Source organism: Pinus tabuliformis, chromosome 1_1 (assembly GCF_031772625.1).
Source record: "Pinus tabuliformis cultivar Carrire ecotype Pingquan chromosome 1_1, CPIR1, whole genome shotgun sequence".
Taxonomy (NCBI): domain Eukaryota; kingdom Viridiplantae; phylum Streptophyta; class Pinopsida; order Pinales; family Pinaceae; genus Pinus; species Pinus tabuliformis.
The window spans coordinates 535,060,348-535,204,526 of record NC_142297.1 but is presented as its reverse complement, the minus strand read 5'-3'; the positions used below and the strand labels follow the sequence as shown (position 1 = coordinate 535,204,526).

The 144,179-nt window shown below is 38.2% G+C and overlaps 1 pseudogene; it reads right to left on the bottom strand.

The window, feature by feature from the left end:
• Positions 1-32,772: 32,772 nt before the first annotated feature.
• Positions 32,773-127,676, bottom strand: LOC149214148 (70 kDa peptidyl-prolyl isomerase-like; annotated as a pseudogene).
• Between the last annotated feature and the right edge of the window lie 16,503 nt (positions 127,677-144,179).

Sequence of the window (144,179 nt, the reverse complement as noted above, 5' to 3'; positions counted from 1 at the left end):
AAAAATCATTAAAATTTTATATAAACTAATATAAATTGTTATATTTTTGAATATTTTTACAAAAAATATCTCTTATTTACATATTAGGGACTAGGAATATTCACCAAAATTTCTACACTAAAGATAAATTCCGATCCTTCCCAATTTTCTTACTCAAATTAATAAGAAGATAATCACCCCTCTCTTAAGTGGATAAATATAAAACAAACAACCCTTCACATATGTGTACTCATCCAAAAACCATGCCCCAAGATATGAACTAAGAAACCTTATCAAGTGCACAAATCCATGTGTGAAAGTATTCTAGGTTCCAAAAACATTCGCTTGTTTAAGAAACAAGGAGCTCAAAACCATAGACTAAAACCTTAATCCAAAACCATTAGCTAGTATCCATGAAAGTGAAAGGGAAATATTAAAAAAATTACATTAGAATAAAAAGGGAACAATGAAAAACGTCTCCCTTGCACACTTAGTATTAGATCACACCTTCCTCACTACTTAGAGTCGTCGTTTTTTTTCCTTTTAACCACATGGTGAATCGGTAACTGCCAATCCTAATCTATGGGAGACCCAGGACCAATCCTCGTAACTACCACTATAACACCAAGAGTACATCCAACTACCTGCAAGTCGATATACTAAGATCCGCCAAGGCGGGGGTAGGGAATCTGCTTCTCGAGCCGCCACCATAGCAGGTCAGTGTACTCAATGAGATTTGAACTGCTGTCTCTTGAGCTTCGCCCAAGTAAACTTACCGTCAAACCACAATTCACTGTACTAGAGGAATCGCTTTTTAAGCGACATGAAGTGTGCAAGAAGGGGGTGGGGGGCAAAATAGCGACATGAAGTGTGCAAGAAGGGGGTTGGGGGCAAAATAGGAGCATGTGAGTAGTCGTCGGTTTTTTAAGAGACAAGAAGTGCACAGGTAGGGGGTGGTGGGAAAAATAGGGGCATGTGGAGGATTGGGAGGTAAGTGTGGGGGTGTAGATTTGGCATCACCCTCTTTCACTCAAGTAATCTTTGCTTTTTAATTTTGTTTTTTGAATTTTTATTTTTTATTTTATTATTATTTTATTTTACATATATATATTTTGATTTTTTTCAAATGTCCATAAAAATATGGAATTTATGTATTCAAGCTTCTGTGATCCATAATCCATAATGAATTAAACAAAGTCTTTCGATACAAATCACATGAGAGAATTTTTTGGCCAAGGCCTTTAAATTAAAATGATTTTTTCTTCTTTTCATTTAAAATGTTATTTAAAAATACATAATTTTTTTCCATATTTTATGGTTATTTTCTCCCTTTCTTTTTTCCCATATATATATATATATATATATATTCAATCCTTTTTTTTATTATTTTACTTTTTTAAATAGTTTGTTTTTTATGATTCCATTAGTAAGAATATCAATTTTAAAGTGGATGATTTCATAATAATTATAATTTTATCCCTATAGAAAAGATGGATTATTACTAGAAAATTAGTTTTCAATTTGGAAGTTAATTTTAAGATTTTGGTTAATTTTAAGATATTTTGGGCATGGTTTCACATTAAATTTAGCTATTTTTTTCACTACCTCCTTTCTTGGAGGAGTCCTCTTTCCAGAAATAGTTAAATGATTAGGTACAACTACAAGTCCTTATGGTGTATAGTTTGGTTGTCTTTTATTGTCTTCCTATAAATATCTAGACGTTATGACCTTTTTGTTTTAAACCTTCCCTCTCAACCTAGGGGACTTGATGCTCTAAAGGAATAATTATCTTTTCTTGCAAACACAAAGTTGAGTTCTTTTTAAAAGGACATCAATATCTTAACTATTGAGGCACAGGGGTTTATATATTAGCATTTTTCTCCTTTTTATGACAGGAATTTCCTAATAATCTTGTTGTTATCTACTTGATGTAACTCTTTATTGCATAATAGAACTGTCGTGAGAGGTTGATAAATGGAGTTCGTCTGCGCTAGGGTTTCACTGTGTGGGTATGCGATAATAGGATCAGACGCCAAAATAATTCCCTCAGGGGGCTCACATGGCGACCACGGATCCGAGGCACCGGGTGTAAGGCCCTCAAGTCTCGGGCAGACACGAGACGGGCAAACATCCCCTTACCCGGCGGTTGGACCGTGGGCACAACCCGGTCGGGCGCCCCTACACGATGGGTGGGCAGCCCGACGAGCTGATGTGCGACGGTCGGGCGACCAGGGCGGGCGACCCATGCCCGATGGGCGGGCGCCCCAGCGGGCGACCCGTGCACGATGGGCGCGCACCTTGCTACACGGTGGGCGGCGGCATACGACGAACGGCGGAACGATGGGCGACAGCGTGCGACGAACTTCGAACGACGAACGGGCGGATGCGACGAACAACAAACAGTGGCGGGCAGCGTGCAACAAACATACGAGCCATGAGTGCGATGAAAAGAAATGTATGTGCGACAGCATGGAAGGACGCGCGAAGGCTTTAGTCAACAATGCGATGGAATGAGAGCGGCTTATACCATGCGTTGGAGGAGACTTACATATGGGCGAGGCCGACATATTAACATGTGGTTACGGGCGCCGAGCGAAGGATATGGGGGTTCAACCTTAAGGCTGAACACCCCTCTTCAATGAACGCATAAGCATATGTTAATGGAGGCTGCACACATATGTGTGATTAATTAAATAAAATATAATGTAAATTAATGTATACGTGGGCTTATATGTAAATAATGGGGTTGGCCGTGAGTAATGCACCCCCTTAAAAACATATGAAGAGAGTGTATGTATTAATGAATGGAACGAGTGCTTTATACCCATGCGTGAGTGCTTTACACATGGCAGCAGGCCGACATGACTCATGTATGGGCGTATGTGTGATCATATGGGGGTCGGCCATGGGGCTACATACCCCACTAACACATACGATGAAAGCATATAAATGTGAGATGATGAAACTTTATTTCATCAATCACACTTCGCTCAAGAGCTCTTCGCATAAGAGACAAGGAAGAAGTGTGAAGGTCTTAAAGGAAATGCGCATTCCTCATGCGCATAAAGGTTAAGGGGAATTTCGCATATCTTGAGATTGGCTTATGTGGAGGTCACGGTTGAGGGAGTTTGGTACATGGTTTGGTGCAGAATTGTGTGAGCGTCTTGGTGACCCGGGTGGGTACCCGCTCATAAGGCAAAGGTGCATAATTGTGTATGTAAAGGCTTCTCATGCCTTATTGTAAACATTGTAAAAGATTCTAAGTGTTGGCCGTGGATTTTGCCCGGCACACTTGTATGTTGATGTATTATTGAAGGTTCATAATATATTGATTATTGGGCGGACTCGTTCGGGAGTTGCCCCTCCCATTCTACATGGTTGTTTGCAATTGTTATTCGGTTTAATTGCATATGGAAATGTTAAGAATGGTTTATGATGAATTATGAAGGTTAATGCTATTATATGGTTATAAGATAACAGTTAAAGCATGTTTATATCGGTTAAGGCGTAGTCCATATGTACAAGTATTAACGAAAAGGAAGTACACGGTGGTGCCGCACCCCGCCGGGCACGGTCAAAAAAATTGCCGTAGGCTTGGGGGCGTGACAGGTGGTATCAGAGCGAGGTTGCTCGTTCAGGTGTTGAAGCTGCTACCCACCTTTACCGAAGTAAAGGTGGTATCAGAGCTCGGTCGGAGCTGGTGAGCAGGTTGCTCGTGGCAGTTGACAGGTGAAGATAAGGTCATGGAGAAGAACCAAGGTCTTGTAACCTTGAAGATTTGTGGCAAAGATGTTCAAGCATTGGCAAACACGGGCGGTTCATATAACCTTATATCAGCACGGTTAATAGAAGAAGTGGGGCTGATATCTACTATGGAGAACTGGGAGGTAACCTCGTGGAATTTGGCAATAGGCTCAATACAAGGTGTACCGGTACAGATGGAAAGATGTAGAGGACAGCTGGACTTCGTAGTGATAAACACAGATGGCATTGATGTGATGCTTGGACGAGAAGGACTTCTTCAAATCAGTCAGGCAATAGATGAGGTTGCAGACCAGGAAGAGGAAGTCATAGTGGCCGAAGATGTTGAGGACTTAACTATGATGGAGGTTAGACTTGAAGATGAACAAGCTAAGCCCGAATCATGCAGCTCATGGACATGGACAGATGAAGATACTCATATGGAAGGACCATGTGATGATGAGGATATGATGGAGGCCGAACTTGAGTTTAATCAAGTTGAACCAAGGTCATATAGTTTGGCAGCATGGATAGACACTCACATGGAAGAACCACATGATGATGAGGACTCGATCGAGGCCGAACTTGAAGGTGATCAAGTTGAACCAGGATCGTGCAGCTTATCGACATGGCTGGGTGAGGTCACTCATATGGAGGAGCCTCATATAGATAAAGTAAGTATGGATAATTGTGTTTCATTTGGACATTTGGTAGATGGATCATGTGTAGGAGAGGGCAAGATCAACTTGCCGAAGCAAGGAGACATCTTACCATGGAAGACTATGATGGAACCTTGTATGGAGAAGCAAGGGTTGTTACCTACTGAAGGACTTGTTGAGGTTGCTTGCTACCTTGAGATGGAAGGTGCAAGACCCCGAGACAAGGGTGGGACTTGATGATTGTTGCGGATGATTGGGTCATGCTTTAGCCACATGGCTAAGTGCCCCGCATGACTCATGGACAGGTTGAAGGGCACACCCTTGGGTGGACTTCTCATGGCCTAGACCAAGAGATAGTCTTGATGGACACCTTGGTGGAGTTGCTGTGATGGAAGAGACTCGTGATGATGATGCTTAGATGGACTTCTCATGGCCGAGACCAAGAGATAGTCTTCGTGGACCTTTGGTGGAGGAGCTCATGATGACATGTGATCGAGATGACTTCCCGTTGATGATGATCTTGGTGGAGAGCTACCGAGATGATATGTTGTCGAGGACGACAACGACTTCGGGTGGAGGAGAATGTAAGGCCCTCAAGTCTCGGGCAGACACGAGACGGGCGAACATCCCCTTACCTGGCGGTTGGACCGTGGGCACAACCCGGTCGGGCGCCCCTACACGATGGGCGGGCAGCCCGACGAGCTGATGTGCGACGGGCGGGCGACCCGTTCCCGATGGGCGGGTGCCCCGGCGGGCGACCCGTGCACGATGGGCGCGCACCTTGCTACACGGTGGGCGAAGGCATACGACGGACGGCGGAACGATGGGCGACAGCGTGCGACGAACTTCGAACGACGGACGGGCGGATGCGACGAACAACAAACAGTGGCGGGCAGCGTGCGACGAACATACAAGCCATGAGTGCGACGAAAAGAAATGTATGTGGGACAGCATGGAAGGACGCGCGAAGGCTTAAGTCAACAATGCGATGGAATGAGAGCGGCTTATACCATGCGTTGGAGGAGACTTACATATGGGCGAGGCCGACATATTAACATGTGGTTACGGGCGCCGAGCGAAGGATATGGGGGTTCAGCCTTAAAGCTGAACACCCCTCTTCAATGAACGCATAAGCATATGTTAATGGAGGCTGCACACATGTGTGATTAATTAAATAAAATATAATGTAAATTAATGTATACGTGGGCTTATATGTAAATAATGGGGTTGGCCGTGAGTAATGCACCCCCTTAAAAACATATGAAGAGAGCGTATGTATTAATGAATGGAACGAGTGCTTTATACCCATGCGTGAGTGCTTTACACATGGCAGCAGGCCAACATGACTCATGTATGGGCGTATGTGTGATCATATGGGGGTCGGCCATGGGGCTACATACCCCACTAACACATACGATGAAAGCATATAAATGTGAGATGATGAAACTTCATTTCATCAATCACACTTCGCTCAAGAGCTCTTCGCATAAGAGACAAGGAAGAAGTGCGAAGGTCTTAAAGGAAATGCGCATTCCTCATGTGCATAAAGGTTAAGAGGAATTTTGCATATCTTGAGATTGGCTTATGTGGAAGTCACGGTTGAGGGAGTTTGGTACACGGTTTGGTGCAGAATTGTGTGAGCGTCTTGGTGACCCGGGTGGGTACCCGCTCATTAGGCAAAGGTGCATAATTGTGTATGTAAAGGCTTCTCATGCCTTGTTGTAAACATTGTAAAAGATTCTAAGTGTTGGCCGTGGATTTTGCCCGGCACACTTGTATGTTGATGTACTATTGAAGGTTCATAATATATTGATTATTGGGCAGACTCGTTCGGGAGTTGCCCCTCCCATTCTACGTGGTTGTTTGCAATTGTTATTCGGTTTAATTGCATATGGAAATGTTAAGAATGGTTTATGATGAATTATGAAGGTTAATGCTATTATATGGTTATAAGATAATAGTTAAAGCATGTTTATATCGGTTAAGGCGTAGTCCATATGTACAAGTATTAACGAAAAGAAAGTACACGGTGGTGCCGCACCCCGCCGGGCACGGTCAAAAAAATTGCCGTAGGCTTGGGGGCGTGACACCGGGCCTCTAGTGGGCTCATATCTCCGGGTGGGCGTATGTTGAACATTCTAATATGCAAGGGCAACTTGGATACTAGATCGCGAGGTACACAAAAATTTCAGAAGAAGAAGATCATGGCCCTACGGCAGTTTCCACCCTCGAGCAACGAATGCGAAATTGCTCCGTCACATACGATGCATCATCCTACTCGAGCATGTTGAAAATGGCATACCTATTGGATTGGTTGAAAAGGGTTTTATTGGACAATCTTGTGCAGATGGTCTTGGAGACTCTGAGGAAGGCGTCGGCAACAGGGTTATCAGTAGCCTTTGCCTACGGGACTCACCGATTCTTCTCCCCGGGACCCCTCTGCGATCACGGTAAACATTTGGTCGCCTCGATCTTGATTGAACAAATTTCGATTCGCCAAGACATGCAGAGATACTTGAGTATCGATAATTCTGCGAAAGTTGGGCGTACGCAACGAAAAAATCAGCTCGATGTCACATATCAAGAAAGGAAAAAACTAAATCTGTGTATACCGGGCACAGAACTAATAAGCTCTGTAAGGACAAATTCCCTCTGATCCTAGATTTCCACACCAATTTTCGCTCTGCAACGTCGGATCGGGATCACGGGCTAAGATTTGCTCAGATGGAGTGACCCCTGTTTCGGTCCGCTCCAACAATCGCTCCAAACAGTGTTAAGCGCCAAATGGTACATCTAAAGCAGAATAGCATCTCGACAACAAGTTGGACGTAGGCTACAGACATCTGGTAAATCGTTTTGGCTTTCAAATCTTTCTATAAACCCCTGCCAGGAAGTCTTTATTAGTTTGGGTGAATATATCAGACAGAGTGATGCAACTTAAGCGTAACATCACACAAAATATTGGATACCCTGCTCATATGCAAAACTTGATCTACGGGGGAAATCATTGCAGGATAATCGGTTCCTAATGGATTATAAGATCCTATCAGCATCCTCCAAAACCCTCAACCTCCGACTAAGAAGAGGTGTTGCGGCGTCCAGTAAAGTTAAAAGTACAGGAGGAGTTTTTGGGAGCGGCACATCTAAAAGAACAGAAGCATATTAATGAAGGAATCTCCTTCAAGAACATCCTATTGGGAAAAAGGGCAGCTACAGAATTATCAAAACAAGTATGTACTTCTCTCAGCCCATACATAGGTGGGCAACTAAACTACATTCCAGAACTAAATATAGACATTCTAGAAACAGATGAGCATTGTGCTACATTTGAATCACACGCCATTATTTTCCGACTGTTTCTGGCCAGAACCAACAGATCTTTTTCATTGGATTTTCACTAATTGGACAATACATTGTGAAATACACCTTTGTTCCAAAGGGTTCATTGTAATATTCCCATCATCGGATGCAACAGATATTATCCTACAGGAAGGACCATGGTTTTGGGGATCGACAGGCCTTTTCATCACGCCTTGGTTTCCAGATTTTGATGCTAATACCATGGTCATCACCAAAATGACGATTTGGGTTCGGCTGCACAATCTCCCTTTACATCTTTGGAACAATAGAGTCCTTTACATCTTTGGAACAATCGAGTCCTAGCAAGTATAGGGAACATCATTGGGAATTACATCAAAACAAATACCCAAAGATTGGAGGAAAGAGTCTTCACATTCGCACGAATCTATGTGGACGTAGATCTCAACTAAGGCTTTACTGGATCGAATACAACTGATCCACAACCAACTTTCAGATGTAGAATCTGCAGGCAAAGAGGGCACCTTCAAAATACGTGTCCTGAAGCCAAGAAAGACACCCAAAGAAAGAAGAAGACTGAGAAACAAACCAAAGGTTGGCAATTGCCCCACCCGAGTCTGAAGAGGAGGAGGACGAAGCAGAGGAAGAATCCATGCCCGATGGGAACAACCAGACATCAAATTAACCACAAACACGGGGAAACCTCAGAAGACCCAACTGAACCTCGGAGCAATACACTACAACCAACAAAAATACTGGAAGCAAAAGATACTAGTGGAAACAAACGTATTCATACATAGACAATTCAAATTCAGTCAAGGATAATGCTAGATCAAAAGTTGGAAATCAGCTCTCTCTTGTCTCTTATGCGCGGTCACAAGGGGAATGGTGCAAGGTAGAGAAAAAGAAAGGGAGAAAAGCCTAACTTTTCTCTTCATTTCTATATTAGTTTGTTTTTTGTATGTTCTGATCATTAGCCATGGACATATAATGCAATGCTCCTTAGTAGATGTAACATGTAATTTTTTTTCATTAATAAAACTACGATTTTTTACTTGGAAAAAAAATTGTCTATAAGATAATATGTATTTCATTTCTCAAAAACAATTCATTGTCATATTATAACTAATAATTATATCACATTGCACAATATTTTGCATAATAAGCTCTGCATGAGCATTGCATTAGAGGATAATGTTATTGTATTTGTAGATAATGGGTATTTGAATAATGAATTTGCACTTATATTGCATTAGAGAATAACATTATTGTATTTCTTAATAGTACTCGTCAAATCAAACAAATACAATTACATATACAAGAGATGTAACACATGAAGAAAAATCAAGAGCCTTATTTGTTAATAGTACTCAACAAATAAAACAAATACAATTACATATGCAAGAAACAAAATAGTGCAAGAGATGTAACACATGAAAAGAAAAATCAGGAGGTTGTTTCAACAATCAAAGATACATCCATAGTGAGCTATTAAAAAAGGCTTAGAATTGATACTTAACAAGTCTGGAAAAAAAAATTGCCTTTGGTTCTGTGTTCTAGCAACACGTGATATCTGCAAGAATGACCCAAGTTCAAGAATAATGGCGACTTATAGGGTCCTACTGCAAAAAGCTTAGGATCGATGTTTTACAAGCCTTGCAAAAAGAATTGTCCTTGCAAACCCCTTACCGTACATGTTGCAAGCCTTCGAACTAAATAATAATGGAAAATTAAGGATGACAGAGAGTGGCCATAAGATATGTTACTGAATGCAACGGCATCCTCTCCTTGGTTAAAAATAATAAAGAACCCCCATTATTTCCCAGGGAAACAAAAAATTAAAAAGGCCTTTCACATAAATTAGTACTCAGAAAATAGCAACAACAACCAACAAACTTATACAACGAACTCAGAATGTAGAAAAATATCTTGACGAGAAGAATCAACCAAAAGAAATGCACGTATATCACATCTGTTGGTATTCCTTGGCAACAACATGTTAGTTTTCCTAAATTCCTTGGCCTCAACATGATATTTTACTTTCTGAAATGTTAAAGTATGGGGTGAAAGAAGTAAATAGCTCTAGCTAAACAGAAAATGCTCCTAACTTCTCAGAAAATTTCTTTCATCATCCTTCAAATATGGCCACTGCCTATTCGGAAATCTATATGATCCAATAACACTTTAGAACTGTACACGCTAGGTAATCCCTAGACATGACTAACCGAAAATATAGCATGGAACAAAGATGCAGGCGATCGGATGGGAACGGATTAAATGGAATTCCTGCCCTTTCTTTACTTTCTGAAATGTTAAACTATATGGTGGCACAAGGAAATAGCTTAACAGGAAATGCCACTCAGTGTCCAAAAGGATTTATTTCATCATCCCATCTAAGGATCATAAACCCCTGGTTCATTCCCCTAGTTTACTTTCTGAAATATTAAAATATAGGGTGGCACAAAAAACAGCTCTAACGCAACAGAAAATACCACTCAGCGTCTCAGATGGATTTATTTCACCATCCTTGAAAGCATGTTCACTATTTTATGCACCAATGAGCCCAAGGGGATCCTGAGAATGGCACAAATATGCATGCAGTCTGATGGGAACAGATTAAATGGGATCGCAACTATATACCAATAGATATAGTAGTCCAAGGCCCCCATATAATGATCATAAATCCCTGCTCCATTCCACCACCACCCACAAGCCAATATATATATCGGAGGAAACAGAACAAAAAAACCATGAGAGGAACACAAAAATTGCATCAGTTTTATTTTTTTTGTGTGACCTTAATTAGACAACAATTCGTACCTTAAATTTTGAAAACTACACTAAAAATGGGCTGTAAAATTATGTTCTACCATAGCGGTGCAGTGTTTGCAAATACTACAGGGAAACATCTCCCCACCTCACATAAGTTCAAGTCTGATTTGGTAGGAAAGGCTTAATGATCAACTTTGCAGACATGAGCAGTTTCTATATATAACCAACTCAGACTTGAACTGATATAACGGAAAACATCTTAGATTCCATGCTCACTCCGCCCTAACTCTATGCTCAGCGCCCTCTCTATGTTCTGATCCCGTCGATTTCTTACCCTCTAATTCTAGTCGGGCGAATAATCTTAATCGTATGGGCCAACCAAACCGCATGGAAATTGACATGGAACATGTTCTCAGGAAGGGGTGGAACTCTATATGTCGTATTGACTTTCGGCTGCTTTAACTGATAATAATTTATCTGTTTGCTTTACTTCACTACTGAATTTCTATCTGTTTGCTTTACTACCATTTCTGCTAGCCATTCACAGCAGCGGAAAAGGCAGCTACAGCCGAGGCAAAGAAACCAGACAAACAATTGAAAATTTTAAATTAATTGTAAAAAAATACAAAAAGCTAGGTGGTCCTTGCATTTTCAATCACTACACACTTATAAGAATTATTTCAAATATGAATTGACTCCTGGAAATTTGGCTAGTTATCTTAAGCAATAGCTGCAGGTTTCTGAATAATTGAGCCTGACCTTGTCCTTCAAGAGGTTTTCGTTCATTATGTCTTCTGACGACCATCTCAGCAGGATATTGACGAATTCATCGGCCATCGTCTCGTATCTGGCACTCTCTTCTCTGTTTTCTTCTATTTCCATGGCTTCTGCTCGATACCAATTGTTCTCAGATCGTAAAATGTTTATCAATAAAACTATAACAAACAACCGGATGACAGTTCAACTAGTGCAACTGAAATAATCCCTGCAATACCATCGAAACTCTCTCCCTCTCGCATAGGGAATGCATTGAAGGATGGCATTAAATTTATATCGATTACCTGCACCACTGTTTCGTACAAAGTGAGCTGATGCTTTCCAGGGTGAGGTGGCGTGACGGGAATGTAGACCTCTACAGATTTCGGCACAAAAGCAGGAAACTTGTACAGTACGCGAATAAATGTAAGCCTCAACCCGCCGCCTTTGAGCCTCCGCTTCGTGCAGTGTATTAATACTGAGGTGATGTTTTCAGGGTGACGTTGTCACTTTAATTGGAGATTGTTTAGTAGACTCAATAAACATCAAAAAATTTAGATTTGGTTAACAGACCGCGTTATTGAAAAGTTTAAATTTGGTTAACAAACCAACGCATTCCGCGGTCTCATCGAGCATGAATATATAATTTTATATTCAAATTGTATCCGGATAAGCTAAAGGCCCATGATTTGGTCTTTTATTACACTCAACGTATTCTGGCCACCGTTTCAGGCGGTGTATTAATATTGAGATGATGTTTTCTGGTGAGGACGCTGTTAATGTAAATGCTTAAGAGACTGACGCATCCACCATAAATATATAAATTTTTGTTGACATTATACCGAATTTAGCCGAAGGGTTGATGATTTGGTCGTTTATTTGTAGCGATTTTCTGACGATCATTTGATTATTTGGTCCTCTGTTGATACGATTCTGAAGATCATCTTGTTTTTCATAAGGCAACGCGATATTTTCAGCTTAGTATTGCTTAAGTTGTTTAATTTATTTTTATATTCAAAAATATAATTTAAAGTAAAAAAATAAAATTTTATTTTATTAAAAATTATATTGCTTAATTTCAATAATAATAAAAATGCTAAAAAATTTATCTGATATATTATTTTGACTATTTCAATATTATTTTCTTAATGTATATTTTTAACACATTTTATTTCTATTAAAAATGGTATTGTTTAATTTTAATAATAATAATAATAAAAAAACTAAAAGACTCTTTTATTAAATACCCCATTTTATTACATTTCAATATTATTTTCACACTATATATTCTTAACACATTCCCCAAGCAGAAATATATCATTTTTAGACATAATACCCTGCCTTACATGCAAATAACATAGATGAAATGTCTTCATTGAATTCAGGCAATCACCACCACCTCTCACCTATGCTTGTATTTTAGAAAATGCGTAATCTATTTACCTCATTATTGCAAACTAAAATAGGACCACCTTCCTTCCATTAGTGTTTTCTTTGCACATCGCCAACATTTTTTTGATATAGAATAAAGCTCCACGTACACCCCCATTGTTTAGGTATCCAATTGCCATTGTAATTCACATTGTAAGTTTTATATATACTAGCAATCGCACCTAGTTGTCTAAAAGGAACATGGAAAGGAGGAGCTCCGAATGTAGAAGGAAACTATGTCTTTGTGCTACTGTGTTTTTATTTATTTTTCATAATATCATAAAAATTAATCAAATCAAAAAAAAAAAAAAGTTAATAGGTTAATTTTTATTTTATTAAAAGTTATTAATCTATTTATTTTTATAATGTAAAATCTGTTTACTTTCAAAATGGTATATAAATTATTAAAAACAATTAAAAATTTTAATATTAAAAAAATACTAGATATTTATTACTTTGTATATAAAAAATAAAAATAAAAATAAACCAGAATTTCTAAACTTTTAAATAAATTTTAATTCATAGATATTTCTATAAATCAAAAATTAAATAATTACAATTTTTCTAAAATTTATTTTAAATTTAATAATACTTATATTACCACTCAAAACTAATAATTCATAAGCACAATTACATTATCAAAACTTCATGAACTAATAATTCATAATCACAATTACATTATCAAAACTTCATGAATACAATTTACAGTGTATGCATTATGCATCTAAATACTTTTAACAAATCCTACTTCGCCACATCTGAAACCCACTTTTGGCAATTGAATGGTATGTATCAAGATTACAATGTTCCACTCTCCCGCTGTAATAACACTTTGTTTTCTCACAAAGAACTGGATTTAATACACTGCATTTCACTGCAATAACATTGTATTTTGAAAATATTTCATCTCGTATTATTTTATTATGTCGGACTGTGGAAGGTGAAGAGAAATAGAAGACGTGGTTTCAATTCTCAAGCAATCCATTTTCCAATTTATCCACCCTTCCTATGTAGATAGGAGAGGTATGATTTCGAATAGAACGAGTTGGAAAAGATTAGAGGTCCAGGAGAAGGCGAAAACAATGTTGAAGATGATTTGGAGGAGAGCTCGTTTCTCTTCGTATTATTTGTATAATTCGTGGTTGAAGAACCAGAGGCTCATCCATCCCAGAGCTGCGAGCGATCCCAACGCTACAATTCCTTCCCATATTGCCTAGTCATCCTCAAAATATTGCAATTATGTATCCTCAAAGTAGCTATATTCCTTTTTCCTGAAAAAATAAGTATTGTGAGGTCTTCTTTGATGATTATTGACTATTGAGAAGTCACTTTGATGATTATTGACTATTGATAAATCGTTGTATAATAGTGAAATATTGCAATTATGTATCCTCAAAGTAGCTATATTCCTTTTTCCTGAAAAAATAAGTATTGTGAGGTCTTCTTTGATGATTATTGACTATTGAGAAGTCACTTTGATGATTATTGACTATTGATAAATCGTTGTATAATAGTGGCATTGTTGTACATCTTGAAAACATTTACTGATACTTTACATTTGTAAGAGAATAATGTCTTGCATTGTAGAAATTAATCATGCATTTTTTTTCAGAGAGAAAATCGATATGATATTATATTAAGAAAATATAATAGGCAGGATACATAATCGGGCCATGATGATCTGACCAAATACAGAGCATGCCACAAATAGACAATCTGTCAGGATAAGAGGGAATACATTCCGGATGTGCAAAATAGAAAATAACAGAAGTTACCATAACAGTCCAATAAAAAGGATCCCTTGTAGACAGCAAAAGAAAGCCATCAGCAACAGATAAATACCCATAAGACCCAAAACTGTCCATCAAAATATAGATCCATAAAGGACAGCGTTCGAAAACCACCAGTTCAAAATTGATCGAGCAAAGCAGAAACGTGGATCGGAATGGAGGAAATGGGAGCCATGGAATCCTGAAAAATGCACGCGTTCCTCCATTTCCACATGAGCCAACACGTGTAGATGAATAGCGATCTCCATTCTGATAGTTGATCGGACCACCAACCATGCATGCCTTAACAAATTTGCAAAACAACTGAGTACACCACAATCCATTTTTTAGGATCATGAGAACACCCTTACAAGTGTGCAACTGCAAAATCAAATATTATGCGATAATAGGATCATCCCACCCTTTGTGCCACACATTATGCAGAAGGTAGTTTTCCCTCACTTTTAATATAGGATGATGAATATACTTCTTAGTAAAGGCGTTGGTCCTTCACTTCGGTAACTTTCGAAATAACATTTGAATGAACTTCAAGGAATTTATTTGTAACCTAGGTGAAACCAAATAAGATAAGATCTCAGAGAAGAGAACAAGAATCTTCTAGCTGGCCTAGAGCCTCATCTTTCAAGTTCCAACACCAAGATACATCTAACCTTGACAAAGTGTCATGGGTATTGCACATAAGGGCTATGACAATATGATTTGCAACCTATTTTACATTGTTGATGGATAGAACAGATAAACAATTCCGTCAATGCACCAATGAATGCGACAACAACTTCATCACTAAATGGACAACTTTTTAACCATAGGGTTTAAAGTGACATGCATCCATTTGCAAGGTGGCCAAGTGTTGTGTCAGTAAAAAGATAAAGATTGTCCAGAATAAGAACATTCAATTCACAACATACAACACCTATTGCTTCTACAACACCATCAATCAACTTTCCATAGTCTACTAGAGAAATTTCTTTCAAGTCACAGCCCAGATAAGAAAGCAGTTCACTGAAAAACGCATCCTTAACACCTGGTATCCCTCCCAATGATATCACTTCTAATTTTTGCATCTTCTTTAATGCAGGCAAAATATTGAAGGGTTCTAGCTGTTAGCACCAGTGCAGATGCAATTCCTTAGTCATTGGAGCTAAAGTTTCAACTAGACTATTAATGCCAATGACAGATAATAATGAGGAATGACTCAAATCAATAGAACTTAGCAAATGAGCCATCCACACAAATGATCTCAATCCAACATACGATAGGCAATATGCACCCTTCAAAGAGAGGCAACTTAAGCAAGGAAAAACTGTAGAAGAACAAGCAAAAGTAGCTTGCAATAAACAATCTGAAAAAGTGCGTCCACACATACTGAATTGTAGTACCTCTAGATTAGTTGTTGAACATTCTGCAATAAGCTTGGTAGGATCTTTCTCCGGTATAAAAGAGCAGTCTAGAATGAAAATTTGTGTTCAATAACCTATACAGAATAATCCGAAGGTACGAGGAGTCATTTTACTCAATGCGCAGAAATAAGTATAGATTTTGTTCTTGGCTGAATCAGGAATTCCTTCCAGCGTCTCAATATGTTCAACATGTTTGCACAACAAGTTTAAACATAAATCATATAGTGAAGGAGGTATAACTTGGGTCACAAAGTCTTTGTCCCGGGAAGGCTTCCATTCATTAACTAAAGAAACAGGGTTGTCATTTCCATAAAGCTTTTCCTAATGAGCATTGAGTTGGGACCTCTGCTAAGAAGATGATGGTTCACCATTTTGAGGATTGAAATATGCAAAATATGAAGTCGCCTTCAGGCTGTCAAAATGAACCTCTCTCTCGATGTAATTCTATTATGATTCTGAGGAGGACCATTCTCTTCAATTACATTTTGTTCAACGACATTAGCATTGAACATCATCTCCAATAGGATTAATTTGAATTGCAGATGGAACAATTTCATTATTCTTTGTTAAGTCCATTTGGTGAGAAGATGCAATTGCAATAATTCCTTCTTTTGCATCATTAACTAATAGTTAAAGAAAGCATCACATAATTGGCGGTTGCGATTGGTTCCTCGTTGAGCAAAGCCACGACATATAACACTCACATTACTTGTCAAGTCCCCCTCAGTCAGATCCACATATACTTTTGGTGTTTGGAATCGATTTGCAGTAGTCCCACCCATGTTCTCCAGGCTTGCTAGAGATAAAGACAAGGAACAAGAAACATTGATAAAATGTTTCCACGTGTTGATTTTTTATGGGAGGGAACGACGAAAATGGAGCGAGGAGATTGGTTGCGTTGAACAATGTTTACCCGGCCAACTCCATAGAGAAAATGACTTTTGGCGTAATTAATTGTTTGGAAAAATAAGGTATTTCACACATGATGAACACCTTAAGTAACTACTTGCACAACTAGATCAAAAATCATGACACTAGTATTTTTACATAGTTAATATCCTCTTAGAGGAAAATATTCCACAATCGTAGTGAACACAATCACTTAAATCAATTTATTAATGCAAAAGAAAAATTGGTACATAAAAATGTTTCTCACAATTGATCATAACAAATGGCTATCCATGCTTTTTAAATAGAGTTTATAAACCAAATAAGTGTTGATCCACATATCAATAACTATTAGTATCGTGGAGAATGTGAGTCATGAATCACACAATGCCAAGAAAATATCATGAAAATATAATTACGTTACTACAAATGCACACTAAAAGACTACACTTTTACCTAAAAATGCATTAGACCAAGGTGATATTAACTAACTAATAAGTGGTTAAATTATTTATAACATCCCCCCTTATGAAAAACTTGGTATATGCTTGAGAGTTTTATAAAGGTGATACAATGGGAAAAGGATTGAGGCAATAGAATGCATCTTCCCTCAATGACAATTTCCTAAATTCCTAAAACATATCAAGGTTTAGAAAAACTTCATCTTTGAATGAGACTTTACAAAAATGTCTCCAACTTAATCATTTGTTGGGAAAAAGAGCACTTAAAGAACATGGCCGTGAATGAGATCTCTGTTAGTTTTTGTAGCATCAGAGGTGTTTTAGTCTCAAAACTTTGTGAAGAGGCTAAAACATAGGAGTTCTCCATAACCTAGAAATTGTTTCTGGAAATTCCACCTAGAAGTGTCTTAATTAGATTATTGGCCTATTTTTAAATTTTGGGTTAATTAATCAGTATTAATTGAGAAATGTGTGAATCATATAGAAACTCACATAGATCGATCCAGATATGATCTCAATCATTTATTATGTTTTAATCTTGGTCGTTAGAGTCCCAACAAGAGATTCTAAAGGGATGTTGATGGGTAGATGGAAAACACACACTTGAGATCAATTTCCTTGGGTAGTTCAATTTTCCATAGAGAGGAAATAGTTGCCACAAAGTTTGATCTAGAGAAAGGGAAGCAGACACAAAGACGGGCCGGGATAATGAGTCTGGAGGAAGTCTTCAAGATCTAGAGAGCCAACTACAAGAGGGTCCAGTTTCCTCAGTGAGGTAGCGTAGAAGCTTCAAAGGCAGAGTTCGATTTAGCCAAATTGAGGTCGATTCAACTATCGGAGGCAGAGAGAATTTCCAGAAGGGGCCAACGAGTCATTCTCCAAGGTTGGATTGGATAGACGACTTGATCAATTGTAGTTCCAGGCAGACCATTCTAATGCTTGCATATATGATGTAGGGGTTTTGTGGAGCCCATTTTGTGTCAGTTTCAGAGTTGGATCAATGACGTGTGAGACACAATTTGTCCCACTAATTTTTATGGCTAGTTTTCCTATAGTGGATTGTCAATTTGGGCATCGAGTTGTACTTAGATTATTTCTCACTACTGCTTAATAATAAAAACCCTCAGTTGTGGCACAAGTTTTCCCAAGTTTGGTATTTTCGGGGACTTTTGTTCAAAACTAACTATGTCAAATTTATGTGCATGTGTGTGCCATCATTTCCTCATTTTCCAATTTTTCTTCCACAAAATTTAATTTGGTGAAAATTGCAGTTGTGAATTATTCATTGTTTGTGTGGGAAAATAAATTGTTAATTAGTATACAATTAGAAGAATAATTTCCAATTGTTGCAATAGTTGAAATTTTCACATGGTATATGATCAATTTTGATCATATGGGGAAGCTCAGAAGTGGAAACAAAAATTCTTTGTTCAAAGGGAGCAGTGAGATGAATTTTTGGAGGCTGCAAAAAGCCTAAGACAAAAAATGTGAGTTGGTTGGGGAAATTTGATTTTTCAGTGCAAGTTGGCAGAAAAACTCGACTTCTTAGTTGAGTGATTCCAATAGGCAGAGGGGGCAGCAAATCAATAATTTTTTCTGAGCATATTCCTTGTTTGGATGTAGAAGGGTCCTGCAGTAGCTTTTAGTAGTAGAACCAATGTTGGGTGGAAGAAAAAGGCACGCAAAAATAGAATTTCTCTCAGAGGGTTTCTAGCCTAGAAATCCAATTTTCTCAGTTGTAGATGACATTGCCACAGGCAATTTTTCTCTCTCTAGAAGGGAGTGCAAATAGAAGATTCAAAAACCAAGTAGAAGAAGAGGGAGGAGATTTTCAATAAAATTCAAAGATGACCACAACTTAGATTAGATATCAGGATAGGTTGGAGGGAGCCTCCAACTTTGTCATTTAGAAGGCTAGGATGTCCTTCCTTCTGGACGAATATGACATGAAAGCCTATGTTACTAGATAATGTAGTGGAAGTTCCCTAGGATGTAGATCAGCTGAAGGAATACAGGAAAGAGATGGAGAAGGTGAAGCAGTTAATCTTGGATGGTGTCCGAGACCATATAGTTTCATATATATCTGGAAGGAATACTGCTAAGGAGATGTGGGATGCTCTCAACAAGCTACGTTAGAATACTTTTGAGAAATGGAATATGTTCCTATAAGAGAAGATGATAAGGATCAGGATGCAAAAGGGTGAAGGCATAGATCACTTCCTCACCAGGATTCAGGAGGTTCGTGTTCAGCTTGCAACTGCTTGGGAGGCACCTCCACTGACCGAGCTTATATGGTTGGCACTGAACAATATCTTAGAGGAGTGGAAATGCTTTGTAAAAAGCATCTTGGGCTAAGACAACTTCCCTTGATGGGACAGGATGTGGTCAAACCTAAAGCAGGAGGATTTGTGGTGACCTCTATTAAAAAGCACCACTAGTGAAAGGAGAAACAAGGGCATGAAGGTTGAGAAGGAAGAGGAGAATGTGGCCCTAACATTAAAGGGTCCTAGTTAGGGAAAGGGAGGAGAGGAAGAAGAATAAGTACCTATCTAAGGTCAAGTGCTTCATGTGTGGTGAGTTTGGCCATGACAATATGCATTGTCCTCTCAAGAAGAAGGACAAGAAGGAGAAGTAGGACTAGATGACAGTGTCCGCAGAGATAGACAAACTATCCTCGAGGATGAATATTTCGCTATGTTTATAGTTATACCTCTAGGAGTGAGGTGGGGTGATATGGAGTTATAGACCTAAAGTAGCACAAACTTGGGTAAGTTCCATTGAAATGTCCTCCTCATGGATCATTATCATGCTATAGGGGCCCATAATATTCAATAGCAGGATGGATCAGTGCCAGTGATGCGGTCATATTCCTGAGTGATAGTATCATACTAGTTGCAGTCAAGTGTTGAGGAGCACAAATGTAATGTTAATAGCAGAGCAGGTGGCTCAGTGTAGAGTTAGCAGTAGTGCAGATTCTTCGATGGACAACGTAGAGGATAGTAGCAATCAGATACTTAGGGGACAGAGACATAGTTGATTTAGTACTTAGGATGCTTCTAAATTGCAGTAGTTATAGTAGCAACAAAAACAATTGAGAGGTAATTGTAGTGCAGATGCAGAGTTGGCAACAATACAATAGTGTCAGCAGTAGCATAGATATAGCATCAGAGTTGCGTAGTGGTTGGTGGGTAGTGGCAGTCAGTGATAGTGGCTAGACATCAACAACATGACATAGGGTGATATAGAGACAGGGTGTTGTAGTAGTAGTGCAACACTAAAACACCTTCCTTTCTTAGAGGGAGTGTTATTTTTTGTAGCATTAAAGGTTTTCTAGTCTCGAAACTTTGTGAATAGGTTAAAACATAGGAGTTCTCCATAACCAAATTTTTTTTCTAGGAATTCCACCTAAAAGTGTATCAATTGGATTATTAGCATATTTTTAAATATTTCCTATGTCTAAACTTAGGAAAAGGGAATAATTAATAAGTATCAATTGAGAAAGGTGTTAATCATCTAGAAACTCACACAGATCAATCCAAATATGATATCAACCATCGATTATGTCTTAATCTTGGCAATTGCAGTCCTCGCTGGAGATTATATGAGGATGTCAATGGGTAGATGGAAAACACACACTTGAGATCTATTTCATTGGGTAGTTCTATTTTCCAGAGAGCAGCAGCAGTTGTCGAAAGCGTTCGGGCCAAATAAAGGGAAGCATAGATAGAGAAGGGTAGGGACAATGAGTCTGGAGGAAGTCTTCTAGATCCAAAGAGTCAGCAAGAGGGTCAAGTTTCCTCAGTGACGTTGCGCAGTGCTAGCACTGAAGCTTTAGAGTCAGAGTTTGATTTAGCTAGAAAGAGGGTTAATATAGTTGCTAGAGGTTGAGAGAATTTACGGAAGGGGCCAACGATTCATTCTCAAAGGCTGGATTGGGTAGATGACTTGATCAATTTTAGTTCCAGACATATCATTCTATTTCTTGCACAGATTTGGCACAGAGGTTGATGCAGGGGTTTCGTGGAGCCCATTTTGTTCTAGTTTCAGAGCTCGATCAATGTCGGTGAGACAAAATTTGTCTCAATAATTTTTGTGGCCAGTTTTCCTATAGTGGATTACCAGTTTGGTCATCCAAATATATTCATATTATTTCTCATTGTTGCTTAATAATAAAAACTCTCAGTTGTTGCTTCATTTTTCCCAAGTTGGGTTTTTCCGGGGACTTTTGTCCAAAAATAATTGTGTCAAATTTATGTGTGTGTGTGCACCAGTGGGGACTTTTTCACAAATTTTAATTTGGTGAAAATTGAACTTTCTAATTATTCTTTGTTTGTGTGGGAAAATAAATTGTTAATCAATTTATAGTTAGAAGAATCATTTCTAGTTGCTGCAATAGTTGAAATTTTCACACTCTCTAATGAAGTGCATTTGCAATTCAACATGTTTGTTGTGCTAATGTTGAACTAGACCTTCATCGAGCTTGATGGTGTTCTAATTATTGCACTATAACATTTTCAGAGGTTGTTATTGGAATCTAAACTCTAAAAGTATTTTTTGAAGCCACCACAGGAAAAAATTCAGGGGCTAATATTTGTGGGTGGGCTAATTTTCCATATTTTTTCCAAAAAAAGATTTGCCAATCTCGATTTTCTCTAAAAATTATTCGCCCAAGTTTTATAGTATAAAATTATTTTACCTTAGAAATAGCCAAAATTTATAGATACTATATAAATCATTAGCAATTTAATATTTTCATAAAAAAAAATTCTAAGTATTTTAGAATCTACATATTAAAGACTAATGAGATTCGTCGAGGTTTCAAAATTTATAGTAAATTTCCATCCTTAAAATTTTCCCTGGGCCACAATGCTTCTTGGTTTGCAATAATATTTTCTTGGTACATAATTTCTACTAAAGAAAGAGCAATAGTTTGTTTGCTTCTTACAAGCTAAAGTTGCAGGTCCTAAACCAAGACTAAAAATATATTCCAATTATAAGGGCCACCTTCTAAATCAAAATTAGTTAAACCAACCAACAATGGAGTGACCCTTAAACCGTAATGTATTCCAAATTGAAGTATATCCAAAATATATGAAAATATCATTTTTTCTACTTTCAAATGACTTTCATGAGGTGTTTACATATATCAAGAAATAAGATCAATATCAAGGGAAATATTAGGATGCGTATAAACACATAAAAGAGACTATAAACTAACTAACAATGCAATGTGGCATGAACATTGGGTGCAACGCAAGTGGCAGCGAGCTTGACTCAAGACCATAAGGGAGAAGAGGGCGGTTTACAATCTTCCATGTGAAAGCAATGAAAAAGGTCACATGCATACTTAGATTGGGAAAGATAAATTACTTCCTTGGTTTCAAACTATGAGGAAAAATGAAATAATGCAAATAGCCTTAGTTTTTCATTTTAAATCATTAGACTCACAAAAATAGAAGACAATATTTGATAAGCAAAAGATACTTACTATTTACAAAATATACAAATAAATACAATATTTGTGTGAACCTTGGTTTCATATTCCAAGAGGTCTTTTCGACCTCTCATGATTGTTGGTGTTCATTTAAGGCTTTTCACCTTCGTCTCAAGTGAATAAGACAAATTTACATAACCCCTAAGGATTATGCTTCCAACATTCCATCTCTTAATCCAAAAGAGTGTATGTGAGTGCAAGAAGAGATTTGAAGCATTGAGGTGTATAACAGATAATGGCTAGATGTGCTCTCTGAATATGGTGGTTTAAGTAAGACCATGAACCAAATGAGGTGTAAAAATTCAAAGTCTTCTACTAGTGGTGGTTTAAGAATGTCAACCAACTATAGAACTTAGCTCGAAGCATCTCCTAAAACAATCTTGAATTTGGATAGGAGTTGATGTCTTTTTCAAAATATAAGTGTTCCATGATGATGGTTTAAAGATAACCAAAAACTATTGTCTAGTAGAAGTAATAAGTCTTCTACTGAGTGGTGTTTTAAGGACCACAAACCAACTCCTCTTCATTGACCATGAGTCTCTCTCAATCTATAGCTCTGAATTTGGATCTAGCTTACTCTGTCTTGAGGCCTTTGCAACTAGCTATAGTTCTAGATGTGGCTCAAGCTCACTTGATATGACTTCAAAAATAGTCATAGACTATTAATTCCTCCCCTCGATCACATGCAACGTGAGAAGATAAAAATATCTCCATTGCAAGACATGTCAATACCCAAGAATAATATTTGTGACATGAATGATATAACTTCTTGACCATTGAATACCATTATGAAGAAGCAATCCATCTAAGGTGACTCTTTACTCTTCCAAGAGTCTTGTTTCTACAACATCTATCTAAATGATGAGTATGTTTTCAAAGGTGAAATCAAAACATTGATCTTTCATGTGGCCAACTTGATCACAAGGTTGGAATTTGATAATTTGAGGTGTATGCGGAGTAAGTGAAGATGAATTGTCTTGAATAAACCCCACTTTGAAACTAGATTGGTTTACAGTAATCTAAATGTAAAATGTCTTGTCCTTTTCATATCCAACACTAGTTCTATGCTTGTTGATAGTGACATCTTCCCAAGGTCCAATGATGGGCTTAGACAATGCAAGTTGAACTTATGCATATTCAAGTGAATCTACTCTTGAAGTAGCACCACTAATATGATCATGTGTTGGTTGTTGATGGGAATCATTCTCAAATAAAGAATTGTTCTGAACAAGAATGAATTTAGAATCTTCATTCTATTATTACTAATTTCTAAGATTTCTAAAAAAATCTTGGACAACTGGTATGGTTCCAAAGTTTTATGTTAGTCATGGTCAAGTCATTTTTATTTTTCTGTTTTAGAGTCTAAATCATAGAGTTAGAGTCTTGTTTCCATTACTAAATAAAGGTCAACAACCTTATTTCTACTATCATAGATTCCGCATTATTTAAAAAGTGTCATGTGTTAGGTTGTTTCAAAAATGACATGCGCTATGAAATTGCCTAGGAGTTTTCGTAGCACAAAACTCAGAAAATGCACCATATGTTCTACGAAATCAGGGATTCGTAGTTAGGATTTTTTGTAGCGCAAAACCCAGAATTTGAACTGGATGCGCTACGAAATCGAGGATTCATAGTTAGGAGTTTTCGTAGCGCAAAACCCAGAATTTGCACTGGATGCGCTATGAAATCGGGGATTCGTGTATGTTTCATGATTAGGTGTCAGTCCATGAACCTTACACATCACATGCAGTCATTCACTCTCATCATTAGATTCGTTAGGGTTCTTTGTCCACACTCTTTTCAAATTTAAAAAAAAAAGGGTAAGGTAAGGGTGAATTTATCTTGGTCATTTTCATGTTCCTTTCATGCATAAGAAGCATTTGGCAAGCTCAGGGTTAGCATACATCAGATTTACTACATCAGATTTCTTTGAAGGCTCAAGCGAGGCAGTGTTCAAACTAAAATAGGGCAAGTTTTTCCAAGTCTCCTTTACAGGGATTTCACAAAAATGTCTGAAGAAAAGAAGAACCATAGATCAGGCCGGTGTTTGAGAGTTGAGCCTGAAGGCTTAGATGTTCTCATGAAGAATAGGGAGGTTGAAGAAGCATTCAAACAGGTGGGCTGTTGGAGTTTCTGTGAAAAACTTCAGGGAGGTCACAATCAAGTAACCAAGGGTTTTGCTTTTAATTTCTCCTGAGGTCATTTCTGCAGTCACAGAGATTCCTAGAGGCCAAGAGAGATGGTTTAAGAACTTCAAATTTGAAATGGCACCTTGCAAGGTATTCCTGAAGCCCGAATTCATAGACTCAGACTTAACTAAATCGGTGCCCAGGAGCTATGTCAAAGAATCATTTGCCAACTTACTCACATGCATCCAAAGATACTTTACCTATGAGGGAAGATACCATAAGGTGTACTCTTACCATTTCAAGCTTCTATTACATTTCACTGGAAAAATACCTCTAGACTTACCTTTTTATATTTTCCGAAGCTTAGGAAAAATGTCTGATAAGATTCAGTTGAAGAAAGAAGCTTGTGAAACATCGTTGTTCCATCATGGCTTGATCAAATTAATTGTTTTACATGAGCTTCAAAAGGTAGGTAGGGAAAGGTTTGCTTTCCTATTTATGTCTGGCTTTGGAACTGAAACAAGACTTAGCCCTAGGGCTAAGGAAATATCTTAACCACTAGCAAGTCATCAAAGAGAAGCAAGGTTAAGCAGGTTTGAGAAACTTAAAGCTGGAAAGCAGGTGAAGGAACCTGCGACACCACTAATTGTTCAAGATACTCCTCAACAGTCACAGAAGAAGAAGGTTCAAATCAAGGAAGTGGTACAAAAACAATCTATTGATGAAACAAACTACAGAAGAATAACCAAAAGCCAATTAGCTAAAGAAAAGGGTAAGACAGTGATCATTAATGACAACCCAGCTTCAAAAGGTAGTTTGAATGATCTCCTCCAGGCTATCGACATAGAAGAGTCCCCTCTGGTCCAAGCAGACTTAATTGAAGTAGGTAAGAACAAAACAAAAAGAGTTAAATCTTCTAAAAAACTCCAATTTGATGACCAGGTCTTAGAGTTTGTTTTCAAGCCAAGAAGGCCTGTGACTAGACATTTAAGAAGGTTACAAGAGGCAGAGCCAGAGGTAAGTGAGATAGGGGAGGTAGCAGAGTTCCTTGAAGAGCCTGTGGTTCCATCAGTACAATCATCACTAGTGCACAAAGATGACAGAAACAAGGCAATTATCACTCAAGAAGAAGAATGTAGCTTTGAGGAGGTCAAAAAGAAATTGATGTCTGCCAATCTTGAGATTACTCAACTCAAGAAAAGGGCAAGGAAACATGTAGTTGAAAAATCAAATTTCAAAAGAGTAAAAGCCAGTTGGGAAGATGGAAAAGTTCCAATATATGAAGTAGTGGGTAGTCATGCTCAATATTTCACTTGGACTGTCCCTGCAATAAAGGAGGCAAGATATATCAGAAGGATCAATGGTAAATTAAGAACTAAAATCTGGATGATGAAAAGACAAATTGAAGATTTGAAGATTCAACTGAGTGAACCTGAAGGACAACCTCAACATAAATGAACCAGACAGTAAGTGAAGAAGTTTTGACACAATTTTGATGTGAAACTTTCCTTTTTGAAGATTGAAGATTGTTTTTGGATGGACAATGTCAGTTTTGTATGGCCCATTAGCATATGGTGAAACCATTAAAAATCCCAAGAATGACAATTTTGAGAAAAAACTATGTGTTTTTTACTCACACAGCAGTTTCGTAGCGTGCTACAAAACTGCTGAAGGTGACATGTAATGCACAGCAGTTTCGTAGCGCGCTACGAAACTGCTATAGCTGCCAGTTTTGTTTTTGTGGATAAATCTTGAAATGAAAGGGGGATTATTTTGAAAGTATGCTGCTGCAGAGACATAAGAAGACCACCTAAGAAGGTTTGAACATTAAGCAAAGGCGAATTCAAGAAATGAAAGACATATAGAAACCCCAGACCCTGCGCTACGAAAATAGTAGTCATTTTGTAGCTCAATCAGTTTGTCATGCTTCAGGAAACATTTAAGAAGTGTCTTGGCATGAATATAGGAGTAGGGTCTGTAGTTAATTAAATGCATCACATGTGATTAAAGGGGACAACATGGTTAGCAAACTGCAAAGAAGTTCCTTGGAGACCAAAGCAAAAAAACAGGGGCAGTTTCCTAATTTCTAGGAACAATCAAAGGACAAGCAATCAAAGGCCAACATGGAGTTTAAAGTCACCACCTAAGCCAAAGTTAAGGAGGGACAGCTGTCAAAGAACAAGTTTATTTCACAGTCAAGGTTGTTGCCAGCATAATAAGGAGTTGCACTCCTTGTTGTATTAGGTCTCTAGGACTATTAGTTAATAGCTAGTTGTAATTAATAGTTTGTTTAAGTATCAATAGGAGTCAGGTCAAGTAAAATTTGAATTCCCCTCATGTTGGAGGAAGGAATCCAAGATTGTAATGAACTCTATATATGACAAGAGGTGTAATGCACCATGGGTTGGAAATTTTTGAGAAAAACACTCATATTGTGTCATTGTGGAAGACTATGTTTTTACGTAATACAGAGTTTGGCTTTACTACTCAGGATTCAGAAGAGAGTTCAATGCTTGATTGTCTTATGGTTGTCCTCATTTCCTCATTTGCAGTGGTATGAATGTATGTTACTTATAACTCATTGGCTATGCTCTAACTTCCTTCATGCATTTGTAGATTTCCTACATGTTCTTATGTGTTACTGATATATTGAACTCTTGATGCCTTGACTTCCATGTTAAGCTAATATTGTTGTCATACTAAACATTTTCTGACTCCATAAGCCCAATGGATTTTTATTGATTGTGTTCAACCATTCATATTCCTTTACTTGTTTCATAGAGTTAGCCATCTAATCTTTTACTAAAATCTTTAACCTAGTGAGAGAGCCCTCTCAGGTTGGGGAGGCTAAGCCTCAGCCAAAAGTTGGTTTGAAACAGTTACTCAAGGTCTTCCTGGTCAGCAACCTATCAGGAGAAGGTTTTGTGATAACACATTCTATTGTTGTAATCCATCTCATTGGAACCATGACTCAAGCTTAATAAAGTCAATCTTTCCCTGTGCATGTTGTAAACATATTTTAATATTAGCAAATGTGACTTCGTTAGTTGTCACTATATTGTTGATGGTGGAATGTATTAGAGTGTTTTGGTAACTCTAATACTTCATCATTTTGAGCCATTTAATCCTCAAAGGGATTCCTGCGACTCCACTTTTTACCAAACTTTGTGTACATAAAAATAATGAGGAATTCCAATGTGAGCTCTTACCACGTCAAGAAAAATAGAAGATGTTAGGTATCAAAGAAGCTATTGATTTTTCTAAGAATTACCTTTCATCTACAATGAATGTAGGTAAGGTGATTGAAAGACTTGGTCTAAAAAAAAAAGGTAAGAAATGACATGATGAGATTATGAGATAGTGGGAACATAAATGTCAATTCGAAAACCATGCAATCAAATTCAAAATAAATATGGCCCCGACCAAGTATGTGTACATTAAATCCACAACTTCATGCACTATTTTGGGAATTGCATCTTTGTACATTACATAGACCATGTTCTCCATTGAGTATAAGAGTTTCCTCTCCACATATGATAAATTTCTTAATGTAGACCCATTTAAAGCCATGATGCACAAAACATTAATGATAAATGGATGAAAATGATGGCTTCTAGTGTTGGAGTCCTGCAACAAGTTTTTTTGCATCAAACATATTATCAACTATTGATAAAGTGTTGAACATCCTCCAACCTCTATGAATATGTTACAATCCTATGGGGGAATTTTTTAGATTAATTTCTTGTCCTGTATGAGAAATTAATGCCATCATTTCCAGTATAGAAATGATGGTTCTTATGTCCTAATTAAATTTATGTTAGAATCATTGTCTTGCTATTGTATTTAGGCTAGGTTCTATTTCGCAATTGGTCCACATTATCCAAATTTATCTTTATAATAACAAATGATTTTTTGTTACAAAGATGGTGTTTTGATAGGCCACATGCAGATGGTTGGAACAAACCATGAGAAATTTCCTTCTCATATACATAAGAAATTGAATCGTTATAGACTTATGCAACAAATTAGAAATCCTTTATATTCCTGTCATCGAAATGCTTCATATTTATGAAGCTGAAACTTGTGGGTTGAGTGGGATTACCATGTGTGGAGGACATATAGTGAAAATTTTAATGCAATCATAAGGAATAGTTGAGGTTGTTGAATCTAGATAATGAGAAATTCCCATAGACCCTACAAGAGCATAATGAGAGGGAAAAATGGATTACAAGGCTAGAGAGATTCTTATACTACTCACCACTTTCAAAGAAAATAGAACCAATGTTCTATCCATTCCATTTACATTTCAAAGTAGTAAAGAGAAGTTATCTAGTCCAATGATACATTTTTCCTTAGCCCATGAAATGAAAAATCAAATATTTGGTCATCTAGGGTACAATCAACTGGTAATCAAATATCTTGAGGTTGAGGTGAGATGAGAAGAGAATTGGTATGCAGATGAACCATGAACGAGCATCCACACAAACCTTAACAAGCTTTGGAACCACACTTAATTGTCTCATAAATACAAGGTATTTAAATATTTTATAGCTTGGGAGACTCTTGAAGGTTTGCAACTGACTAAGATCGAGGAGAACACAAAGGAAACGTCAAAGAGAAATGATATGTTAAAAAAAATCAAATTTTGGAGGGCCAGGACAAATTCTGAGTCACTCCACGAAGATAAATTGTATCAATTATATCTGTATTTTCACATAGATAAGTACGAGGCACAACCACTACACAAGAAAACCCCAATAATCACCCATAAACTTATCACAGTAGAATATTGTTATAAATATCAAGACAAGTACTAAAAAATGCTTGAAGGCAATGGAGCCATCATAAAAGATGTGAATAACTATTCACTTCATAAGTTATGCCCTTCACCACCACTAGAGCTCAAACTCAAAGTCAATTTTACCAAAAGAGACTAATCCAAACGTTGTGAAGAGCTAAAGGATAGAAATATGAACCCTTCATTGTGGTTCAACCCCAATTTTCAAGGTACTATATTAATAAATTACATGTCAAAGACGTAGATAGAGTAAATATTGAACTATGTTGACTAGAGTTTGGAAACAACCACCAAGGATATACGGGATACCCGAGGATGTAGATGTGAAGATCAAGCAATCTAGTGACGAGGGTATTTGAGAAGAAAAGGCACGATGTAATGAATCATATCACAAATTTTTCATGGCTGACACACAATTCTTATTATTGCACACCCAAGATGAGTAAGGAATTCCCAAGTAAAGGAAAACCACAAAACCACTTTTAGTATGAAATTTCTTGGAAGGTCTACCAAAAAATTTCCACTTAAGTCAATAGTGACATGTGACCCTAACAACAATTTTTGGAATCTTACGCTTCATATCTGCAATAATAAAACTAGAAAAACCTACAACAAAACAACATATGTGATTTGAAACAACAAACAACTATAACTATCCAATGTAATAACCCAAATGGAAAGACTTTTAAAATTAATAATAAATATTTATTGATAACACCTAGTGAAGGAGATATACAAAAGGGTCTGCAAATCCCCCTCCGTGGGATGGGTCCTTTGATGTCCTTGATGCTTTAGTAATCGATTATCTCTCTCAATGTGTGAAAAACTCAAAACAATGTGTAGAAATAAAGTGGGAGCTCATCTGAAAAGAGACGATAATGGTGACGATTATAATGATCATGGTGACGAAAGAATGAAAAATCCTCCTATTTATAACAAAGTATTCAGTTAATCTCGAAAATGGAGAATAATAAAGCAATATTGACAAAATCAAGATCTAACCGTTATGAATACTTTATTATATTTTTTGGAGAGGGAAAATATATTTAAAATGGTCAAATATCTTTATTTAGAAATAATTAACGAATAAAGTTATTTATTGATTATTTCGCTAAGAATAAGAATGGTGTGAAATGGAAATAATTATTAAATAGTGATTTAACAATTATTTCAATAATAGAATTAAGGAATAATAAATAAATAATTATTTATTTAATTATTACTAAGGGATTTAGTCAAATATGAAAAGAAATAATTATCAAACAATGATTTAATAATTATTCTGTTATCACAAAATCAGGTACTGAAGGCTGCCAATCAGCAAGACTCTGTGTAACTGTTTCAAACCAGGCTTTAGACTAAGGCTTAGCCTCCTTAGTCAGAGAGGGCTCTCTCACAGACTATGAATATTGACTAATAACAAGGAAAGATGGCTAACTCTTAAAACACATGAAAAATAAGCTGGCTGGACAAATATCAAAGTGATTCCCATTGGGCTTATGGAGTCTCACATATCTCAGCAAACAAGAAACACTATCCTTTCATAGAAATCAGGGCACTTTACATCTAATGTTCAAACACAACTTACATAAAACACAGTTTGCCAAAACATACAGGAAGTCAGAGCATGATACATGAGTTCTGAGTGATTATGCAATGACAAGACTGTAAAAGAACACTAAAGAGAATAAACCATCATATATTTGAACCATTAGATTTATTGTGAATCCTGAGAAGAAACAACAGTCCTTTGCATTACTGAAATCTGCTATACATAAGCCAAAATAGTCTTCTCTTTTATCAAAACATCCAACCCCTTTTACATTCATCTTTCAGCTCTATATAGAATGCTTACTCTACCTGATTCGAGCTCCCTCCTCCAGCGTGAGGGGAGCTCAATAATTACCTATGATGACACCTACTAACTTTTAACTAACTAATAATTACAGCTGACCACTAATTGACAGCGCTGGAATCCTAAAGCAAATAAGATCCTAATTCTACATCATGCTGGACATAACATTTATTACAATTAAGATTCCTCCTCTGCCAAGTGGATTACTATAGCGGTAGCTTGGATGGCTTTAATTACAATGAACTTCATTCTTTGACATATGCTCTCTTTCTTGAAGCGGCTGTAATAGCATGAGATGAGGATTCAATGTTCCAGGTTAGCATTGGATGCTGGATGCGTTGATGATTCAATAATATTAGGATAGAACCCCTGTTTTCCCGGTCCTTGTCTTCCACCACTCTTCGAAAATGTAGCAGCATGTTCCCAGCTCTTTAATAACCCTAGGTATGGAACGCTGCCATGTTTCTGATGTGCTGTAGGTTGTATTGATGGACAGGTGTCTCTCTTTCAGTTTCAAATTCTCCAAGAAGTTTTGCAGCTTATTGTGCATCATCTCAGAACACTTTACTTGTTAAGATTGAGAAAATCTCATGGATGTCAAACCTTCTTCTGCAGTGTCTGCCATATGAGACGACACAGATTCTAACGAAACTTGAGTGTTTGTTTTTCCAACAGAAATTCCCTTGCAACTAAAAGCAGAGGATGCTTCAACTTTTGTTGATTCTTTCCTTGAAAAATCCACATCCATTTTACAACTGCTGCATCTATCCGACTTACAAACCTTTTGAGTGCTCCTTAAATTGCCAGAAATAGAGGACATCTCAGGCTTTGATGCATCTCCAACATTTGATATAGGAAACTCCATCTTTTTCACAAGATACTCATTGGTTATTATTGTGCTTTCTGAAGGGGAACCATCATCAGTCGTAGAAAAACTCCGAGAACATTCAACTACTGCAGTTTCATTGAAATAGAGAGTTGGTAACTGACAAACCTCTAACTTCTGATATTCTGACGAATCTTTTAAAAACTCTGGCTCAGAAACTGTAAAATCCATTAAAGAGGGATGAAGCAGTGAGTCTAATCCTAAATTAGTAGGTTTTGTTGATCTTTTTACAAGCTGTGCATTTGAAACAATAAGCGTATTCTCCCTTGAAAACAAAGGAAATAATCTTTTAGGCATAGGCGGGTGGTTCTGGTTCTGAGACATCAACTGGAACCGGTGTTGTACGTTACACACCTCTCCAAACCACACTAAGATGCGTTACATTACCACTGGAAGGGACTGCTGGTAGACTAGGCTAATCAAAACCACTGTTTGTCGTAGCTTCTACTTCATGAGAGGAATTCACACTCAGACAAGCATTTTTATCCTGAGAAACGCTCTTATCATCATAAAGAGCCTGAAGAACCTCAGACAACGGTGGAGCTGACATCATCGCCTTGAGATCTTCAATAAGACCTTTAATCACCAAAGAATGTTTAGAGGTGGCCCCGATGTATATTTTAATGGGTCCCCGGTGTCACCAATAACGGCGGCCTTGTGGCAATCAAATCCTTACCATCATTTGGCCTCTTCACTCATTCCATGTGATCCTCAAGCATTCTTTGTGAAAGCTCATTCTTTGTGACATATGCGTGCCAGGTATAAACCTATTCGCTTAGCTACTGAAAAGTAGGTTTCGAAAGCACCACTAATTTCACCGGAGGCATTTGAATCACAGTCCTTGATACCTTTTGTTATCAGAAAATCGAGCACAGGAATAATGTTTTTTTCTTTATTTACTTGCTATCGTACTCCAGAGTTTCTCTATAAGAGCCCTGTACTCGAGCTTCACATCCCTGTTGTTGGGCTCAATCTCCAGTGCTTTCTTTATGTCCAACTCTGCGAGCTCCAAATCTGCTGTCTGAATATATGCTTGTGCTCTTCTATATAAAGCCTTAACGTTTTGCGATTCAATCTCCAAAACCTTTGTACATAATTTTTCTGCTTGTGTATAGTCTTTCAATTTGAGTTTACAAGCTGCATTGTTGAGATTACAAGTGACCTTCAAGGGCTTCGACTGCTTCTTCTCCAGCCATAAACTCGAATGGTTCTTCATCAGATCCCTTTTCCTCAAATATGGTGCCATCCTCTAACTTCCCCGTGTATTTCACTTTGACCACTGCCCCATCATTAGGTCGTTCATAACCTTCTCCTTGCTTCAGGATTTTCTTCAGCACTTTCTTATCATCAGTAACTTCATCGACAACCTTCCAAGACACAAGCTCAAGATCCACAAACAATGTTGCATTTGGTGGCGCGGCTACATCATTTCCAATTGCTTCACGTCCTTGATGTCCAAAACCATACTGAGGCTTCACTGTCAACAATACTTTTTCTCCCTTCTTCATCGTTTTGACAGCTATGGCAAAAGCTGGACAGAAATATCCATCCTTCACATAAAACTCCACACCCTCCTCTGATTTTGATACAGCAGTTCCGTCCTCCAGTCTAGCCTCATATTTAACCAAAACTTCATCAGCTTCTTTTGGGTGCTCCCATTTCTTATACTTGAAGTATTCAAGGACCCTGAGTCAACATATGAAGCCTGAATACAAACATCTGTAACAATATCATCTGCTAGTTCAGTGCCAACGGCAAAACTCAAGTTTGCTTCAAGTTGTCCTGGAGAGAGAAAGCATGTGTGCTTGAAATCATAATCATTGTAATACAATGGTGGACCTTCCAAAATGCAGAGAAACTTGGGCATGTCTCAGCAATAGCATGAAGTGATGACGGCACCAAATGGTGGAAAGAGGACCACTCCTGCTCAAGCCTAGGAGCAATTGAAGCAAAATCATGCGTTTGAGTTGTGAAGATCTCATTGCCAGCCACTTGAATGAGTCGTTGCAATCGATGCTTATCCTTCAAAATCCGTTGCCAAAACAGAATTGCACAAAAATTTGCCATAAGTGTCTTTGTATGATAGGAAGAACCAACAGATCCATTAGCATCATTGTAATAGCTGTCCACATATTTATTGAACAAAGATTGCTGCCCAAATGGCTGTATGATAGGCATTGGTCATGCATCCATCAATGAACCAATTATTGCACCCTCTCTAAGAAACTCACACTGACCAAACTTAATGACAAGCATTGATGCCTCCAAAGAAAGGGGAAGACTCCCAAGCAAATTGCCATATAATGTTGGTTCATACTTTCCCTTATGATGAGATGGTGCCTTCAGAGCATCTAAAGAAACCAGCAAATCTAGTGCATCTTGAAAAACAGAACGCTGCACTAAGGAACTCGGTAGTGCAATCACTTCAATCCTTTCATTCTTACCAAGGTCCTTCAAGTAGTCCCTGTATCTTGTTATATCTGCACCTTTGGGGATTAGGTTGTTTTGCAGCTGCAACACTTCAGACTTTTCCCTTGTCTCTGCTTGGCAACAGTGGTGGATGCAAAGCATAAAAGTCACCATCCCACTCAAAACACTCCTTCACCCGTAATATTTCCCTTCAGATTCAGAACTGATGACAAGCATACATGCAGGAGCTTGAGAACATGCCACCTGTAAAATGCATCCACCCCAGAACTATTTTGCATGATAGCTGCTATGGATTCGGACAAATCCCCAATTTCGTAGCACGCTACGAAATCACTAAAACAGGTTGCGCTGCGAAACTGCTAAAGGATTCATGCGCTGCGAAAACACTTTGTCTTTAAGCTAATCTGAGCAATTTTTGGAAACAGAATTTTGAGAGATAACAGTGGCTCCACTTGGGATAGTGTGCCCTTGTGGTGCACTAAGAACCTGCAGTTCCAGTGCCTTATCCATTTATGACAAACAAAAATTTGCTTGACAAGCATCCCTTTCCAGCTCCTTGGTCCTTCACCTCGGGCTTAAACTTGATGATCACTGTAGGAGAAAGAAATCTACATCTACTGAAAAATAAATGCTCAGTCAACCTTGAGCTTATTTGCATTTTCCTACCTACCTACCCTAACAATTCAAACTTCCTTCTGCTCAATCAATATGAAATTTCCAATGTAGCCAATCCTCTGTTTTATCTGATATTTGACTTCTTTGACTGCATCGGAGTTCAGAGCCAATATGATAGTGTGATGACCGCTGCCACTGGAATTGTCTCTGATCTTTATAGGAAAACTGAAATACTGGAGTGTAAAACTCTTCCATGTAATCAGCTATAGGATCCCAGAATACATGATCAGCTTGATTTTTCTTGTAACTTTCTGGTTGTGCAAACTGATCTTCAACAACAGTGTTCAGTTCCTCAATCGTGAAAGAGAAAGGAACCAGCATTGTCTCCTTGCGTTCTGCCGTAGAAAACTTCTGAAAATAATGATCATGATTATGAAAACTGTATGCCTGAATCTGACCTTCTAAACCTTCAATTTCTTTCTCAATGTCATCAGCTACTTCATCCAAAAATCTCATCTTATCCTCTGCTTTACAGTCAAATGACTTTAGATACGAGAACAAGGACAAAGAAAAATTTTCACCTATTTCTTCATTAATATGATCATCATTCCATTGTTTGAAACCCTCAACTGAAGGAGAGTTTGCCACCACCTCTGACCTATCTATCCATTCCTCCAAAAACATAAGCCATAAGTCTTGAAATGACTTAACGGATTTGATAGGAAAACTTTCAATCCATTGTTTGCATTTCCCTTGAAGTGAATCATAAAATAACATAATGCAAACATCCTCATGTTTAACTCTAAGAAGCTCAGCAAAATGACAGAAATCTGAGATATGCTTCAGAGTTAAACTCAAATCTTCTCCATTAAATTTGGGACCATTCCTTAGAAAATATGCATCCTTGGGAAAATGATTTGGGAAACCATGAATTCCTGAAAAATCTATGCATGCATACCTTGAACTAAGAATGGTAGCTTCTGGGTCCTTCATAACTCCAGTGGAATCACCATGAACCTATGAATTTCGAATTCTTCAACAATGGAGTCGCCAAGATAGTTTTGCAGCCTCAAAAACCTTCTGAGCTCCTGCTACCTTCAGAAGTTCAGCTTCATAATTTCGGGAAAGAATAATCTTCAGGCTCCCGGCAGACGCACCAAAATGTTATCACAAAATCAGGTACTGAAGGCTGCCAATCAGCAAGACTCTGTGTAACTGTTTCAAACCAGGCTTTAGACTAAGGCTTAGCCTCCTTAGTCAGAGAGGGCTCTCTCACAGACTATGAATATTGACTAATAACAAGGAAAGATGGCTAACTCTTAAAACACATGAAAAATAAGCTGGCTGGACAAATATCAAAGTGATTCCCATTGGGCTTATGGAGTCTCACATATCTCAGCAAACAAGAAACACTATCCTTTCATAGAAATCAGGGCACTTTACATCTAATGTTCAAACCCAACTTACATAAAACACAGTTTGCCAAAACATACAGGAAGTCAGAGCATGATACATGAGTTCTGAGTGATTATGCAATGACAAGACTGTAAAAGAACACTAAAGAGAATAAACCATCATACATTTGAACCATTAGATTTATTGTGAATCCTGAGAAGAAACAACAGTCCTTTGCATTACTGAAATCTGCTATACATAAACCAAAATAGTCTTCTCTTTTATCAAAACATCCAACCCCTCTTACATTCATCTTTCAGCTCTATATAGAATGCTTACTCTACCTGATTCGAGCTCCCTCCTCCAGCGTGAGGGGAGCTCAATAATTACCTATGATGACACCTACTAACTTTTAACTAACTAATAATTACAGCTGACCACTAATTGACAGCGCTGGAATCCTAAAGCAAATAAGATCCTAATTCTACATCATGCTGGACATAGCATTTATTACAATTAAGATTCCTCCTCTGCCAAGTGGATTACTATAGCGGTAGCTTGGATGGCTTTAATTACAATGAACTTCATTCCTTGAAATCTGCTCTCTTTCTGGAAGCGGCTGTAATAGCATGAGATGAGGATTCAATGTTCCAGGTTAGCATTGGATGCTGGATGCGTTGATGATTCAATAATATTAGGATAGAACCCCTGTTTTCCCGGTCCTTGTCTTCCACCACTCTTCGAAAATGTAGCAGCATGTTCCCAGTTCTTTAATAACCCTAGGTATGGAACGTTGCCATGTTTCTGATGTGCTGTAGGTTGTATTGATGGACAAGTGTCTCTCTTTCAGTTTCAAATTCTCCAAGAAGTTTTGCAGCTTATTGTGCATCATCTCAGAACACTTTACTTGTTAAGATTGAGAAAATCTCATGGATGTCAAACCTTCTTCTGTAGTGTCTGCCATATGAGACGACACAGATTCTAACGAAACTTGAGTGTTTGTTTTTCCAACAGAAATTCCCTTGCAACTAAAAGCAGAGGATGCTTCAACTTTTGTTGATTCTTTCCTTGAAAAATCCACATCCATTTTACAACTGCTGCATCTATCCGACTTACAAACCTTTTGAGTGCTCCTTAAATTGCCAGAAATAGAGGACATCTCAGGCTTTGATGCATCTCCAACATTTGATATAGGAAACTCCATCTTTTTCACAAGATACTCATTTGTTATTATTGTGCTTTCTGAAGGGGAACCATCATCAGTCGTAGAAAAACTTTGAGAACATTCAACTACTGCAGTTTCATTGAAATAGAGAGTTGGTAACTGACAAACCTCTAACTTCTGATATTCTGACGAATCTTTTAAAAACTCTGGCTCAGAAACTGTAAAATCCATTAAAGAGGGATGAAGCAGTGAGTTTAATCCTAAATTAGTAGGTCTTGTTGATCTTTTTACAAGCTGTGCATTTGAAACAATAAGCGTATTCTCCCTTGAAAACAAAGGAAATAATCTTTTAGGCGTAGGCGGGTGGTTCTGGTTCTGAGACATCAACTGGAACCGGTGTTGTACGTTACACACCTCTCCCAACCACACTAAGATGCGTTACATTACCACTGGAAGGGACTGCTGGTAGACTAGGCTAATCAAAACCATTGTTTGTCGTAGCTTCTACTTCATGAGAAGAATTCACACTCAGACAAGCATTTTTATCCTGAGAAACGCTCTTATCATCATAAAGAGCCTGAAGAACCTCAGACAATGGTGGAGCTGACATCATCGCCTTGAGATCTTCAATAAGACCTTTAATCACCAAAGAATGTTTAGAGGTGGCCCCGATGTATATTTTAATGGGTCCCCGGTGTCACCAATAACGGCGACCTTGTGGCAATCAAATCCTTACCATCATTTGGCCTCTTCACTCATTCCATGTGATCCTCAAGCATTCTTTGTGAAAGCTCATTCTTTGTGACATATGCGTGCCAGGTATAAACCTATTCGCTTAGCTACTGAAAAGTATGTTTCGAAAGCACCACTAATTTCACCGGAGGCATTTGAATCACAGTCCTTGATACCTTTTGTTATCAGAAAATCGAGCACAGGAATAATGTTTTTTTCTTTATTTACTTGCTATTGTACTCCAGAGTTTCTCTATAAGAGCCCTGTACTCGAGCTTCACATCCCTGTTGTTGGGGTCAATCTCGAGTGCTTTCTTTATGTCCAGCTCTGCGAGCTCCAAATCTGCTGTCTGAATATATGCTTGTGCTCTTCTATATAAAGCCTTAACGTTTTGCGATTCAATCTCCAAAACCTTTGTACATAATTTTTCTGCTTGTGTATAGTCTTTCAATTTGAGTTTACAAGCTGCATTGTTGAGATTACAAGTGACCTTCAAGGGCTTCGACTGCTTCTTCTCCAGCCATAAACTCGAATGGTTCTTCATCAGATCCCTTTTCCTCAAATATGGTGCCATCCTCTAACTTCCCCGTGTATTTCACTTTGACCACTGCCCCATCATTAGGTCGTTCATAACCTTCTCCTTGCTTCAGGATTTTCTTCAGCACTTTCTTATCATCAGTAACTTCATCGACAACCTTCCAAGACACAAGCTCAAGATCCACAAACAATGTTGCATTTGGTGGCGCGGCTACATCATTTCCAATTGCTTCACGTCCTTGATGTCCAAAACCATACTGAGGCTTCACTGTCAACAATACTTTTTCTCCCTTCTTCATCGTTTTGACAGCTATGGCAAAAGCTGGACAGAAATATCCATCCTTCACATAAAACTCCACACCCTCCTCTGATTTTGATACAGCAGTTCCGTCCTCCAGTCTAGCCTCATATTTAACCAAAACTTCATCAGCTTCTTTTGGGTGCTCCCATTTCTTATACTTGAAGTATTCAAGGACCCTGAGTCAACATATGAAGCCTGAATACAAACATCTGTAACAATATCATCTGCTAGTTCAGTGCCAACGACAAAACTCAAGTTTGCTTCAAGTTGTCCCGGAGAGAGAAAGCATGTGTGCTTGAAATCATAATCATTGTAATACAATGGTGGACCTTCCAAAATGCAGAGAAACTTGGGCATCTCTCAGCAATAGCATGAAGTGATGACGGCACCAAATGGTGGAAAGAAGACCACTCCTGCTCAAGCCTAGGAGCAATTGAAGCAAAATCATGCGTTTGAGTTGTGAAGATCTCATTGCCAGCCACTTGAATGAGTCGTTGCAATCGATGCTTATCCTTCAAAATCCGTTGCCAAAACAGAATTGCACAAAAATTTGCCATAAGTGTCTTTGTATGATAGGAAGAACCAACAGATCCATTAGCATCATTGTAATAGCTGTCCACATATTTATTGAACAAAGATTGCTGCCCAAATGGCTGTATGATAGGCATTGGTCATGCATCCATCAATGAACCAATTATTGCACCCTCTCTAAGAAACCCACACTGACCAAACTTAATGACAAGCATTGATGCCTCCAAAGAAAGGGGAAGACTCCCAAGCAAATTGCCATATAATGTTGGTTCATACTTTCCCCTATGATGAGATGGTGCCTTCAGAGCATCTAAAGAAACCAACAAATCTAGTGCATCTTGAAAAACAGAACGCTGCACTAAGGAACTCGGTAGTGCAATCACTTCAACCCTTTCATTCTTACCAAGGTCCTTAAAGTAGTCCCTGTATCTTGTTATATCTGCACCTTTGGGGATTAGGTTGTTTTGCAGCTGCAACACTTCAGACTTTTCCCTTGTCTCTGCTTGGCAACAGTGGTGGATGCAAAGCATAAAAGTCACCATCCCACTCAAAACACTCCTTCACCTGTAATATTTCCCTTCAGATTCAGAACTGATGACAAGCATACATGCAGGAGCTTGAGAACATGCCACCTGTAAAATGCATCCACCCCAGAACTATTTTGCATGACAGCTGCTATGGATTCGGACAAATCCCCAATTTCGTAGCACGCTACGAAATCACTAAAACAGGTTGCGCTGCGAAACTGATAAAGGATTCATGCGCTGCGAAAACACTTTGTCTTTAAGCTAATCTGAGCAATTTTTGGAAATAGAATTTTGAGAGATAACATATTCCTAGAGAAAATTAAATAAATAATGATTTATTCAATTATTCTCATGGGGTTTTTTAATTTTTAATCAGAAAATAATTTAATAAAATTGCTTTACTAAATTATTTCCCGTGGTGAAAGTGATTTTATTATGGTAAAATTAATCTTACATGGTGTATTTCGATCCACCTAATTAGAAATGGCTCTAGGTGATCATTTTTTGGTGATAATAGATTGCCCCCCAACGTATGAGTGTTAAGAGAAAATTGTATGACCGAAATACGTTGTAGGTTACACTTCCATGATACACTAAAGGGGAGAGAGAGAGGGAAGTGAAGAAATGCAAGGAAGGAAAAAAATGGAGGGGGCGAGACCTACTAAACTGATAGAAGTATACTTTTATGTTGGAGTACATGATCTCAAATGTGGCGGGGGAGTCATACCCATACCCGCCGAGATAACTACATACAAAGAATAACGGTGATCCCAACAATGTTGGATTGAGCTACAAAGTACATGACATGTGATATTCTGACATCAATGGGCCAGAAAATAATATAATGAATCCCATATACATAATATGCCTAGAAAGACATAGGTCAATACTGAATGTAATAACATCTAAGTACATGAGTCATAATGCCCCTCTAGCTGACATGGCGAGGGGGGATCACAACCAAAGAAAACCTTCTGAGCAGGAAAGGGATATGAAGATATGAATGGATCATCTGAAGGAGACATGCATGTTGTGGGCGCTGCAAGAAGTGGAAACTGAACCCATCACATCTACGAAACTACATATGAGGCTGGATCAATGTCTACGGATATGCAGGCATGTGGGGGGCTACCTCAAGGGTCAACCCCTCATGAGGTATGGAACATATCACACATGGCAGGAAATCACTTAGTATAATTGTTTGGATCATCGAACCATCAAGTGTAAGATTCTCAATCATGTGATAAGGAGCCAGCGTCGAGCACATGAGAAACAAGCAAGTCAAAGGGAAATGATGATTCCCCTTGTTTGATCCGAGGCACCGAATAAAGAAGAAATATGGAACCAAGGTACACTGCCCTCTAGACCACACTTCTGGAATAAATGTGTTGAGGTCGACAAAAGAGGTCCCGCTAGAGTTAAAGCAATGAGGAGTCCTTAACAAAAGCTCAAGGTATCAGAGAAGAGTGACTGATGGAATGATACCATAGAAGATTATGGAAGGAAATGAAATGAGTGGCATACTAGTGACTTTCATTGTCAGACCATGATATGTATGGTTGACTTGGTAGTGACTAACTTGATTTCAGAGGAGATGGTCAACTACTCGAACGAGGGATTTTCAAAGACGAAGCAGTATAGATAGAGGCCAAATATGAATACAATGGGATGGATGTGACACAAATATGTGTGTAATATAGTAACTGGACTCAAGGGGACTCGGAGAAAACTCCATAGATACAAGGGTGATTCATATTGGATGCTCTAAACAAAGGTGACTCGATGATGCTGCCACATGGCGGGAGTCCCAGTGTGAACCATAAAAACATGAGTAAATGATGGTTACTCGTGACGAAAATCGACACATGAGTCAACCAATGCGTGGGTAAAGTTACCAGAGAATAGATTGCTCAAACGAATAAATTTGATTTTAATAGGCGACAAAGTGAGACTTCATGTAAAAAATGGCTTCGTGTTGAAGTGTCATATGACAAAAAGAAATGGAGACCCATTAGAGAACTCGTTGAGAGATTTCCTACGCTGCTAACAATTCATCAAATGGAGCTATAGTTTGGTCGTAACAGGTAATGAAAAACTATGGTTTTTCTTATAAAAGGGATTTTTGCCCCCAAATCCAATTCATTTGCATAGTGAGTTGTTGGAGAATTTGGAGAGGAGGAGAAGGCCCTAAATCTTGAGGATATCATAGCAAACAAACTGACCATCGGAAATCGAATCTGCAAATTTCAGGTAGGTGGCCTTACTTGTCTAAAAATGGCCTTAATGCTTATTGGAAAGATGAGTCCTCGTGAAGAATAAAGGTAATGAAAGGAATACATGAATGAACTATTAGAGAAGGTATAGGATTATCCCCACCCACCAAGTCAAATATGGGGACTAAGTGGTAAGTGTGGTGTCACATAGAGTATAATGTTTCAATGTATGGTATGAATCATCGACAATATGCAACGTGTATATGGCTTGCCGGAGAGGCCGGTAGGAAAAACTATCCAATGAATGAAACGATAATTGACCATACCTAGATCGGTGGGTTCTAGGTCGAGACTTATTTTGATCAAGTAATAATGTGGCTAAGGGGGGAACCATCATGACCCCAAGCATGGGATACTACTCCCCAACTTATGTGATGGAGGGGATTGATATGGTATGCAAAGGTGGGAATGATGCCCCCTAGTAGTAGGAATTTGTGAAGCGTCATTTTGTTCCAAGTGATCGAATAATTGATTCAAGCATCTTAGCCCAACTGGCACGAGATTCTCAAAAGGATGATAAGGAAATGTAGGGGCATATGTGCCCCCTAGTTTTGGATGGATGGATGTGGAATGTTATGGACATTCCGAATGTATTTCGAATAGTGGACTCTAAACCCATAGGGATGGTACATAATCTGGTTATGCATGATGTGTTTCACCATTTGTTTATGAATGTTTTCTTATGGAAATAACGAATAAAGGATGTAGTAAGAGAAAGGAAATGGTTGATTACCAATATTTTTTGGGACTACATATAGGATTCAAATGGAATAAATTTGTGCGTTCACATACATGGTGTCACTATACCAAATAGCGGCTTTAGATATAATGAGCTGATGCTCACTTGGACAACAGAGTGGTGAAAGAACAACAATGTCTAAGGGAATGGGTTGTTGATGTAAGATGGAGGAATGATTAAATGGATCATCCCCACAGTGATCTAAAGTGATATGGGACTCTATAGGTTTTTCTAAATTGGAAAGAATATTGGTACTGGAGTCAACACTACTAGATGAACTAGGAGGGTTGGGGAGAATTGCTTCTCCTGGACTCTGAAAAGTTGATGCCCCCTTGCCCAAAAATTATGTGGCAATGTAATGGCCACAAGATGGATTTTGTTGGAATGCATGGGTTCGAAGTAAGGGGTTAGTGAACCAATCGACCTCACAATGGATGAAGTCTTTGGACTCCACAACATATTGATCATGGGTTTGCTGCGAAAAGAAGTACACACGATGATGCATATCATCCCAAAGATAATTAGGGATGGTCATGGATTCCGTGACGTCTTCATCGGAATGGAAGATGGGGGGACTAGAGGAAGATATACTACATGATGAAGAGGAGCTACCTGCGGCATCTTCATGAGAGACAAGGTTCACATACGCACTATCAAGGTTGGGAGACAGGTGACTAATAAATGGGAGATCTACCGATGTTGAGACCGAAGTTTTCATCGAAGAAGCTTCAACAATCACAATAGGAGACATATAGAGAATCCTGATATATCGATCCCATGGATGACGACAGGTAGAGAATACAAGTGGTACTATCTTTCATCTTGACATGACGGGCAGGGATCACGATGGGTGGCTGAGAGACCTCTTGGTATGGCATAGGAGTGGGACTAGAACTCATAGGTAGAGTAGAGGTGGAATCACTACAAGCGGCATCTAATTCGAAAAGGACTTGAAGTGTATCATGAAAGTCTTTGAGATAGGGACAATGTTGAGAATAATGGCCATAGTTATCACACAAAACATAGGGGTGATTCGTGTGTAATGTTCTATTCTTCTTAGCTGACTTAGTTAAGGTGACATGGACCTCAGGAATGTTAGAATCATGGAAGGTATTGGAGACCACATTCTTGATATGAGGGAGTTTAGGACAATTATTGGTGGCATGACCAACAACATCACACAAAGCATATGGAGGAATAGACTTTGGTAGCTTAGGATGGGTTGGAGTTGTTTGGGATACCTTGTTGTTGGTTCCCCTTTTCTAGGCTTTGCTGCCCTCACCAGATGCTTTCGCAAAAAGATTAGGTTCCTGTTGAGGTTGTTGTGGAACTGAAGCAAAGGGAGGGGTAGGAACAACAGGTTTAATTAGGGTCAAAGCAGTGTAAGACTTCAGTTGATTTGGGGGAGTGTTTACAGGAGGATCAATGTACCAGAATGGGATCCCCAAGGTAATGTTAGGTAAACTCAACGTCTATAACAGGTGTAGAATAAACTCTCGTGGGTGGAAATAAGAACAATATCTAACCCGAAGGGTGATGACCTAGGGGAACTGCTCCAAGATGGTTAAGACCTGGGGGAACAGTGTTGGGATGAAAGGGATTAGGAGAGATACCACCAGAAGGAAGAGGACCTTCAGGAGTGATATTGGAAGGCTGGGTTGAGTTGGGAACAACAGGTTGAGAAGGTGATGGATGTTTTGAAGGCATACCAGACTTCTTGTGAGCATCATGTGATGCTTGAAGCATGCAAACACTGGATGAACTAGGCTCAAAAGGACTAGGTGGTGGACCATAATAAGTGTTGAAAAGTGTCCAACAAGAAACGCTTGTTGAGATTGCAACAAGATGATGGAGCTTAGTGAAAAGAGTCGCCTTCACTAAGTGGGCCCGCATGCAAATTATGGCGCAAAGTCTATTTTTGGATCACAGCAGGAGTGATCACAGTAGGGGTGATCACAGCAGGGGTGATCACAGCAGGAGTGACCACAGCAGGGAGTGACCACAGCAGGAGTGATCACAGCAGGAGTGACCACAGCAGGAGTGACCACAGCAGGGATGATCACAGTAGGAGTGATCACAGCAGGAGTGATCACAGCAGGAGTGATCAATGTCTATTTTTAGACTGGCTGTCAAAAATAGAAAAGTCAAATATTATTGTCTCATAATAATATTTGGACTATAAACTTGATCTTATTCTCTTAGAGCACTTCAGTTTGAGCTACAAATGTGGCACATGCAGCTGTCAGAAGGAAGTACGGTTTCTTTGTGGGTCAGTTGAGTTGTTGCATGCATGACTTCAGTTAGAACTCAATTAGTTGAGTTTGGTGGAGTTGATTGTAGAGTTGATGGAGTTGTGTTCAGTTTGACTTGGTTAAACTAGTTGTAATTAGTCTAACTGAAAATAGATTAATGGTGAGTTGTTAAAATAATTATTAACTCATAATGCAACTATAGAATACATCAGTTAACTCAGTTGCATGTCAGTGCATGTTTAGTTTAGCAGGGACAGGTCTTAGAGGATCAGGTTGCTATCAGTTGTGACTATAGTTGTGCATGATGATTTGCACAATCAAAGGGATTGAGTATGCCAATTAATTGGCCAATACCAAGTATTATAGCCTCTGCTCACGTCTTTCCTAGTGTGAGTGATTCTTTGGAGGTTAAATACGAGTTTGGTAAACCATTCTCATTCATTCTTGAGCAGGTATTGAGCTGTGGAGGCAGGCAAGCAGCGGGGGAGATTTGGAGATCAGATCTGAGCTGTATTGTGTGTAACATGTGGAGATAGTACTGAGTACTTGTGAGGAGTATTGTACTATGTATTGTTACATGATTCAATCAATATAATATACAGATAGTTGGGGTTTTTAGCGAGATGCTTTCCCCGGGAAAATACTGTGTTGATATGTGTGATTGATGCTTCTATGTACGCCTGTGAATGTTTCTGCTTCTGTAAATTGATGATCAACGTAGAAGAGGTTATGTATTATGCATGTTCCGCTTATAAGTGTATAATCAGGATAATCTTTGTGAATATGTGTCATATTATTCAAAATTTCTACATGGTATCAGAGCTGCTTGATTTGTAGAAGAGATTTTTACAGGATATCAAGCGAGGATTGATCATCGGATCTATTATTCAGAAAGTGTTTACATTTTATTTCTTCAGGCAGAGTCTGTAATCGGGCCAGGTAGCCTCTGGATTCATCCTTCTTTTGGAAGGTGAGATATCCGGTGAATTCCCAGACAGTCAATATCTGTACAAGAAATACTTTGTTGTCACGAATTCTAGATCGGAAGTGGTTGAGTTTTTGAGCTGGTGGAATTCGAATTTAATTCCAAAGCAAGAGATAAAACTCAGAAACATTAAGTGTGAGAATGGAGACAGTATGCCCCAGTATCTCACAAAGTTCACCCAATGCCGGGATGAGCTGGGAAGTGTGGGGGTGACTGTCAGATGAGGATGGTGAGTCTAGCACTCCTTGACCTTCCTAATAGTTGGCATAGCTACCAGGAATCGGTGAATGGAAGGGAGAAACTGCCAGGATGGGAGAGACTTTTGTCGGATCTTGTGCAGGAGGAGATTAGACAGAGCACCAGAGACGGTTCTTCATCCATGCAGGATGAGGAGAACTGTGCCTTAGTGAGTAAGGTGAAGAAGGGGAAGGAGAAGGGTTCTCTTTCCGAATCCTGTTCTTCCAGTGGTGGGAAGAAGGTTGACAAATCGAAAGTGCGATGCTTTCGTTGTCATGAGGAAGGTTCACGGGTCAAGAACTTGTATGCTCTTGAGGTTCAAGATGCATGCAAAGCCTTCAGCAGCGAGGCAATTGATGGAGACTTGGTGGTTGAGAGGGAAGGTATGTTACCTTTCAACATGCAGAGCCAGAAGAAGTCTCAGACGATTATGGAGGAGCCACGATTGGTGCAGCAGATTCAGGAGGTTGTGGAGGAGCCACAACATGGGAAGCTGAGTGGAGATGGCGTAGAGACATCTACTCATCCAGAGACCTCCAGTAGCGGGAAACTTCGAGCCAGGTGGGCAGAGGGATCGCATGCAGCCATACCTCCAGGTAGGACATGGGGTGGTGTGGATTGATCGTCCCAAGGAGGAGGGGCAAGATCCTTGAGGTACCCAACCTCTTGGATGAGACCTTGCTACGGGAGCCCCTGATGTGGAGTATAGTAACTGACTGATTGGGTAGAGACAGATGCGGATGGAGCGGCAGAGAGAGCGACAGTGCAGGGAATCCCAGGACAGCGCATAGTTAGCAGGCTGCAACAATGTGAGAGGCACAAGTGTTTTGCACAGTGCTAGGTGGCACAGAGAGGTGTGAAATGGTGTGAGATGCATGGAGATGTTGCAATAGCACAGATTTCAGAGAGAGAGCACTTGTCAGCAGCAGGTAGAGCTTCAGCATCAGAGGGTGTTTCTAGCCCAACAGGGAGGTCAGTTGGGAGGTGCAGTGCGGATGCAATGCTGGGAGATAGAACCAGCAGCAGCATAGATGCAGTCAAAGATCAAAGTGACAGAGGCTAGAGTAGTCAGATACTGAAGAGCACAGAGATGCAGAGTTTTCAGTCGACAGAGGCAATAACAGTCAGAGACTTTGATGACAGAGCAAGTGGACCAGCCAGATGAGTTGCATGGAGAACATTCCAAAGTTACAGGATCGGGTTTAAGAGGAAGCCTTTCTTGTTGAGAGGGAGTGTTGAAAAGTGTGCAACAAGAAATTCTTGTTGAGAATGCAACAAGATGATGGAGCTTAGTGAAAAGAGCCGCCTTCACTAAGTGGGCCCGCAGGAAAATTATGGTGCAAAGTCTATTTTTGGATCACAGCAGGAGTGATCACAGCAGGAGTGATCACAACAGGGGTGATCACAGCAGGAGTGATCACAACAGGGGTGATCACAGCAGGAGTGACAACAGTAGGGATGATCATAGTAGGAGTGATCGCAACAGGAGTGATCAAAGTCTATATTTAGACTGGCTGTCAAAAATAGAAAAGTCAAATATTATTGTCTCATAATAATATTTGGACTATAAACTTGATCTTATTCTCTTGGAGCACTTCAGTTTGAGCTACAGATGTGGCACATGCAGCTGTCAGAAGGAAGTACACTTTCTTTGTGGGTCAGTTGAATTGTTGCATGCATGACTTCAGTTAGAACTCAATCAGTTGAGTTTGGTGGAGTTGATTGTAGAGTTGATGGAGTTGTGTTCAGTTTGACTTGGTTAAACTAGTTGTAATTAGTCTAACTGCAAATATACTAATGATGAGTTGTTAAACTAATTATTAAATCATAATGCAACTATAAAATACATCAGTTAACTCAGTTGCATGTCAGTGCATGTTTAGTTCAGCAGGGACAGGTGTTAGAGGATCAGATTGCTATCAGTTGTGACTATAGTTGTGCATGATGATTTGCACAATCAAAGGGATTGAGTATGCCAATGAATTGGCCAATACCAAGTATTATAGCCTCTGCTCACATCTTTCCTAGTGTGAGTGATTCTTTGGAGGTTAAATACGAGTTTGGTAAACAATTCTCATTCATTCTTGAGCAAGTATTGAGCTGTGGAGGCAGGCAAGCAGCGAGGGAGATTTGGAGATCAGATCTGAGCTGTATTATGTGTAACATGTGGAGATAGTACTGAGTACTTGTGAGGAGTATTGTACTATGTATTGTTACATGATTCAATCAATATAATATACAGATAGTTGGGGTTTTTAGCGAGATGCTTTCCTCGGGAAAATACTGTGTTGATATGTGTGATTGATGCTTCTATGTACGCCTGTGAATGTTTATGCTTCTGTAAATTGATGATCAACGTAGAGGAGGTTATGTATTATGCATGTTCCGCTTATAAGTGTATAATCAGGATAATCTCTGTGAATATGTGTCGTATTATTCAAAATTTCTACAATAAGCACCAAGAAAGGTGGAATATTTGTAGACTCCAAGAGAGACATTGATGAGGGACAAAACAACCTGATTGTTAGTCATATATGAGATAGTGGAATGAGGTGAATTCTGAGATTTCAAATTATAGTACATTAGCTAATCGATAGAGACAATTTCCATTATGAGGGAAGCACATCTTATGGTGAACCGCAGAAGTGACAACTGACATAGCATAGTTATAACTATAACCCAAAAGGATGTTGTAATCTAATGTGGCATCAATGAACTAAGCCAAGGGGTTGTGAGGGATGATTGTCACAAGCATGGAGAGTGATGGTGGATGGGCGCATGTCCGGTGAACTAAGTCGCTTGCAAACACTAGCATCCATCTCACAGGTGGAGGTGCCTTTGTCTATGATGCACCACTGAACAATGGCATCTCTTATGGATACTGGTATTTGTAATGCAACTGATGATGGAAAGGGAGGATGTTTTGACTTGTCAATGTCAAAGAAAATCATACAATCATCATGGGGATCCACAACACCCAAAGAAGAGGGTAAATATTTCCATTGGGATGGGCACGTTTGGGGGACTTCCAGCATTAACATGGAAGTAGGATATTTCGCCGAGTCATCTACTATGTTATAGGTATGGGTAGCTTTAACAGAAGAAACATTTCGATGTAATGGACCTTTGGGGATCTTGGGTATAACCTCCAACTTAGGTGGAGGGATCTATAAGGTACCATTTGATGATGACAAAGGCTTAGTGGAAACTTGGGATTGGGACTCAGTCGCTGACTTAACAGGTGGCTTGTCATATCAGTACGTTTGAGTGTGAAGGTTTTTTGGTATTGACCTCATAATAGTTCATTGTAATAATTTGAGAATCATTATGACTAGATTGTGGAGGCGGGGGAGCTACATGACCTTATGTAGGTGGAGCTGAAAGATATCCTTGGTGAGGAAAGGGATTTGTAAGCACATTCGGTTGAGATGAAGTAGGAGGAGGAGGAGGAGCTATGGGATGCGGTCCTCTAGAAGTAGTTGCTTGAACTTCCCATACTTGATGCATCTGAGGTAAAAGGGGACACTCATGAGTATAATGGCTATATATGTCGCAACAGGCATAAGGTTTGTTCATACGAAGACCCTGTTTTGCTTGGGTTGTCTGCCCTATGGCTGGGTTGTGGGATTAGACTGGTTTCCCTAAGGTGCATTAAGCGGTGGACCCTAGCTACCTTGATTACCTTGATATGGTTGGTTCTGGTTATCTTTCCACATTTTCCTTTTCTTGGGATTGGTAGGGTTGGTTGCGCTCTGCTGAGAATACACTTGACCTTGTGGAGGAGGTTTCTATTGTGGAAACAGTGGAGGATACATGGGGTGTTGGGGCACTGGTGCATACAAATAATAAGGAGATGGGGAAACATTAGGATAAATAGGTGGATCAACAATTGGCCCTGGAATCTGTTGGTGTGCATGGGGATATGCATATGACATGTTGGGACTTGGATAAGAGTTTCCATGTAGAGGATTGGGGGAGGGATAGGTGTAAAATGAAATGGTCCCTCCCTAGAGTTCACCGTAACTCTTCGAATGTGGAGCATATGGTTGAACCTGATGGTGTGAAATGGTTCCAACGATACCACCAACGACATGATATTCCCCTGGTGCTTTAGTAGTGTCAAACCAAGGAAGATTGGGGATGACAGTATAAACATAACCTGATTGGGCATAGATCAGATCAAATTTCAAGGCTACTTGGAGCGCATCTTCCTCAAATTGAGGGAAGTGAGAAGCGACATATTTAGAAATGGGGGCCAAAAGAGATCTAAGGAACCAATCCATATAGATGCGGTCTTCGAAACCAGCAGTTGTACATATACTCCTCCTTCTATGCCATTCCTGAAAATGGTCGGATAGGCGAGTGACAGAAGTTTGATGGAAAGAAGTCAATAGTTTAGTGCAAATTTCATAACAGAGAGGTAAGTGGAAATATGCAAGAAAATCTTTGGAAAGAGTTGCAAAAGTGGAATGAGTGACTCTAGTTTGATTGACATACCACTTAATAACAACTTTAGCAAGAGTGTGTTAGAACAGGAGAAGACAGATAAAGTCTTCCGTGATAGAATTTGATGAAGACCACATATGGAATGAGTGAACATGATTTGTGGGATATTCTCCAAGATTACCTTCAAACGTTGGGATGTTTGAAGGAATTTTAATAAGAATAGCTGGCTAGTTAGGATTGTTAGCCTTGTGGGAAAATGGCCCAAAAATGGATCCAAATATGCTCTTGAAGGTCTCCATAAACCAGCAAAATCATGCCAATGGATCCAAATTTGCTCTTAAAGTCTTCAAAATCTTCACTAAGATCATCCAAAGAGCGAAACCATCACATGTCGAGAGCCCTTGGAAGGGCGGAAAAACACTATCGGGAGGCTAAAACACTCCAAAACAGTGAAAAAACAAAGTATTGCAAGCATAAACATGGAAACACACAGCTTCCATTAGATCTGGCTGATCAACGGCCCAGATCTAAGTGGCTAATCGCATCAGTGGTGGCCATCGGAGGCAATCGAAGTAGAGTCGCGATGAGATCGAACCGAGTGATACGCCGATCACCGATATCAGCGGGGAGCATATGCCATGTTATATGAAGGACTCGGGGAGTGAGCGACATGCGATTGTGATTTATCGCATCGCTAGATTGCATTGACACTATTTCATGGGGCGAGGCCTATGCACAGGCATGTGTGAGACCCAATGAGCCGGACTCGACGACATTATATACGATATTTGATAAATTTTCAGGTCTGCAGAAAGGTTGGTTTTAATGCATTTTCCATGTATTTCGTTATATAACGAAATACAAAGGGAAACAGGGGCAGTGCGATAGCGATGGAACCCGGACCCGATGGGTTCTCAGAATGAAAATATATAATCTTTGAAGTCCACGAGAGGGCATGTTCTCAATGTATTTTGTGTGTTTTCATTGTTTAAACGAAATACAAAGGAACCTTTAGCCAGTGCCGATTGCGATGAAGCCCGGACCTAAAAGGGTCCGGGAAGTGAAATATATAATATCTGAAGTCCGCCAAAGCCATTTTTTCATACATTTTCAGTGTTTTTCGTGTATTTCATAATATGAGGAAAATACACAGGAGCAGGCTTTTTGCGACTTGTGATGGCAACAAGGGCAGACCCGAGAGATTAATAAACTATTTTTGAGGACTTTTGAAGTCCAAAATACACAAAGAAGGCGGGATTTATTAGTGATTGCAGCATTTTTTGTGTAAAAATAGAAAACAATCATTGGAAACGTTTAAAGGGATTTCACAGGCCTGAAGACCCTTTCCATTACCTAACAGAGGCGAGGACGGGAATAGACAGTGCAACACAGCCACATCAACCAGAAACGATCATGGAACCACAACACAACACAGCCAGAACAAAAAAAATGATTGTGGGGCATCTCTGGCATGGGAGAACTCCCAGAGAGTGAAACAAACTACCCAGAATATCTGAAAGCAGTTACTCTTATGTCAGAAGCAGAAAACTTCAAGCCCATGCTTGCCTAGAGGGCATCAAATCAGTTAACAAGGTAGATCAGACAAATTAAGAATCCGAGCCTCTTACAGCTCAGGAGCATTGTAAACAGGCTATAAATAGCTGAAAGTAAGATGTAATATAGGTTCAACTTCTGGAGATTGTTCCTCCTTTGTTCCTTCAATCTTCTCATCTTCATTCTAGAAATATAAGCTTCTTTTGCTATTATATGTTCAATGTCCATTCTCTTTGCTATTCTATGCTTGCACTTGAATAGGTTATTCAGGTTTTCTGTTGTGTCTAATGCCAGATAACTGTCATCTTATCTTTGCATTGATAAATTAGATTTGCAAGTATCATTTACTTCCTGTAGCTCTCCATTCATATGTGGTCATATATGCATCTGCTAGTACAGTCCGTATTCTCCATCTATCCATTGAATCTATAAATTATTGAGCATTAGTGGTCTAAAGCTTTTTATTGGTGAGAGTGTTCATGCATGTCTTGAGTGAGAATATAGCTGAAATGGTTATCTGACTTGATCCAAACCATCATCCATTCCAATAGTTTTGAGAACAATATTGAAGATTATATGTTACCAGGCATCTCCAAGCTGCAACCTAGGAGAGTTTCCTGGAATGATAACATAATTGGCACTGTTGCTGGGGAAAGGAAACTGAAGCTCAACTTCTGTGGGAAATGACATAGATCCAACTTTGATGATAGACAAAGTCTGTGCACTTTTTGGTTTTAATCATCTATCTGGCGACTCCACTTCATATTTCTGGCTCAGTTTGTGAGGCATACTCGGAGAAATCCTTAGAAGCTACAAGCTGACCTAGTACCTGACCCTAAAAAATTCATCAAAGAGAGAAAGGTATTGCAGAAAGGAGCATCAGGTTCAGGTAAAACTAAACAATATTCTATATCTCTTCAAGAAAGGCTTGTAATAGAACGAATACATGTTGAGAGTATAGCATCTAATACTAACAGTGAAGGAAAACTCTCAGAGATTCATAAAGCTCCTTATTCTTTAGGTTCTCCTTTTGTTGTAAGCCCAAAGGAAAACTAACCTCCTATCCATCATACTCCTTTAGTCTTATCAATCACTCCTCAGCCCTCTATCATTCAGACTGCCAATACTCTTTTAGCCACCACAACTATGGCATGTCCACAAGAACCTACCAAAATGGAAAGAATCATAGTTTCTAGGTATTATGGACCTCTGATACTGCCCACTCCTTTGAATGCCATGCCTATTTGAGAATATAATAAATATAGGCCTAAGTCCACTGGGACTGAAGGTGTTACTGCAGAATAACATCTTGAGTCATTCTATAGCTATGGTGATAATCTGGACATTAGTGAAGATGATGTGTGGATGAGAGTCTTTGTCCAAAGCCTAGATGGAGAGGCTAGAAAATGGTTTAGATAACTAACCCCAAGATCTATAGCAGATATTGAAGCTTTATATGATTCATTCCTAAAGCATTAGGGGGATAAGAAGGATCTCCTCTACTACCACAATGAGTTTGGGAACTTAAAGAGGGAAAATGGTGAGTTGCTGTCTGATTTTAATAAGAGGTTTAACCGTATGTACAACAAGATACCAGCTGAAGTAAAACCCACTACTACCTCTGCTAAACTCACCTATGCCAGTGCTTTTGACTCTGACTTCTACCTACTGTTGAGAGAGAGGCGATGTGCTACTTTGGCTGACATGCAGGATGCAGCCTTGGAAGTGGAATCAAACATCATGGCTGCAGAGAAGCTCAAGGGAAATGTTGATAGAAGAATATAGAGGGGTGCGTCTTCATCATCCTCTGATCCTAAGATAGATAAAATGACCAAAATGATCGAGTCATTAGCCTCTGAAATCTCCAAATTAAAGGTTGAGCAGCACTCAGGGAAAGGAAGAGTGCCTAATACCTTTTGCTCCTAGAAATCCAAATCCAAATCCATATAGAAGAACTAATGAGTAGTTGCAGATTTTGCAAAGAAACAAAGATGCAAATGAAGACCAAAGGGTGAAGGCTCCTTTTCAAAATGCAGTCATGGAAGAAGAGAAGTTTGAAGAAGATGATGAGATCCATTGTCTGGAAGACAAAGGCAATGCTTCCTTTTTGACCTCAGCTGCCTATGAAAATTCATTATGCAATGACCAGATCAACCAAGAATGGGATGGTAAGGCTATTCTACAAACTGTAGATCAGCAAAGATATAATTTGAAATCAAAGATAGATAATGCCAAGGAAACTCCTGTTCAAAGAGCTATTGTCCCTGCAGTACAACAAGATAATAATAAAAAAAAACCGGCAGTTGATCCCATCATCCTCAAAGCTCCAGCTCATGAGGTAAGAGGCCTTGACAAGTCTCTTTCTCCTTTCAGTTTTCAATCAGAAATTTAGAAGCTAAGAATACCTATGCCTTTGATTGAACTAGTGAAGAATGAGTCCTTCAAAATATCCATCCTCAATGCCCTTGAGCCTAAAGCCATCCAAGCCTCCACTGACCATGTAAATCTGCAAGATGACAAGCCAGCTGTTATTCTCAGCCCAATGATTGAAAATTGTGAAGACAACTCCCCATCATTCTATGTCTCTCTGACTATTCATGAAAAAATCCTTCACAACTACCTTTTGGACACTGGAGCCAACCATAATTTAATGCCCAAGGCTGTCATGGATGAGTTGGGTCTTGACAACACCAAGCCTTATCATGACCTGTTCTCTTTTGACTCTAGAAAAGTGAAGTGTCTAGGATTAATCAAGGACCTAGCCATCACTTTGTCTCATCTGCCTATGAAAAGCATGATGATCGATATTGTGCTAGAAAATGTACCTCCCAAGTTTGGCATGTTGCTTTCCAGAGGTTGGATCAAGATATTAGGTGGATCATTACAAAATGATCTGTCCTATGCTACTGTCCCAGTTTTCGGAGGTGAGAGCAAGAGATTATACAGAGAGGCGCAGTTGGATTATATCATCAGCAATGAGAAGAACCCTACTAATCATCCCATCTATGCTGTTGACACTGATTTTGGAGCATGTATTATTCATATTGAAGAATCCTAGTTGGCCTCCATGTAGCTTAAAAAACTAGTTTTCCAAATCATTGAGGAAGAAGGCCCACAGATTTGGGACAGTTCCTTTGATGGAGCTTGCTCTAAGGAAGTTGTTTGGGTAGGTGTAGTCCTTGTGTCCCCCACACATTAATACATTCATTTATCTTTCAAATTAACCTTTCAGGTCACAAATAACATAGCAGAATATGAAGCTTTGATTTTGGGCTCAAGCGCTGCTAAAAAAATGGGTATCAAAGGCATGAAAGTGTTTGGAGATGCAGACCTCATCATTCAACAGTTCAATAAAGAGTTCCAAGCAAAGCATCCAAGGCTGAAAGCATACAAAGATGAGGTATGGAGGCTCAAGGATTCTTTTAATAATTTCAACATTTCTTATATTCTGAGAATGAAGAACCAACTTGTCGACTCCCTTGCTGTGTCTACTAGCACGTTTATTCCTCCTTTGCCTCCTAAATTGACATATGAAGTTCAGGTAAAATATAGACTGTCTCTGCCTGACAATGTCAAATATTGGAGAGTTTTTGAAGACGATGAGGAAATTAACAGGTTTTTACAAGTCATTAAGGAATTTGCTGAAACGCACATCGACCAAGAAAATGAAATCATGGAAGAACGCGGCCGGTCTAAGCTAAAAAACAAGTTCAGCCAAGGAAGCATCTTGCAGCTGCCTAGTAATCATATACCAAAAGGATTGGTGCCTCTGGAGAAATTGTTCGACCATAACGATGTGCCTTATAAGCATGCCAAAACAGAAAATGAGTCTGTTGTTTATAAACACAATATAGGAAGCCTAGCCCATCCAAAATTCATCAATCTATCCACTCATTTGTCTTCTGCCCAGAATTCTGAGTATTGCACCCTCATGAAGCAATTCGCTGATATTTTTGCTTGGGAATACAATGATCTTAAAACCTATGATATGAACATCATTCAGCATAAGATTCCACTGGAAAAGAACACCACCCCTTTTAAGCAGAAATTAAGACCTATCAACCCTCTCTTATTACCTTTGATTGAGAAAGAGATCAAGAAGCTGTTGGATGCCAAAATCATAGTTCCCCTAAGGTATTCAAAATGGATAGCTAACCTTGTGGTAGTGAGAAAGAAAAATGGAGAAATCAGGCTTTGTGTTGACTTCAAAAATCTGAACAAGTGCTCTAAAAAAGATAACTACCCCCTGCCTAAGATGGAACACTTGCTGCAAAGAGTTTCAGGGGCCAGAGTCATGTCTTTCTTAGATGGATTTTCAGGTTACAATTAGGTTGTTGTACATCCAAAAGATCAGGAAAATACCGCCTTCACTACTCCTTGGGGCACTTTCATGTACTCCAAGATACCTTTTGGACTAATGAATGTTGGGGCTACTTTTCAAATGGACATGGACATAGACTTCGTGGGAGAGAAGGAAAAGTTTGTCCTTATTTATCTTGATGACATAATAGTCTTCTCCAGCAGCCACAAAGACCATTTACAACATTTGAAGAAGGTCTTCCTAAAGTGCAGACAGTTTGGAATTTCAGTAAACCCAAAGAAGTCACAGTTTGCTCTAGAAGAAGGCAAACTTCTGGGACATATTATTTCTACTGAAGGTGTGAAGATTGATCCAGCAAGGGTTCAAGCCATTCAGACATTGTCCATCCCAAGGTCAAAAAGGGACATTCAATCCTTCCTGGGTAAGATTAACTTTGTAAGGAGGTTCATTCCAAACTTTGTAGAGCTTGTAAAGCACATCACTTCCATGCTGAAGAAAGGATCAAAAATAAAATGGACAGATGCTTCAAGAAGCTCTTTTGAAGCCATCAAGCAAGCTATCATGGAAGCTCCCACTCTAATCAGCCCAGATTACACTAAGGAGTTTTGTATCTTCTCTTTTGCCTCTTATGATACACTTGCAGCAGTTTTGTTGCAGAAAAATGATGAAGGCATAGAGCACCCTGTAGCAGCAAAACTTTAAGGGATGTTGAACTAAGGTATGACCTTATTGAAAAACAAGCTTATGCTCTCAAAAAATATTTAAAGGCATTCAAAATTTATATTATGCATTCCAAAGTAGTTGAATATGTACCTTCAGCCTTAGTAAAAGATGTCTTAACTCAGCCAGATATTGATGGAAAGAGAGCTAAGTGGATTGTAAAATTCATAGAGTTTAACATAGAGGTAAAGCCCACTAAGATTGTTAAAGGCCAGGGCTTGGCTAAACTTGTGGGTGAAGAAAATTTCAGCTTGTTAGACATAAATTGGATGGGTCTAAATTCAGATGATGAGAAAACAGAGGGAGCAATAGAAGAACAAAATCAAAATCAGTCTCTGGTTGAAAATTTAGCCACCTGTGAATGGTATTCTATCATAGTTCATTTTTTGTAGAAACTAAAAGTCCCTCCAGGGCTTATCTCAAGTCAAGCCCGGGCCATTAAACTCAAATCAGCCAAATTCTGCATTAATAAAAATCTGTTTTATTGGAAAGACCCATCGAGAATCCTCTTAAGATGTCTAGATAAAGAACAAGTTGTGGAAGTCATACACCAGTTCCAATCTAGCATCTGTGGAGGGAATCATATTGGAAAACCACAGCCCACAAAATCCTGAGGGCTAGGTATTATTGGCCTACTCTTTTCTCTAATGTGTTTTCTTTTGTGAAAACTTTTGACAAGTGTCAGAGGTTTGCAGGAAGACATCAGCTAAAATCTCTGCCCTTGAAGCCAGTACATGTCAATGTTCCCTTCCAGCAGTGGGGCTTGGACTTTATAGGTGAGATCAACCCACATTCCAGTGGCCAACACAAATGGATCTTAGTAGCCACTGATTATTTCACCAAGTGGATTGAGGCTATACCCACTAAGAATGCCAATCAAGTTGTCATAAAGTTCTTGAATGAGAATATTTTCACTAGATTTGGTTGGCCAACCAAACTAGTCACTGATAATGCAGTAGCTTTCAAGGCAAAAGAATTGATGGATGTGACTGAATCCATGGGCATTCAAGTGGTGCATTATACCTCATATTATCCTAAAGGCAATGGCTTGGCAGAATCATCTAATAAGATTATGGTAAGGGTAATCAAAAAACTGTTAGAGGACAACAAAAAGAGCTGGGATTCCAAATTGAAGTTTGTACTATGGGTTGACAGAGTTACCATCAAAATATCCATAGGGAATTCTCCATTTAAACTGGTTTATGGCATTGATGTTGTTTTCCCTATCCAATTGATTCTCCCTATGGCTAAATTCTTACAAGAAGAACAAGCTGAAGATAATGACATGGTAAGAAGAATGAATAACCTGGTCGAACTACAATAGATCAAAGAGCAGCTGGTTGAGAAGTCAAAGGCTCATCAAAAGAAAATCAAAGAAACCTTTGATAGGAAGGCAAAAGTGGACAATTTCCAAGTTGGTGATTGGGTGCTTAAATGGGATGCATTTAAGGAAAAGAAAGGTAATCATGGCAAGTTTGACTCCTTATGGATAGGTTCGTTTGTCATCGCTCAAATTCAGTAGAAGAATACATTCATTCTGCACAGTCTGGAAGGAGGAGATACTTTTGGTAGCCCAGTAAATGGGCGGTTCTTGAAACTTTATTTCGTTTAAGGCTTTAAAGCCTTGTCATTGTAAATATGTTTTTCTAGTTTTTATTTCATTACAAAATAGACTCCATGCCCAATGGAACACTAGAAGGAAGATTTGATTTTTGTTTTACAAGAAAGGCACTGATCTGTGATCCTTGAAACCTTATAGGGAGGATTTCATCCCCAGAAGGAGGCAGGGTTAGCCTTGTGGGAAAATGGCTCAAAAATGGATCCAAATATGATCTTGAAGGTCTCCATAGACTAGCAAAAATCATGCCAATGGATCCAAATTTGCTCTTAAAGTCTTCAAAATCTTCACTAAGATCATCCAAAGAGCGCAACCATCACATGCCGAGAGCCCTTGGAAGGGTGGAAAAACACTATTGGGAGGCTAAAACACTCCAAAATAGTGAAAAAACAAAGTATTGCAAGCATAAACATGGCAACACACAGTTACCGTTAGATCTATCCGATCAATGGCCCAAATCTAAGCCGCTAATCGCATCGGCGGTGGCCATCGAAGGCAGCCGGAGTAGAGTCACGATGAGATCAGGCCGAGCGATATGCTGATCACCGATATCGGTGATATCGCTATCGGCAGGGAGCATACGCCATGTTATATGAAGGACCCGGGGAGTGAGCAACGCACAATTGCAATTTATCACATCGCTATATCGCATTGGTACTATAACATGGGGCGGGGCCTATGCACAGGCATGTATGCGACTCGATGAGCCGGACTCGACGACATTATATACGATATTTGATAAATTTTCAGGTCTGCGAAAAGGCCGGTTTTTAATGCATTTTCCGTGTATTTTGTTATATAACGAAATACAAAGGGAAATAGGGGCAATGCGATAGCGATGGAACCCAGACCCGATGGGTTCTCGGAATGAAAATATATAATCTTTGAAGTCCATGGGAGGGCCTGTTTTCAATGTATTTTGTGTGTTTTCGTTGTTTAAATGAAATACAAAGGAACCTTTGGCCAGTGCCGATTGCGATGAAGCCCGGACCCAAAAGGGTTTGGGAAGTGAAATATATAATATCTTAAGTCCGCCAAAGCCATTTCTTCATACATTTTCAGTTTTTTTTGCGTATTTCATAATACGAGGAAAATACACAGGAGCAGGCTTTTTGTGACTTGCGATGGCAACAAGGGTGGACTCGAGGGATTAATAAACTATTTTTGAGGACTTTTGAAGTCCAAAATACACAGAGAAGGCGAGATTTATTAGTGATTGCAACATTTTCTGTGTAAAAACAGAAAACACTCATTGGCAACATTTAAAGGGATTTCACAGGCCTGAAGACCCTTTCCATTACCTAACAGAGGCCAAGAGGGGAATAGAGAGTGCAACACAGCCACATCAACCAGAAACGATCATGGAACCACAACACAACACATCCAGAACAAACAGAATGATTGCAGGGCATCTCTGGCACGGGAGAACCCCCAGACAACTCAACAAACTTCCCAAAATATCTGAAAGCGGTTACTCTTCTGTCAGAAGAAAAAAACTTTGAGCCGATGCTTGCCTAGAGGGCATAAAATCAGTTAACAAGGTAGATTGGACAGATTAAGACTTCGAGCCTCTTAGAGCTCAGGAGCATTGTAAACAGGCTATAAATAGTTGAAAGTAAGATGTAATAGAGGTTCAACTTCTGGAGATTGTTCCTCCTCTGTTCCTTCAAACTTATCATCTTCATTCTAGCAATATAAGCTTATTTTGCTATTATATGTTCAATGTCCATTCCCTTTGCTGTTCTATGCTTGCACTTGAATAGGTTATTTAGGTTTTCTGTTGTGTCTAATGCCAGATAACTGTCATCTTATCTCTGCATTGATAAATTAGATTTGCAAGTCTCATTTACTTCCTGTAGTTAGCCATTCATATGTGGTCATATATGCATCTGTTGGTACAGTAAGTATTCTCTTTTGTTTCCTGTAGCTAGCCATTCATTTCTGTTTATGTATGCAATCTGCTGGTACAGTTAGTGTTCTCTATCTATCCATTGAATCTATAAATTATTGAGCATTAGTGGTCTAAAGCCTTGTATTGGTGAGAGTGTTCATACATGTCTTGAGTGAGAATAGAGCTGAAATGGTTATCTGACTTGATCCAAACCATCATCCATTCCAATAGTTCTGAGAACAATATTGAAGATTATATGTTACCAGGCATCTCCAAGCTGCAACCTAGGAGAGTTTCTTGGAATGATAACAAGGATCATTGAGAAGAGGATTGTTGATGAGATGGCTGAAATCAAGGAGACTCAAACTATCCATAAAAGGAAGCAATGGAGTAGGAGTAACCACACCGATAGAGGTTCTGCTTATGGGGTTACCCTGGTCATTACCTAGGTTACCACCTTGTTTCCCACACCCACATTGTTGCTTAACATGGTGACGATATGGGGTTGAAAAGATGTGGAATCAAAGGAAGAATTGAAAGAATCAGTAGAACCAGAGTTAGAATGAGGACTTGATGGAGGACTGGGAGGATGCACTCTATCTCAATGAGGAGGAGTAATATGTCCTAACGGAAACTAAGGGTGAAGGCCTCAAATTCTCCACGAAAAATGCCTAAGGGGCACAATGACGTCAATACAATGATGACTCTATGGAGTAAAGGGTGATGATAGGAGTAAAAGAGCAACAAACAACAGGAAAACACCCAGTGCAGTGGTGCCAAGTGTAGAATAACTATATTAATGATGTTACTCTAATACAAGAAAGAACTTCCCATCAAAGAAAAATACCTCTAGCCTATAGGCGGTCTAAATCCTCAAACAATGCTAAATTTATTGTTTTATATGGTATTCCAAAGAATTTCTTACTTGATGGAATCTCATCCCTGCAAAAAGAGTTGTTGAGAGAAAGGTAAGGTAGAGAACCAAATACTTCCCACAGATAGTCCTATAGGGTGTTTTCTTAAGATTGGTCACTACAGTTACCTTTGTCCCATGGGGGTGGTCGAATCTTGAGCTTCTTGGAAAGGTAAAATAGAGAACCAACTACTTTCCACAGATAGTCCTATAGGGTGTTTTCCTAAGATTGATCACTACAGTTACCTTCGTCCCACAAGGGTGGTTGAATCTTGAGCTTCTTGGTGATCAACCAACGCATAGGATTCCCTGCCATGGATTGGGTAGCCTCGAGGAGAACCACTTGCACGATGACCTAGACTAACCCCCTTTGAATCGGGTTTTGACGCACTTCGACTTTGGACTGTGGGATGGTGAAGGATTTTAAGCTCCCTAATATGTCAATTTCTATGTCTCAATGTAAGTGGTCGATGGGTGTTATTGGAAGCCTATCCCACTGATCCTACACCTAAAATACAAAGTTTTTTTGGCCCTTGTGCCCTAGTGGGATTAATTTATGTATCTTGAATTATGAAGGTGTAGTGTTTCAAGTCTTGGCTTGGCGGTGTTAACCAAGCTCACGTTCGCTTAGGGTGTGTGTCTGTGAAAATGATGTGTCAAGTGGATGGATTAATTAAGCATGTTTTATGATTCCACGTGCTGCTGAAAATATAGTGCTAAAATATTGTAAATAATGATGAAAATGACATAAAATAAATAACCAATCGAGCACAAAAAACCCCACCCATAAAGGCTATCAAGAAGCTAAGCAAGAGAAGGAAAACAAGCTACTCAAAGACACATAAAATGCATAAAATACCTAATTTCAAAGGGACTGAGATCTAGAGGCACTAATCATAGTAAATGGTGCAGACATATAGCAAAAATCAGAGGTGACAAATGTTGCAAAGGATAGGTATGAAGGTCCAAAAACCTAGGATTCTCAAGGGGATCCTAAGGGGGGAAGGCAAAACCCAAACTATAAAGGGAGAAAAGGTGAAATAAACCTATCCAAAATTATTGTAAAGTAATGGATCAGACTCTGAAAAATAGTGGCTAAAAAGTGTTGAAACCCTATACTCCTAACCCAACCAATCTCTTCCTAACAATGTGGAGGTGTACTCTAAACCCTAGGTGATTCGAATTGGATCCTAAAACTCTCTAAGTTTTCATGACTATTTCAAATTATGCTAAAAGATTCCATTCCTAGAAAAGATCGAAGCTATTAGAAGGAATCCTCATAACAGCTGCAGTTGTGGCCAGAGCAGAGCAACGAGGACCCTTGGTTGAGCGCGCAGACCGTTGGCCCATGGTAAAGCGCAATGGCACAAAACTGGCAAAACCGGAGGCCAGATCAAGAAACGGAGGTGGATTTTGATACGCGATTAGCGTTAATTTCATATCGCAGGGCGTCTCCCTCAGTGAAGGAAAGCCCTGAAACACTCGAACCTGAAAACGCTATAAAAGTTGGAAAAGTAACTGTTTCGGTTCTGTAGCGTGGATTACCCAAAACTGGCAGGATATCAGAAGGCTTTGAGGTGGTAAGCAGTTTTGACTGAGTCCCGCCCGATGCCACATATCGAGCAACACGCGTCCGGTGGAAGAGAGAGAAAACCACCCGCATTGGATGGGTAAGCGTCGTGCGACTTGTCCGGTCGATATGAAGGACGACCGTACGATCTAGGGGGTCCAGATTGACGGTGGAGATACGTCCCGATGACTGACCAGATTTGACAGGTCAAAAAGCAAAATGACAGGGATTTGATGTCCGATGTGGATGATGAGTTGGAAAATGATTCGTGTTCGCAGGCGATCTTGAAGCAAACAGATTTAACGACCATTCGAGTATGATTTAGGGAATCTGACACCTAGTTCGTTAGAAAATAGGTGGCACCTCTCTGCGAGGCATTACCCAGTAATGATGACGCAGAGCAGAGGAATTCGAACGGATAGAGGAAAGGAAACCAGAAGACCGGGAAGTGGAAACGAGCAGTCAAAGAGCAGACTGGCTTTAAAGCCATGAACTGACAGAAGCAGAAGAAAAAAAAGAGGCAGACAATGAAGAGACGCAGAAAGCTAATAGTAGAGAACAGAGAGTACAAGCCGAGCTGACCTAAAGGCAACATTGAACCAGATAGAGCCAGAGAGAGTCAAAGAGTCTATGTACTCCATTAAAGGCTTGAGAGGTTCAAGCAAGCTCCTCAGTATAGGCTTGTCATACTATTGTGATCCTCAGAGGTCGAGTTTCAGTAAGGAGAGTCTGTGCACTCCATTCCTACTGACTACATTCTGTTAGTGAGAATCGAATCGAGCTCACTGTTGTAAAACTCTGCTTGAAAACATAATAGAAAGGCCACCACTGAAAGGTTGGATCAAGAGACATAGCCCAGGAGAATTGGGTGAACTCCTTATTAAACTTGTTTTGTTTACATGTTTGACTATTATGTTTTCTCTGATTGCCTCATTGTCTTTGTATTCTATCAATCTTATCTATCCGTTGGATAAGTAACATAGGCACACGAGTCTGTAATACCTTTTATTCTTTATCCTGGATAAATTCCAGATCAAGTGGTATCAGAGGTTAGGTTTGCTAAAGTTAGACAAGCTTGTGCTGGATTTGTTGTTGAATGTTAACTAGATCAAAGCTTAAATTAGGAGAAGGAGAATTGGCTGAAACTGACCTGGAAATTGGAAGAGTCTATTCTAAGAGGAAAATGTCAGAAGAAAATCCCTTGGAATCAGACCCCCAGTTCATGGATAGTTTTATGACCTTGAAATCCATGGTGGAGGAAATGTATAGGGACTATAAGAAACATAGAGATGAATATGCATCAAGCTCCAAACAAGACAAAGGCGTAGAAAAATCTCTCCTCCATGACCACTCCAAAGGCAAAGGTAAAGAAGAAAAATTCCTCACGCCTCCTAATAGCCCTGAACATAAAAAGAAAACATCTTTGATTAAATTAGATGTTGAATTTGATTTACCAATATATGATGGAGAGTTGAATGTAGAGAAGCTGGATAATTGGATCAGACAGATTGATGTTTATTGCAGAGTGTAGAGCATTGACTCAGGAAAGAGTAAGATTCAGCTGGCCAGCCTACACCTTGGGGGCATTGCCTTGGTATGGTGGGAAGGCAGGACACAAGCTGACATGAAGAAACATGGTAAGATTATTTCTGTCTGGACTGAATTTGTTTCTATAATTAAAAAGAAATTCTATCCACTAGCCTACATGCAGCAAGCCATGATGAGCTGGAAAACTCTTCGACAACTAAAAGGGCAAAGTGTACAAGGTTACACTCAAGAATTTAGGAAAAGAGCTTTGATTCTAGGAATTTCTTTAGACTCACCTGAGACTCTGTTGAAGTACATAGGTGGTCTACACAGCTACATGAGGCACACTATCCTCATGTTTAATCCCACTAACATAGATGAGGTATTCGTTCAGGCTACGCATCTAGAAGCTAGAGGTAAGAATGGGAACCCAGAAGTTGGGGGATCATCCCAACCCACTGCAAGCAAAAATAAGGAGAAAAGAAAACAGAAATGGAAAGAGAGGAAGACAAACACTGTACAGAAAAGCAAGTCCTCATGCACTCACTGTAAGAAGGATGGGCATGATGATGAACACTACTAGATTCTGCATCTGGAGCTGAAACCTAAGAAGTTCGAGGGAAAGAAGAAGAAGACTGTTGCAGCTATTCAAAAGGATTTGGGGTTAGACTCAGGAGATGAAGCAACAATCGCAGCCACAAGTATAAAAGGTAAAAATTCTGAAGCATCTACTAGTAATTCTGCACAATCTACTGATAATGAAGAAAATGAGAGAAAAAGACGGGAGCTTTTTCATATTCGAGTTATTGCCAATCATCAAAAGATTGATACTTTGTTTGATAATGGCTCACAAGTAAATTTAATTTCTAAAGCAATTGTAAAGAAGTTGGGATTACTAACCACACCTCACAAGAAACCATATCCATTAGGTTGGCTATGTGATAAAGCAAAGCTACAAGTGACTAGACAATGTAAACTTAAGTTTTCTTTTGGGTCAGCATTTGTAGATGAGGTTGAGTTAGATATAGTTCCTTTGGATATATGTGGAATTGTTTTAGGAAGTCCTTACTTGTATGATAGGAAAGCTATTTTCTATAGAGCTGAGAACAAGTATCTACTCGTTAAAGATGGAATCGAATATATTGTAAGAGCTCATAAGCTCAAGAATAATTATACTCTCATAAACTCAGGGCAGATGAAACGAATTATAAATTCATGCAAACAATTTTTACTGATGGTTGTAAAGGAAAAGAAACCTGATAAAACCAATGTATTTGAGGGTTGTGATGCTAAACAACAAGCTGATTTAGAAAAAGTTGTTTCAAAATATGATGTATTGTTTCAAGAACCTAAAGGTCTGCTACCCAAAAAGCAAATAGTGCATGATATTAATTTGCAGCAAGATGCTCCATTGCCTAACATCGGAATGTACAGGTTGTCCGCTTTAGAGAATGCAGAAATCAAGAAGCAGGTATAGGGGCTGCTCGAGAAGGGGTTCATTAGGCCTATCACATCACCATGTGGGTCTCCAATTGTTTTGGTGAAAAAGAAAGTTGGCTCGTGGAGAATATGCATTGATTACCGAGCACTGAATAAGATAACAATAAAAAATCATTATCCCCTTCCTCGCATAGATGATCTATTAGATCAGTTAAAAGAAGTTGTTTATTTTTCCAAGTTAGACTTGCATAGTGGCTATCATTAGGTCAGAGTTGCAGAACAAGATGCATGGAAGATTGCTTTCAAAACAAAGCAGGGATTGTATGAGTGGCTGGTTACGCCTTTCGGCTTAACTAATGCTCCTGCTACTATCATGAGAGTAATGAATGATGTATTCAGACCTTTTCTTGATGATTTTTTTATTGTATATCTGGATGACATTCTTATATTTAGCAAAACGTGGGAAGAACATTTAAGACGTGTTAAGCAGAAACTAGATGTTTTGAAAAGAGAAAAACTTTATGTTAAACTCTCAAAATGTGAATTTGGCAAAACATCTTTGAATTATTTGGGTCATATTGTAGGGGGTGGTGAATGGAAGATAGATCCCTCTAAGGTTGCAGTCATTGTAAACTGGCATAAACCCAAATCTGCTATAGAGGTTAGAAGCTTCTTAGGAGCAGCACAATATTGGAGAAAGTTTATTTCTAACTTTTCCTTAATTGCAGCTCCCTTACATGCTTTAACAGGATTGAACAAGTTGTTTCAGTGGGGAGGAAAACAGCAGAAAGCCTTCGACACCTTGAAAGAAAAGATTAGTACAGCACCAGTACTAGCACTGCCCAATCTTCAAAGACCATTTGAGATTGAAATACATGCCAGTGACTATGCCATGGGAGCAATGTTGTTGCAGCACGATAAACCCATATGTTATCATTCCGAGGCATTTAATTCTGCAGTAGTTAACTATCCTACATATGATAAAGAATTATATGCATTAGTACAGAGTGTGAAAAAGTGGAAACATTACTTAATGGGCAAAGAGGCAGTTATACATACTGATCATTAACCACTTCAATATCTACACTTCGAAACTAAGTTGCAGCAATCAAGACACTATAGATGGATGGGTTTTCTACTACAGTTTCATTTAGTCATCAGATATAAAAAGGGCATACACAATAAAGTTGCAGATATGTTATCTAGACCAATTATAAATGCATCTACTATACTTAAGCATAATTCAGTATTGCATGAGAGCTACATTGAACAATATGATCAAGATATAGATTTTAAAGATGTATATACAACTTTGATTCAAGGCAAACGAGTAGAAGAATTGGATTATCATATTAAGGACCAACTCTTGTATCATTGTGGGAAGCTATGCATTCCACAAACCAAAAGAGTAAAGATAATTCGAGAAGCACACACTTCTCTAATATCAGGTCACTTTGGTGTAAGTAAAATGGTTGCACAGCTGCAAAGATTTTGTTATTAGCCAAAAATGAATGAGACAGTTTCTAGATATGTAAGAGGGTGTACCATGTGTGCTAAGCAAGCCCAGCAATAGAAAACTAGGCTTGTACACTCCACTACCAATTCCTTCTCATCCTTGGGAAAGTGTTTCCATGGACTTTGTTGGAGGACTGCCTAAATCTAGGAAAGGTCATGACTATTTATATGTTGTTGTGGATAGGTTCAGCAAAATGTGTATTTTAATACCTTGTAACAAATAGATAACAGCTGAACAAACTGCAAAGTTTTTCTTTTAGCATGTATGGGTTCATTTTGGATTACCCACTTCCATAATATCTGATCTAGATACCCAATTTGTTGGGAAATTTTCGTCAAGCTTGTGGGAATTGATGGACACCAAGCTGAAGAAAAGCACAGCTTTTCATCCACAAACAGATGGCCAAACAGAAGTGATCAACAGGACAATGATCCAGTTGCTCAGAGGCTATTGCAACAAGCATCCCAAACTTTGGGATGAACATTTATGTTATGTGCAGCATGCTTACAATCGAGCTAAACATTCTTCTACACAGAGATCTCCTTTTGAGACCTGTTTTGGTTTCACACCAAGGTCTCCCTTGGATTTTGTCTTTGGTAAAGACATAGTAGTTGATGGACACAGTGATGTGGACAAAGAAACCAAGTTCATTGAACAAATCCAAGAGATTCACCAAGCAGTACAGGAACAGCTGGAAAAGAGCCAAGCCAAGTACAAGGCAAGGCATGACAAGCATCGGATGGAGCATAGTTTCCAAGTTGGTGACCAAGTCTGGCTGTATATCAGCAAAGACAGGATGCAAGGTGAAGGTAAGAAGCTGAAGCCAATATGGTATGGCCCTTTCAAGATACTTGAGAAAATTGGTGAGAATGCTTTTCGCCTTGATCTACCAACTTACATGCACATCTACTCAGTTGTTAATGCAGACATCTTGAGACTATTTGAACCTTCATTAATTGAGGATCCTGAAGAGCAAATTCAATTGCCTTCTATTGATGATCTTTTACCTGAATATCTTAATGAGTTGCAGGAAGATGCAGTTCTGGACAGGAAGGTAAGAACTACACGCAGAGGTGACGTTGAGTACCTCAAGATCAGACTCAAAGGTTCAAAGCCAAGCATTGCGAAATGGATAGAAATTGAGCAAACGAGGAAGCAATACCCTCACTTGATTGATGCTTGAAAGAAAACCAACTTTTGGTGGTCTAAAAGATTTTTCAGTGGGAATGCCATGATCTGAATTGGATCCTAAAACTCTCTAAGTTTTCATGACTGTTTCAAATATGCTAAAAGATTCAAGTCCTAGAAAAGATCGAAGCTATCAGAAGGAATCCTCATAACAATTGCAGTTGTGGCCAGAGCGGAGCAACGAGGACCCTCGGTCGAGCGCGCAGACCGTTGGCCCATGGTAAAGTGCAATGGCACAAAACTGGCAAAACCGGAGGCTAGATCAAGAAACGAAGGAAAGCCCCGAAACACTCGGACCTGAAAACGGTATAAAACTCAGAAAATTAATTGTTTCGATTCCGTAGTGTGGATTCCCCATAAATGGCAGGATATCGGAAGGCTTCGAGGTGGTAAGAAGTTTTGATTGAGTCCCGCCCGATGCCACACATCGAGCGACATGCGTCTGGCAGAAGAGAGAGAAAATTGCCCGCATCGGACGGGTAAATGTCGTGCGACTTATCCGCCTGATATGAAGGACAACCGTAGGATCTGGGGCATCCAGATCGACGACAGAGATACGTCCCGATGATTGACCGGATTTGACAGGTCAAAAAGCAAGATGATAGGGATTTGACGTCCGATGTGGATGATGAGTTGGCAAATGACTCTTGTTTGCGGGCGATCTTGAAGCAAACAAATTTAATGACTATTTGAGTATGATTCAGGGAATCTGACACCCAGTTCGTTAGCAAACAGGTGGCCACCTCCCTGCGAGGCATTACCCAGTAATGATGACGCAGAGTAGAGGAATTCGAACAGAGAGAGGAAAGGAAACCAGAAGGCCAGGAAGCGGAAACGAGCAGTCAAAGAGCAGACTAGCTTTAAAGCCATGAACTGACAGAAGAAGAAGAAAAAAAAGAGGCAAACAATGAAGAGACATAGAAAGCTAATAGCAGAGAACAAAGAGTAGAAGCCAAGCTGACTTGAGGGCAGCATCGAGCCAGACAGAGCCAGAGAGAGTCAGAGAGTCTGTGTACTCCATTAAAGGCTTGAGAGGTTCAAGCAAGCTCCTCGGTATTGGCATGTCATACTACTGTAACCCTCAGAGGTCGAGTTTCAGTAAGGAGAGTTTGTGCACTCCATTCCTACTTACTACAATCTGTTAGTGAGACTCGAATTGAGCTCACTATTGTAAAACTCGGCTTGAAAACATAATAGAAAAGCCACCACTGAAAGGATGGACCAGGAGATGTAGCCCAGGAGCATTGGGTGAACTCCTTATTAAACTTGTTTTGTTTACATGTTTGACTGTTATGTTTTCTATGATTGCCTCAGTGTCTATGTATTCTAGCAATCTTATCGATTCGTTGCATAAGTAACATAGGCACATCCATGCACATGAGTCTGTAATACCTTTCATTCTTTATCCTGGATAAATTCCAGATCACTAGGTAGCCTTTTCCTTCCTCAAAGAGAAAAAGTAAGAGAATATAGGCGTAGGGGAGACTGAAACGGAGATAAGAAAGCCTTCCCAGTCTACACACAACACTCTCGACAAGTCTAAAAAAATTCTTAAAAAATCTCAGAAAAATTTCAAAACGCAGTTACTGACCTAGAAATAGTGGAAAACACAATTATTGGGCCAAAAAGTGTGCTTTGGAATGCACATATGGGGTTGAAAAGTGTGTTTTTCTCCCCAGACTCTTGGTCGACAGATCTCACACATATTTTTCCATCTATTGCTCGACTGGTACCTATGACTTGTGGAAAGAACCGGAAAATCACCAGAATCTGAAAATTTGAAAAAAAAAGGAAAGAAAACTATAAATAGAAATTGAGAGGATAAAAATAGTTGTAGAAGACCCTGAAATTGGCTGAAACTTCAATCACCCAAGAACTGAATTATTACACTAGTGGAGTCGCCATTTGTTACTATGAAATTTCTTGGAAGGTGTACCAAAACATTCCACTTAAGTCACTGGTGACACGTGACCCTAACAACAATATGTAGTTGCTTACACTTCATATATATAATAATAAAACTAGAAAAAGCTGCAACAAAATAACATATGTGATCTGAAACAAAAAAAAACAATATATCCAATGTAATAACCCAAATGCAAAGAATCTTAAAATGAATAATAAATCTTTATTGATAACACCTAGTGAAGGAGATCTACAAAAGGGTCTACAAATCCCCCTCTATGGGATGGGTCCTTTGATGTCCTTGATGCTTCAGTAATCAATTCTCTCTCTCAATGTCTGAAAACCCAAAACAATGTGTAGAACTCTAGTGGGAGCACATATGAAAAAAGATGATAATGATGACGATGATAATGATCACGGTGAAGAATGAATGGAAACCCCTACTATTTATAATAAAGTATTGAGTTAATCTCGAAAATGGAGAATGATAAACTAATATTGACAAAATCGAGATCTAACCGTTAGGAATACTTTATTATATTCTTTGGAGAGAGAAAAGATTTTCAAAATGGTCAAAAATATTTATTTAGAAATAATTAGCAAATAAAATGATTTATTAATTATTTTTCAAGGATTAAGAATGATGTGAAATTGAAATATTATTAAATAGGGATTTAACAATTATTCCAATAATAGAATTAAGGAATAATAAATAAACATTGATCTATTTAATTATTCCTAGGGAATTTAGTCAAATGTGACAAGGAATCATTATCAAACAATGATTTGATAATTATTCCTAGAAAAAATTAAATAAATAATTATGATTTATTCAATTATTCTCATGGCGTTTTTTAATTTTAATTAGAAAATAATTTAATAAAAATGATTTACTAAATTATTTCCCATGGTGAAAGTGATTTTACTGTGGTAAAATTAATGCTACATGGTGTATTTTGATCCACCTAGTTAGAAATGGCTAGGTGATCATTTTTTAGTGATAACAACCATGGATGAGGAGGGCCACACACCAATGGATTTGACACAACCATGCAGGGAAAGAAGAAGCCCGCTTTACTACCACTATTAGACTCATGCAAATAGATTACACGATTCGATAAGCATGCGATACTTAATATTCACTAGATATACATATAATACAACATTTTTTGACCCTTGGTTACATATTCCAAGAGGTCTCTTAGACTTCTCATGGTTGTTGGTGTTAACTCTAGGTTTTCTATATTCCTCTGAATTGAATAAGTCAAATTTACACTACCCATTAGGATTTTGTTTCCAACAAAAAATTCCACTTAAGCCTATATTTCACATAGGTTAAAAGCTTGGGGACACTCCTAATGATGACAAGGTCGTCAACATAAACAACAAAGATTATGAGATGGATTTCTACTTTCTAGGTGTAGATGTTGGGGTTAAAATAAAATTATAAAAGTTGGTGTCAAGAAGAATGTTTTCCATTTTAGCATACTAAGCTCAAAAAGCTTTCTTAAGACCATATCTAGAGACACTTCTTAATGAAAAAGGCAAGGTTGGAATCATTAAAAACATATCTAAGAAGTTGTTCCATGTGCGTTTTTCTTGTATATTTCCATGTAAGAAGGTGGAATTAACATCTATTTCATGGACCTCCCATATATGTGAGACAAAAAAGGTTAGCACAAGGAAGATGGAACTCATTTTTGATATACATGAAAATGTTTCATTATAATCGATACCTTCAACTTGACAGAACCTTTTGGAAACTAACTAAGCCTTATGTCTTTCAATACTTCCATTTCATGCATACTTAGTTATATAAATCCATTTACATCTAATAAGTTTTCTTTCTTTTGGAAGAGGTTCAAGATCCCAAGTATCATTTTCCATTAAGGAACGATATTCTCCATTCATTGTTGTGTCCCAATTTGGATGGCCAAAAGTTTATGCAAATGTACATATATCATGACTCTCTAAAACATGAGTGAAAAGATAAGGTGCTCATTAGAAATATGAATGTGTATGACATTAATCTATAGGATCACCAAAAATATCACTAGTTATTTTCCATGTTCAATGGACCCATCTAAGACGTTTTGGTGCTTGTGTATCCATCATCTTCAATGTACTCATTTGGATGAATGTGAGAAGGTGGAGGTAGATTTTCATCCTCACTATCATCATTTGAATAAAAAAATAGAATATGATTAGAAGATGACACAAATGCCATCTAAAGATGGTTCATAGGCTTTAGATTGTACACATTTCTAATTCAGCTGATAGGATAAGTGATTTTAACCAAATTTAACATATCTTCTAATTATTATTTCATTGGAATGAGGTTGAATAAGTATATAAATTTTTACATATTTACAATATCCAAAAAAAATGCACTTCTCACTTTTAGGTTGTAGGGCTTTCCTTTTCCCGTTGGGAATGTGAATCCATGCACTAGAAAATTTTCATAGTTTTCAACACATTACCAAGATTAGTTTATAGACCAAATTAAGGAATTTTAAATAATCCAACCAACATGGTTTGTCAGGATAGTTTCATCAAACCTACAATGCAAAAACCTCACCATTGTACTTTATATGACCAAATAATTCGATATGGCGATTAGGGAGACTTAATCTCCGAAAATTTTGGCTATATAGTTCATTGTAGTTGTGAAGGCCCATAGTACATGAAAAAATCATTACTACTTTCTCAAATTTAGATAGAGGTTCAATCTGCCAATATTCATCACACATCCAACACATACAGTGGCGCAACTCCAATCTAAAAATAATAACCATATGAATCATATTTCCTGATGCACTATCATGCATTATTTGTCAAAGTAATAACATGGGAAAGAAAACTTTGTTGAAGTGGCAACATATTGGGTGCTTTATGCAAACCTATAGTTTTTATACATTGGATGGAATCATGTCCATCAATGTTTCGATAAGTAAACAATAATTAAAAAAATAATGTTATGCACTAAAATCAATGGTTATGATGCATTGGACACAATTTAACAACCTGTTGACAGTCCTGGAAATCCATCAACTAAGGGTATCTCCCCAATGAGAAGTCCCAATTAGACCTCACATCATTTAGAGTAGGATCCCCATTCAGAGTATCAACTCGACCACCATAACTAAAAGGTTTTCCTTCGCTTCTATGAATAACATAAGAGAGTATACACACAAACTTTGAAATTAGTAAGTAAGTTGACACTATGAAACACCAATTGAAATATGTAAAACGAGGATTTCACGAGATGCGAGAAAAGAGTGAGTCTCTAAAAGGAAAGTAATAATATTATCCAAAGAGAGGCATAAGAGAGCAAAATATTTTTTAATTTTCTAGCGAAATAGTTCACATAAACAAAATGATCATTAAAGCAAATAAAACACACATCCAACAATATAAGCATAAAATCCAATGAAGTAGTACAGTTTATTTAGTACATATGAAAATAACATATACCGCAAACATATAAAGATTATTCTTACAACATTCACGATACATACATGAAATTCTGTTCGATCAATGAGCTTCTGATGATTGAGTGAAAGATCCAAGTACACAGTTACAATGGTGAGCCACTACCTCCAGTAGAGGAACATTAACTCACTTCTTTCTTCTCCTAAGAATGATATTCTATCCTATGCTAAGTTAGAGAATCCAAGGCTAGCTTTCAAAAGTATAAGCCTACAAAATCCCTTTGATTTAGTTATGAGTGTGTATTTTAACAAGGGGAATGACCTTTCATATCCCCATGAATCTTGATCTTCCCTCATGACTCTTGGACTTCCAAGTGACCCTTGAACTTCTACAAGACTCTTGGACTTTTCCTAGTGAATATTTTGTTCACATGTGACTCTTGGACTTACAAATATTTACATTTTATCATTTTCTTAAAAATACATAATCACATTCCACGCCATGTGCCTAAGTACATTGACACATATGACATTGTGATGACACTTGTACAAGCCATGACTTGGAAATGATGACATGGAACTTCATGATGATGTGGAAATGCCATGCTACTCAACTTAATACTTTGACTTTGACTTCTTCATGATAGATCTTTTTATGTTCTTCATTTCCACTCTCCAAAAGGGTCTAGGTGAACTTTCAAGCCTTCCCAACTCAACTTCTTTTCCTTGATCCAAGGTTCTGTTTGTGTTATTCATACTGTTTCTTCCTATGCTCCTTCTTAATAAGTACTCTATTGTAGCCTCTCCTTGATGGTCTTTCCTTTAATGGCCTCTCTTAAGCATTACCCTATCATGTTGTGATGATGATACCTACAGATGGTGACCACTCATAACAAGCCAACATCAGTCCAAAAACCATGTATTCTACCTCTTCTTATTCATGGAATATGTTGATTGAGATGAGATAACATGCAAGGTATTTGAGAGGAGGAGGTTGGGAATTGCATAGTTGAGGGTTGTAAGAACTGAAGGATGCCTCACTATTGACTAGAACTATGCAATGTGTAGTACAAGAGGGAATGACAAGTTTTCTTGTGCAGTGAGGGAGTTCAAGAGGAAAGGTAGTGAGCTTGTCGACTGATGATCTACAGTGAGGAATTCCCAATAAGGAAGTGATAGGGATTGTGCAGTTGGGCATCACACGGACTGAGGGAAGCCTGCACTATCCATTGAAGGATTACATAGAGAGGGATCTCAGTCAATAGGGGGAGCATGACTAGTCACTATAGTTGCATAATGATTGAGATACAAGATCAATGAATTGCATAGTTGAGGACTTCAATGACAAAAGTGATCCATTACTCACTAGAACTATGTAATGCATAATAGGAGGCTCACCTGATGAAGAGAACTACGTAGTTGGGCAACTCAGACAGATAAGGAGGTAGGGTTTCTTACTGGAACTTTGCAATCCACAATGATTGAGGGGAAGGCTTAGGCAACTACCTAGTTGGGAAAGTTAATGTCACAGAGAGCCCTACATTCCCACTACAATTGTGCAATGCAAAATGTAGGGAAAGAGAGAACAAAATTTTTGCAGTTTTCAGGGTTACACAACTAGATTGATGACCTAGGTTTCAAGGATGCTCACTATGCTGATGGAGGGAGATTGTCCTCTAGGACTGCACAACGCACAGTTTCAAGAGGTATATGGTGCTTCACTATCACTTAGGACTGAAAAATGCACATTTATAGGAGGGATAAGGATCAACAAGTTGCAGAGACAGTGAATGCTCTGAAAATGGCTAAGTGTGGGATCAATAAGACAAGAGGGGGTAAGACATGAAAAAAAGTCTTCAAACAGTGATTTCACACTCAAATAAAAACAAAACATTCTAAGGGATACATAAAACTAAAAATCCACATGCATACCTTGAAATGACATCAAAATGACAATTATTTCTAACTGCGACAATTGAAACATCACATTGTGACACTTAGAATACAAGTTACAAAAAGAGTTTCGATTGCAACTAGAAATTTTCCTAAGTTGTAGGAGAGTGTCTAGCATGTATTTATATAATATACATAATCAAATAATTCAGAATAATGTGCTAGAGCGACCAGTAGTGGTGCACTAAAATGAAACACATGTAGAAGTGAAAATAGTCAAAGCGATAGTTGTGATAGTGAGAAAAAGTGAAGATGACACTTTCAAAAGCTAAAGAGAGTGAAAGTGACACTTATAAAAGTAAAAGGGCATAAAAGAAAAAGTTAAGAAAACTCATTTGAATGATGTTGCAATTGCAACTAAGAATGAGATAATCTGTCGACTAAAGTCATGCACTAACTATCAACATGGATTGCATTGTGAAATTTATAGGAGTGTGTAATTCACTAATATGGATTGGATGATTATATTGGTTTTCATCCATCTCGATGCATTTGGAGTGGAAAAAGTGGAGGAATCAACTCATCGAACCGTTTTTACCGGTGGGACCCAGTTTGGCGAAACGAGGTCTAAAACCTTTCGGGAGCATTTTGAGGCATCAAAGAACATTTTTTAGGGGTAAAACTTTCTTGTTTTATCTTTCCACATTTTTTTATTCTACACACTAATATATTTCCAATGACACAAGAAGCGCGTCAATCAGAGTATGTATAAAAAAACTATGCCACTTAGAAGTTGACCTTCCTATTTTCACACCTATAGTTTTGGAGGGTGTCGCGTCAGCCCCCATTATTCATGGAAAAGGGGCTAGCCACGTCTTTGTGATGTAAAATAATCTAGAATATTTCATATTGAAACTCTATTTAAGAGTTTATGTAGTCAAACTTAACCACTAGTAGGTTATCAGGCTGTGTTTATAACCAGGCCACTAGGAGGAAGAGACATCCCATTCTTTCGAGAGAAGTTTGTTCCATAGTTGAGAAAATATAGACAGGAGAGATAGGAGGTAGAACACATAGAGAGGATTTTTGAACTGTAGCAACCTGTGTGCCATAGTCATTACTTCTTTGTACTTGCATCCTTATTTTCCAGATAGACAAAGAGAGCTAAGCAACCTCACTTTCCAACTGGGTTTTCTCCCGAAAGGGTTTCCCAGAGCATATCTTGTGCCTTATGTGTGTGTGAGAATATTTTGTCGTTCTCTAATTTTCTGCATAATTTCCATTCACACTCAAGCACTAATTACAATTATATTTACAAATCTATAAGTTTAATAAAACTATAACAGTGTAAAAATTGAGAATTTTAATATATTATTATCATATCTATTTTGACGAACTATCTCGTGGAATATCCACGATAATTTACATATCATTTCATATCAAATTAGGTTTCTTTGGGTATTTTCTTGAGATTTTAGGAATCTATATTAATGGGGCCAAAAATCATAAAACCTAATCATGGCCGATGAATATGTAAATAGATGTTTTGATCCTGCAGAGGTGAGGTTTACGCGGATGGAACAACAAGTCACAAATATCAACCACAATGTAAAACTCCTCATGACAACCTTAAATAGAAAGATAGGGATATTTTGAGAATATGGGGGTTCAAATGCAGAGGAAAATTTTGAATGGTGATCATAAGATCAGGGAGAAACCGAGAAGCAGTCGAAGAAAAAATATGGAAATGATTAACCCAGTTCAAGTGTGGTGAATGGGTACCTGTTTAAAATGGAAGTAAACTTGATATGAAGCCATACCACTATGATATCGACGCTCTGAAGATGAATCATTGGTTGCAACAATTGGAAGTTTATTTCAACATCCATCATATTGAGGAAGGATATAAAATGTCATTTGTGTAGATGAAATTGGAGGGCCATGCACTGACTTGGTGGGACAACCACATGGAAACCTTGAGGTTGGAGGGCGAACCTCTAGTGACCAAGTGGGAAGATTTAAAAACCCTCATTAAGTCATATTTTTATCCCATTGGTTATGTGGAGGACCAGTGGATCTGGTGGCATTACTTCAAGCAAAATCCATGCCAAAGCGTGTAGGAGTACACCACAAAATTCAGAAAGATGGCTATAATGTTGGGTATCTCTCCAAAGAACCCATATGCACTCATCAAGTATTTAAGGGGCCTGCATTGGCATTTGTGCGAACAAGTGGTGTTGTTCAAACCCAATCGATGGTCAAGGCTTGTGTATAGGCATAATACGTAGAGAACATAGGCCTGAAAAGAGCACAATCAAGTGGATCGAAGTAGAAGGAGCAACAAGAAGCTTCTAAGGAGGGGAAGAAGAAGAAAAAAGGGGGAAAATATAAAAATACAATAGCCATAGCAAACAAGTGCAAATATCCTAGCATCCACTGCAACACTGATGGCCGTATAGAGGAGAAGGGTTGGAAGTTGCATCTAGAGCTAAACTCGAAGAACAAGAAGAAATATAATAAGAATATGAATCTCATGGTTGTGGCTTCGAGGAACCAAGTTGAAAGCAACTCGGATGTGGATGAGAAGATCATATGCACGCCAGTGCAGAAGGAGGTGAATGTGAGTATCCTTTAGCAATAAGAAGAGAAATAAATGACCAAACGCTTCCATTTAAAGATACAGGTCAAGAAGATGAAGATTGATGCTCTGTTTGACTGAGTATCATAGGCGAATCTCATTGCAACAACGCTGGTCAAGAAGTTGGGGCTAGAATTTCAGGATCATCCAAACCCATATCCATTTGGATGGGTAAATAAGGATGCAGAGCTAAAGGTAACAAAAGAGTGTAAAATTAGATTTTCTATCAGTGCCAATTTTATTAATGAAGTAGATCTATATGTGGTTCCCCTTGATGTATGTGGATTCATGTTTGGGAGTCCATAAATGTACATGCATGATGCAATATTCATGAGGAGATCCAACCATTACTGGCTTGTCAAGGATGGAAAATCATTCATCATCAATGCACACAAAGGCAAGTCAAAAATTTCACTGGCAAGTTCCAACCAAGCCAAGAAATTTTTTAGTTCCAACAAGAAGTATGTTTTAATGTTTTTAAGAGAAAGTCAGTCCAAAGAAGAGTCAATAAGAGGAAAGGCATCCATGGAGGGGTGTACTAAGAAATAGAAAAAAAAATTGGAGGAGTTATTAAAGGCATATAGGGATGTGTTCCAAGGGCCCAAAGGGTTAACACCTAATAGAGAAGTGGAACATGATATCCAACTATTTTCGGACTCCCTTTGCCAAATATTGGCATCTTGTACAAGCAGTCTATTATAGAAGTAAGTAAGGTGAAGAAATAGTTGCAACATCTGTTGGAATAGGGTGTCATTTGACTAAGTACGTCACCATGTGGGTCACCCATCATCATTGTGCCAAAGAATGATTGGAATTAGAGGATGTGTATAGATTATAGGGCATTGAATAAAATCATGCTCAAGAAAAAATACCCTCTGCCTAGGATATATGATCTGCTAGATTAATTGCAACAAGAAAAGTACTTCACAAGGCTCGACTTGAAGTCTAGATATCGCCAGGTTCAAGTCAAAGAAGAAGATACATGGAGGACTGCCTTCAAAACTAAGCAAGGTTTGTATGAGTGGTTAGTTATGTGATTTGGCCTATGTAATGGACCAGCTACATTTATGAATAATGTACTGCACCCTTTTATAGATTCATTTTTTACCGTCCATTTAGATGATATACTGGTATACAATGCTACTTGGGAGGAGCACATTTAACATTTGACACAGGTCCTGGAAACATTTTAGAAGCACCAACTTCTAGAAAATCTCAATAAGTGCAAGTTTGCGCAATAATCCTTTGTGTATTTGGGGTATGTGATCGGTGGAGGATAAATAAAGATAGATCCTTCCAAGATGGAGGCCATCATGAAATAGTCGGTGCCAACTAATGTTTCTGATTTCAGGAGTTTCATTAGGGAAGCATAATACCTAAGGAAATTCATAGCCTCGTTTTCAATGGTAGTGGCACCGCTCCATGCCATAACAACAAGTTGCAAGAATTTCTAGTGGGGAAAAGGTTAGCAGCAGGCTTTCGAGGAGTTAAAGAAGAAGATCAATCAAGCACCAGTTATTGCATTACCAAAATTTTAGCGACCCTTTGAAGTGGAGAAATATGCGAGTGGGTATGTTATTGGAGTTGTCTTAATGCAGGGAGGAAGTCTTGTATACTACCATTATGAAGTATTTCATGGCGCAATTATTAATTACCGTACCTACGGAAAGGATCTCTATGCCATGGTGTAAGTTGTGAATAAGTGGAAGCACTATCTAATGGGAAAGGAGATAGTAATCCATACATATCACTAGTCGTTATAGTACTTGCAGGCCCAGGGTAAGCTACAACAAACCAAAGATTACAAGTGGATAAGATTTCATAACAGTTTCATTTGGTGGTCAAGTATAAGAAGGGAAACATAAAAAATTTGGACAACATGCTTTCAAGGCCACCCACATCAAATATCACAACTTTGGGGACTTTTATGCAAATGGAGCCATTTACCCATGATGCATATAGAGGGGCATATTCAGAAGATGAGGACTTCAAGGAGGTGTATAAGCAGTTGTAGAGTCAGAGTCATGTGCACGATGACGATACATCATTGACTACCATCTCCAAGATGGGTTACTCTACAAAATGGATAAGATAGGTGTTCCTAAAGGTGAGCATTTCCAGCTAATCAGAGAGGCTCACACCTCTAAGGTTGTAGGGTGCTTTGGTGTAGGGAAGATCGTGGCTAACTTGTAGAGGTATGTGTTTTGGCCCAAGATGAAAGAGTAGGTAGCTAGGTTCATAAGAGGATGCATGCTTTGTTGTACCAACAAGCCTAGCGACAAGAAACAAGGTCTATATCATCCCATACGTATACCTACTCGTCCTTGGGAAATAATTGTCATGGACTTTGTGGGAGGTTTACTGACAAATAAGAAGGGACATGACTACCTATTCGTGGTAGTTGACAAGTTCAAAAAGATGTGTTTTATGATGCCCTATAAAAATACCATTAGAGGGAAAGAAGCAACAAACTTTTTCTTTGGACAGGTCTAGGTGCACTTTGGGATACCAAGTAGAATTATTTCAGATTGGGATACAAGATTTCTCAGTGCATTATTGGATACATTGTGGGAGAAGATGGACAAAAAGTTGAAGAGATGTACAACATTCCTTCCACAGACAAATGGGCAAAAAGAGGTAGTCAACAGGACTTTGGTGAGCTTCCGAGGGGATACAACTACAAGCATCTGAAGACTATTGATGAAAATTTGGTATCTCTACAATATTCTTACAACAGAGTAATCCACACTTCTACAGGAAAGTCCCCATTTTAAACTTATTTTGGATATTTTACACCTTCGCCTTTGGATATTACGTATGGGAAACAAGGAGGAGTGAGGGAATATCTTATAGGAGATACTTTGAGGACCGAAACATTAATAGAGAATATCAAGAAGATCCATCTACAAGTACAAGAAACACTGCAAAAGTCGTAGGATAAGTATAAGGCTAGGAAGGATCAACATAGACTAGAGAAATCATTCAAGGTGGCAGACAAAGTATGGCTACAATTGAATAAGGAGAGGTTGTAGGGGCTTGGTAAGAAAATTAAGGCTCTTAGGTATGTTCCCTTTGAAATATTGGCAAATGTGGGTGATAATGCCTATCGAATCAATTTACCACCGTATATGCACATTTACTCAGTTGTGAATGTAGATAATTTGAAACTCTATGAGCCTTGCATGCTAAATCAGGAAGAGGAATAGGCCCTACATTTCATGGAGAATTTATCACCAGATGTTCAGGCAAAGTTGATAGAAGATAAATTTTTACAGAAGAGGTCTAGAACTACAAGACAAGGGAAACATGACATTTGGTAGATTGGGTTGAAAGGACAACTTCCAGGCAAAGCTAAATGGTACACCAGAGAGAAGGTGGAGGAAAACGTTGCTCACGTCATTCAATAGAAGCTTTTGCGGACCAAAAGCCTCCCAAAATGGGGAGGTGTGATATGGATTGTGTTAGTGTCGGTATCTTCATCCCTCCATCAGTGATCAAATTCTCTTTTTGCATGCATTTTAGGTGTCCCATCTGATCAGTTGCATTCCATTAGGTCATGGATCAACTGATGGTAGTGGTTCATTATCAAATTTTCCTCATGGTCTTTACCTGTTGGCCTATTTTCACAAATTCAGGTCATTTACAGTAATTTTTTGTCATTACATTTGCAAAAGCCATTTTTAGGGTTTTAGGTCTCATTAGGTCTAGGGTTTGCCACCATAGTCATGTAAAAGCTCAATAACGGTCAGCAAGCACATGAGGAGGTCTAATAAGGTCTCAAGATCAAAATTTCAATGATGATATACTCAATAAGTGAGCTTTTTAAAATTTTATGTAATTTTAATTTTTTCTATATGTAATAAGTTCAGAACTATTTCTCTTGGTCACCTTGCCAACTCCAGCTACTGCAAGAAACAAAAACATCAATGGATCAATTCATCAAGTGATCAAGAGGAGTCAAACTGCAAAATGAAAAACAGAGCTTTTAAAAGCAAAGTGAAAGAGACTTTAGAAAAGTGGGTTTGTAAATGAAAAATTAAAACCAAGGGGATATAAAGGTCTTCTTTGTGTTTAAAGTCTTCATTTTGTGCAAAGAGAGTGAGCCAAAAGGAGAAAATCGGGTTTGTGGGAGAAAGAGGCAAAATCAAGAAAAAACCACGAAAATTTGCTGGCGCTACACATCTGGGCGCTGGCGCTATGCACCTGCCTGGCGCTATGCACCTGCCTGGAGCTACGTACCTGCCTGGCACTATGCACCTACCTGGAGCTACGCATCTGGCGCAGGTTTTGAACTGGAATTTGGTCGTGCGCTACGCACCTGGGAGGCAGCGCTACGCATCTGCTGGTTGAGCTCCAAATCAAATTTTATCACCCTCCTCTGCCTCCAAATGCACAAGTAACCTCTTGACAAGTAAGTAAAGCCTCACATCTGGTCTAGCAAGGGATTTTTTCATCTTTGGTGGTGATTTATGTGTCTAAAAAACAAACCCTAGCTGTCTCTAAAATTGTCTTGCCAAAGTTGCATAGGGTTTTGTTTTCTGCTGTTAATTCCCCTTTTATTATCTTCCACACCCCATTCCCTTCCCTTGCCACTAAATTTCCCTAAATTCCTTCCCCTTTCCCTCTCCCAAAATCATTGGCATTCACTCCCTATTACCAAACCCTAAGCCCTATACATTACTCCTACACATTCCCAAAACCCTAATTCCCATTTCCTAATCCCTCATTGCATCCTTCCACCATCAAACCCTCATTTACAGTCATACTATTAGTCCATCTCACATTTCCCAAAAGGAAAAACAACAGTCACCTTATTCACCCTCATACCTTAAAAAAATCTCTTCATACTCATCATTTTTCACTCCAAATTTGCAAGTATGGAGACAGACTCAGCATATGAAAGGGATGATGAAACTGTTAGTGATTCTTCCCAAGAGGCTCATGCACCAAGAAAACCACATAAAAGAGGAAAACATATCCAGGAGGAGCCCAATACTCTTACAAAGTTACTAGCTTGCCCTCTTGCATTAACTTGTTTTAAACATTAGTCTTGTTACCAGTTTTGTGAAATGGTGGAGAGAGTGCAATATCGTTATGAGCTTGCTAGGTTATTTGTTCTTCATCTTCACAATGGCCAGGTGAACCTAGCTGGTGTCTCTTTCACCTTGACACCTAAAACCATAGCAGCAGCAACAGGCATCCCTAATGTGGGTGAACAGTGGAATAAGGGGCAGCATGTGGGCAAAGAGCATTATGAGCCTTACATCAAGGCTAGTTATCGGAGGCAAATCAGTAGGGTCTTTCCTTTCAAATTCTTGCAAGATACTTATGCTCCACTCATGAAACTCATCATCAAATATTTCACCTTTGAGGGAAGGTTTTCCCGTCTATATACATATCATGTCAGATTGTTGATTCATTTCACAAGAGTGAGGATGATGAATCTCCCATACTTCATATCCAGAAATATTGAGAAGATGGATCATTATGTGCAAAGGAAACCTCTTCCTCAGCAGTTCAGTAGAATTTACCATTTCTCTTTGATTAAAATTGTTGTTTTTCATCAGCTGAGCTTGCTGAATATTTCATGGGATATTTTCATTGCACATGAGGTCTTTAAAAGCCCCTCAGGTGACTCCATCAGTACTTCATGAGGAAGGAGGGCCTTCAAACCAGCCAGATGTTCATGAAACTCAAACTATAGGTGTGCTAGTGTTTGTCACTTATGAGAAAGGAACAAGGAGACTATTTGCAGCTGCCAAACGAGTATTATCTCCACCAAGGGTGGAAGGGGTCTTGTTCTCTTCACCGGACAACAGGCAAATGTTATCTTCACCTGGGGTGAAAGGGGCTTTGCCTTCTTCTTCAGCAGAGCAGGTACAGGACAAAGGAAAGAAACCATTGCATGATGAAGGGCCTTCTGAAGGCCAAGACAGGGATTTCATTTTGATTGAGGAAGAGGACACTGATTTGGGCTCCCAAAGCTCAAGACTCAAGGATGAGATCATCAAGGAGAAGGAAGCTGAGATCCAAAGCCTATCACTTGACCTTGAGAGGGCTAAATGGATCATTAATTACCTTGAGCAACAAATAAGCAATTGGAGGAAAAACAAACAATCATGGAGCTGCAAACCATAAGGGAAAACCGGTAATTGGAAAAAAGAAGGAAAATTAAGCTAACTTCACTAGAGCAAGAAATAGAGGCTAACCGAGAATCATGGTTGGAAAAAGTGAATATCCACATTGAGAAGCTGCTGGACAAGGCTAGCGAGGAGAATAAAATGTTACAGCACATGGCTTATCACTATTTGGCCCGAAACAAAATTTGCAAGTATAGGATAAGAAGCCTAAAAGCGAAGTTAAGGAGAGCCTTGAAAGTCAAAAAAGAGCAAGACAAGCTCAAGATCTTGGCTGAAGCATCATTGGCCTAGAAAAGCACATAAAGAGGATTACTCATGCCAAATTTCAAGAAATTTGGTGAAGATTTTGTCATTTTTTAATTTTTGAGGCAAAAAACAGGTTTTTCTGGCAGGTCAGTAGCGCCATCGACGCTACGCTTTTGATGGAGGCATCTTCTTGCAAAATGGCTTATATTTTTGGAATCACCATGAAAATTTATGCGTGCTCAGAAATGGCTGAGAAGTCTTGACAAGTTTTGGACCTCCAAAAGGGCTAAAAGCACCTAAAAAGTGCCCTCTCTGCCACTTTTTTTCCACACAGGAAGTAGTCTTGGGAGATTGCATTTTTGGAAGGGAAACTGGACTCCAAATCAAAAAATTCAAGTTGTCCTAGAAATTATACTCACGAATCTTTCCAATGCACTATATTTCACCTAATTTTGACTTCGGGAAGCCTTCCAACATTGGCCTGGAAAAACCACTACGCATAGAATCAGCGACGCTACGCACAGGAGAAAATTTTGCCAATTTTGCTCAAAACTCAAAATTTTCACCTAGTTTTCTATCAATTTGATTTTTTCTCTCTCATGGTAAAATTCATGATGTAAATTGATGTACTTTGATGTAAAAATGATAAAAATTGACTTAAGGAGGTAGATACATCAGTTTTAGGTGGTTTTGAACTAAATGAATCAGTTTCCATAGCTTTATAGGCAAGCTGTTCCACTGCGTATTTTTCAGTTCCCAATTTAGATCTTGTTGAAACAACTCCTTAACTCATGGATTAGACCCCTAATGGATAGGATAGGTGGTTTGTTGCCTATATCTTGTACTTTCTTAGTCATTTGTCGAGGTTGAACTCTTGTGGATGCATTGAGAACTATTGTACATCACTTCTGCAGTTTGGCAAGGAAATAAACCAGGGTTTTGCAGCATTTTGTGGGATTCTTGTGGTAATGTGATTTAGCATTGTTTTCTTCTTTGTAATTCAGTTGATCTTATGTTTATGTGTGCCATCATCTCTCTTTCAGCATAACTAAATGAATCAAGTTTAAAGGTGGAATTCATTGGTGTTTCAGTGCTCTACCTTGGGGTTTATTTAGTTCTACATGTTTTCTACTATTTGAAGAGGACTCATGACACTTGCATGCCCTCTCCAGCTCCTCACCAGTCTTTAGACTCACCATTACACTCATTTCAAAGTGCTAAAACACTTGCCTACCTCACCCCACAAAAACCTCTGCAAATCTGTGTTCATTTCCCGGACCCAAAGCTGCCTTCCCCATCTGATCCAGCAACCAACCATTAAATTCAATCAAATTCCTCTGAGAAAGCATACCTAGCCTAAAATTAGTTTTTATATCAGTCATCTCAAGCCTTCCTTGATAAATTTTCATTGAGATTGACAAGGAGAGATCCCTCTCCCGACTTGGTAGGGCTAGCTACTAGGTTAAGCGTGGTTTGATGTTACCCTAGACCTGCCTTTCTAAGGCTGAGGTAGATTTAGGCACTAACAGATTGGATAGTTATATTGCTAGTCATCCATATCAATGTATTTGGAGTGGGAAAAGTGGAGGAATAAGCTCATGGGACCGTTTTTACCAGTGGGACCCAGTTTGGAAAAACAAGGTTTGAAACCCCCTGAGAGCATTTTGAGGCATCAAACAACGTTTTTTTGGGACAAAATTATGCAACTATAGAGATGCACATTTTCATGTTATTCTACATGCATAGATCTTAAAAGAAACACAAGAAGCACATCAATTAGAGTCTATATGAAAGAGTTATGCCACTCAAAAGTTGACCTTCCGTTTTTCACAACTATAGTTCGGGAGGATGCCACGTTAGCCCCCATTATTCAAGGAAAAGGGGATAGAAATGTGTTTTTGATTCAAAAGTATCTAGAAGAGTCTATATTGTAACTCTACTTAAGAGTTGATGTAGTCAAACTTAACCACTAGTAGGCTATCGGGTTGTGTTATAACCAGGTTGCTAGAAGGAAGAGGCATCCCATTCTTCCAAGAGATTTTTTTTTCCATAGTTGAGAAATTATAGCTAAGGGAGATAGGAGGTAGAGAACACAAAGAGTATCTATGCACTGTAGTATTCTATGGGCCACATGCATTGCTTCTTTATGCACACAACCTTATTTTTAAGATAGATAAAGGGAGCAACGCAACCTCACCTTCTAGGTGGGTTTTCTCCCGAAAGGGTTTCCCATAGCATATCTTGTGTCTTATGTATGTGTGTGACCTTAATTTGTCGTTCTCCACTTGTTTGCATAGTTTCCATTCACATGCATGCACTTATTACAATTATATTTACAGATTTAAAAGTTTAATAAAACTGTAATAGTGTTATATTCATAATTTTAATATGTTATTATCAGTTCTGTTGTGAAGAATTGTTGATCTGGAATTTATCCAAGACAAAGAATTAAAGGTATTATAGACTGATGTGCATGGATGTGCCTATGTTACTTTATGCAATTGATCGATAAGATTGCGAAATACATAGACACTGAAGCAGTTAGGGAAAACACAACAGGAAAACATGTAATACAACAAGTTTAATAAGGAGTTCACCCAATGCTCCTGGGCTACGTCTCTTGGTCCAGCCTTCAGTGGTGGCCTCTCTATTATGTTTCAAAAGCAGAGTTTTTTATAACAGTGAGATCAATCTAAGCCTCACTCAATAGATATCAATCAATAGGACTAGAGTACCCAGACTCTCCTTACTGAAACTTGACCTCTAATGGTCATAGTAGTATGAGCCCAATCTGAGAATCATACATGACAGGCATATACAGAGGAGTTCGCTTGAACCTCTCAAGCCTTCTCTGGAGTGCACAGACCCTCTGACTCTCTCTGGCTCTGTCTCAATGCTTTCTTTTCTCTGCAGGTCAGCTCGACTTACTTTCTTTGTTCTCCGCTCTTAGCTTCCTTACTCTAGCTACTTGCTCTGCTTCTGTCAGTTTGTGGCTTTAAAGCCAATCTGCTTTTTGACCGTTCGTTTCCGCTTCCCGACGTTCTGGTTCTTCTGCCTCTGTCTGTTTGAATTCCCCTGTCCTGCGTCATCATCACTGTGTAACGCTTCTCAGGGAGGTGGCCACCTATTCTGCAACAGGTGAGTGTGTCGGGTTCCTTGGACACATTTGAACGACCGTTATTTCCGTATGCTCCAAGATCGCCCGCGAAACACGAATCTTTTGCCAACTCGTCCACATCGAACTTCAAATCCCATGTAATATTGCTTTATAACCTTGGCAAATCTGGTCATTTATCGGGACGGGCCTCTGTCGTTGATCTGGGCCCCCCAAATCCTACGCTCGTCGTTCATATCGGGCGGGTAAGTAGCATGACATTTACCCGTCTGATGTGAGTAGTTTTCTCTCTCTTCCGCTGGACGCGTGTCGCTCAATGTGTGGCATCTGGTGGGACTCAGTTGAAACTACTTACCACCTCAAGGCCTTCCGATATCCTACCAGTTTTGTGGAATCCCGCTCTATGAAACCGAATTAATTAATTTTCCACATTTCATAGTCATTTCAGGTCTGGGCGCTCGGGACCTCTGGTTTTGCCAATTTGCACCAGCACGTGTTACCATGGGCCGACGGTCTGCGCACTCGACCGAGGGTCCTCGTTGCTCCACGTTGATCACAAATTGAAATTGTCACAAGGATTCCTTCTGATAACTTGATCTTTCTAAGACTTGAATCTTTTTGGCGTAATTTGAAAGAGTTTATGAAAAATTAGAGAGTGTTGAGGATCCAATTTGGATCACGACCTTCCCACTAAAAAAGCTTTTGGACCCCCAAAAGTTGGTTCTAAGCATCCATCAAGTGAGGGTACTGATTCCTCACTTGCCCAATTTCTATCCATTTGGAACTGCTTGGTTTCGAACCTTTGAGTCCAATCCCGAGGTACTCAACATCCCCTCTGCGCGTAGTTCTCACCTTCCAGTCCAAAAGTGTATCTTCTTGCAATTCGTTAAGATATTCAGGCAACAAATCATCAATAAAAGGCAATTGACTCTACTCTTCGGGATCTTCAATCAGTGAAGGTTCAAATAGTCTCAAGCTGTTTACATTAACAACTAAGTAGATGTGCATGTAAGCTGGTAAATCAAGGCGAAAAGCATTCTCACGAAATTTCTCAAGTATCTTGAAAGGTCCATACCTTATTGGCTTTATATTCTTACCTTCACCTTGCATTCTGTCTTTGCTGATATATAGCCATACTTTATCACCAACTTGGAAACTATGCTCCATCTGATGCTTATCATGCCTTGCCTTGTACTTGGCTTGGCTCTTTTCTAGCTGTTCCTGTACTACCTGGTGAATCTCTTGGATTTTTTTGATGAACTTGGTTTCCTTGTCCACATCACTATGTCCATCAACTGCTATGTCTTTACCAAAGACAAAATCCAAGGGAGACCTTGGTGTGAAACCAAAACAGGTCTCAAAAGGAGATCTCTGTGTAGAAGAATGTTTAGCTCAATTGTAAGCATGCTGCACATAACATAAATGTTCATCCCAAAGCTTGGGATGCTTGCTGTAATAGCCTCTAAGCAACTAGATCACTGTCCTGTTGACCACCTCTATTCGGCCATCTATTTGCGGATGAAAGGTTGTGCTCTTTTTCAGTATGGTATCCACCAATTCCCACAAACTTGACCAAAATTTCCCAACAAATCGGGTATCTCGATCAGATATAATGGAAGTGGGTAATCCAAAATGAACTCATACATGCTGAAAGAACAACTTTGCAATTTGTTAAGATGTAATCTGTTTGTTACAAAGTATTAAAATACACATTTTGCTGAACCTATCCACAAAAACATATAAATAATCACGACCTTTTCTAGATTTAGGCAGTCCTCCAACAAAGTCCATGGAAACACTTTCCCAAGGATGAGAAGGAACTGGTAGTGGAGTGTACAAGCCTAGTTTTCTATTGTTGGGCTTGCTTTTAGCACACATAGTACACCCTCTTACATATCTAGAAACTGTCTCATTCATTTTTGGTCAATAACAAAATCTTTGCAGCTGTGCAACTGTTTTACTTACACCAAAGTGACCTGATATTAGAGAAGTGTGTGCTTCTCGAATTATCTTTACTCTTTTAGTTTGTGGAATGCATAGCGTCCCAAAATGATACAAGAGCTGGTCCTTAACATGATAATCCAATTCTTCTACTTGTTTGCCATGACTTAAAGTTGCATATACATCTTTAAAATCTATATCTTGAGCATACTATTCAATGTAGCTTTCATGCAATACTGAATTATGCTTAAGTATAGTGGATGCATTTATGATTGGTCTAGACAACATATCTGCAACTTTATTGTGTAAGCCCTTTTTATATCTGATGACTAGATGAAACTGTTGTAGAAAACCCATCCATCTTTAGTGTCTTGATTACTGCAATGTAGTTTGGGAGTGTAAATATTGAAGTGGTTGATGATCAGTATGTATAATTGTCTCTTTGCCCATTAAATAATGTTTCCACTTTTTCACACTTTGTACTAATGCATACAATTCTTTATCATATGTGGGATAGTTAGCTACTGCAGAATTAAATGTCTCGGAATGATAACATATGGGTTTACCGTGCTGCATCAACATTGCTCCCATGGCATAGTCACTGGCATCCATTTCAATCTCAAATGTTCTTTGAAGATCGGGCAATGCTAGTTCTGGTGTTGTACTAATCTTTTCTTTTAAGGTGTCGAAGGTTTTTTGGTGTTTGCCTCCCCACTAAAACAGCTTGTTCAATCTTGTTAAAGCATGTAAGGGAGCTGCAATTAAGGAAAAGTTAGAAATAAACTTTCTCTAATACTGTGCTGCTCCTAAGAAGCTTCTAACTTCTGTAGCAGATTTGGGTTTAGGCCAGTTTACAATGACTACAACCTTAGAGGGATCTATCTTCAATTCACCACCCCCTACAATATGACCCAAATAATTCAAAGATGTTTTGCCAAATTCACATTTTCAGAGCTTAACATAAAGATTTTCTCTTTTCAAAACATCTAGAGTCTGCTTGACATTATTTAAATGTTCTTCCCGTGTTTTACTGAATATAAGAATGTCATCCAAATATACAATGACAAAATCATCAAGAAAAGGTCTGAGTACATCATTCATTACTCTCATGAAAGTGGTAGGAGCATTAGTTAAGCCAAAAGGCATAACCAACCACTCATACAATCCCTGCTTTGTTTTGAAAAAAGTATTCCATGCATCTTGCTCTGCAACTTTGACCTGATGATATCCACTATGCAAGTCCAACTTGGAAAAATAAGCAGCTTCTTTTAACTGATCTATTAGATCATCTATGCAAGGAAGGGGATAATGATTTTTCATCGTTATCTTATTCAGTGCTTGGTAATCAATGCACATTCTCTATGAGACATCTTTCTTTCTCACCAAGACAATTGGAGACCCACATGGTGATGTGCTAGGTCTGATGAACCCCTTCTTGAGCAACTCCTGTACTTGCTTCTTGATTTCTGCATTCGCTAAAGCGGACAACTTGTACATTCTGATGTTAGGCAATGGATCATCTTGCTGCAAACAACCTGTACATTCCGATGTTAGGCAATGGAGCATCTTGCTGCAAATTAATATCATGTACTATTTCCTTTTTGGGTGGCAGACCTTTAGGTTCTTGAAATAGTATATCATATTCTGAAACAACTTTTTCTAAATCAGCTTGTTGTTTAGCATCACAACCCTCAAATACATTGGTTTTATCAGGTTTCTTTTCCTTTACAACCATCAGTAAAAATTGTTTGCATGAATTTACAATTCTTTTCATTTGCCCTGAGTTTATGAGAGTATAATTATTCTTGAGTTTATGAGCTCTTACAATATATTCGATTCCATCTTTAATGAGTTGATACTTGTTCTTAGCTCTATAGAAAATAGCTTTCCTATCATACAAGTAAGGACTTCCTAAAACAATTCCACATATATCCAAAGGAACTATATCTAACTCAACCTCATCTACAAATGCTGACCCAAAAGAAAACCTAAGTTTACATTGTCTAGTCACTTGTAGCTGTGCTTTATCACATAACCAACCTAATGGATATGGCTTTTTGTGAGGTGTGGTTAGTAATCCCAACTTCTTTATAATTGCTTCAGAAATTAAATTTACTTCTGAGCTACTATCAAACAAAGTATCAATCTATTGATGCCTGGAAATAACTCGAATATGAAAAAGCTCATGTCTTTTCCTCTCATTTTCTTCATTATCAGTAGATTGTGCAGAATTACTAGTAGATGCTTCAGAATAAAAACTTTTATACTTGTGGCTGCGATTGTTGTTTCATCTCTTGAGTCTGACCCCAAATCCTTTTGAATAGCTGCAACAGTCTTCTTCTTTTTGCCTTCGAACTTCTTGGGTCTCAACTCCGGATGCAGGATCCAGCAGTGTTCATCATCATGCCCATTCTTCTTATAGTGAGTGCATGAAGACTTGGTCTTTTTTATAGTATTTTCCTTCCTCTCTTTCCATTTTTGTTTTCTCTTTTCCTTGCTTTTTCTTGCAGTGGGTTTTGATGATCCCCAACTTTTGGATTCACATTCTTGCCTCTAGCCTCTAGATGTGTAGCCTAAACAGATATCTCATCTATGCTAGTGGGATTAAACATGAGAATAGTGTGCCTTAAGTAGCTGTGTAGACCACCTATATACTTCAGCAGAGTTTCAGGTGAGTCTAAAGAAATTCCTAGAATCAAAGCTCTTTTCCTAAATTCTTGAGTGTAACTTTGTACACTTTTCCCTTTTAATTGGAGAAGAGTTTGCCAGCACATCATGGCTTGCTGCATATAGGCTAGTGGGTAGAATTGCTTTTTAATTGCAGAAAAAAATTCACTTCAGACAGAAAGAATTTTACCATGCTTCATGTCGGCTTGTGTCCTGACTTCCCACCATACCAAGGTATTTCCTCCAAGGCGTAGGCTGGCCAGCTAAATCTTATTCTTGTCTGAATCGATGCTCTACACTCTGCAATAAACATCAATATGTCTAATCCAATTATCTAACTTTTTTGCATTCAACTCTCCATCATATATCGGCAAATCAAATTTAACATCTAATTTAATCAAAGATGTCTTCTTTTTGTTTTCAGGGCTATTAGGAGCTGTGGGAAGTTTTTCTTCTTTCCATTTTCCTTTAGAGTGGTCATGGTGGAGAGATTCTTCTACTCCTTTGTCTTTTTCTGAGTTTGATGAATCTTCAACTCTACGTCTTTTAAATTCTCCATACATTTCCTCCACCATGGATTTCATGGTCATGAAACCATCAATGAGCTGGGAGTCTGATTCCAAGGGACTTCCTTCTAACATTTTCCTCTTAGGATAGACTCTTCCAATTTTAGGGTTAGCTTCAACCAATTCTTCTTCTCCTAATTTAAGCTTTGATCTAGTTAGCATTCAACAACAAAATCCAGCACAAGATTGTCTAACCTTAGTAACCTAGAGCTCTAGTACCACTTGATCTGGAATTTATCCAGGACAAAGAATTAAAGGTATTACAGACTCATGTGCACTGATGTGCCTATGTTACTTTATGCAATGGATCGATAATGTTGCGAAATACATAGACACTGAAGTAGTTAGGGAAAACACAACAGGAAAACATGTAATACAGCAAGTTTAATAAGGAGTTCACCTAATGCTCCTGGGCTACATCTCCTGGTCCAGCGTTCAGTGGTGGCTTCTCTATTATGTTTCCAAAGTAGAGTTTTTTTACAACAGTGAGCTCAATCTGAGCCTCAATCAATAGATATGAATCAGTAGGACTGGAGTACCCAGACTCTCCTTACTGAAACTTGACCTCTATTGGTCATAGTAGTATGAGCCCAATCTGAGACTCATACATGACAAGCATATACAGAGGAGTTCGCTTGAACCTCTCAAGCCTTCTCTGGAGTGCACAGACTCTTTGACTCTCTCTGGCTCTGTCTCGATGCTGCCTTTTCTCTGTAGGTCAGCTCGACTTACTTTCTCTGTTCTCTGCTCTTAGTTTCCTTACTCTAGCTGCTTGCTCTGCTTCTGTCAGTTTGTGGCTTTAAAGCCAATCTGCTTTCTGACAGTTCATTTCCGCTTCCCGGCGTTCTGGTTCTTCTGCCTCTGTCCATTTGAATTCCCCTGTTCTGTGTCATCATCACTATGTAACGCTTCTCAGGGAGGTGGCCACCTATTCTACAACGGGTGAGTGTGTCAGGTTCCTTGGACACATTTGAACGACCATTATTTCCGTTTGCTCCAAGATCGCCCACCAAACATGAATCTTTTTCCAACTCATCGTCCACGTTAGACTTCAAATCCCATGTAATCATGCTTTATAACCTTGTCAAATTTGGTCATTTATTGGGATGCGGTTCCGCCGTTGATCTGGGTCCCCCAAATCCTACGGTCGTTGTTCATATCGGGCGGGTAAGTAGCATGACATTTACCCGTTCGATGTGAGTGGTTTTCTCTCTCTTCCTCCGGACGCGTGTCGCTCAATGTGTGGCATCGGGCGGGACTCTGTTGAAACTACTTACCACCTCGAGGCCTTCTGATATCTTGTCAATTTTGTGGGATCCCACTCTACGAAGCCGAATTAATTACTTTTCCGCGTTTCATAGTCATTTCGGGTTCGGGTGCTCGGGGCTTTCCTTCATTGAGGGGGATGCCCTACGATACGCGATTAGCACTAATCGCATATCAAAAAATACCTCTGTTTCTTGAATTAGCCTTTGGTTTTTCCAATTTGCGCCAGCGCACGTTACCATGGGCCAACAATCTGCGCGCTCGACCGAGGGTTCTCGTTTCTCCGCGCTGATCACAAATTGGAACTGTCACAAGGATTCCTTCTGATAGCTTGATCTTTCTAAGACTTGAATCTTTTTGGCATAATTTGAAAGAGTTTATGAAAAATTAGAGAGTGTTTAGGATCCAATTCAGATAAATCGTTTAGTGGAATATCCACATGAGTTTACAAATCATGCATTATCTCTAAATATTATTAGAAAATTATATATTACAGATCAATGGAACACATAAAATATTGCATAAATATAAACACAGAAAACACATAAAACAAGACAGACATAGATATATGTGGTTCACCCAATTTGGGCTATGTCCACAGAGAAACAACCAATCCTTCCTTTTATATTATCCAGAAAAATGAAGATATACAACATATAGCAGATCCCATGTAATTCCCTCTTCACTCTCACACAATCTACTCTCTCTTTCTCGCTCAAAATACACATATACATAGCCGCTATACAATTCCCTCATATATAGCGAGGGGTTGCCTTCTAGGGAAAAAAAACCCTAAATTAAACATAACTTCTATTGTCGGATTTTCGCCTAATGAACGACCCATATTAACCATGAAATTACAACATTTTACAAGGAATTTTACATCTCCTTTTAGCTTCGGGGGTGCTTCCCCTGAACCCCCTCCAGGGGGGCTCTAAAGAGTCGTCATCGCCCCCCACTGGACCCCAATGGCGGCATTTCCACCCCATTGCGAACTGGGGTCCAATGCGGCAATACCTTTGAATAAAGAAGATAATTAGGCTCCACACCCAACAAATATTGTGTAGACACTGCTTCCAAGGATTTTGCAAGCACTATTTTGGAGAATTGCGCAATGTCTATTTACAAAGGTAGGCATTGATTTTCAAGCATTCTAAAACAAGTGCAATCAAGAATGTACCAAAGGTTGATCATGTGTTATCAAGTGGATTGAACACTTAGAGAAGCATAAACCAATCATGAAATGACCGTGAACAACTTGGGGTGATAGATCATGGGGTCACAGGTGGGCTACAAAATTATATTGTAGGAAAAATTTTGGATGATGTTTGCCACAATGACAACACTTGGCGACACACAGGAGGAATTCTAACTTTTCTTCTTAGGTCTACCTTTGAGCATAATGTATTAGTACTTCATGAAGTATTGATGCATCGTGTCGATTTCCTTGGCTCCTCCATTTGACAAAGTTATAGATATAGTCTCCTCTATTCGCTTTCTCAGTTGAACACATTCACAAAGCTTTCCATATCGAAATTCTTTCGATCTAGGAGAAGGTTAATATGTAGTGACAAGACTAAAATTATCAGAGTATTTATTTCATCTCTAATGTTTCTCCATTACTCACAGACTTATTTAGTACCCCGATGGAGTCAATACAGGAACACAGGCATTGCTTCACTTCCAATGAGCTTGTTCAATACCCCATTAAAGTTAATTGCTTCACCTCTCTGTCCAGGAAGCATTTCTCTTCTTTCACCCCTTATTTTAGTTTTCAATATGCTCATTTGTATTTTATTAGCGTTTATATCGCCAAGGTGGAAGAGGGATCCCTACTTATTGAGAGCAATAGAGGTTGTTCCTTCAAAGACTATTATATACCTTTGTGATTAATATTATCACCTTTAGCTTTCCCCTTTCCTATCTCTACTTGATTGGATTGGCAAGAAAAATAGCATTCAATTATCATATCGAGTAAAGGAATGAAGATCCTAAAATAGATGTGGGTATCATGGTCTTTTGTATGACTTTCCACTCAAATGGATCATATTTTCCATTCAGACATCATTGACGTTAAAAGATGCATAGGCTGAAACAAAGAAGAGGAAGATAGATTAGCCAGGAGTTGCCTTTAATCACAATTTCCTTTTAAAAACTTTTCCATATCATTGTTTTTTGGTCCAAATGAGAGAAATTTTCATGCATAGTGTTATTGAACAAAACCAAAAGAAAATACAGGACAAGACAAAAGGAAAAAAATAAAAGAATAAGCAAATTCAAGACTCAAAAGAAAGGGAACATGCAATACGGGAAGCAAAGACAAAGGAAATGCACAAAGTAGATGTAGGGAAAAATAGAAGGTAGATGCAATGCAAAAGAAAACTAAAATGCAACTAGACCTACTCCTAATCTAACCAGCGAGAAGGTGAGGGTTAAGCATAATGAAATTTCCAATGTAGCCATTGAAGCTTCTCCCGACCTACAAATATAAATATACGAGAAATAAAAAACAATATAAAGTAATTATGAATAATTCGCCTAAGTGATAGAAGGTCTGTCCCATAACAGCTAACCTTAAACAACCTTCTTCCTTAGCTTTTAGATTAGAACAACAATCATACAAACCTTGAAACTTCTTGTGAATGTACCTTCATTTTTGTTTTCACTCTTAGAAATCAACATGAAAGATTGAAAATTATTATTAGTGACATAGCTTGCTAAGTAGGATGTTTCCAACTAATCATAGATTCGATCATGAAATCCAAAAAAATCCTTTTGAAAAACCTGAAACTCTTGAGATAATAATGGGTAGAATCTTGCAAGGAAACGATAGATTGATCTCATTCAAAAACCTTGTCAAGATATTGAGATCCTGACATAACCATCAACAAAGGTTGACGTTCCTTGACTGTTTGAAAATTATTTGAATAGTGAAATGGTAAATCACAAAGATCAATGGGTTCAACAAGATCAATCGATATAAAACAACTAGCATCCGATATACTAGTGGGAAAATTATTATGGGAATGACAATTGTTAGACCTAGTGTTATGATCAAGTTGGTGACTTGAAATACAAGATTATTGATTCTCGATCACTTCCCTTTATGTCGAATTCCATACTAGACCAATAATATGAAATCTTTGGGAATTAAAAGCAATTTCTAGCCTTGTAAATATGGGAAACAGATTAAAACAACACGTCGACAAAATGTTAGAAGGACATGTCAAATAAAATCTAGTATCCATATAAGCATGGGGGTTGTGATCTTCTAAATGGTTTGAGAAATGAATGCTACTCAAAAGGATTAATTTGGCTAGGAAAAAATCAATTAGCTTCATGACATTCACAATAAATATTAGGAGTTGATTGTTCACAAAAACACTTAATAGATATGAATTCTTCGACCAATAATGATATTTATCATAATAAACAAAAAGATAGGGTTCATAGTTGTGTGCATACATGAAAGGTGTACATTCCAATCCCGAGTTTGATGCAAGAAGTTTACATGATGGTGAATTAAATAAAGAAAAATCCCATATCTAATCAGAAACCCAATCTTGAGAATTAGAAAAATTATCTGGGAAAACCCAAAATCCATTAAGAACGAGTTTGGATCCAGTGAAATGATGCGAAGGGAAGAGTCTTGTGATGAAATACAAATTTGACATAATTCAAGGATCTCATCACCATTGTGAGAACTTGACACAACCATCAACAGAAGTTGAAGTATCTTGACTCCTTGACAAGTTCCGGAATGTTGAAAATTTGGATAACTACATTTTTAAAGCTAGATTGCATATTACATGTGGATGACTACTATAAATTAAGTCAACAAGATAACTATTATCTAGATGGTATCCATAGACATCATTGGTTTGATCATATTTTACAACCTCAACAAATAAATTACTCAAGTCATAAGATTCTTTTGATTACAAATCAAGAGATGTATAAGTCAAAGAAATCTCATGAACAACCTGATTTGAAGAGTTGTCCTCATGCAAAATAGGAGATTGCAAGGGATGGGATGGATTCTAAATGAATTGATTATTCTCTTCTTCATCATGTGTGTTCTTACCACTTCATGTCAATTCAAAATCTTGCTCATCAGATTGTAGATTAGAATAGCATGACATGTCTTGATATGGAGTTAATTCATTACCAATAATAAGACACAAGGAATGGAAAGTTGAAGAAGAGGTGCCCATAAGAAAATATTCTTGAGAAATCAAAATATTGGTCGATGTACCTAGAAAATCATCACCATATATATCAATGGAATCATGATCATCAAAATGATAGTTTCTCGAGGGTTTCTCCTAGTTAAGAGTTTGGATCTCATTTGATTGGTTGCCAATATGAATATGTTCTAAATTAACCGAGAATGAAGGAACATAATTTTGACATAGAGGAATTTGAAAGAGAGAAGATAGATCATCATTTTGATCCTACTTGTGGAATGTGACCACCTTGTACCTGATCACTAGTTAGATCAATAAACTGAAAATCAAGAGTATTTGAAAAACTTGTTGGTGGAGTAGATTGATCAAGTGAATCAAGGTACAAATAGCCATGAGATGTAGATGATACAAAATGAAAAGTATCCCTTGAATAGAAACTAATTTCAATTGGATGAGATTCAAGATCAAGATTATGCATATGAACGTAATCTTGGAAAACCAATGGATCAACCTTCACACTAGGTTTCATGGGATTGAGATAGCATTCAATTTTTTTTTTTGATGAGATCTTGATCATGGTAAGGGTATATAGGTAGGATAAACTGAGCAACAATTTAATTTTCTGATTTCCCAATTCCAACATCGAAAAGAGGAGGAGAGGGAATAAAAGGAGCGATAGATTCCTCCGTTGGGATTAGAGATGTGTTATGATTGATATGAGTTGGAAGAGAAAAATCATCCATGGATTCTTATTCGAATTGTTTCAAAGAGATACAAACCAGATATTTAAACTTTTTAGCCATCAAATCCCATTCCACATCTTCTTCTGAAAACTCATAACAAAGATGAAGAAATCGATCAAGAAAATCCTCTAATGTTTCCTTAGATTTCATTCTAAGTTGACTGATCCTTTTATATACATCTTGATAATCATACATGTCAAATTCTTCTCGAAGCTCCTTAAAAATTTGTTCGAATGAATGGATGGAAGTGGAGGGTCATGTATGACACCATTGTTTGATACGACCTTCAAGGGTGAGGATGAACAACCTACTCTGAACATATTTAGAATGAATTTCATTAGAAAGACAAAATTGAATGAATCAAATGAGGTGTCCAAGGAAAATTAGTTCACCCTTTCCATCAAACTTAAATTGAGACAAGTTATTGATTATTCTAGAGGGCATTTTAAGATCTACTCTTTTAGAAAAGCACCCTAATATTATGATTTGGGAATGAGTCATTCAATGTAAGTGATTCAAAACAAACTCAACATATTTAACTTGTCATCTGGCCCTCCTTCTGGTGCCAATTGTTGACGGTGTTGGAAATCCATCAACCAAGGTGGTTTCCCCAATGAGAAGTCCCATTTAGACCTCACATTGTTTGGAGTAGGAGCCCCATATGGAGTATTGACGTGACCACCATATCTCAAAGGGTTGTCTTAGCTGGAATGAATAACATAAGAGAGTATACACATAACCTTTTAAATTAGCAAGTGAGTTTACAATGTGAAACACCAATTGCAATGTGTAAAGGGAGGCTTTCACGAGAGGGGAGTGAAGAGTGAGTCTCTAGAAGGAAATTAATAATATTATGCTAAGAGAGGCACAAGAGAGCAAGGAAATATTCACTAGTTATCTAGTGAAATAGTTCACATAGACACAATAATCATTAAAGTGAATACAACATACATCCAACAAGATAAACACCAAATCCAATGAAGTAGTTCAATTTCCTTAGTACATATGAACATAAAATATACAACAAACATATAAAGAGTAACATTATAAAATTCATGATACATGCATGAAAGTGTGTTGTCTCAATGAGCTTCTGATGATTAAGTGAAAGATCCAAGTACACTGTTACAATGGTGAGCCACTAGCTCCAACAATGGAACATTAAATCACTTATTTCTTCTCTAAAGAATGATATTCTCTCCTATGATAAGCTAGAGAAACCAAGGCTATCTTTCAAAATCCCAAGCCTCCAAAATCCCTTTGCTTGAGTTATGAGTGTGTATTTATAACAAGAGGAATGACCTTTCATATCCCCATGACTGTTGAGCTTCCCTCATGATCGAAATCTAGATTAGGAGCCAAAATTTGCTCAAAATGAAAGTGTCTAGAATGGCTCGAAAGTTGAACAACTACGTCCGTCTCGGAGATAGGATCCAAATGCAACTCGTTTCACTCAAAACGGAGTTCGTATGAGGAAGTTAGAGCCTGCTGACCTTTCAACAAATGTCAAAAAAAATTGCAAGAACTGCGTAGTCAACGGTCCTTATTGCTGACGTGGCAGGTGACTGTGCAGGCGACGTGGGAAAGTCAAAGAGGTCAACTCCCATTGAGTGCTCGCCAAGTCAACAGTCCATATTGCTGATGTGGCAGGTGACTGTGTAAGCGACGTGGGCAAGTCAAAGAAGTCAACGCCCAATGAGGGCTCGCCAAGTGTCTCAGTGTTGTTGGTTTTCAATTTGGTGATATGGCGGAATCTGATTGGTTTGTGGTGGACCAATGAGAGGGTGCCACATGGCAAGCCCGAAGGCTACCACGTGTCCCTCCCACTGGTCAAAGGTCAACAATGCATTTTGGGAAAAATTTTGGTGGAGGTCGGGTTTGAACCCACAACCTCCCCTCCACAAACCACAACACTTACCGCTACACCAAACCTTAAGACTTGACATGTAATGGAATGCACACATTGTTAAAGGTTAAGTGTGAAGGTTAGGGGTTAACCACTAGCAGTTAACACTAAATGCGCATGTGACCACTACAGGACTTAACCACTAGCAGTTTACCATAAACGTGGATTATGCACTAATCACATTTAACCGCTAATTAAACACACTTAATCGTTAATTAAATCGCAATTAACTTGGCGTATATTTTGGCAGATTCCGCCAAATCCGGAACCGCCCCCAAATTTAGTGGGATTAATTAAAGTTTTCCATATTTGGAGGAGATTCCTAGGGAAAAATTGAAAAGACCATAACTTGGTGAGATTTCAACCAATTTTGGAAAATGAATAATCTTGTTTTGGACGATTTTGATGCTTTGAAGACAATGGAACATATTTCAGAGGAAATAGAAGACTTCTACAAGTGATTTTTCCACAGGGAAGTTCAGGGAAGCCGAGGGCCACTAGGGAAGGAGGTCATGCCCAGATCAGCCAGAGTTAGTTTTCAAAGATCTAATAGTCATTTTTTGGGTTTTTGGGTCCTCTGAACCCAATGGTACAGTATGAAAAGCCATTGGAGTTGAGAAGAATCTTGTAATCAGACATTTGACCAAATAATTCCAAGAGGGCCTAGCCATTGAAGGAGGTCCAAGGAGATGTAGCCCAAGAGGATGGGGTGAACTCCTTTATCAGCTGTGTGTATGATTTTGTTGTGTATTTTGTCTGCAATTTCATTTGTTGTACATGTGTTTTTAATCAGCTAATTAACTCATAAATCACTCACATAAAAGACATAAAACTTGACACATAAACCTCTTGCATAACTGGGTAAATGAGACGATCCTAAACATATTTTTAACTGATGAGGGAGCTTGCATAGCATTAACAAGTTTTCCCAAGATTTCAGATCACCTTATGTCTCTTGGACTTCCAAGTGACCCTTGAACTTCTAAAAGACTCTTAGACTTTTCTTAGTGACTCTTTTGTCCACATGTGACTCTTGGGATTCCACATATTTACATTTTATAATTTTCTTAAAAATGCATAATTAAATTTCACACCATGTGGCTAAGTACATTGACACATATGACATTGTGATGACACTTGTACAAGACATGACTTGGGAATTATGACATGGAACTTCATGATGATGTGGCAATGCTAAGTTGCTCTCCTTGTTGCTTTGAATTTGACTTCTTCATGATAGATCTTTGCTTTTTATACATTTCCGCCCTCCAAAATGCTCTAGGTGAATGTTGAAACCTTCCAAATCAACTTCTTTGTCTTGATCCAAGGTTCTTTTTGTGTTATTCATGATGGTTCTTCCTCTCCTCCTTCACAAGTACTCTCATGTGGCCTCTCCTTGATGGTTTCCCTTAAGCACTACCCTGTCATGTTGTGATGATGATACACACAGATGGTGACCACTAATGATAAGCCAATATCATTTTAGAAACCACCTATTCTACATCTTCTTACTCGTGGAATATGTTGACTGAGATGAGACAACATGTAAGGGTTTTGAGAGGATGAGTTTGGGAATTACGTAGTTGAGAGCAGTAAGAATTTAAGGATGCCTCAATACTGACTGGAACTAGGCAATCCATAGTATAGGAGGGCATGGCAAGTCTTCACGTGTAGTGAGGGAGTCTAGGAGGCAAGGTACTGAGCTTGCTAACTAATGATCTGCAGTGAGGAGTGCCCAAGAAGGAAGAGAAAAACATTGCATAGTTTGGCATCACAAGGACTGAGGGAAGACCTCACTATCCATTGAAACTACGCAATGCATAGTAGGGAGCAAGCCAAGACAAAGGGTTGTGTAGTGAGGGATCTGAGTTAGTAGGGGTAGCATGACGAGTCACTATAACTACGCAATACGCAATGATTGAGAGACAAGATCAATAAATTTCATAGTTGAGGACTTCAGTGAGTCACAAGTGATCCATTTCTCACTTGAATTATGCAATTCATAGTAGGAGTCTCACCTTAGGAAGAGAACTATGCATTTGGGAAACTCAAAGAGATAAGGAGGCATGGTTTCTTATTGGAATTTCACAACACGCAATGACTAAGGGGAATGATTAGGCAACTTCAGAGTTGGGAAATTCTAGTGGCACAAAGAGGACTCACTACCCATTGCAACTACACAATGTGAAATTCATGGTAAGAGAGAACACAAATGGTGCAGTTGTGAGGGTTAGACAACTAGATTGATAGCTTAGGTTTCAAGGGTTCTCAATGTGTTAATGGAGGGAGATTTTCCTATAGGAATTCATAGTGCATAGTTCCAAGAGGAAGAGGATGCTTCACTATGGATTAGCACTGTGTAGTGGATAGTTTAAATAGGGAGAAGGATCAACAAGTTGCAAAGACGGTGAACACTCTAAAAATTAATAAGTGTGGGATCAGTAAGATAGGAGGGGATGAGACATGCACACAAGTCTTCAAACGGTGATCTCAGACTAAGATAACAACATAAAATTCCAAGACGATACAAAAAACTCAAATCCACATTCCTACCTTGAAACTACAATGAAGCGACGATTATTTGTAACTGTGAAAGTCGAAATGTCACATTGCGACAATTAGAATATAAGTTACGACAGGAATGTTGACTTGGAATATACGTTACGACAGGAGTGTTGAATGCAACCAAATTTTTTTCGAAGTTATGGGATATTATTTAACACATATTATTATTATATATATATAATCAACTATAATAGAAGAATTCTTTAGAGTGACCTCTAGTGGTGTGCTAAAATGAAGCACATGTAGAAGTACAGATAGCTAAAGCGACAATGAGAAAAAATGAAAATGACACTATCAAAATCTAAATAAAGTGAAAGCAACACATGGTATAGAAAATAGAACACAATATCAAAACTTGTTAAATTGAAACCAAGCAAAAACTATAATAAAAAAAATGAAAGCGACAATTGTGAAAGCAAAACCAGACAAAAGCAACACTTGTGAAAGAAAAATCACACAAAAGCGACAGTTAAGAAAACTCATCCGAGTGATGGTACAATTCCAACTAAGATCAAGAGAATCTATCTACTAAAGATGTGCAATGACTATCGGGATGGATTGCACAATGCATTGTGTAGAAGGAGTGTGCAATGCACTGTCTTTAAACACTGCGCATGCACTGCTTCCAGGGATTGTGTAAGCACTGTTTTGGATAATTGTGCGATGTCTATTTTCAAAGGTAGGTATTGAATTTCAAGCATGTTAAAACAAGTACGTTTAAGAATATATCAAATGCTGAGTATGTGCTATCAATTAGCTTTAACACTTAGAGAAACATAAACCAATCACGAAGTGAACATGAACAAATTGGGGTGACAGATCACGGGGTCACTAGTAGGCTCAAAAACTCTAATGTAGGCAAAATTTTGGAGGGTGTTCGTTGCAGCGACAACACAACCTTATTGTAGTTCCCTATATTCCCTTAAGGAAAATGAAGGGCGTTCCATAAGTATTCCATTTTCACACTTCATTTTTTGACAACCAAACATAACTTACGGATTAAATATCCAAATTAGTTGGAAATTAAATAAATCCATTAGGAGAAATATTAATATATAAATGTCTGGGTAAAAAATATTTGTAATCATTATTACAAATGAGGACCTCATGTAAATATTTAGGAGGGAGTGAAGTTTCATTGAATTCATGGCATTTAGTTGGGACACATCCATTCATATGTCCCATATATATATATATATATTCTTCCCCTTAGAAATGATTTGTCCTCAAAGCATATCGATGAAAAGTATTTACATCTTTTACTCTCGCTTCTGACATCTTCACCTGATTCTTTTTTTTTGATGTTGTCATGGTTGATGATACAAAATAATATGAGCTCATAAGTTTTGAGAAAAATTGTTGAACTATAACATCATTTGACCATCCTAATCCGATCATTTGCATGATATCTCTCTTATAGGGTTCATAATATTTATTAGTATCAATATTATTTGTAAGACAAGTTAATTGTTTCTTTTCTAAGTGACATTGAGACACTGATTGGCTTACATATCTTCTCTTATGGTTATGATTTTTATAGGGTGTCTTTATAGTATGAATCTCCCTTATTTTTCTTGAAACATTTTCTTGGTTTGTTTTTGAATAATTTCTTCTTCACACATTGATGTTTTTTGGTTGGTCACTAGACCTTCACTTGGAATTTCCATTGTTTGTATTGCAACATCCAAGTATGTGTTTGCTGCAGTGAGTCACATTCTTAAGTCATCATATTAACTTGATACATATTTGTTCATTTTTCCTCAACTTGGATTCTTTCACTTGAAGGCTTTGATGCTTCCTCTTAGAAAAGTTGTTTAACTTTTCTTCTTACGACTACTCATCACTCTTAAAATTTATAATTTTTGATCACGTTATGACTATGATTCTTGAGGTGAAAAATTTATTCGTTTTTATCTGTGATAATTTTGTCATTTTTCTTGTGCATCTTTGATAGACCTTTAATTTTATTGAAGGATTACCTTTGAGATATATTTAAGGTCTTTAGGTGCTACTAAGTTTGGCTCTAACATAGTGTCCTGTAATGTTATTTTTTCTTCCTATAGTAAAATATCAATAAATTCTTCTTCATATTTAAGATGAAGGTCCTTACTGTTTCCATCCAAGGTGAACCCAAAATGATGTCACCATCATCGCTTCATAAAGGCCTAATAATGAATTTTGATACAAAAGTATAATCTCCCATATTTAGCTACATATGAACTATGTCATATTGTTTTTGTTCTACGAGTCTATCTTTCCAATTATATTTTATTTAAGAACAAATAATTGGTGAAAAAATTTGGTACTAAGATAATTGTTACGCTCAACAAGATCAATAAAAACAAGAGGGGCTGCGGGGTAGCGAGTCCGTGCTGTAAGCTCGAGGAATTTATAGCTGGTATAGATGTTCATGCTGCTTGCTCTGTTGCTTGCTGAATGAATGAACGAGTGCTCCAGGCTTACTTACGTGTTGCACAATCGCCACAGGATCAAGATAGGATCCTAGTTTCGCATCTATTCACGATCTGTAACATGCTCATAGTATTATAGCTAGTAGCACAAGTAGGCGAGACCAAAGGCACGAGAGCGATTACGAGAGTCCTCGGCTACTCGGAGACTGGTAATTCACAGAAGTTGTACAACTAGTAATGACTATTAAGCTGCAAAATAAGAGCAGAAAACAATAAGCCGAAAGCTCACAAGTTGATGTATTCAGAAATGGAGTTAGTCAATAACACATACATTGGAGGTAAGTAAGTAACCAGAAAGTGAGAGCAAAAGGGTTTTTGATACAAAGTCACAGTTTCTCAAGCAGGCTGAGCTCTTCATGTAATTTTTGTCACCAGGGTTTGATCAGCAACTAGTAATTCCAGCCATGATGCCAGTTCAACATGCAACATCCCCTTCAAATTTGAGATTACATGGCCTTCCCATCTGAATTTCATGCAAAGGATCAGGGAATGGTGGCAGGAACTCAAAAATGAAGGCTCCAAACTGTTAATTTTACATAAGAAACTGTTTGTTCTGAAAAATCACTTTGAGTAAAAACAAAAAGTAAATAGTATTAATAATAAGCAAGAAATTAAATAATATTAACAATCAGAAAAACTAATATGAAGGGCACATGGGCTTGCATACTGAATAGGTACACCCTCTGGAAATTGCAAACTAATTCATTATGTCAACTTTCAAACTAGTGGCCTGTTTAGTTGCAGCGACCTACTTCTAAGGAAGAATGAGGTAAGAATGAGCCTGTTACAGAGATTGCTGCAATAGCAATGTTGTGAGCAAAGAAAAGGAAACGTGTCCCATAGAATTTCAGAACACCGCCACTGAGAGGAGTCGAAGCAGGAATGTGCGGTGATGCATCGATCAGAAAAAATGGGCGAGTAAATAGCAGCTAATCCATGCGTTGAGCGGGGAAACGGAAACAGTATGCATGCAAGACCTATCAATCATTGTATGAGCTTAGTCACAACTTTCAACCAAGGCTTCATGACAAATGCAGGAAACATCAGTATCAATTAGCTTCTCTTGAATGATCACAGGAACAGTGAAGGTATTTTTTCTATATATTTTTTTATGGTTTACAAATAGTGATTTTGTGACTGTATATTTTTATTTGTAATCTGATCGAGCTAATAGACTAATCTGAGACATTTCATAGATGATATATTTTTATTTGTAATCTGATCGAGCTACTAGACTAGTTTGAGACGTTTCATACATGATTTACAAAAGTATAAGAATTTTTTTATGATGTTCATGAGGATTTAATCACTGTTTTGTTTTAGAGATTTTTCTATACAAGTAAAGATGGTGAAGACAGTGTCAGATACATGAAGATGTAATTATTTTTTTAATGAAAAAAGTAGAGTGAATACACTTCACAGAAGGAAAACAAATGATGTAAACAAATAATATGGTAGATTTCTTGCCTACTGACCACAACAACTTTGAAATAGCTACAAATCTTTCAACGGGGACATTGCTTATACAAGGATAAAAGAAGCCAAGAATAAATTCAGCTGAATTAAGAGTTTGGCATGCACATTCATGGAGAAAGTATTTACTCCATAGCAGTAAACCAACTGGCCAATCCCTTATAGAAGTTTTCTTCTGCCATAGCCAATGACCCACAAGAATACCTTTTACTGTATACTTGGAAACACCACATTGAAGATAGTTGATACAATTTCATATGATCAAATTGGGGATGTAGCTCATATGGTAGAGCGCTCACTTGGCATGAAAGAGCTACAGGGATCAATACCCCGCATCTCCATTGAAGATTTCCTGTATCAGGTTGGATGGGCAGGTCTACATCAAATTCTTCTATTATGTCGCAATTAATGAAGTAGTTTTCTGTTTTGACTCTTTCCTTTGCCAGAACACAAGCTACATCTCAGACATGTCATTCTCATGGGTTTTTTCTTTTTATTCCTTTGCTAGAAAACAAACTACATCTCAGACAAGTTACTCGCACAAAACGAACTTCTTAAGCTACCATGTCAGAGTACGACAAGTAAAGAATCAACAGAAGCGGGATGCTACTTAGGATTTTTAAAAGAATGGCGTGTGGTTGTTTGTAAGGACATAATGCCTTTACATTGAAATTGAATGGGATATATATGATTGCGATAGTGGTATAGACTATAGAGTGCAGTAATAGTTAGATGAAAATGCCCATTTAACTGAGACATATGGCAGAACCTGGCCATGAAATGTAACAGATCGTTTTGCCAAGAAACCATGCTTTATAAACCAAAATTAAGATTGGCTAATACGTTGAATATGTCAACTATACACTTGGCGAAAAGAATAGTTTAAAAGTTTCATTCTAATTAAACGATTTATAAAAGTCTTGAATTAATTTTTAATTATCGTTATTAATTCAATTATTGCTCAGATTGCAACATGACAACATACTTGCATGGATTACATGGGTCACTTACAAGTGTCGCTAGTTTTATGTTTCCTGGTGGTAAGAGTTGCAACACTGGGAAAAACAATCAGCCACGACAGTACACAACTGCTGTGAAATCCCTGCTCTCTAATTATACAGCTAAAGATCAATGTAGCCCAAAGCTTTTCTCTGCAGATTCAGTCGCTGCCTCAGATTACATGGGTCACTTACAAGTGTCGCTAGTTTCATGTTTCATGGTGGTAAGAGTTGGAACACTGGGAAAAACAATCAACCATGACAGTACACAACTGCTGTGAAATCCCTACTATCTAATTATACGGCTAAAGATCAATGTAGCCCAAAGCTTTTCTCTGCAGATTCAGTCACTGCCCCTTCCCGGACAAACTGCGAATTGTGCCTGGAATTTCACCAACTAAATTTCTTGCCTTCAAACCCTTATAATATTTGCAAGACTTTCACTGCAAACTTTTTTTACTTTGAGAGGCTAATTTGCCCAATGATTTCTTAGTTTTTACACGTTCTCATTTTAGTATTTCGCTATTTTTTGGCAGTCTGTTGTTCTAGTGAATGACAAAATCTTATTGGTGTCAAGAAGTTAATAAGTAGTGGAAACGGATTATGCGTTAATGTTGTTTAAAAGGAAGGATTGCTACTGATTTGTCTGTTAGCGGATCCTGTTTTTGGTGGGGAGATTAAAGATGTCAGGGGACAGGAAAATTGTGTCCGTGGGGAGAAGAAATCTAGGGAAAGAGCTCCTAAGCGAGCTACAGTGGATGATCTTGTTGCCAATGCAAGCGGTTCTCAGCCTAAAAGGTGCGCAGTTTTAGTTTTATGCTCGATTTTAGTTTGTTTTTATAATCTGTTTAGCAAGATTCTAGCTCTAAAACGAGTCTGATTCAAAGATATCAATGAAATAAGTTAATGCTCCCAATCCTAGCATTAAAGGGAGGGAGCGTAGCAAGAAGAAAGAGACAAGAACTTCAACCAAAAGAGTTAAAGATGAAATTCATACGAAATCGAATCCTCTTGCTGTTTCATAAGTAATTTAGTGATTGCGGGAGAGCAGTCCTACGAAGATAAAGCCGAGATAATGCAAAATTCAAAACAGATACAACATTTACAACCTTATCTTATATTTGTATATAGTGAGATATCTTATTGGATTTTTAACAATATATATTCAAAACATATACAACATTTAATAATATTTACTTGTCAATTGTCATGTTTTTTTAGCAGATTAGTTGATGTTGTATATGTTGAAATATATATGGTTATGGTTAAAATCCAATAGTATAACCGTATATGCTAAGATTTATAACAGTAAATTTTAACTGTATATATCCAAACATAAATTCAAAGGTATATATTCCAGCATATATAACATTTATTAGTTTGTTGCTAATCATGACAAGGTCTTTAATTAGTGACAATCGATATCTTGTCAAAGATTCTTTTGATTGGTCATGAAGTTCAGTTTTTAATTAGTGATAATAGGTACTTTGTCAAAGACTCTTTTGGTTGGTCATGAAGGCCTCCATTTTATATTTAAATTAACGATAAATCTTAATTTTATGTTTAAATTAATAATAGTGAATACCTGACATAAATCTTGGTTTTGTTTTTAAATTAATGATAATGGGTACCTTGTTAAAGTATACATGTCCATTTGCAAGGGATTTAGTCTTCTGCTTAAACTTTCCTCTCGACCCAAAAGCTAATTTTCCCTTTTAACAAATCTATGCCTTACCTTTTCCTTCGACGCCCTCCGATCATACATTGATGATGAAATAAGTGTGTTGTATGAGTCTTTGTATATGACTGACACCATTATATTACTAGGCAGAAAAGAAACAAGCTAATTCCCTTATATTAACAGGAAGAAAAGAAACAAGCTAATGCCCTGTCGGTGGTGGCATTCATCGTTTGAACCAGTGAATGTTACAGGCATAGAGTTCATGCCATTTCTATGAAAGGCGGCATGAAAGGAAGGAACTTCAGAAGCAGATGACTAAACAAAACAATGAGTATGGAATAAACACTTAAGATCTTCAAAATCTAGCAACATTTTTTTAAACTGTAGATATTTCATATTAAAATATTCATTGGTAGCGCAGCGATACAATGAATTTTACAAAATTGGTTGAATCAACCTAGAATAAACAGTTCTTTTCATTTACCTGATTTTAAAGAAATCCATACTAAATATGCTGCATTACTAGAGTATCTAGCAGTATGTATATGCCAAAAAATGCATAATTATCTGGCAGGATTTTGTATACATTCTATTTCTCAGCGTCTATGTTGGAATGTTAATTCCAACTGCAGGCTGCAGGCGGACGTGGGCAGCGACGGATGCCGACTCAGCAACCACAACGACGGGAGGACAAAATCGTTCAGCAAACCCGCCTGAAATTTCTCGGACCACTTTTCGGCAAAGGCATTTTCCGGCTAATTGAGCCCGATACAATTTAGTGTTGACGCGTGGATCTCCCCATACGTCATCATCTCTGACATCTCGGGAGGTAAAGTTCAACATTAAAGTGGCTCCCGATATTCATCACCGCCGTCCGATCTGCTCCAACATTCTCGTCCGTTGATCTATTCAAACTTGCATACGAGCCAGAATTTAATGCATTGCGTGGAGTGAATCAAACGTTTGAGTTGACTGCCATCCTGTCTGCAAAGGAAATTAAATGAAAATTAAACCTGGTTCGTAAGTGTTTGGTAAAAACATTGAATTTCAACCACGTGGAAGTATGGGCAGTTTTCGCGTGTTGACCATTTTGTTTTTTACATGTGAATTACATTGAAATAAATGCACACGTTGTGTATTAAAAAAAGGGGGCAGCGTAGGTTAAAAAAATGGTAAGTCGTAAAGTAAAATGCACAGTAGTGCATGGTAAAAAAAAAGAGAACGCATATGCCAGTGTAATTTTTGGTTATGAGTTGCCCAGTGTATGATGCAAGTAGAAAATATTGCACAGCAGTGCAAAAAGATAGAACAAGGGAGCTCGTATTGTATGTAATTGTTTTGGGTCTAATAGATATAAAAAAAATGGACTCGCTTGTGTAGTGTGCCTGAATATCCAGCTTTGCTCATGCGATGAACCTGAAGCTCGCAGCAGTGGAAAAACCAAGAGAGATGCACAACAGTGCATAAATCAATGTTGATTTATTTATGAATGTATTGGATTTGCATTGAAATGCAAAAAGAAAAGAACGCACATGTATTTTTTTTGAAATAGGAATGTAATGAAATTTTACTGCATATGTAAAATAGTTTTACAGCAGTAATGTAAAAAGGGTTTTTTACAGCAGTAAAAGAAAAGAGATTTTTACACACCAGCTGTGTAAATTCTCAGGAGGAGACATAGTAGTTTTTGTTGGTTGAAATGTTTTTGGTAAATCCCTCTCAACAAAGAGGATGAATATGTATCAGAGTTGGCTGAATGTATTTTTGGGTAAATCCCTCTGAGTAAAAGAGGATGAATGTTGTTTCAGGCATTTTATATTTTAATGAATACAAGGATTTTCATGGCTGTGTAATACTCTGTTCTAAGAATTTTTATTTAAAGCTTCCCTGTGCACAAAAGATCCTGGAGTGAAGGAAACAGAGCATTGCCTCTGTGTGTTTGAGTTTATTTTGTTTGTTTTTGGGATTTTCTCAGAAAAATCCCCAACAGTGGTATCAGAGCTGGTCCAGGCTCTTTGATGGTGACAGAGCAGGTTCAGGCTCTTTAAAAGTGTCAAAGAAGCTGAAGGAAAAAATCGTGTTGCAGCAGCAAGTCTTCTCCAGCAGAGTGAAGTCTTAGGCAAAAAGATTCAGGTATTTCTCAAGTTTTTTGAGTTATTATTGAAGACAGTTAGTTGTTTTAAAAAAACACAGTCAAGTATTTAAAGCCTAGTTAAGAATGGCAAGGTCAAAGAAGAAAGCCTCCAAGCCTGCTAAAAATGTGTCTCCCTCTTCTACTAAAATAGAAGACAATCTATTTGAAAGTATTCTATTTGAGACTTCAAAGTTTAATGGAAATTTTGATATGTGGGAAATAAAAATGAGGGCTGTCTTACAGTCTCAAGGGATTGAAATCTGGGAATCAGTGATTGATGATAGCAAGAAGGATAAAGAATCCAAGGAGTATGATGCACAAGCAGCAAAAATAATCTTGGATGGACTCCCTGATTCTATAAAGAAGAATCTAGGAAAATATTCATCAGCAAAGGATATATGGGACAGACTGCATGACCTTCATGCAAAGGGAGCACTGACTATGACCATCAGTGAAGAAGAAAATTCTGAACCCATCATAGAAGCTGAATGTGAGAAGGTTGACCTCATTAAGCTTCAAGTAAAAGAAAGAGATGAAGAGCTTGCCAAGCTTAAGAAGGAACTTGATGAAAGCAAGAGGAAACATCATGAAGAAGTCATATCCATGACAAATCAACTGAATGAAGCAAAGAAGCAGGAAGACGCCTTGTCAAGTCAACTTGAACAAAGGCACAAGATAGTGAACAAACTTGTAGAAGAGATTGGACAGTACAAGGTAGAGGTCATCTCCCTTAATTCTGAACTACAAGAAGCCAGGAAGTAGGCACAAGGAGCTGAAAAGAAACTGGAGAGCAGTCAAGCAGAAATCTCCAAAATGAAGACAGACATCATCTCTCTTAAAATAGCAGCAGCTGAAGCTACTCGTAGCAAGGAAGAAACTGAGGAACAGCTTACAAAGAAAAATAATGAATGTGAAAGATTGGAAGAAGAGATTGTCCTCCTCAAGAAAAATGTTGAAGGGATGAACAAAATCATGAAAAGCTCTCAAGCTTTGGATGACATGCTCAGCTATCACAGATCTCCATCTGATAAATCAAGACTTGGGTATGTAGGTGAACCCTCAAACAAGGATGAAGATGCTTTAAGCAAAGGAGATGTGAAGAAGCCAGAAAGAATTTGTGAAGCTCCTAGTTCCAGCAAAAGCAAGGAGAAAGGTCAAGGCTACAATAGAAGAAATCCTACTCCAAGTAGAAAACCAGCTCCAAGAAAAAATGTAGCTGATGTCAAAGAGGCAAGATGCAATGGTTATCATCAAAGGATCTCAAGGCAGCAAGGCTTCAGAAGTACATAAAGGAAACCTCCATCTCCCAGGTACCAAAGTTCATTTTTTGGTTATTGTTATGCTTGTTCAAACTTTGGTCATATGGCAAAAGATTGTAGAGTATTTCATGGAGATAGATGTTGTGGTCCCCGACAATCTCCAAGAAATAATTTCACAAGAAGAAATCATGAATTTTTATTCATGAATAAAGTTGAATGCTTCAAGTGTCATAACATTGGGCATATGGCACGTGACTGTAACTTAACATGGGCTCTTACACAAGCTAGACCCATGCAAAAGAAGAAAGTTACACAAGTATGGAGAAGAAAGGAAATGCAACCTGAAACCCCCTTGAACTCCCAAGCTGATCTAAGTCTCTTTTGAGAAAACCTTGCTGAAAGAAGATAAAGCATACACTAAAGGGGAGCTTGTAAATTTTTTTGCTGAACTGTATTAACAGTCACTCTTTGATGAAGACCTTTTCATAAGGGAAAGATATGAAGTTAAATCTGCCATAGAAGCAGAGAAGAAAAGTATGCAAAGCAAGAAGACCCTCACAGCAGTGGGAAGACAGAACATAAAACAACAGTTTGGAATTTTTTTTTGTGGAGCACATGCATTGAAATGCATAGCAATTGAATTTTTTTATGTAATGTGAGAGAATATACTCACAGCAGATGAAATGTTTTGTATTGGCAATGAAAATGCAAAGCAGTGAGAAGAAAATGAGAAGAAGGCAAAACGCAACAGAGCGTAAATGCCCAGTGGCTGAGAATGCAATGAAATTTTTCACACAGCAGTGAAAAATGTAATATTTTTTTTGTATGCAATGCAACATGCACAGAAATGCCTAAAGAAAAACAGGGGCAGCGTATATTTTTAATGTACATGGGATGAATGAGAATGTGTATGGCAGCAGAAAAACGAAAGGAATTGCACAGTAGTGCATTGTGTAAATAAAAAAAATGAAGACGAAGACTGTGTGAAGCAAGGGTGTAAAAAGGAACAGGGGTAGCCACAGTGCAAATTGCAGAGGCAACGCAGCAGCGAATAAAAACTCAGGGGAAACAGACTCTATGGTTATGGGTATGGACAACAATGCATAAGGAAAAGGCAGCAGCGTGATGGAAAGAAGGAGAAGCACAACAGTGCGAAGAAAATGAAACCAGAACTAAGAGAGAATGAAGAAATGTGTTTTTACACAGCAATGCAAATAAGAAAATGCAGCAGCATAAAGTTTTTGTTGAAGAAATGAAAGGTAATGGACAACAGCAGATGTAAAAGAAATTTTTTTCTTTACAATAGTAAATGTAAGTATAGTGAATGTGTTGTTCATTGAATTGAAATGCAACATATGCAACAGCAGTGAATGTAAGAAATGTTTACACACAGCAGTGTAAATTTGTAAGGTGGGACAGAGTAATTGTTCCAGAAAAGGCAGAGTATTCTGTCTTTGAAGAATGCACAACAATGCAAAGTTTGCAAAGAAATGTAAGTGAAGTGCAGCAACACAACAACAAGTGTAGACACAGCAGTGTGGGGTAGACGCAGCAAAGAAGATGGCACAACAGTGCAACAGAGAATATGCAGCAGCATAAAAGAACAATGTAATGGGTATGCACAACAATGCAATGAATGTTTTGTTTTGGAACTACATCTAAAGCAGTGTCTGGTTGTAATCCCTCTGTAAGAGGAAGTGAAGTTCTTGGTGAATCCCTCTGTTAAAGAGGAAGGTGCTTTTCAGCACAGTGTCATGGTGAATCCCTCAGTCAAGAGGAAGATGCTTTTCAGCATAGTGTGGTGAATCCCTCTGTCAAGAGGAAGGTGCTCTTTAGCACAATCTCAGGTGAATCCCTCTGTCAAGAGGAAGATGCTTGTTAGCATAAACAGGTGAATCCCTCTGTCATGAGGAAGGTGCTCTTAAGCACAGTTTCAGGTTAATCCCTCTATTAAGAGGAAGACTATTTTGTTGTTTGTGGAACTGCATCAGAAGCAGTTGCTGAATCCCTCTATGTGAGGAAGATATTTTTGTAACAGTAGTATTGGTGAATCCCTCTATGTGAGGAAGTGTTTGGGTATGACTGAATGCCCAGCAGTTGAAATTAAAGGGGAGTGTTGGAATGTTAATTCCAACTGCAGGCTGCAGGCGGACGTGGGCAGCGACGGATGCCGACTGAGCAAGCACAACGACGGGAGGACAAAACCGTTCAGCAAACCCGCCTGAAATTTCTCGGACCACTTTCCGGCAAAGGCATTTGCCGGCTAATTGAACCCGATACAATTTAGTGTTGATGCGTGGCTCTCCCCATACGTCATCATCTCTGACATCTCGGGAGGTAAAGTTCAACATTAAAGTGGCTCCCGATATTCATCACCGCCGTCCGATCTGCTCCAGCATTCACGTCCGTTGATCTATTCAAACCTGCATACGAGCCAGAATTTAATGCATTTCGTGGAGTGAATCAAACGTTTGAGTTTGACTGCCGTCCTGTCTGCAAAGGAAATTAAATGAAAATTAAACCTGGTTCGTAAGTGTTTGGTAAAAACATTGAATTTCAACCACGCGGAAGTATGGGCAGTTTTTGTGTGTTGACCATTTTGTTTTTCACATGTGAATTACATTGAAATAAACGCACACGTTGTGTATTAAAAAAAGGGGGCAGCGTAGGTTAAAAAAATGGTAAGTCGTAAAATGCACAGTAGTGCATGGTAAAAAAAAGAGAACGCATATGCTAGTGTAATTTTTGGTTATGAGTTGCCCAGTGTATAATGCAAGTAGAAAATATTGCACAACAGTGCAAAAAGATAGAACAAGGGAGCTCGTATTGTATGTAATTGTTTTGGGTCTAATAGATATAAAAAAAATGGACTCGCCTGTGTAGTGTGCCTGAATATCCAGCTTTGCTCATGCGATGAACCTGAAGCTCGCAGCAGTGGAAAAACCAAGGGAGATGCACAGCAGTGCATAGATCAGTGTTGATTTATTTATGAATGTATTGGATATGCATTGAAATGCAAAAGAAAAGAACGCACAGGTATTTTTTTTGAAATTGGAATGTAATGAAATTTTACTGCATATGTAAAATAGTTTTACAGCAGTAATGTAAAAAGGGTTTTTTACAGCAGTAAAAGAAAAGAGATTTTTACACACCAGCAGTGTAAATTCTCAGGAGGAGACAGAGTAGTTTTTGTTGGTTGAAATGTTTTTGGTAAATCCCTCTCAGCAAAGAGGATGAATATGTATCAGAGTTGGCTGAATGTATTTTTGGGTAAATCTCTCTGAGTAAAAGAGGATGAATGTTGTTTCAGGCATTTTATATTTTAATGAATACAAGGATTTTCATGGCTGTGTAATACTCTGTTCTAAGAATTTTTATTTAAAGCTTCACTGTGCACAAAAGATCCTGGAGTGAAGGAAACAGAGCATTGCCTCTGTGTGTTTGAGTTTATTTTGTTTGTTTTTGGGATTTTCTCAGAAAAATCCCCAACAATCTAGAGTAGCGGTAACTCCGTGAAGTTCTTTCCTATCTTGAACAATCACTTGTGCATCCTATCCTAAATTGTGACTTATGCATTAAAGTCAGGAATATCTAGCATTGAATGACTTACAAAATCTCCAAGTGAACCTCAAGTCCAGGAGAACCTCAAGTCACCTCAAGTCGAGTGTTTTTTCTGTAACAGTTGTACTATTGAATCCCCAAATATGACCTGCTTGCTTGCTATCTATGCTCGACCACTGGCTATCGGTTGAGACTTTTTGGTTTGTGAAATATGCAAAAAGATAATGAAGTTTGGCTGCAATATAGTCTTTGGAAGTGGACAGATGGGTACCGCCATGCAAACTACTTTCAACATGTGTCAAACTTTCAACACGTGTTAGCCATGTGTTTACATGTGAATTCTCTCTGGAAGTTGATGGGTGGGGGACCAGGCACCTTCGGTAACTAATTTAATAACCTTTCTCAAACCAAACATTTGATGTAAAGAACTAATGTTGGTATTAGTCTATATTTTGAAAATATTAATAAAACCAATTCTTAGTATATAATCTTTATAACCTCTCAGCCTCGAAGAAAAGCTAAATAAAATAAAATAAAATAAAAATTTTATTGGCGGTAAAAATCAATACCTTTATTCAATAAGTTGATCAAAAATATTTCATAAAATGCCACGTGAAAAATTTGAATTACTTGCAAATAAATTAATGCTAAGAGTAAACACTGATTACTATAGTTCCATGCCGTAAGCGGCAAGGACTAACAAAGATGTTTTTCCGTACAAGTGTCCCCTTGATTCTAAATAGGAATTAAACATATTTTTTTAAATTTCTAAGAAATACTCCCTTATCTTTAGTAATAGATTCAATTTTTTCTTTATTTATAATTTATGTCAACCATACTCTAATTATGATGGAGTGTATAATTATTCATAATATGTCGGTATGTGAAGTGTGAAGAAGCCACATATTAGTATTGAGTTAGGGAACCTCATATTTTTCAAAAGGATTTCAAAAGGATCTTTTAATTATTAAATAGACTCACTTATTTCTTATATATACAAAATTTACGATCACCCTTACTGGAAACGGTGCTAAATTTTAACAATACTTTGTCGTTCTTGCAACGATTATCTGTAGATATAACGAAAAAAAAGAGATTTCATGAAACATTATTTCTGGCGTAGTCATATTTTATAGATTTCATTCTCTTTATTTTGAAAGATTGTATGTTTTTTTTGTTTTTTGTTTTGTTTTGTTTTTTTTTTTTTTCAAAAGGTGGAAAAACCTATCAAACTCAGTTTGTCAAACCAACAGTGAGGACAGCCATCTCTGGCTGCTATCCGCGAATGTCAGTTGACACATCACTGTTATCAAGGAAAACCACGCCACCTGAAATAACCCGCTGGTGGTCCGTAAGGGAGCAGGCTTTCACTCCTGCCAGATGCCTCTGGGTCTTGGGCCGTTAACCTGTTTCCTTACGTCCGAGGAAGACGAGCTCTTAGCCAAGCAGAAGCAGTTTTAGGGCATACTCCAGGCCCGTTGAAAGATTGTATTTATGAATATTATATCAGAGTATATATAAAACTAAATAGATTTTTTAATATATATTATTTTTTTAAATAATATGTAATATATATATATATAATTGACATTAAAATATTTTACAAGATGTATATTAAGACATTTTATGAGCACAAATTAAAATTGTTTATTTATTATTAATATATTTTTAAGTATATATTAATATTAATCTATATTAAAATATTTTATTGATAAGTCATATTGAATATTTGTTTATATACAACATCAAAATATTTTATTTTAACAAAATTTGTTTTATATATAAATATATATGAAGTTTATAACAATTTAAATTAATTAACATGGATCTTCAAATAGTTTATTTAAATATCATATTTAAATATTTTTGAAAAATATAAAGTTTAAACATTTTATTCACATATTTTTTTTACTTATAATTATTTTATATTATATTATTTTTTTCAAAATGACACGTGTCAACTCGATAGACAAAATTACACATCTCTCGAGCTGGCTAATTTTATAATTTTCCCACACATCAAAATTCATTCCATTTTTATACCTACATTATATTCATTTATATTAACATTCACTCCATTTCTATATGTAGATTGTTGTGACACAAGAATTTTTTATTAGTTCTGAGTTCATTTCATTCCTCTTTAATAATGTATTATCTTTAAATATCTAATATATAAAAGTTTATAAAATTTATAAAGTGTAAAATAGATTATGATGAGGTGTTTTATGTTGGTTTAATCACTTAATTAAATAAGAATCAATAATTATATAAATGAAATTGAATATAAGATACGGGTAAAAAAAAAAGTAAGATTTTTATGTGGTAAAACCTTGACAGGGTGTTAAAGAAATATCCACGGGCAAGGGATTGGATTTTCTATTAAACCAACAATTATTCTCCTTATTACAAGAGTTCGGGAATTCATCATTTTATAGGGGCCTCCTCCGTTACATAACAGTTAGTTCGTTATAAAACCAACTTGACAGTAAATACAATTTTACACATATTTACAATTAGTTGTCAAAATTCCAACAAACTCCACATTGACAACAATTTTCCTAATCCCTTGCCCATGCCCATTCATCATCTCTTCTACAAGCCAAGAGAAGCTAAACACCATCGCAGCTTCTCTATTGTAACTGGCTTCGTAAATATGTCTACACAATTTTCCCGTGTATGGACCTTCTTAAGAGCTACTTTTCCGCCATCGATCACATGTCTTAGAAAATGATACCTTACATCAATGTGCTTGGTCTTGTTGTGATAAGCTGGATTTGTAGCCAAGTGAATAGCACTCTAACTATCACAGAGTACATTCACTCTCTCCTGCGTCCTTCCAATCTCATCAAGTAGACCCTTTAACCAGATTGCTTCTTTACTAGCATCTGAAGCAGCTATATATTCTGCTTCAGTAGTGGACAACGCAACTGTTTCTTGAAGCTTTGACATCCAACTAATTGCTCCACCTGCAAGAGTAAAGACATAACCTGTAGTAGATCTCCTTTTGTCCAAATCACCTGCATAATCAACATCTACATATCCACAGACTAATCCTTCACTACCATTAAAGATGATGCAATGATCACTTGTGCCTCTTAGATATCGAAGAACCCATTTCATTGCTCGCCAATGTCCTTCACCTGGATTTGCCATGAACCTGCTAACAACTCCAACTGCATGTGAAATGTCAGGTCTTATAGATACCATCACATACATTAAGTTGCCTACAACATTTGCATATGGTACATGAGACATATACTGCTTTTCTTCATCAGTTCTAGGACTCAAAACCGAAGAAAGCTTAAAATGGAAAGCTAATGGAACATTAGCAGGTTTCACACTGTTTATACAGAACTTTTCAAGTACTCCTTCCACATACTTCTACTGTGATAACCAAAGCTTACCATTTTTCCTGTCTCTGTGTATCTCCATGCCCAAGATATGTTTTGCTACTCCAAGATCCTTCATATCAAACATCCTAGAGAGCTGAGCCTTTAACCTGTTGATCTCTTCCATGCTTTTGCTTGCAATAACCATATCATCAATATACAAAACTAAGATAATGAATATGCCACTGAAACTCTTGAGGTATACACATTGATCATACTCACTTCTAATAAATTTCTGGCTCACCATGAAGGAGTCAAACTTCTTGTACCATTGCCTGGGAGACTGCCTCAGGCCATACAATGATTTCCTGAGCTTGCAAACTAATCTTCTACTGCGACCTTGTACAAAACCTTCTGGTTGTTCCATATATATCTCTTCATCCAAATCACCATGTAGAAAAGTTGTTTTAACATCTAACTGTTCTAACTCAAGGTTAAGTAATGCAGTTAGTGTTAACACAGTATGAATAGAAACAAGTTTTACAACTGGTGAAAAAATCTCATGAAAGTCAATACCTTCAACCTGAGAATACCCTTTTGCTACCAGTCTCACCTTATACCTTTCAATACTTCCATCAACTTTCCATTTCAATTTGAAGACCCATTTGCATCCAACAACACTTCTCCCTTTAGGAAGTTCTACAAGATCCCAGGTATTGTTCTTGGCTAAGGAATCCATTTCTTCTTCCATAGTTTTTTCCATTTTTCACTATCTGTATCATCTACTGCTTCCTGATAACAAGACGGTTCCCCATCTTTAGTAATCAAAGCAAAAGATGAAGCAAAATCTTCATACCTTTTTGGAGTTTTTATTTCCCTTGTATACCTTCTTAGAGTGACTGGTTGCTGAACTGGTTCAGAAACTTCAACAGCTTCCTTTGTATCTTCAACACCTTTTCCTCCAGAAGTCTGTTCTTCCTTTTGACTTTCAAAGAAATTTCAAGCCTTCACCTGAATTTGTTGATTTGGCGATACCTGTTCCTGTTCAATTATTTCAACATTTTATTTTAAAAGAGAAGATTCATCAAATGTTACATCTTTGCTAATGACTATCTTCCATGATGTAGGATCCCATAACCTGTACCCTTTCACCATATAGTCATACCCAACAAAGACATAACATTTTGATTTTGGATCTAATTTTGAATGCTGATTTTTAGGAATAAGAGCATAAGCATCACAACCAAATATCCTTAAATGTGAATAATCACAAGACTCACCTGACCAAACTTCTTTAGGAATTTTACAATTAATTGCTATTTAGGGTGATCTGTTAACTGAACAACAAGCAGTGGATATTTCTTCTGCCCACAACTCCTTTTGCAAGTTAGCATTGCTGATCATGCTTCTGGCTCTTTCCATAAGAGTCTGATTCATACGTTCAACAACGCCATTTTGTTGAGGAGTACAAACAACAGTTTTGTGTCTAACAATTCCTTCATCCTTACATTATTGTTCAAATTCTAGACAAGTAAATTCACCACCATTGTTAGTTCTTAAACATTTAATTGATTTGCATGTTCTTTTTTCTACCATTGCTTTAAATTGTTTAAAGACATTGAATACATCAGCTTTCTTTTCAGCATAAAGACCCAAACTTTACAGGAGAAATCATCAATAAATGTTAAAAAAATATAGAGCACCTCCATATGATACAACAGGAGATGGTCCCCATAGATCGGAATGAATATAGTCTAAAATTTCTTTACTATTATGACTTCCAGGTTTAAATCTTTGTTTACACTATTTTCCATACACACAATGTTTACAAAACTCCAACTTCAATGATTTCAAAAAAAGAAGTGGTTTACATTTTATTAGTACCTAAAGGCCTTTCTCGCTCATGTGACCTAATCGTTGATGCCATAGGCGAGTACCTTCTTCTTCTTTCTCTGACACAATTGCTGCTTCACTAACTTGAGTACTTCCTTTGAGTCTGTAAATATTTCCGACCTTTTCTGCTTTCATAACAACTAGGGTTCCTTTAGAGACTTTTAGCACTCCATTCTGACCTGTAAACTTATAACCATCCGAATCCAACACTCCCAAAGAAATCAAATTTTTCTTCAAATCAGGTACATGTCTAACACTAGTTAATGTTCTAACTGTGTTATCATACATTTTAATCCTGATATTTCCCATCCCAACAGTCTGACATGATACATTATTACCCATAAACACAGAACTACCATTTACATCTTCATATGAAGTAAACCAATTTCTGTGTGGACACATGTGATGAGAAGCACCAGAGTCTAACAACCAACTTTCAAAATCCTGAGAGACATTACATACAGGTAAAGTTTCATCTATCATACATAATTCTTCAGCAGATAAAACTTCATCTATCATACTTGAATCAACCTGATTTGCTTCCTTCTTTGGGTTATCAGACTCTTTTCATTTCCAACAATATTTCTTGAGGTGTCCAACTTTATTGCAGTGCCAACACTTTGCCTTACACTTCTTTCCCTTTTATTTTGATCTGGAAGACCCCCTTGTTTTTTCTCCTCTCTCCTTTGACCGTCCTTTGGCTATCATGGCTTCTGGTGCAATTGTCTCAGTACTGGATTTCCTTTGTACTTCTTCAAATAAGAGAGCTCCCACAACTAATTCAAATTTCAAAGAATCAACAATGCTCAAATTTGATTGAAGTTATGAAGTGGTCCCATGACTCAAGAGAGAACACAACAGGGTTATAGCTTTGTCTTCTTCCTGAATTTTAACTTCCATATCTGATAATTGGCATATAAGTGTATTAAAAACATTTAAATGTTCTGCAACTTTTGTACCCTCCTTAATTTGAAGACTGTACGATTGTCTTTTCAAATAAATTCTATTGGTTAACGACTTTGTCATATATAGTTTTTCCAGTTTTCCCCTTAAACCTGCAATTGTACTCTCTTCAACAATGTTGAAGAGAACTTCATCCATCAGGCATAACCTAATGGTATTGAGAGCTCAGGCATCCAAGTCCTCCTAGTTCGAATCTGTCATGCTAGCAGGTTTCTTATTTGCCCCATCTAGAGCTTTGTGCAACCCTTGTTGCACTAGCGAATCCCTAACTTTCAGTTTCCATAAAGCAAATTTGTTCTTGCTGGTGAATTTCTCCACCTCAAACTTTTCATTCGTCATCTTGGCCATTGCTTTCATCCTAGGGTTTGAGTCTGTCAACTAGGGTTTCTAAACAAGAAAAATGATTTTTCTTCTTCTAACAAGGGTTTTCAAATTTTTCTATCCACAAAATCAATTTCAGAATTATGTTCCTTAAAAAAAAAAAATTCTTCAAATTGACTGAAAATTCCAAAAAAAAATCTACAACAATTTTTTTTTTAAGAACTCCCTTTAATTTTTGTTTCCTTGACAAAAAAAAAGCCTTCGTTCTTCAATGAACCCTTTTCTTAAAATATTTCAAAAATCCTGAGACTACCTTAAATACATAGAAATTTATGTATTTTTTTTTAAACTACAGACCGTATTCTTAATAGAATTCAAAAAATCTGATGATGGATCCCATTTGGGATTTGAAACGTTGGTATAAAAATGTTCATACTGTGGATTCTTTGGTCACTGATTCAGAATTCAAAAAAACTGATTTGTTTTCTTCAACTTACAGTTTTCCAATCTGTCCTCTCCAAAAAAACCAGAATTCACCTATGATTTTTCTTCAACTTACAGATTCAGCGCCTCTAGCCTTCGATGATTTCTCCTCTTACACCAGACCTCTGATTTTTTCTTCCGGAAACAGCCTTTCAAAAAAAAAACAACAAGCTCGATAATCAAATTAGTCGGCATCTGTGCGGTTTTTTCCTTCACATTCGGCGGCAACCCCTCTTCAACAAAAAAAAGGTGGAACACGGGCTATGGTGTAATCTGCTCTGTCAGGCGATGAAAAGGCAGCACATACATGAGCTCTGGTGTAATGAAACAACAACGTCTCCCCTTCTTCATGCAGAGATAACCCAGCCGCAGCATATTCGAGGGTTGCTTTCACCTTTTCTTATGCACTTCGAGGGCTCGGGCTTCCAATGTTCACGTCGTCTCCTCAACTCAACTAAATCCTCTGATACCAATTGTTGGCTCAATCAATTAATTAACCAAGAATTATATAAATGAAATTGAATGAAATTGAATGTGAGACATAGGTAAAAAGAAACACAAGAATTTCACGTGGTAAAACCTTGAGAGGGTCTCAAGGAAACACCACGGGGCAATGGATTGGATTTTCTATTAAACCAACAATGATTCTCCTTATTACAATAGTTCGGGCATTCATCATTTTATAGGAGCCTCCTTGATTACATAACAGTTAGTTCGTTATAAAACGAAGTTAACAGTAAATACAATTTTACACATATTTACAGTTAGTTGTGAAAATTCCAACATTTTATTAAAAAAATTATTGGTTTAAAATTTAGTGAGTAAAAATTTAGTAATAATAAGCGTTAGAAATTTTAATAGCTTAAATACAACTAAAATAACATCACCTAAATCACACTGGAAAATACTGTGGAACCATGGTAGTCTATGGTTTCTGACAAACCCTACCACGGCAGGAGCACAGGTGCGGCAGGCCTCCAGTGCAGTGACGTAGTCTCTCGACCACTGGTTCAGACGCATTGACAGAGTCTAAATAATGAATATTCAGATAGGGGAGGCCACGGGGCCTCCCCCCACTGATAACAACACTAGCTGAAACCCCAACTAGAACAATGATGAAATCGAACAGCCAACGTCTGGAACAACGGTACAGCCGCAAAATCAATCCGCCCAACAGCAGAAGGCGAAAGATCTGGAAAAAGGGCAGGAGAAGACATCCACCAGAAATGCAGAACCCATGAAGACAACATCATCCACATGCAAGCCCATAGCAGCAGATCGCCCCAAGATCGACTTACCAAGCCATTGAATCAACGCCCAAATACAGTTTATGAAGGATCATGCGCTTATAGGTAAATTCATTGGTTTCTGGCCTACCGAGAAAGCCTTGCAGGGATGGAATGCCTCAAAATGGAAACCAAAAGGACATGTTACCCTATAGTTAGGGCCAAAAGGTTTCTTCACTGCTATATTCAACTGCATTGAAGACAGGAATAGAATCTTAGATGGCGGCCCTTATTTCTTCAATGCAACAGGTCTGTATCTACGAGATTAGATTGAAAGATTTAATCCAGATAAAGAGGACTTCAGCTGGGTGCTAGTCTGGATTCGAATGTACTCTTTGCCTCTGGAATATTGGGATGAAGAATCACTAAAATCCATTGGCAAAGGATTAGGAGAGTTCATAAAGATTGCAGAGGAAACAAAGCTCCAAAGGTACACCTCGTATGCCCGCATTTGCGTTTGCATGCAACTTGGAAAAGCCCTCACATATTCGGTAAGCCTTCTTCATGATGATTTTGAATGGATTCAGCCCATCGATTATGAACATGTGCCCTTCAGATGTAGAAAATGCCATGCTCATGGCCATCTATTCCGCGACTGTCCATTAAACGCTTCCCCCAAAACTAGTGATAGCTCGGAAAAATCTGACTCTGAAGGATTCACCAAGGTCGCCAATCGAAAGAAACATACCAAAAAGCCCCCACCTATCCCCAAAAACCCCTTGCCCACTTCCTCTACACCCTCCACCAGCAACAACTTTGATATTCTGTCACAACATTCCATGCCTGAAGCAGATGTGTCCAAAACGGTTGAACCATCCACCATGCCATCCATCTCACCTCAACTCAATGAGTCTAGCCTGCCTTTGCATGATCAAAAGAGAGCAGCCTCACCATCCATCCCCATCTAGGAGACAAATATAGTCCTATGGCAGGCAAAATGAATGGAAATCGATAGCTTTCAATTAGATCCAGCCAAGGCAACTAACTCAATGCTTGAGAGCAGCGAACAAAGCCACATGGAAGAAGAACCAGAGAGCTTTGACCTCGGAGACCTAGACATCTTCAGTCTTGAACAAGCTTGCAGAAAGAAAGAGTTTGAAAAAATTCCGGACAGGCAGCTCGAAAATTTGGAAGTAGTCCTTTCAAGAGTGCATCAACAGAGAACCTTAGGCATAAAACCAGGCAGCAGCTGGGATGGGAAAAATATCCACAAAGACGGTAAGTAAAGGGGAAGAAAAACAGATCTGCAAAGAACCATTATCATTGGAGAAATGCTAGTGGAGTCAGGCAGATGTTCCAAGTTAACTAAGTACTATAGACCGTTACCCACTGGTCAACCATGAAGCTCATCTCATGGAATTTAAGAGGGCTCAACAGTCCTAGGAAATACAGAATGATTAAAAACATGATATAGCATGAAAAACCACAAATCGTCTTCATGCAAGAAACAAAATGCAACAATAAAACATTGATTTCTATTCTATCCAAAGCTTGGTCAGGATGTCAATCAGTTACAGTGGATGCCTCGGGTGCCTCAGGAGGACTCGCCATCGCTTGGAACATGCAAGCTATCTCACTCACAGACTTTCATGCCTCCCATCATCTCATACATGCCACTTTCCATATCATAGGAACTAACATACATGGTCATCTGTCAAATGTATACTTTCCTCAGGACTCACTGCAAAAGATTGCAATGCTAAATACATTGGAAACTCTTAATTCCACAAGAACCAACCCACTATGGATCACAGGCGAGGATTTCAACATGATTACTAAACTAGAGGAAAAAAAGGAGGCAGAGTCAAATTGGACAATGAAAGCAGCCGCTTCAGAGACTATATACAAAACAACTGGCTGATAGATTTTCCATTCGATAATGGAATCTATACTTGGAATAACAAAAGGTCAGGATCCCAACAAATTGCATCTCGGTTGGATAGATTTCTCATCTCAGACAATGCCATTCACCTGGGAGGAGACATCATAGCCTCAATCTTGCCTCTGTCAGGCTCAGATCATTGGTCCATTTCGCTTCAGTGGCAGAGACCGGGAGACTCTACGAGAAAGCCTTTCCGATTTGAAGCTTTCTAGCTTTTGCATCGAGACTTCAAAAATATAGTCAAAATAGCCTGGGAAACCTTAACTCCTCCTGAAGGATCAAGCATGTATCAATTCCAACAATGACTAAAGAATCTCAAAAGGAAAATCAAGCAATGGAATCACTCCACCTTAGTTAATATTTTTCAAGTTCAAAAATGCTTGAGAAAAGCATGATGGAGCTCCAGCAGAGAATCATTGAGGAAGGGAGAACTAAAACACTATAAAATCAAGAACAAGATCTTCACACTCAACTAGAAGACAAAAGGAAGCAAGAGGAGGTACTTTGGAAACAAAAATCGAGAATCAAATGGTTAAAAGAGGGGGAGAGGAATACCAAATTCTTTCATCGCACCACCATCTAGAGACGAATGCATAATAACATTACACAACTTCAGAATCAGCAGGGAGAAAGAATGGAGGAAAATGATGACATTGAGAGAGAACTCCTTACCCATTTTAAATCTGTACATCAAGAGCCTCAAGTAAACAGGCAACTGGCCATAAACAAAATTCTTCAGCATGTGCCAAAAATTATAACAGAAGAGCACAATCATCTATTACTTAGACCGATCACCCTTCTGGAAGTCGAATTAGCAATAGCTCAACTGAAATATGGGAAAGCCCCTAGACCTGATGGATTCACCTCCAACTTTTTCCATCACTTCTTGGATCTCATCAACCTGGAAGTATGGAAGGTGGTGGAAGAATCTCGAACTATGCATTGGCTTCTTCCATCTCTAAATGCAACCTTCATTGCTCTCATCCCCAAAGAAGAACAACCAAACACTCCGGAGAAGTTCAGGCCCATAGCACTCTGCAATGTTATATACAAAATCATCTCAAAATTCATCACCATTAGATTCAAGCCGTTGCTCCCCATACTCATCTCGCAGGAACAATCAGGATATGTGGAGGGACGTCAAATCCTAGATGGCATAATTTTGACGCATGAGATCATTCACTCCCTAAAGCACAACAAACAGGAAGGTATGCTTCTCAAAATTGACTTATCTAAAGCATTTGATAAATTAAGTTGGACATATATGAAAAAAATGCTTACAGCCTTTGGCTTCAGCCCAACATGGGTCAGATGGGTTATGAATCTCATATCATCCACCTTTTTCTCCATCTTGGTAAATGGCATCCCCTCTCGCCCCTTCTCCCCCTCTAGAGGCATTCGTCAAGGCGATCCCCTCTCCCCCTTTCTTTTTGTCCTCATGGCAGAAGGCTTAGGTCGCCTTATAAAGCATGCCCTTCATTCTCAAACCCTTAGAGGCATCTCTGTCCACAGAACCTTTGCCATCACTCATCAACAATTCGTGGATGATAATATGTTGTTTGGGCACCCTTCAGTCCAAGAAGCTCATACACTCAAATCCCTGTTAGATACCTTCTCTGAGGCTTCAGGAACTACCATTAACACTGTTAAGTCTCAAATCTTCTTCTTTCACACTCCCCCTATAACACAAAGAAATATTGCTAGAATCCTAGGTTTTTCTGTCGCCAATCTTCCCTCCAAATACTTGGGCGCACCATTGATAGACTCTGCTATAAAGCATGTATCCTGGCATCTACTCCTAGAGAAACTTGAAGGACGCCTATCTTTATGGACTTATAGAGCCCTCAATATGGCAAGCAAGCTTGTTGTGGTCAAAGCGGTACTACAAACTATGCCTCTATACCTTTTCTCTATTCTCGCAGCGTCGAAATGGGTGCTCAAAAAGATCATGGACATACAACGCAACTTTCTATGGGGATCGTCAAGGCACAATCACAAATGGGCCCTAGTGAAATGGTCGACAGTTTGCACACCAAAAAAGCAGGGAGGCCTTGGATTGCAGGATCCACAACACAGTAATGCAATGATGGGGGCAAGACTATGGTGGCAATGGTTATCTGCCCCACATACACCATGGGCCAAATTATGGGCTGCAAAATATGCAAATAATCATCCGCCGGAAGAGCTCATCAGACTCACAAATAATGATGCAGGCTCTCTAATTTGGAATGCAGCAAAATAACACAGGGAAATGATACAACAACATAGTTTGTGGGAGATACGAGATGGGGGCATTGCCCAATTTTGGGTTGACTCATGGCAACAAAGACCCAAACTATTAGAAGCAATCCCTCCCCAAAATCTTGAGGAACATGCTATTCATCAGAATGAAAAAGTTTCTCAGCACTGGACTCAACATATCAGTCAAGGATACTAGCAATGGAAAAAGGCCGAACAGATCATTCATCAAGAAACGGAGGACTTCTACAAAGCAATGCACACAGAGCTCAACAATAGAAAAATCAGATATTCAAATAAAAAAGACATATTAAGATGGGGATACACCCCGCGAGGAATATTCTCAACTAAGGAGGCATATGGGTTGATGATTCAAGCTCGGCCACCAGTGGACCCAGTCTGGGAACGTATGTGGACCCCTGGAATATGACCCAAAGTATCTACTTTCATGTGGCTGCTTTGTCATAAAAGAATTCTCACACGGGACAATCTCATTAAAAGAGGATTCCAAGGACCCTCATATTGCCCCAATTGCAACAGCAAAGCGAAACGATTCAACACCTCATGGATTCATGCAACTTGGCCAACAAATTAGGGGAAAAACTCAGCTTCAGGTGTCAAAGAGCCTGCAGAATCTCAGGGGACATTTTAAGTACCATCCGTAACTAGGCCTCCACTCCCTATAATAGCAGGCTACTAAATTCTCTATGGAAAATCCTTCCGGGTCTTCTTCTTTGGACAATTTGGAAGGAAAGAAATAAGCAAATCTTTAAGAACCAATTCACTCCCTTGGACATTATTTGGAGCAATTTCTTCCAGAACATTCAAGAAACTTTGGCTCTCCAGAAATGGCATGCAGATGATTTTCCCACTTAGGCGCAGGAACAGAATATTTGGGAGAATTGGAATATCCGGATTCCGCCGGTTCAGGATGATCACAACATCTCTACCACCACTTCTAGACCTTCCACTCAATGGAATCCCCCTCCAACAGGTGTCATCAAATTAAACTTTGATGGGGCCTCAAAAGGCAACCCAGGCAAGGCAGGCTATGGAGGCATATTCAGGAATCATGAAGGCACCCCTCTTATACTGTATTTTGGATCAATTGGCTGGGATACGAATAACTCAGCAGAACTGGAAGGACTATGGCAAGGACTATGTTTGGCTCATCAACACAATTTTCACCCTGTTATAATCGAAGGGGATTCCCAAATCCTCATCAAAATGGCTACCCAAATTCAACTAGGGACCCTGGCTTCTAAAGTGGCTACTAGTTGGAGACTAGCGGCTCGTTTAGAACTCATTGAGCAATGGTTAAAAAACAGAAGAGCCATCACCTTCAATCATGTCAAGAGAGAAGGCAACAAGGTTGCTGATCTTTTGGCAAATACAGGGGTAGACTACGATCAAGTACTCAAATCATACTCCCTCACAATCCTTAATGATAGCACTCAATTACAGGAATGCACTGACCTGGTGCACAAAGAAGCAAAACTCCCGAATGCGGGTGTACACAAAGCATGATATGAAAGCAGAGGAACGGGCCGACAAGTGGCATCACCACATGGCCACCCGTAAGCTCGCACACAGAGTAATAAACCCGTCTCACAGCATTCGTAAATGCCATTCAATGCGGCACTCGAACTAATTAATCAGTGCCATACAGCCTCGGCTCTGCATCATGGAGATCTCAAGTAATATTCGACCCACTTCCTCTGTTTCTTCTCCTCTGCCTCTAAATTGCAAGTGCCCCCTGGCTGTAGTGGAGCCAAGCACCCACACTGCAACAGGCAGGCGATGCAATATTCTCTGCTGCATAGAATTTGGAAAGGGAAACCATTACTCTCAGAGCCTGATATGCAACCTGACTCTCGCCTCTGAGCCTTCTGAGCCTTTTGCCTCTAATTTCCGCTTAGTGTTGACTTCTTACAGGCAGTCCCCTCCTCCTCACGATATCATGCCTCGACTGTGCCAGCGAATGCGTAGAAGGAGGGGTAGCAGCAGAGGCAGACCACTCCGTTCTTTGCCCTCAATGGTCTCTGGCTCCTCTTTCCCCTCGTCAAATGACATCTCAGCTCGTTATCCTGTTACAAGCAGTGGCAGAGCCCGCACTCGCGCTGCTCGTTCCCAACCCTTGCACACCTGCCCTTCAGATACTGCTCTCCCCTCCAGCTCTTAACAATCCAACCATTCTGCCAAATTCACTTACCATTTCTCTCTGAATCGACCTATTATCACGACCACCATTACAGTAACATTTCAGGAGGAGCCTTCTAGCCAAGGACATCCCACTTGCGCTACGGAGAAGAAAGATACCGCACAGGACGAGCCTTCTACAATGGAGCAAAATTGAGAAACTCTGGCGAAGAAAGACAAGGGTGAGATGCTGAAAGATGAGGATGACCTTGATGACTATAGCTGTCTAATTCTGGAAGAACACCCGTCTGCACCAAATGACACCTAAATCATCACGCGTCTCCAAGTTTCAGGTTCCAGGCGATCAAGTCTATGGGTTTACTTTTGCATTTTTGAGCAAAATAGTTAATTTTGAAATTGAATTCAATAGAATATTGCTCTATGTCTTCATGTTGGTTTCCCCTGTGAGGGCAGCAAATTTATTTTGGATTGAACTGGTTTCCCACTTCTGGGCAGTCTACATTTTGTTTTTGTTGCAATATGCCATGAACCTTGGCTAAGCACTGCAGAGGCTAGAGCCTCCTTGTATCATTTTGTTACAGTAATATATCTTAGACTGATTTAAAAAAAAAACCATTACCTAAATCACAAGGCTGGTGGAGGCGCCTGGTTGGTAGAGTCAGACTCGTAAAGACGGTGAGGTCTTGTGCTCAAACTTGAGCGAGGGCATTGACTAGTTGCGAGGAGTGACTTGCCTGGGCCAAGCCCGCTCACCTTTTAAGGTCGGCGGAGGCGGCTGGTTGGTAAAGTCGAACTCGTAAAGACGGTGAGGTCTTGTGCTCAAACCTGAGTGAGGGCGTTGACTAGTCGCGAGGAGTGACTTGCCTGGGCCAAGCCCGCTCACATTTTAAGGTCGGCGGAGGCAGCTAGTTGGTAAAGTTGGACTTGTAAAGACAGTGAGGTATTGTGCTCAACCCTAAGCGAGGGCGTTGACTAGTCGCGAGGAGTGACTTGCTTGGGCCAAGACCACTCACCTTTTGCCCGCAGGGGTTTGGTCTCATGGTCAGCGAACGATCTGCTAAGTCGTTCGTGCTGTTGTGCAGGTCACGGGTTCAAGTCTCGTCTTATCCTGAGGGGCCATTCCTTGCGGGCTGGGCAGTTCCTCCTAGTTGTTATAGTGGTAGCCGATGGGATTCGATCCTGTGTAACGTGAGTACGATACCACCGTTGTTTCCAAAAAATAAAATATTTAAAATATAATAAACAAAAAATATTTAATAGATAATATTTAGTATGTATTATGCTTATAAATATCTACCAAAATAAAACTATAGCAATCTAAAATCAGCCAATATAAATTATAATATTTATCTTTAAAAAAAATCATAATAATATTTATAAATTATTTTCTAAAATATTTAATTATCTATAACATAAAAATCTTATTACAACTTTTTCAAAATAAAACGCAATACCAACAGACAACTAACGCAAATTTTTATAAACATTAATCTAGCCCCAAAAAAAACTACAATTAATAGTCCACTCATAAATTTATAAACACAAAAAGATCTTAAATCAAATTAAATCCAGCGATTAAAAATGTTTTACAATTAATACCCAACTCATATATTTATAAACCCAAAAAGATCTTAAATCAAATTAAATCTAGCGACGCCACATCCTTTAGTTTCGGCACGTGGTAATTCAATGAATGTAGCGAACTACTAAACGATACTTTGCCTCTTGGTTTCAGGAGGGTAATTTAATACATCTACCAATCTACTTAAGCATGCTTTGGTTGGGTTGGTCTTTCTACTCGACGTTATAATTTTTTTGAAATTGAGAATTGCTATTTAAACTAGCAATTGTCCCAAAAGGTACAAAGAGAGGCTGATAGAATTATTAAATTGGAATTGTTGAATTTTTCTAGAAGAGTTAATTGGTTTGTGGAAAACCTTGTTTTCTTGGACTGGATCATTGTGCAATTAATTTTCTTTAGATGTTTTGTTTATATCTATATTACAAGGAACACATTGAATGTCTTATTTCATTTTAGAGTAAGTTAAGAACCACACAAAACAAAACCTAGTCGTGCAATGCCAGAGCATTATCCCCATTCGAAAGCAAAGAAGTGGCAAATATAAACGCCAGTGTTCCAGTCTTGACTGCGCAAACCAATCATTGCCATCTAAAAAATCGAGAAAATAAAGACGATGACCAGTTAAGGAGATGATAGTGACCCTTTTTCTGGCCTTCTTCGGCTACCTTTCACCCGGGAGGCTTCATGCTCGCACACATAAAGAAGAATGTCGACTTCAAAAGCTACAAAGTTGTCCTGCAGGGGAAGAAAATTAGACAACCACGCACATGGAAATTTAGCAAGCTGTCAAAACCATGAGTTCCTAGAGATTTTACCTCACAAACTCTAGTGACAAAACTACAAAAGGGACCAACCTACACTAATTGGTACTGTGTGAGAAGCATTTCAGTCAATGTGAATCCATCGATAGACATTTATAATGCTCTCCAGCGAAGGATTGAAAGTTCCTTGCCTTAGTTTTGAATATTTATCATATGTGAGATTTCATGTCAAAATTATGAACAGCTAAAAGTTATTTATTGTGCATTACATGTTAGTTGTATTCTTGCATACAAGTTAAATTCATCATCATAAATTAAACATTCCCAAGGGTGATGCATTTTGTTGAAGAATAAATGGAATAATGTGAGTCATGCTGGGCCTCGCTGTGAATTAGTACACAGAGTTGTATATTTTTTCACTGATTCCATTATGATCATATAGGCATTAGACTACGTTACTTCAAATTTCATTACCATACTTGTCATAAGTCAAGGTAAAAGGAAGGGAGATAGGATCTATACCCTGTATAGAGGAATCCTATTGCTGAGCAAACCATCTTATAAAGGCACTTCGAGGCATAAATGAGATATAGTCATGTGCCCCACTACGTGATAAAGAGATAGAATGATGTGGGAATTGTTGGGCTACACTTTATCTTCTAGTGGTGAACTATGATTATATAAAACTAAACATTGATAAAACTAAAGGCGGGACTACCCACTAAAGAAGCGACATTGGACTTAATCATCACATAACGATATTGGACTTAATCATCGCATTCCCTTAATGATGAATAGTCTCGAATACATGTTTGATAACACTTTATCTTGACTAGTTATGTTTCAGGGATAGAAAACAGGTCCCTAAGAATACTTTGCTGTTAAGCATCTGATTCAGTCCTCAGGTTGCCTGTATTCCCTCATTTTGATATTGACTCACAAAGATTTCCATACACTGAAACATCTGTGCAAACCTGATATGTAACCAGATTATCTTATCATCAAGACGTGTCAGGCCACATAGAAGCACTGCTCACAGGTCTTTATTTCTATTCAAAATCATGGGATCGACATTCCCTTGACAGGAGTGACTGACATAAAAGTGTATTGTGTTTCAGGGAAATAGATTGTCTTTGAAAATTCTATACATTGTTGAATCAGAATCCTGAGAATAAGAGTGAGAAGCAAAGATCCGTTTCTCACTGTGGGTCGCCATTGACAATGTCACAAAGTTCAATATTCAGTGCCCAGTCTGGATCACCTAACATATCACTGGTTGCTCCCTCGACTAATGCAGCTACCATAGTTGAGTTGACCTTAGTTCTGAAGAAATCTCGTTTGCTGGATAGAAGCAACCCTGATTCCTGCCTTGAGTGGATAAGTTCTCTCCCCTGTAAAATTCACAGGCAAACAAAGGATGATTAATGATATTTTCCTCAGATCTTAAATCAAATATCGCCATTATGAATAACACATAATTATAAGAATGTCCAGTGGGCTGTATCACATGTGCTTTCGTTGCATAGACATGGATTCAGTACCCCCGAGAACTTGTTCCAGTGTTAATGCCAGTAATTTGTACTATCTTGTGATATTTCATTGTCATCTGAGCCTAGGCTGTTTGTCCTAGGCACCAAGGTGGGCAGACGAAGCCAAGTGCAAGTGCAAATCCAGAGTAATCACGCGTCTTGTAACCCGAAGGTTTTTGGCCAGTGAGGGTCTTGCCTAAAAGGGCATTTAACCACCAAAGAAAAACACAGAAAGATAAGCCATTCATGTCTCAGATGAAATTAGGGTAGCTTCACAATAAACTAAAATTCAGAAGAGTCATATGCAGTTCATGTGCTGTAATTTACGTGGCCATGAAACATTAACTGCTTAGTATCGTTGATCGAATGTTATTGAAGTTTTACATTTACATAAACAGATGAATCACCTGCTGCTGCTCTACCAGTGAAGCTCTAATGCTTATTTATGTACTATTACTGAAATTAACTAGCAAAGCTGCTAAATCTACTCGCATTACTGCTGAATTATACTGAAACAACAGAGTGATGATTGAACTGTAACCTTAATTTAGCAGTCTATCTGTACTCAAATTTAATTACTTTAAGCACCATCTTCGGCTATTGTTTTTACCCGTTACAAAATTACTTGGACATGAGCTGTTACAGATCTGCAACACCATGGCTGAGTTTCTACCAAGTTCATGGATAAATAGCAAACAATTTTAATATACAGTAAAGGAATCTAGTTATGTTCTAAGACCATTCAGTTAATTCCCAGTCTGTTGAATTGAGCATACCTTGCAGAGCGAGAGCAACCCAGTAACCAGCAGGACCTCTCTTATGCAGAATCACTCCAAAATGCTTTCCACCTTGGAGATTTTGAAGGCGCATGGATGACACAACTGACCGCCTGTCAAACTCAAACCATGCTTTACACAATTATTTCCGAAGGATGGAAAATGAAGTTGGGAAGGCCACAGATTTGATCGATTGCTCGCTAACGCCGCAACATTGCCTCGATTGTCTCCTCTGCAAGCCCAGCCTCTCGAGGCAAATCAGAGAATAGAAGTCAAATTTTGAAAAGCTCTTTACAGAGCTTCAACCCGCCATTTCTGTGTTTTAGAATGCTCGAGGGATTGTTACGTCGGCACCGCATTAGAAAGAGCTATTACAAAATTCCAGCACAATACTTTGTGCCAGGATTAAACTTATTAGATGATTGTGGTGTAAGAGATTGCAAATTGAGGATTGCTACCGCATAGTATACGATTCATGGAAGTAGACAAACAACTTCCCTTGAGAAAACTGCATTTTGACTAATGGCAACATCCAAGACATCAGAGGCAGGTATCAAACAGTCATGTGGGGTGAGCACTTGTTAGGCATCAGAATCTGGTTCTCTCAAGAACTTATCAGAAGGCAGAATCTCTCAAGTACTGGAAGCAACAAGCTTGAAGAAAACATCAATAATTGGTTATTCCAGTGTACAAGAAGCAAGCAACGTGAAACAAAATAAAGCTATATTGGAACAAGCACCCAAGGTAGTTGTTTCCCGGGTTGCATAATTGGCGTCTCAGAAAATACCACCAAATGTTGTGGTTACTTCTTCATTATCGGAAGCAGTTCTGTTACAATCACCCACATTGAAACATGCACCCAGAGCAGGGGGGTTTATGTGACTGGTGAAACTTTCCAATTTAATAATCTTATCGGCCTCCAGAGTGACATAAAAGAATGGGAAAAAACAGTAAAAATATCTACAAGAGTGACATAAAAAATTGGAAAAAGCAGTAAAAAATATCTTGCCATGCCAAGAAGGCAACCCAACCAATATTTGGAAAAAGCAGTGACACTTCAAATCAACGGTTGAAAGTGTCTCCCCTGATCCAACGGAGCAGGGTAAAATTGTTGACAATTGTTGATGCGTAGGCCTATCAGGGGGGTTTATTAGGTGACTGGTGAAACTTTCCAATTTAATAATCCTATCGGCCTCCAAGAGTGACATAAAAGAATGGGAAAAAGAAGTAAAAATATCTTCAAGAGTGACATAAAAAATTGGAAAAAGAAGTAAAAAATATCTTGCCATGCCAAGAAGGCAACCCAACCAATATTTGGAAAAAGCAATCCCACTTCAAATCAACGGTTGAAACTGTCTCACCTGCGGAGCAGGGTAAAAGTGTTGACAATTGTTGATGCATAGGAAGGCCTAACGGCCCAATTATATAGACAAGGGTATAAAACCAGTATAGATATAGGTTAAGTATAGATTAAATTTTTGGGTACTTATAAAATTTTAGAATGTGAAATATAATACGTTATTTTTTATTATTTAAATTATATTTTTTGAATGTTAAATAGAATATATGTATAACTAAATAATTTTTTTTTTTATGAAGTTGATATCAACATAAATTAGTTAACATAGATTTTCAAATAGTTTATTTAAATTTTTTGTTGAAATAATTTTGAAAAGTATAAGATTTAAACTTCTCATTTATACATTTTTTTTTTCAATTATTTTACAATAATTTTTTATTTTATTTTTTTATTTTTTATTATATGTAATATTATTTTTCTATTTAGAATATAATATTTATTTTAACTAGTAGGATGAACAAACTTATACATTCCTTAAGTAAAAAAATAATAAATAAATTGAATTTTTTCAATATTAAAGAGCAATTTGTTATAAACTATATATATAATTAATTTAATTATAATTTACAAGGAGATTAAATTATTGTTTTAATTGTTTTATAAATTTCACAAATTTATAATCCAAATCCTTAAAAAAGATTTGATAAAGGAAAATGAATTTAAAAATAAAAATAAAATATTATCTCAATTTTCTAATATTCTAATATTAGAAGCAAAATTGGTTTAGCACCCACCCCACTGGAATAAGTGAGATGTCTTACAACAATCGCTAAACTCAATCTAAAGAGGATCTTAGGTAAGGAGCTGACTAAAACAAAAGTTCATATTGGATTTGTACCTGTTACATATATTTTAGAAAAGGTCATATTGCATATCCTTCATGCAATTGGATTTATCACAGAATCTTGAAAGACATACAAGAGCATAATCTATAATTACATAATTGAAAACACATTAATTATTATAAAAGAAGAGACTTTGATATCTGTAAAGTTTTTTTGAGATTTAAATTGAAGTAAAAATTTGAAGTTTTTTTAGATTTAAATTGAAGTAAAATTTTGATAAAATTTATAAGTTTGATTGTTTTGAAAGAAAATAATATACACAACAAGAAAGGTGAAATATGATGGACCATTACAACTACAAATGTTTATAGTCTAAAATTAAAATCGCCTATCTATATTAACAAGTGATATAAAAAAAATGTGTACAGTTCCCGCGAGAAGTCTTTGGTCTGCAGATTGTTGAAAGCACTAGAATGTCGAGTGATATAAAAAAAATGTGTACAGTTCCCGCGAGAAGTCTTTGGTCTGCAGATTGTTGAAAGCACTAGAATGTTGAACCATTACAACTACAAATGTTTGTAATCTAAAATTAAAATCGCCTATTTATATTAACAAGTGATATAAAAAAAAATGTGTACAGTTCCCGCGAGAAGTCTTTGGTCTGCAGATTGTTGAAGGCACTAGAATGTTGAAATGGTGGGTCATCAACCCTTTGATAGGTACCGACCGAAAGAAATATTGATGCATATTAAAATGTATATATCAAGTATACAGTGATATGGGGTTTAATGGTCTGTTTTGTTGGGTGAAACTCACCAGATGAGAGTTCAAATCTTATTGAGTATATATATGACCTGTTGTGTCTTGGTTGGTTAGAAGAGTAGACGACCTCATAGTGGACGTCTCCGCTCTTGTTGAGGCATAAGTTTCCTGCTATTGCCTATTATCCTAGATTTAAAAAAAATAAAAATATATACATCAAGTAGAAATACGACTAACTCATATTACCTTGCCTTGATACGAATCAGATTGGTCATTTTTGGAAATATTGTTGTATGCTTGGGATTAGGATTTTTCATAAACAAATTCATTATGAAATGACAGAGATTCTACATTATGTTGAAAGACATCCATTGTTGCCTCCAGCGCTTGGAGTTGAACACAATTTGTGCTTATTGCTTGTTTCCAGCGGTAGTGATTTTATCCGATTTGAGGATGTGAATTATTATTTTTTAGGTTAGATGATTTGCATGTGATCAATAACGTTACCATTGATGCAACCTGGTAATATGAACTCTTGCTGAACTGTATTGCTGTAGAGCTGTGTTAATGGAGGTATTTGGCAATACGATTTAAAAATAAAAAATAAAAAATTATATTTGATTTATTAAAAACTAATTTATTGTTTGACTTTAATTTCATATGGTTACATAATTAAAATATATATATATATATTTAATTGATTAAATTTATATTTGGTTAATTAAAAAATATTCCCCTTAATTACCACACCTGTTAGCCTTCTATACTACTTGATTAATGAATGGCTTAGTCGGTACTGCTATTAACCAACCCATCTCATTACCCTTCTCTTACTCATGAAACCTCTTCTTACATGCATTAGATTAAAAAATATTTGATAGTTTGATTAAATTAATAAGCAGGCAACCTCTATTGTTGCGTAGGGCAGCAAGGATAATAAGTAAAAACCCAAAGGAAAGACTCACGAATCCTCTTCTTACCTGCATTAGATTAAAAAATATTTGATAGTTTGATTGAATTAATAAGCAGTCAACCTCATATTGTTGTATTGTTGCGTAGGGCAGCAAGGATAATAAGTAAAAACCCAAAGGAAAGACTCATGAAACCTCTTCTTACATGCATTAGATTAAAAAATATTTGATAGTTTTATTGAATTAATAAGCAGTCAACCTCATATTGTTGCGTAGGGCAGCAAGGATAATAAGTAAAAACCCAAAGGAAAATAGTAAAACAGAGTTTTGAATTCTCAAAATTTTTATATTTAAATTATTTTAGGGTTAACTTAGACCGAGGCTAGTTTCAACGTTAACGTTAGATTTCTATTTTATCACAATTAAAAGATTACAATTATCTTTCATTTAGAAAGAAATATTTAAATGATTTTATATTCAAACTTGTTCTTCAACAATTACCTTGTATGTAGCGCTTGTTATTTATGTAATCTTTCTACTTATATGACTTAGGGTGGGTTGGTATAACTTTTGATTTACTGGAATTTAATTAATAATTTATTTTTTGTGCAAATAAATTTATTTTTATTAAATTGATACGAGATTATATATATTAAATTATTTGGTTTGATTTATTAAATTGGAAATGAGACCATTTACAAAAACTAGTATATTTTTTCCCAAATGTCTATATACTAAGGTTTATTAAAAAAAGGAGAGCTGAAAATCGGAGGTTGAAATCAAAGGGAGAACTGAAATTGCAGCGTCAAAATTCATAAGGGAGCGGAAATCCAAGAGGAAGTGTAGAAATTCGGAGGCTGAAATGCCAAGAGGAAATTCCAAAATTCGTAGGCTGAAATGAGAAAGGAAAGCCGACCATCGAGACTCAATATCGTAACATCGGAGAAAAAGGCATATCGGGATATTGGAGGTCTGAACAAAGGGGTTGCAACGTTTCTTTTAAAAGGGACCCAAAATGACATATCAAAGCATGGAATATCGGAACATTAGAAGGTTGGACCTTGGAGTAGAGTGATATCAGAACTTCAGAGTTTCATAACTCCTTAAAAATTGAAATTTGTTGAAAATCCCTGAGGTTTCCGAGAATAAAAATACAAAGGAAATCATTGAAAACCCAAGGACTCGATGCCCCATTTTTCTCTCCTTCGAAAAAGACACATGGTAGTAGATAATTGGCTCTGAAAATTTGATGAGGTAGCTGACGTTAGCATGACGTGGTCATACGGTGGACATGTGGCAGTCAATTTCAGTGTTTTCGAGGGCCTAATGGGGTAAATCTGGGTGGGAGTGTCACTACTATGAAGGTGCCGCATGGAAATGATGAGCTCATTGTGACATCATTTTGAAGGTTGACATTTAAGAGGAAAGAGATTTTGTAACCCCTATTTATTTATTTTTATAAAAAGTTTTGATCCAATGGAGGGGCTCCGATGTTAAGTGGCATTTGGTCATGAGGACTCAGAGGACCAAGGGCATAGAGAGGGCAGAGCACCTAGGTGCTATGGAGAATATCAAAGGTCAAATTTTTTAGAACCCCTTTGAAATTTCATCTTAGAAAAGGTTCCAATGAGAAGGGCTTCCAATGCGAACTGAAACATGGTCGTGAGAGATCCAAAGAACCCAAAGCAGAGAGAAGATTTAGCACCTAAGTGCTATGAACCATATCGGGATGTGAATATCGGAACTCCTGTGTAATTTCTTTTTGAAAAGTTCCGATGAGAGGGGCTTCCAATGTGTTGTTGGCATTTGGTTTCGAGGGCCCAAAGAACCAAGGGCATGGACCAAGGCCGAGCACCCAAGTGTTATGGAGCTCATCGAGAGAGGGAGACATCGTAACTTTGTTTTAATTTCAAATTCAAAGAACTTCTGATGAAAAGAGCTTTGATGTGTTGATGGCTCATGGTTGTGGGAGACTTAAAGGAACCAAGGGAAGAAGAGAAAATACAAAGGGAGATAGGCCCTCGACAGGAGACTAAAGGCTTTAGCACCCAAGTGCTAAGCCTACGGTCACAACACCTGGTCCTATAGGGGAGAAACAGTAAGGGGGCTAAGCAAAAAGGAGCTAGGGGCATCAAAACTTTTTGATTTCGTAACATTTATTTTAAATAGAGTTATGATGGACGAAGGCTCTGATACTGCAACACCTAAGCGCTATACCGGTGGTCACAAATGGTGGTTTTATGGTATGTGAGAAATAAGAAGGTAAGAACAGAGGGGCTAAAGGCCTCAAAACTTTGATTTTTCGTAACATCATTTTAAATAAAGTTACGATGCGCTTCGGCTCCAAAATTTCACTATGGAAATGTTAAGAGATGTATTGGGCTCTAATAGTGTACCATAGAGGTAATAAAGGGGTGGATGGGTTGGAAACTATGTCATGGGGCACCTTCAACGCCACCACACCTGATCATGACCAACTCCAAGAGGGGAAATTAAACAGTTAGAGAAAGAAAGCGACAGATGAATTGGTCAGTAATCATGGAGGAATATCATAACAAAAGTGTGGCCAGATCATCAACCCACCACTAA